General features: G+C 42.7%; 5 protein-coding genes, 1 long non-coding RNA gene and 1 pseudogene across 10 annotated transcripts; 3 read left to right on the top strand and 4 right to left on the bottom strand.

The window, feature by feature from the left end:
* Positions 1-6,088: 6,088 nt before the first annotated feature.
* LOC308398176 (uncharacterized protein) lies at positions 6,089-11,648 on the top strand. Of its 2 annotated transcripts, none has more exons than XM_080884643.1 (3): positions 6,089-6,197; positions 9,341-10,189; positions 10,518-11,648. In XM_080884643.1, exons 1-3 carry the CDS (start codon positions 6,180-6,182, stop codon positions 11,205-11,207), a joined length of 1,557 nt encoding a protein of 518 aa, XP_080740769.1. In that variant the 5' UTR covers positions 6,089-6,179; the 3' UTR covers positions 11,208-11,648. The 2 variants fall into 2 exon arrangements, with proteins under 2 accessions (XP_080740769.1, XP_080740768.1); XM_080884642.1 differs by having other exon boundaries at positions 10,515-11,648.
* Positions 11,649-33,024: 21,376 nt separating this feature from the next.
* On the bottom strand, positions 33,025-35,584 carry LOC308398629 (zinc finger MYM-type protein 1-like). The gene is made up of 2 exons (XM_080885379.1): positions 35,429-35,584; positions 33,025-34,752 (listed from the first exon to the last, which is right to left on the bottom strand). Exons 1-2 carry the CDS (start codon positions 35,508-35,510, stop codon positions 33,827-33,829), a joined length of 1,008 nt encoding a protein of 335 aa, XP_080741505.1. The 5' UTR covers positions 35,511-35,584; the 3' UTR covers positions 33,025-33,826.
* A 14,697-nt stretch (positions 35,585-50,281) lies between these two features.
* Positions 50,282-81,110, bottom strand: LOC308398076 (uncharacterized protein). Of its 2 annotated transcripts, XM_080884475.1 has the most exons (4): positions 80,757-81,110; positions 52,071-53,087; positions 51,559-51,745; positions 50,282-50,464 (listed from the first exon to the last, which is right to left on the bottom strand). In XM_080884475.1, exons 1-4 carry the CDS (start codon positions 80,799-80,801, stop codon positions 50,445-50,447), a joined length of 1,269 nt encoding a protein of 422 aa, XP_080740601.1. In that variant the 5' UTR covers positions 80,802-81,110; the 3' UTR covers positions 50,282-50,444. The 2 variants fall into 2 exon arrangements, with proteins under 2 accessions (XP_080740601.1, XP_080740600.1); XM_080884474.1 differs by lacking the exon at positions 50,282-50,464 and having other exon boundaries at positions 50,546-51,745; positions 80,757-81,107.
* LOC308397141 (NLR family CARD domain-containing protein 3-like) lies at positions 63,582-79,048 on the top strand. The gene is made up of 12 exons (XM_080882896.1): positions 63,582-63,671; positions 64,662-64,782; positions 64,867-64,965; positions 65,100-65,198; positions 67,433-67,511; positions 68,190-68,388; positions 70,597-72,391; positions 73,305-73,478; positions 73,763-73,936; positions 74,221-74,394; positions 76,715-76,761; positions 76,910-79,048. Exons 2-12 carry the CDS (start codon positions 64,694-64,696, stop codon positions 77,440-77,442), a joined length of 3,462 nt encoding a protein of 1,153 aa, XP_080739022.1. The 5' UTR covers positions 63,582-63,671; positions 64,662-64,693; the 3' UTR covers positions 77,443-79,048.
* A 5,761-nt stretch (positions 81,111-86,871) lies between the features above and the next one.
* LOC308398920 (phospholipase D1-like) lies at positions 86,872-89,426 on the top strand. Its single transcript, XM_080885811.1, has 4 exons — positions 86,872-87,165; positions 87,455-87,703; positions 88,127-88,220; positions 88,557-89,426. Exons 1-3 carry the CDS (start codon positions 86,944-86,946, stop codon positions 88,178-88,180), a joined length of 525 nt encoding a protein of 174 aa, XP_080741937.1. The 5' UTR covers positions 86,872-86,943; the 3' UTR covers positions 88,181-88,220; positions 88,557-89,426.
* A 16,021-nt stretch (positions 89,427-105,447) lies between these two features.
* Positions 105,448-123,984, bottom strand: LOC308400659 (NLR family CARD domain-containing protein 3-like; annotated as a pseudogene). The gene is made up of 7 exons (XR_013974795.1): positions 123,973-123,984; positions 123,062-123,233; positions 121,110-122,910; positions 120,443-120,616; positions 114,972-115,146; positions 107,210-107,256; positions 105,448-107,061 (listed from the first exon to the last, which is right to left on the bottom strand). The product of XR_013974795.1 is annotated as an NLR family CARD domain-containing protein 3-like (transcript).
* A 7,839-nt stretch (positions 123,985-131,823) lies between these two features.
* On the bottom strand, positions 131,824-142,027 carry LOC308399275. 2 transcript variants are annotated; one of them, XR_013972100.1, is made up of 5 exons: positions 141,966-142,027; positions 141,236-141,301; positions 140,727-140,885; positions 132,437-132,529; positions 131,824-132,178 (listed from the first exon to the last, which is right to left on the bottom strand). It is a non-coding gene; the product is annotated as an uncharacterized lncRNA (long non-coding RNA). The 2 variants fall into 2 exon arrangements; XR_013972101.1 differs by lacking the exon at positions 141,966-142,027 and having other exon boundaries at positions 131,827-132,178; positions 141,236-141,723.
* Between the last annotated feature and the right edge of the window lie 2,152 nt (positions 142,028-144,179).

Here is a 144,179-nt window from a genome sequence, read left to right as displayed (position 1 = left end):
GATGATGTGGCAGTTTATACTGGGAGCTGGTAGTGATGTTACTGGCTTGAACTGGGTGGAGGACGCACTAATATGGAGGTATGTGGTTTGCTGGGACTCTAGCAGCGTGCTAGTGAGCACAGGTGATATGTCTTCAGACTCTAGGCAACATATTGTTTTTGATATACTTCATTTACTGTATAGAATCAAACACAGAGGGATAGAAGTGGATTTCTTATGGCTCCCTGTGAATATCGGTGTTGATGCAATGAACAGGACGATAAGTTTAAAAAGGTGCAGCAAGAAGAAGTCGTGCAGGTTTGACTATAAAATACAGTGAAAGTGAGGTGAAGAGTATAATGAAGGTAAAGATGAAGGACGAGTGGCAGGCACACTGGGACAGAGACGGGAAAGGCAGATATTATTATACAGAAAACAGTCGTGTAGAAGAAGCTGCAGCAGAGACCAGGATGGAATCTGGAGAGTCAGAGTTGGTCACACAGGCTTGAATAGCACACTTAAAAAGGTAAACATGACACAGGAAGTGTGACTTCTGTGGACCAGAGGAGACGTTTGACGGGTTGTTAGCGTAGTCAGGATGCTGGATGGAAACGCTGTGCCTGATAGGATGATTACAGGCTGGACTTTGTCTTCCTGTTACAGATGGATCCAGGCCCTGGATGACTGCTGGACACACATGACCCACACTAGGCTGCCTTCATCCATCCTTTCCTCCTTCACTGAGACTCAGAGTCAGCATGTATGTATTTATCAGTGATTTGAATCCTTTCATTACAGAGTGAAGTTAAAGTAGACGTGTGAACACACTAATAAACACAAAGGGACACAACTACTACTCCATGATGGAAAGCTGAAGTATTACACAGCTTTATGAACCTCCTGTTATCCTGGTAGACGAGTACAGCAATAAATCTTTTACTTGAACATCTTCTGGCTCCAATAAGCTTTGAAATGTGACCATGAAGTTAGAGACACACTGACTGAAACCCACAGCTGTGACTGTGGATCACATCCACACACAGTGTAGCTGCTGTCTCTGTGTGAGCCTTTGCACTGCTGCTCGCAGCAGTTATATCACTCAGCGCTCGCTGCTGTTATTGAATCCACTTTTTACTGTCCGTGCAATCAAGCTCCTCTGCAGAGCTAGAAAATATCTTCGAACCAGTTTATGTGTTAGGGGATCCTTTGCAGTTGTGACTGTTGCCTCTGTTTTTGTCCTTTGGTTCCTGGGAGCCTTTTACATTTCCATCAGCAACAAATATCTGAACAGGCTTTATTGTAGGAAATACAGGAGTGTTACGTTCTGTGAGGCTGTGGGAGTGTGTGGGTGGGGTGTTTGCCCACTCTCCCCGCCTCCACCCCTCTTGCCACTCCTACCCCTCTCTGTCTCTCTCACTCTCCTCTCTCCCCAGGACACAGCTGCTGCTGATTAGCCTCGTTTGCCACCTGACTCCAGTCAGCAATCATCCTCTGAGGCTATTTAAACTGGGGATGAGCTGTGAGCAGGGTGGCTTTTTCCTCGGTGGCTCTACGCGGTTCTGTGCTAGATTTTGGACAGACAGCCTCTTTCTGCTAGTGATGGGCAGATGAAGCCCCATGAAGCACTGAAGCTTTTCATCCAATTGGTTCACCCCAATGCGAAGCTTCATGAAGCTTCATTTGCTCTAGCAGGACACCTACTGGACGTAAAAATAATAGCTGGCATGAATTTGAAGAGTGTGGCATTTTGCACACAGCCTGTAAATGTCAACAACAAAAGGAGTGTGTAAAACATGTATATTGTAGTGATGCAGTATACTGTGTATATTTATAGTGGCAGTATGGAAAATGATTATTTGGAAATGCTTGAAATGGAAATGATCATTTACTGTGAGGTGAGGTGTGGTTGGGGTGTGGACAGTAGTTGTGCTTTTGTAACGTTGAGGTATGGACAGCTACACACTGAGGCTTTGAGCCTCAGTCCTGCCTGTTCACATTTTATTCTGTAAAAACTAAATTTTCACTGCTTTTATGACCTTTTTAGTGGGGAGAACATAGCTGGGATTTAATGATTTAACAAATCTTTTAAATCCTTTGTCCTCCACAATGCTAAATAGCTGTGAGTCCTCAATCACCATGCTAACCAGGTCTTCATCTATTTGAGATTGTTCTCCTGAGGAAAGACAATAAAGACAAAGCACAAATATAAATATCACACACGTAACTTATAACAGTTATATAATATTGTTATATCATTTAGTAACATTACTGCATGCTATATTATCATGGCATTTGATGCTCACCTGGTCTTGCTCCACGATCGGTGTCCCCCTTATTCTCATGCAAAGCTCTGTAGTGCCTAAGCATGGATGAGGTGTTGTTGTTATATCCCAGCTCCCTGGCACATAGCAAACACTCCACCTTGTACAAAAGTACAGACAGCTTAACATAAATTGTATTGCACCATCAGTATCATTAAAATACATCTTCTGTAGAAATTTACATACCTTGTTGGGAGGAATAAGATCAAAATGTTCCCACACAGGGGAGGACATCCTCCTCTTCTTAGCTGGCTCCATTCTCTCCTGACTTTCTTTCCTCACTCTCATAAACCTCCAAACTGTCTCCAAACTCTCACTAACCGCAACTCTCCATCAAACACCCACATTTTGATTGAAGTCTGAGGGGTTTATATCGCTGTCATATCTCGCGGCAAAGTTCGAACCACTTCATGAACCAGTCACGTGGTACAGCCGGGCAGCGAGGCTTCGGACGTCATCATTTTCAGCTCCTCCCATAAATGAAGCAAGCCTCGATACGCGCTTCGCGGAAACGCCCCCTCCATTACTCGACACACGCTCCGAAGCCTCGATACAGAACGTCACATCACTACTTTCTGCCCAGTGAGCAGACGGGCTTGTGGGCCCTGAGAGTGTCTCCCCGTGGTGGGGAGTAGGGTAGGAAGTGTGGGAAGTGCCTCCTTTTTTATTGTGTTTGTTTGGTAGTCCTCCTGCCTTTCGTGGCTGCGAGCGTTTTCTTTGTTTCTTTGGCGTTATTGGTAAGACGGCGTTGCCGGCCCTTTAAGTTAATGTTAACCTGTACCATTTTGTAATAAAGTTTTATTGATGCAGAACAACTCTGTTTGTTTTCCTTTTTCATTCTGATTCCGGACTCATTTGTTACTGGTCCCCTCTCTCACATGCCTAGACCCCTTCGGGGGGAACGTAACAAGGAGTAAATAGTTGTCATTATTTATTAGATGTTGTTAAAGATGATCCGATGCTTGTTTAGTTTAATGCTGTGGCTTCAGTCAGCATCACTGTGCTGTATAGTTTTATTTTTCTCATCCTTCTGTTAAAGTTGCTGAATAAAAGCTGGTTGGTCTGCACCTCACCGCTGCCTCGAGCCTCCTTCTTTAAAGCAGCAGAGGCTCTTCATTCAGGTATCACAGCTCGAGTTGTTCTGCAGGAGACCCAGAGTACTGTCCTTGGTCCATAATGACATTAACTTTGATTCATGTCAACACGAAGCCTGAACGTCTGTGATGAACACACTATCAGCATCACTGACATGTTTCATCATTTAAAAACACTTCCTGTCACCGTGGTGGTTACAGTGACATCATGCAGTTTGTGCTTTGACCTCCAGAGGGCGACAAATCAGCACAGACAGAGAGCTCCATTCAAACTTTGCTGCCATCAGGAATAATTCTTCAAATATAATCATCAGTGTTTGAGCAGTTATGATATCAGGGACAATCTAGACATGTGTGACAATACTGAACATGTCACATGACACACCTCAAACATCATGTGATCCACTCTCAGTCTGCACTTTCAGTCATGAATTTATGATCAGTTTACTCCTGAAATATTCAAATGCTGCAGGGTGAAGAACAACAAAGTGCTGACACATGTTTGTGTTTCAAACAGGAAAACCAGCAGAAATAAATCATCTTTGGACAACATGACAGAGATTAGTGAGTTTCCAACTTGCACTTGAATGCAGCACAGACAGATTCTGATGTTCGTGGTTGTAAACGTGTCCTCAAACGCCGCTCTGACTCTTTCCTTCCTGCTCAAAGTTCCTCTTTTCTGAACTTGGTGTTTGTGCCTGACGCTGATCGTCTCCGTGTGGAGCTCCGTGTGAAGGTAACGTTAGCAGTGTGTAATGTTTCCTGGCTAACATCAGCTGTGTGCAGCTCAGTTCCAGCACAAATCTGCCGCTCCATAGTTCACGGTAACGGACTCATGAGGTCGACCGTTAAACGCTCTCCCGCCATTTTGTCTGTGTGCGCGGATGTGTACGTTTTTGTTACCACTGTCATCTCATCAATAGCCTATTTGTAAAAGATCTCTGTTCATAGTTTAGTTGGATTTTAAAACTCTGTAGTTGGACAGTTTTATTTTGGACTGATGCTAAAATTCTTGCTGATTGTTTCTGTCGAGGTTTTGTACTTGACATCCGCCATTTTGGATGTGATAAGCTGTAGAGAGTGCGTCCAAAAAGAGGAACCAGAAAGAGAACCTGTTTTATTAATAACCTCTTGCAAATAGAAGAATATGAAAAAAACAACAACAAATAGGATAAAACCTTTAAATTACTTGAATTTTTAAAATCACCATCATCTGTTAACACAAATTTGATCATTTCAAATTTTTGTTTTCATTTTCTCTTCCCAGTTACTTCTTTCTCATTCTCTTCATTCTCCTTGTCACCTTACGTCTCACTCCTTAACTGAAGTTATAGTTCTAACATAAGAAGTCCCACCAACGTCCTTTATTTAATCTCTGTGTTGTCACAGTTATTATCATCAGATCAGACATGAGACCCAGACAACAACATAAGTTTACAAGCTAACATCATGTCAGCTAACATTAGACGATAGCATCATAAACTTTAAATTACTTTGCCTCTGATCAACAGTTTGATTACATTCTCACATCACAAGTTTATTTGCTAAGTGTGAGTCCGCCCACATTAGATCCACTTTTCAGCAGGTGGAATAATTTGTAGTATATAGGTAATACATCAACAATGCTGCCGTGGCTGAGTTAGGAATATTTATAATGTCATTTCCAAAACTTGCATATGATCTGCAATTTGTAGCAGATCTACTGACTGTCACAGAGCAGCTGGAGCAGTCTCGAATGCAGGTCAGTCCACTGCTGCCCCCTGTGGCCAAGTGCCATAGCTACTGCTGGATGAACTCGTGACACATCTGCACCTGTTTCTATGAACACATTGAGTCTGAGTGGCTGCACTTACACTGGTGCATTCAAACATATTGAAAGATGGCAGCAATGTGGATTGTCAAGACTCAAACCAACCATTGAGCAAAGACAGCAGGATCACTTGTTTCTGTTTGTTATACAGCCAGATTTACTCGTGACACACATGTGCAGCTGCTTTATCACCTATTCTGAATTTGTTTCAAGCACAATACATTTGTTACACATGTTGGGATATTGTGTTTGTTTTAAATGTTATATACCTGTGTGGTATGTGACTTGTGTTGCCATGACGCCAGGTCTCTCTTGGAAATGAGATTTTTAATCTCAATGAGATTTTTTTTTACCTGGATAAATAAAGGACTAATTTGTAACTTTCAGTGTTTTCCGGTCTTCCAAAAGAAAAAAAACCTTCAACTACATGACATGCAATTGTGTATTTGTTTTCACCTTATCATACACTTGAAGTTTTACAAATCACCACTTCTTTAGTGAATATCATTTCAGTCTCAGACAATCTCGTTTCTCTTACAGAGGTTGAATGCACCTTCTGCGGATGGCGGTACCACACAGTGTGCGTGGACTTCCCCTGCACAGAAGGCAACTACAAATGCTGTGAATGCTAAATAAACAGAAACAAATGATCCCTGTTGTCTTTGCTTGATGATTGGTTTGAGTCTTGACAATCCACATTGCTGGCGTTGCATCTTTCAATGCCAGCAATGGCAGGTATCAGTGCTCAAACCTTTTGCGTTTGTTTCCAACAAGTTGCCCACCTCGGGAAACAAAAATGTGTTCTTTTACTTGTCAGATGAACATATGAGACACTTTGACTCTTCAGTGCAGTGTGGAGCCTAACAAAGATCTGTTTTGTGTCCCAGCTGATCAGCAGGAGGAGGAGAGTCTGACGGAGCAGCAGAGGAACATTTTCAGCTACTTGGACTCAGCTCAGCCACTACAGAGGAAACAATGAGCTCAACACAGAAGGTGACAGACAGAGCAGGACCATATGACCAAAGATATTTATCACCATATACATTTGAACATTTGCCATAACGATGTAGCTGACGATAGAATTGACACCAGACAAAATACTTTACAGCTGCACAACTTTATTAAAAAGCCATCAATGTATTTTCACTGAAACAAGCAGCTGTTGTTTATGTGCATTAAAGTTATATAAAAATGTAACAGTGCAAATGCAAATTCCTCGCTGACAGTTTAACCAAAAGGCGTTTCCAGTGGAAACTGGCCCACACATCCTGAGCATAACCATGTATAATATCCACTAAACTTCAGAAGAGGTTATACAGTCGTGGCCAAAAGGTTTGAGAATTGCATAAATATTGGAACCTGGAGAAGTTGCTGCTTAAGTTTTTATAATAGCATTTTGCCTGCACTCCAGAATGTTATGAGGAGTGATCAGATGAACTGCATCGTCCTTCTTTGCCATGAAAACGAACTTAATCCCCAAAAAGCCTTACCACTGCATTTCATTGCTGTCATCAAAGGACCTGCTGAGACCATTTCAGTGATCGTCTTCTTAACTCAGGTGAGAATGTTGGCGAGCACGAGGCTGGAGATCATCATGGCTGTATCCCGATTCAGGTTCTGCAGCTTTAAAGTCCTCAAGGGCCGCGTACTCAAAGACCGCTAAGGCCGAAGTGCGAGGCTCGTAGGCTCGTGAAATGGGACGTCTAGCCTCCGTCGCGCTTTCCGGGTTGCCTAGCAACCATGATACTAACAGCTGGAAACGTTTCATACAGCTTTGTTTGACAGAAATGAAGGAGAACATATTTAGTTCATTTGTTTCTACATGAGCTCTGTGTGATTTGATGAGTATCTGAGGCTGAGACCACAGGACTGTGAAACATGATTGTTGGGCTTCATTTCTGTGCTGAACAGTCGTTTAAGATTAGCTGTAAATAACAATTAGCTGATGTTGTTCATGAGACTAAAGTCATCTCACTGTGGTAATGTAAATATAATATGGCCAATATTATAGTTATTATATTAATCACTTCACTCACAGACAAGTATCTGTGACAGTGTGTATACAGATGTATCATATATAAGAGACAAATATTGTTCATTTAATATGTTGGTACTAAATTTGGCTCAGTGCTTACATATATGTGTAAAAAGCAAATGTAGGAGCTGTGATAACTGTGTCTGATAGAATGAAGAGTCGACTGATATATGAAATATTCCTTTATTGGGTGAGAAAATCAGACCATGTCATAACTGCTGTAAGTCACACAGAATAGATATCAGAGCCTTAAACAGGCTGACTTCTGCTAAATGGGTCAAACTGGGCAGAAAGTCTACAAACACATAACATCCTTATAGAATATGATGTAACACTATAGATCAACTTACCTCAGAATATATTAAATTCAATTTTATTTATAAGGTTATAGGTTTTATAGGTTTTATGGAGATGCCATCCTTGTGTTTTAGTGGCAAATAAATTTGGCAGTCATCGGCATAACAATGAAATGAGATCCCATGCCTTCTAAGGATAGAACCCAGAGGCAATAGATACAGTGAAAAGAGCAGTGGCCCTAAAATTGAGCCCTGTGGGACGCCGCATGACAGAGAAGCAGAAGACGATTCGTAACCGAGAAGGCTGACAGAGAAATATTATTATTATTATTATTGATTGCTTATATTTGAACAATTGTGAAACCTCACTGTGGATGTAAGAGTGAAATTATGTGGATATCTTGAATCCACTTTATTGTGTAATATTTTATGTGAGTATTTGACGGAAGACGAGCAACATCTGTTGTGGAAGCTAACGGGGTTCCTTTAGAATAAACAAACATAGGATTTATTATCACTGAATAATTCTGTATAAATCTATACAAATTATAGAAATATGTAATAGGAAACAACAAAATAATCTAAATGATAAAATAGTGTGTGTGTGTGTGTGTGTGTGTGTGTGTGTGTGTGTGTGTGTGTGTGTGTGTGTGTGTGTGTGTGTGTGTGTGTGTGTGTGTACAATCAGGAGGGATGGGCATGATTTTAGTGTTTGAACAGTCATGAATAGGGATGGGTATCGTTTAGGTTTTATCCGATACCGGTGCCAAATCGGTACTTTTGAAACGGTGCCGGTGCTCAAACCGGTGCTCAAACCGGTGCTTAAAGAATGGAGAACACAAAATTGGTCCAAAAACCTCTCATGTTCAGCTGGTTTTATGTAAAAAGATAACAATGTTAGCCTTTTCTGCAGCTATGGGGCATATATGGTATCACTCTTAGCTGGAAGCAGTGCTTAAACAATGGAAAAAACACAAACTTTGTCCAAAAACCTCTCATGTTTAGCTGTTTCCCTCTTTTTCTTTGGTCATTTTAGCCTTTTTGGCCAGGGTGAAGGGAGCATCTGCCATCAAACAAGAAGACAGCCGCATGTAGCTATGATGATGTTTGCTAGTTCACCTTACATGCATTAATGTAATAACGTGGTTAGCCTACTCAACGTAAATTACACGCGAACAACAGAGAAGAACGGCTGCTGCTGCCATCAAATACGGCGCATTTCTCGGCTTTTAAAAAAAAACACGCTATGCATCGCCAGGTGTTTCATCGGATTTGAGGTGTTACCTCCTTTGACAGTATCACAGTATCAGCTTAAAGCACTTGTTGCAGGCTGCTGAGTTTGCATATTTTGCTGTGAAGTACAGCCAGACTTTTGACCGCTTCGCCTTGGGCATTTTTAATCTGTAGCTCTGCTCTAACAGAACGTACGTACCTGGCCCCGCCTACTATCCTCGGAAACGTAAAATGATTGGCTAGAAGTGTATCACAGCTCAGGAAAAAAAAAGCACCGAAATAAAGCACCGAAATGTGCGCTGCTTTTCGGTCTGGTTACTACCGTTTATGTCAGAACCGGTGCCATCATGGCACCGGACACCGGTACCCATCCCTAGTCATGAATTATCTTTAACAGCAGGTTGGATGTAATGTGTTAGAACTACCAGCAGGTGGGGATGAGAGACCTTTAAGGTGTTTGGTGCCACGCTCCACCTTCAGGTTTAAAACTAGTGTTAATGGAGTTTGAAGGTTGAGTTTGTTCCACGACTGCATTTCACTCACTGCCTCTGTTTGTATCTCTGTCACTGCAGGACCAACATGGAGCCAGAAGTCAGCGCTCTCAGGAGGCCGACAAACCTCACAGAAGAAAGGGAGAGAAAAAACACACCTGTGATGAGTGTGGGAAGGGTTTTACTGTGAGGGCTTCACTAAAACGGCATCAGGTCATCCACACTGGAGAGAGACCGTTCAGCTGTGACTTGTGTGGAAAGTCTTTTTCCTTGAAGGGTCACCTAAAAACACACCAACTCATCCACAGTGGAGTTAAAGCGTACAGCTGTGATCAGTGTGGCAGAGCTTTTACTCACAGTAGCCACTTACAGAGTCATCTAGTTACCCACTCTGGAATTAAGGCATACAGCTGTGATCAGTGTGGCAGAGCTTTTACTCACAGTAGCAACTTACAGAGTCATCTAGTTACCCACTCTGGAATTAAGGCATACAGCTGTGACGAGTGTGGCAGAGCTTTTACTCGCAGTAGCCACTTACAGAGTCATCTAGTTACCCACTCTGGAATTAAGGCATACAGCTGTGACGAGTGTGGGATGGAGTTTACTCTGAAGGCTTCACTAAAACAGCATCAGGTCATCCACACTGGAGAGAGACCGTTCAGCTGTGACTTGTGTGGAAAGTCTTTTTCCTTGAAGGGTTCCCTAAAAAGACACCAACTCATCCACAGTGGAGTTAAAGCGTACAGCTGTGATCAGTGTGGCAAACAGTTTACAACAGACGCACACTTACAACAACACATGTTTACCCACACTGTGGAGAGACCTTATCGATGTGACCTGTGTGAGAAGACTTTTAAAGCTCCACATCACCTGAGACGACACCAACAGATCCACACCAGAAAGAGACTCTACAAGTGCAGTTACTGTGAGGTATGTATTTATATTGTTATCTTGTCATTTTAGCCTGACTGTTTGGAACAACTCTGCTCATTAAACTGTGTTAGCATGTTAGCAATTCTACTGCATGGAAAAGCAGCTCTGAGTGATTATTCAGATTTTCCTTTCAGTTATGATTTTAGTATTACTGTAGTATTATGGTGGTAGTATTGTAGTTATTGCAGCCCAGTAAACTGAGTGTGTTAACTGAAACAGTCAAATGTAGTTGGACGTTTGCAGAGATGCTCTTTATTTCAGGCGACGTTCAGGATACAAATGTTGAAGGACTGACTTACACTGTCTTTGTGTCTTTGTTTAGAAGCAGAGCGACACAGATGGATCCAGTTCTCAACCCTGTCATCACTGTGGTGGTGGGAAAGACTTTCATTGTGACCTCTGTGGAAAAACTTTCAGTCAGCAAAATACCCTAAAAGTACATCAACGTAGACACACTGGAGACAAACTGAAATACTGCAAAGAATGTGGGAGAAGCTTCACCACAACAAATCACTTAAAACAACATGAACTGATTCACAGTGGGGTTAAAAAGCACCTCTGTGATCAGTGTGGGTCATCCTTCACCACTGCAGGTCAGCTTAAATCACACAAACGAGTCCACACAGGAGAGAAACCACACAAGTGCAGACACTGTGAGAGAAGCTTCTCACAGTCAGGTCATCGTAACATTCATGAACGTACACACATGGAAGGAAACTACAGCTGTGACCAGTGTGACAAGAGCTTCAGGAATCTCAGTTCATACTCTGCACACAAACTATCCCACGTTACTAATAAACTGTTTCACTGTTACCAATGTGCCCAAACATTCACCTCATTGTCTGCTCTGTGCAAACATCAGCGCGATCACTCAGGGCTGAAATCACTCCCATCACTGGATCACAGTGAATCTGAAGACACAGAAAGATCCTCTGGTTTCTGTGTCAGACTCAAAAAGCTTGAGATCAGGCTCCACAGAGTTCAGATAGAATCATTTAAACTTGTGTTGAACTGAACTGGTTGTTGGGCTGAACTTCTACATAATACAGATCTACATGGGATCTTCTTTTCTGTTTTTTACTGAGTCAGTTTTGTCCTTTTTTCTCTGTCCTGGTTTTGCTCATCTGTAAATGATTGAAACTCAGTCAAATAGTTCATTGTTCTCCAGCAAAACGTTTTGGAAACTCATGTTTAACCTTTAAAACTCTGACATGTTTTAGCACACAAGGCTTCATCGGGGAGTTCACTCATGATTGGACCATGAGAACAAAGGTTTTTAGTTCTTTCAAAGAGAGTCTTGGAGATGTTTGATGTTTCTGTTTTTCTGAAACCACCTGAAAGAAAAACTATTTTTCTTGCTTTATGTAGTGTGGAAGTTTTTAATGTTTCTTCATCTGTGATGTTCTTGAATGTGTTCACGTGAAGATGGTACAAATAAACTGTCCTTTCAGCTTTAGCTCCTAATTTATTCATTATTTATGGATGTGGCACAGCAGCCGTCTCTTGATTAACACATGGAGGGCTCGGGATCTGATGGTGTCGTCTCCCTAATTTGCCCACTCAGTAAATCTCACTCATGGCCAAGAAATTGAAATAAACCTTGTTTCCCTGCTGGATAGTGATCCACTGTAACTCTGCTCCTCCTTCCTGTTTAGGATTTCTGTGGCTGAAGTAAAATTCCCTCCATCCATCACTTATCCCAGCTAACCCAAAGTGAAATAAAGTTTTGCTGGTCTTAAAAAAGCATTACAATAATGGGCATTACCAATGCAAACTAAATGATACAGAAGATGAAAGAAGAGACTTTGATCAGTTAATAAAGCTCATGATCTGGATTCATTGTGGCTCTTACACAGATACTTCTGGGTCACTTCTCTCAGTTAGGAACCTTCCTCACCAAACTGACTGTTGGACCACACCCCTGGTTTCATGAGAAATTGTTTCAGCCATAATTTCTCTTCCTGTATTTCAGAGTAAAGACTGAAGTGACAAATGGAAGCATGTTTAAAAAACACAATGTGAGAGAGACGTTGAGGTCCTTAGAAGTTACCCTGGGTTTTTCTGTCACCCTGCTAGATGTTACACACCTTGTTATTGGACTGATTTCTACTGCTGGACTACTCCTGCGGAGAGTAATAATACTCTTACTAATTAGCTCCCTTTCACAGCTTTGGGGATATTTATTTTTGTGTTTGCAGCGCTGTGAGCCAGAACAGCGAGAGAAAAATCTGCAACAGCGACGAGCCGAATGCTTCTGTGAATCGCAGCAGCTGCACATGTGCTACGCTGAATTAGAGGATATCTTTGCTCTGGATTTCTATTTCTACTTTTTCATTTCTATATGATTCTTCTTGCATCTAAACAAAGATGATTCAATTTGCTAAATGTTGATGGCTCTTCGTGCTCAGGTGTAAATGAGACGTAATATTTGCTCTTGGTTTGGTTCTCCTGTACAGAACCTTGCAGTACAACAGAAACCTAAAAACATTATTTGTAGTTGTTATTCTTAGTTGTTCTGCTGCCTAAATACCACAGGGTCTGATTATGAAGTTATTGAGCTGCACATACGTTACGACCTGCTTAAGTTCGAGGTCACATCGTCTGTAGAGCAGCTGGAACATAATGAAGTCTACAAGGTTAAAGTTTTCTGTTGGGTCTGTGTTTCCACAAGCCCCGCTAATTCTAGAGACTTATTCATCATGAAGAAAACAAGACAGTCGATCGATCGATTACTTGCGCAAGGGAGGCCTCTCATCTGTGTCTAGCACGACAATGACCCCGATGATGGCCTCCTCTCGCTTCCTTTTATTGACAAACTTCAAACAATAGTTTACAAGACACCTCCCCTTGCAACCCCCTTTGGTTACAAAGACAAGTCACTGTATGTAAATGTATACCGTATTTTCACGACCATAAGGCGCACTTAAAAGTCTTAGATTTTCTTCAAAAAGTACGGCGCGCCCTATAACGCAGTGCGCCCTGTGTGTTGTAAGGAGGACGTAGTAGAGAACACCATGAGAACGCTAAAGGGTGAAGTGTGTGCGTTGACTTTATCGCACATACCTGTATAAAAGAACAGGTATGCAGAACATCGTTGTTTTAACAACCCTGAAAATGGCAAAGAGACACGCTTACGAAGCACAGTTTAAACTGAAGGCCATCAGCTACGCGGAGGAACATGGAAATCGAGCAGCGGCGAGAGAATTTAAGGTTAATGAATCGATGGTTCGCAAGTAGAGGAAGCTGGAAAACAAGCTCCGACAGGTCAAGAAAACGCAGCTGAGTTTCCGCGGACATAAGGCGAGGTGGCCCGAGTTGGAGGAAAGACTCGAGCGGTGGATCATCGAGCAAAGAGCGAGCGGGAGAAGCGTTTCGACGGTCACCATTCGGCTAAAAGCAGTTTCACTAGCTGAAGAGATGAACATTGAACATTTCCAAGGAGGCCCGTCTTGGTGCTTTCGTTTTATGAAACGGTGCCACTTTTCCATCCGGACCAGGACTACGGTAGCGCAGCAACTTCCAGCGGATTATAAGGAAAAGCTGGCCATCTTCTGCTCCTACTGCAGCAAACACATCGGCGACAAACACATCCAGCCCAGCCACATCACAAACATGGACGAGGTCCCGCTCACTTTCGACATCCCGGTGAGTCACACTGTGGAGAAGAAGGGGACCAGCACGGTAGCGATACGCACAACGGGGTATGAAAAGTCTTTTTTTACTGTTGTGCTTGGCTGCCATGCTAATGGACAGAAACTGCCGCCTATGGTGATTTTTAAGCGAAAGACTTTGCCTAAAGAGAAGTTTCCAGCAGGAATCATCATTAAGGCAAATGAAAAGGGCTGGATGGATGAGGAAATGATGAAAGACTGGCTGAGGGAGGTGTATGTAAGGAGACCAGGTGGTTTTTTCCACGCATCACCATCGCTCTTAATCTGTGACTCTATGCGTGCCCACCTCACAGCCGATGTGAAAAAACTAGTGAAACAAATGAACTGTGAGCTTGCTGTCATTCCGGGAGGCCTGACAAAGGAACTCCAACCGCTGGACATCGGTGTTCAAAGTAAGGCTGCGAGCGGCCTGGGAGCAATGGATGACCGATGGAGACCACAGTTTCACCAAGAGTGGAAGGCAGCGCCGGGCGAGTTACGCCACAATTTGCCAATGGATTGTAGATGCTTGGGCTAACATGTCTGCTGGCTCTGTTGTTCGAGCTTTCGCAAAAGCCGGCATCATTTCCGAGGAGCCGCACGGCACGGAAAGTGACTCTGACGGTGAAGAAAGTGAACCTGGCATGTTTGATGGAGATTTAGCGCAGCTGTTCAATTCAGACACAGAGGATGAGGACTTCGATGGGTTTGATTGATGATAAAAATGTGAGTACCAAACTTTGTTTTGCTCCTGCTTTATTTTTAAATACGCACACTTGTATGCTTGTGTGTTGTTGATGATGACGATTACCGGTAATAGAAATGTGAGTAAGGTACCGAACTCAGGTTTGCTCCCGCTTTATTTTTAAATACGCATACGGTACTTGTATGCGCCCTATAATCCAGTGCGCCTTATGTGTGTGTTAAATACAGTAAAGGCACACATAACTGAGACTGCGCCTTTTAGTGCGTCTTATGGTCGTGAAAATACGGTATATGTGTGAACTTCTGTAAGAATGTGTGTGTGTGTGTTATGTGAGAATTTGTGTGTGTGTGTGTGTGTGTGTGTGTGTGTGTGTGTGTGTGTGTGAATCAACCTTCCATTCAGGTTCAGAGCAGTTGAAAAGTTGGCAGTGTTCCCGGATGTGTTGCTAAGGCAACCAAACAAACGGTCTCGCTCTCAGTGATGCTATAGGGCCACAGTCCAGAAGAACGTGTAGCCAGTGGCATCACAAGCATAACCATTGGTCTCGTTGTTTATGTGAGCGGTTGTGTTCTTAAACTGCCACCAGTAGTTGTTGAAAACCGATGCTGGTACTGGGTGTGGTTTGCTCTGTTCCAGTGCGCTCCCTGTCATCCCACTCAGGGTCCACAGGCACAAGAAGATGCACAGCACATTCCCAGCCATTCTGATGAGTACCTGTGGCTCAGTTGGTTTCTTCACCGGATTGAGACGAGGGGCCCTGGAGGCTCCCCCCCCCCCCCCCCCCCCCCCCCTTTGTACCCTGTCTTCCTGGCACTTACTCCGAGCTGGCCTGGATGTGTGTCACCTTCTTGCAGTGCGCTTGATGTATCCAAATGTTTCTTCCGGCAATCTTCACTGCTGTGGTCGTCGTCAGCAGCATCCGATATGGACCTTCCCATCGTGGACTGGACCAGCACTTCCTCTCCATGGCCTTATCAACATCCAATCTCCAGACTTCAGACTCTGCTCCTGCAGAGAAACAGAATCATCTGGCAGATCATTTGTTCTCATGACTACTTTACTTTTAAACATTTCAAGCATCTAATCTGCTGATATGCTCTCTCTTCTGCTCTTCTATCATCACTACAGAAGACTGGAACTCTAAATGCTCTAACATGTGTAATCTCAAAGAGTCAGACCATTCTCTGTTGGAGTAATCCTCATGTACTTATTCTATACAGTCTAACCATGTCCTGCCTGTCTTCCTAAATCTTAACTTTACTGTTCCATTAGTTCTCTCTGCCTGCAAAAAGTTTTTTTTTTAAAGTATTTAATAATCCTAAAGTATAAACTAATTCTAGAGTGAGTATAACGACTGCTCATCTCCCTCCTGTTGAGACATGGTATAGCCCATGGCTCAAAATAGCAGCAGTCTTATACAAATTATTAGGCAGTACTGGTTTATCACACAGATAATAAACACCATCCTGCAAGCTCGCTCCTTCTGTAAGTCACAACTGTTTTCCTGCAGTAGGTGAGTGGGCCTATATGTCTGCTGATGTTGTACTGCTAAAATGTTAACACCATGTTTAACTACTGCTGCCTCCTTTGTGATCATATCTGCAAAAACTTTCCCTAATGCAACTGGATCTTTCCCTCACATGTGTGCTGCACATTTACAAAACGGCAATTCTACTGGGTAATAACACTGCCTCCAGCAGATTTTGCAAGAGTTTGGTGTGTCCTGCAGGTTTCCCTGTCGAAGTTGTCACACCTCCTCTCACTCACTGCACTACAAAGAAATGTACAGTAGCAAATGTATACTGCCTATCAGTGTATATTGTCTCTCTACAGCTTTACACGCTTCCGTTAAAGCTAGCATCTCTGCTGCTCAAGCAAATATGAAACATGCTAGTTGGCCTACATAGATAACTCTCTCTCACTGTCTGCTACAGTAAAACCTGTTCTAGTCTGTCCCTCTGCTGTTGTAAAACTCAAATCATCAACAAACCAAACCTTTCCCTCAACGAGTGGCACATCTATTAAGTCATCCCTCAGCTTACACTTCTTCTCCTCGCGCTCTCTACTCTCAAGAGAAGTGCCCTCCTCCATTGGCAAAAAGGGTTGGACAGATTCAGAATTGTGCACCACTTTATGGTAATATGTGTGGTTGTGAGAGTAACAGTAACATTAAAGACAAGTGTCTTGTAGGTGACAGAAATGTAAGTTTAGTCTGCAGTAGTAAACATCTACCTTGTGTGGAACTAACAATGTCAAAAGGTGAAATAAACTATTGAAACATTGTACAGCTTAAGCTGCTGCACATACTGATCTCACGCATGGAGGTAAAGCACGAGCAACTAGAGCTAATCTTTTAGGATAGTAAGTTACTGGCTTCACTTGTGGAAAAAGTGCTGTTAGTTATTTTACAGTCACCTGGCATTTGTGCTGTTCACAGAACCACAAGTCCATCGTTGGACCTCCTCTGCGCTGTCACTTTTTGGAGCTTGGCACGCTCCCTCAGGTTCCATTTTCCAACGCTGCTGAAGATTTAAGGCAGAGCACGTCGTACACCTTAGTTGTCTTCCTTAACGTCAACGTCGAAACTCTTTCATCTTATTTAAGATTTGCTGTGCAAAGTCTCCTCGTGACGATCCTTTGGAAGCCCAGTAGCACAGCTCTCTGTGCTGAAGGTGATCTCTGATCCTCCTGAAGACTCTCTCCAGGCCTCAGCTTCCATCTTATGGGCGATCCTCTCAGTCACTCCTTCTCGTCATGGCACCTCACAACATCTACAAATTGAAAAATGACACTGCTCTCGCCACACGGCTTTTGCCACGTGTCAACTTCCCAATGAGACATGTACAAGAATGTTGCACAGTCTCCCTAAAACAATCTCCAGGGTTTGTCCCTTGGAGCAGCTTCACTCCAAGCTGTAACCCTGTGTAAAAACATTAGTCAGCACTTAAATGTTCAGCTTGTTTAGCTCCCAGCTCCTGTATCCTAGAAGACAAAGTCTTAAATTTAAAACAACTTCACATTTGCAACCAACTGTAGATCATAAGAGTAGTAAAGTATTCAGCATCACAGAGACAAGTATCATTGCAGGTTTATTTGAAACTCATTAAACTCCTACTTTTCCCATAATTTGTTCCAAATTATTTAACATCTCAACGTCATTCCACATTGTAATCAGTGACTTTCCTTAAGTTTGTCACTCACCATGAGCCCAACAGTGTGGTCAGATAATGAGCTCTATGTAACTATTCTGTAACCACTGCACATCTGTTCAATTGTCACTTGTCTGTCTGTGCTGAATCCTTTACAAGCACTCTTAAAGAAAAACAAACATCAGCCAAACACACGGTTCATCCTGGTTGTCAGGTGTCGGCCATCCAGATTCCAGAGGAGCTGTGAAAAGTCGTAAAGTTAACACTCGCTGTGGAAAAAGTAACAATGGTCTCATCACAGTATGTCTCACACTGCATTAATTTCTCCCCTGTAACATTCACATTTTCTCCAACATTCTCTCAACAACACAGTGCAATTTCATCATCAACATATAGCCTGTAACTACAGTTTCCTTCATACAAAATCTCAGTAATCCTGTGGTAGAGAAACATCATTAAGTTGTGTCCTGCTATAAATCACATGATCAAATCACATGATTAACCATCGGCTGTAAAAAGAAATGTAAATGTTAGCGCTGCGCAGGTGTATACACTCTTTCTCACAGTAATCTCTGTGAGCAACACAAGGTAGTGAATGGTACCTGGTAAATTCACAGACAGAGAATTGAAACTAAAAAGGTTAAATTTTCAGAGTTCACATAGTCATGTGACCCAAGTTTCCTCCTGTGGTCTCCTTCTGCTCCTGCAACAGAGACACACACAGAGATACATCCACACCTTTGTCAGGTGGGGGTTAACTTCACACAATGGTGTTGAGTCAGTCAGTCTTGTCAGCTTTTGTCAGTCAGTCAGTTTACCATTTATTTTAAAATTCTTACTCATTCACTCAGTGATTCCTTCTTTTGCTGATTGTGGAAATTATCGTCGCATTCGTTTCCACGCTCAGCAAAATGACATCATTTCAAAAAGAAAAATAATTTAGACTGGATTTCCTCGTTGAATCCTTTTGGACAGGAACTTGTTTCCTGATTGTCCCAAATAAGTGGCTTTCTCCTGAGCCCATTTTAATTTTGGAGAAGCTCACTTTGCAACAGTTTTCTCGACGACGCTTCGATTCTAATCGTGCAGATCTGCTCAAACAAAGATCATCAAACAAAACTTTCAGTGCACCATGAAAGTAACAAAATAAAAGAAAGAAAATAAAGGAAATCAAAGGAAAGAAAGGCCTTGTTTAAGTCATGACACGTGTTCTTCATGCCAGGGGGATAAATCGTAACAACCCAATTGGCAGGTTCAACTTTAGTAATAAAAGACAAATCAACAGCCAGTTTAATCTCAAACATTCATCCAATCAGCCGTACACACAACATACAGCATAACCCTGTTGTCTTAGCACATAATAAGTTTCTTCTCATGTAACTAATATGCATGTAGGGTTGGTATAGTTAATGCATCTTCAGTATGTTTTTGTGTTCATCTCTCATCACACTTCCATTATTCTCATCACTGCTTAAACAACACACATCTCTCTCTCTCTCTGTTTTTTTGTTTTTTTTAATCTGTACTTTTCTCCAAAACAGAAAGTAGCATTACAGCTGTTTCAGACTGAGAAACACCAAACAGTCTTCGTGCCATCATTCATCCACACAACTATTTTATTTCTTTTCGTCCACTGGGCAGGTGACCTGCAGAATCACGTCTGCCCCAGCTGGATACCTTTCACACACACCATGACGTCAAACACGCTCACACTCACGGAATTGATCAGGAGAAAAACTTTCTTCATCTTCACACTCTGTTACAGAAACACCATATGTTTGTTTTTGGGGTTTTTTTGTGTTGTGTCAGGGATGGATATGTGGTTGTAACGTCTGTGTTCACTAACTTTACTTTCTGTTTCCTACCCTGCCTAGTCTGTCTTGGACTCAATGCTGCTCCTAATGCCTCTCCATACTCAGCCTTTAATTTCTCCTCCACCTCTGCCTCTGCTCTCTCACGCTCTTCTCTGGCTCTCCTTTCTGCTAACATTCTTGCTCTTCCTAATGCTTTTCTACGGTGTTGTTCTAGAGTAGTTGCAGTGGATTGAGCTGTAGTTTCGTCCTCTGGTTTCACAACTACTGCTTGCAATATTGCTCTTTTAACATTCTGTGCTTCTCTCCTCTTCTGAGTCTGCTCCAGCCACAACTTAGCAACTGCTAACTGCAATTCCTTCCTCTGCTTCGCTTTCCCTGTTTTACCTGCTACACTTACAGCTATTCTTTCTACCAGCATTTTACACTTAACTTCCACTAATGTCCCTTCAAATCCATATTTCTCACACCAACAACCTACATACTGCGTGCTGCCGGGTAAAAATTTCTCCATAAATTTTACATCCCCTTCTAAGGCAGACTTACACATTTTATTCTCCATTACAAGACAACAATCAGCCACACTCACGCAGACCACGTCTGGCCCGCACACACACACAACATAGGCCTATCGCTTGCATCTGCACGCACAGCTAGCGCTCTCTGTTGAAAACTCTCAAACGCCCCATATGGCGGAGAATTCAACCTTCGGACACTCTCTAACGCCCCCAAATGGCGGAGATTCCGGACTCCTCATGGCGGAGCTACCGAACCTAGGTTATCTCCACTCCCCACACGGCGGAGAAGCCTGCGTCTCTCTCACGCGGCTAGCGCGCTCCCGTACCTGCGGTCAACGCAGGGTCACGTAGCCGCTCTTTAAGGCCTTCTGTACTCACTGTTTGTTTACGTTCATGGGAAGAGTCTCTGGATCCCGTCAATCGTCATCCATCCCGAGGGGAGTTCAGGCGCAAACTTCCCGGCCTGGTGACAAAGCAAAGTGAAACACCAGGGCTTTACGTCAATCATCCCAGACGTTGCGGTGGCGTCCTCTCCCTCTCCTCGGTGGATGCAATGTGTTAGGCTCCGACTCGGAGGACCAAATAAATGTTGGGTCTGTGTTTCCACAAACCCCGCTAATTCTAGAGACTTATTCATCATGAAGAAAACAAGACAGTCGATCGATCGATTACTTGCGCAAGGGAGGCCTCGTCTGTGTCCAGCACCACAAATGACCCCAATGGTGGCCTCCTCTCGCTGCCTTTTATTGACAAACTTCAAACAATAGTTTACAAAACACCTCCCCTTGCAACCCCCTTTGGTTACAAAGACAAGGCACTGTATGCAAATGTATACACTGAGTGTGTGTGTGTGTGTGTGTGTGTGTGTGTGTGTGTGTGTGTGTGTGTGTGTGTGTGTGTGTGTGTGTGTGTGTGTCAGACCTCCTGCTGACCAAAGGGTCATAAACCCAGGAAGCTTACATCAAAAGAAACAGATCTTTCAGATAGGATGTATCTACAATAAAACCTCCCCCAGCACAGAGTGGCTGGAGAGGTGGTCAGGATCAAAGGAATGGCTTTGATCCTACTGCTTGAACTAAGACTGTACAAATTTAAGAAACACAATGGCAACATTCAACAATTAGACTTAACAAGACGTTTTCAAAAATCTCAGTTTTCAGTGAAAACGCCGTTTACGTGTGGATGAAAGGCGCAAACGCTCAGAAAAATCTACGTTTTCAAAAATCCCGGTGTAAGTGTGGGCGTGGCCTTACTTAGCTTTGATGCTGCCAACGTGGTCACTGGATAAACTGAAGTAACCGGTCAAGGCAGCAGTGGCAGAGCAACCCTTATATTCGGTTTCTTATGTTTAAAAAATACTCAGTTACAGCGCACGTTTAAACAGATGATCTTTGTAGGTGGGATCAACCTGCTCTCAGCAAGAAGGTCGTGGGTTTGAATCCATGTCTGATTCTCTCCTGGTACCCTGACATCCTCCCACAGGTTAACTGCTTCTTGCCTAATAACAGCTGGGATAGGGTTACACACACACAGTCCTGTTTTCATATCTCCGTGGGGACATTGATGTAATGCTTTACCTAACCCTAAAAACTGAATGCCTAACCCTAACCTTCAGCCCTAAACCTAACCACAACCTAATCGTACCTCTGACACTAAAACACCATGTTTAGTCTCAAAAACGCCTTCAAACTCTTGGCGACAAGTGGAGTCACGTTCCAGTTTCTGTAAACATGGTGCAAACACACACACGACCCTGAGCTGAAAAGATGGATGGATGTGTAAAATCCATATTGCTGCTGTTCACAGCAGGACTTTGTTTAGCTTCTGTTCAGAATGACAGGAGACAAAAAGCCCAATGGGTCATATATTGCACTTACAAATGAGAGGATGCCTCACCTAGTCGTTGGCAGAGGTTTTTCAGTTATCCTGATCTTGAATACATCTGTCTCTGTGCACCAGTTCACTCCTAGGACTCTTTCATCTGGTAGTGCATCATGTCTTGTTACCACAGCTGGAGTTGGTATACGGCGAGCTGTGAGAGGACAGAGATGGAGAACGCACATTTAACTCTTTAACAGGAGATACGTTACGACTAACAGACGACTGCTGTCTACATGATGTCTTTGCAGCCCTTATGCTACATGTTACACAACTTTTCTTCATGCCAACAAGACTGAGGTGCCACATAGTCGACACATACAGCTGATTATGATGCATGTTTTACTGTTGCTATGTTCACATCATCTGCTTGGCTTTATCACTGAAAGCCTGGAGATCCTCTGACGTGTGCATGGCTGATGTGAAGTATGATTAGTCCTACATGACATCAACAACAGAGGCAATGAAAGCTTTGTTGTTAACAGGTTGTAGGTAAAGTCAAATGTCTACTTCTACACTTGTGTTGGGTAAAGTTCTTCTCACTGCAGCAGATTTATATCTGTGCTTTCACAGGGCGTGATGTGGAGCTCAGCGCTGAGGTGCAGGTCTCCTTGGAGACGGCATCCTGGCTGAAATATTATCATGCTTCCAAAACATTTCAGCTTTTATTTTGAAAGAAACAAGACTTGAAAACGAATCCCCTTCTTCCTCTTTGTCTTTGTTCTTCAGAGGAGTGTCACCTGGACAAACTCAGGGCTGTTCTAGAGCCTTTCTTATTATTTGACTCCATAGAAATAAAACTGAATCGAATCAAACAAAAACTCCCAAACAGCTAAAACACTTTGCTTTATTCTCTTTTTTAACAAATACGTTGAAGTCCATCCATAACAACACAGCTGAGATCTCCTTTGTAATCAAGTGTTTACATCCTTTGTACAGATCTGCATACAAAACAATCATTTACGTCCCACAGAAGTCTAGTTACACGTAACTATACAAGAACTGGTGAATGACAGAAACATGAGACACATGATCACAGGTGATAACAAAAAGAGAAAGAATTCATGTGTTAGTGATGTTTTTCAGCCCTGATGGCTCATGTTGGAGAAACAAGCTGAGGTACGTGGAAAGTTCACACACACAAGTGGGCGTGAGCGCACACACACAGAGAAACACAACTGAAGCATCTGTTTGCTGTTTCTGCTTTCATCATCTCTGCTGCTGTGTCAGGCTGGGGTCTCTCAGTGACGTGGTTGAGGTGAAGTATGACGAGTATCCCTGATTCAGTCCATCGAGACAAAGGGCAAAGAAAGCTGTTGTTAACAAACTCTATGGTGATGTGGCATTTAGCTCTGACTCTACGCTCTGCTGAATCCTTTGAACCTGCTGATCAGTAAAGCTCTACGTGCTGCAGCAGATTGACCTCATCTGTGTTCACAGGTGTGGACCTCAGCGCTGAGGTGCAGGAGACTTTCATTCAGTTCTCCCTGCAAACAGCATCCAGCCTGGAAATACTGTCATCTTTCCCACAAATGGTGCTCTTATCTCAGAGAAGAAGTCTGATGTAAATAACTGCAATCAGCAGTGATGTTCTGCACAGATCACTTTTCCATTTTGCTCTCTAGATGAGTCCCAGCTGCCTGACCTTGTGTCCAGGTGATCGTCTCACTGAGGAGCTTTTGTTCTGAAAATCTCACGTCCATCACCTGTTTCCTTTTTACTATCTCTGCTCTTTCTTTATTCACAATGCTCATAATATCACACAATTATATTCATCACCTGCATGTTTTTATCCAGCTGCTGTTAGAACCAAACAAATAAAAAGGATGAAAAGCCTGAAATCCTTTGATTTATTACATTTGAAACAAATATGAGAGCATCCCTAACAGCACAGCTGAGACCTTTGTTTTAATCAAGCCTTTGTTTCGACACACTTGTAAAGATTCATATACAAAACATAATAGAATAAATCAATATAAAATACACATAATCACAAAAATGCAGCCATGTTGTGAGTTTGCATCTAAAACATGCATGTTTCCCTTTGTACAGGCAGATTTACAGCAGACAAAGCAACACGCTGATCGACTTTGACCGCTGCAAAAACAAAATACCCACCAAGTCTGAAGTCGATCAGAGGAACTGTTGACAGACTGACAGACAAACAGATGCTTGATTCATTAGTGCGATTAAATGTTCTTCTTTAGCAGCATCACTTCATGTGTTTGTGTTCCAGGAATAAAGGTCTGTTTAAACTGGACGTCTCCTCAGCATCACTCGTGCTGTCATGGTTTCAAAGCTGTGCAGAAAGAATCTGAGGGATGATACAGAGGTGACCAAAGTTACAAACATCCAGCTGTGCTGCAAATGTTTGCAGAGCTCCAAACTCTTTGGCTTTCTGCAGAGCAAGTATGGAAGAAGCACCTGAGCTAACTTCAGTTTAGACGATATGAGGAAAAATGCTGCTTCCCAAAGTTTCCTACAAGTATCCAGTTTATATTTAGAGAAGCGAAGGCTCTTTATCCTGACAACTACTCCCTGGTGGATCCCTGTCCTGTGACAGCAGCAAAGACTGTGTATCAGTATCATCAAAGCCACTTCAATAACCAGTGTTTAAAGCTCTCTAGCAGATGGACTTCAGTGGCAGCAGCCTCTGTCTGCTGTGTACAGAAGGTTCTCTGATGAAGCACACAGCAGATGCTGCACTACAACAGCAGCAGCAGCTCAGCTTCAGTTTGCTTCGACGCCCTTTTTGACCTGTGAAACAGCAGAAAATGAAACATTTCAACACCCGTTTGTTAGCGTGAGCTATTCTGCTGTTTTTCATCATTTCACAGGTGAAATAAAATCACATTTACTTCCTGTAGGAGTGATCGTGTCCAGCCTGACTGAGACCATGTGCTCCATCCTGCACAGGTAATAAACCTCTGACATGAAGGGCTGTCAAGTAGTTTTAGACAAATGGGGGTAAAAGAGACGTTAAAAGCTTAAAGAGAAACTACATTTTCTAAGAACTGTCTGACGTTCACCTCTCACTCTCAGAAAGTATACAGACTTTCTTTGATTCACTGGTGAGATAAAATGCATTTCTTGGACAACATGACTTTGATATATTTGTTTTCCAGGAGCAAAGGTCTGTTTATGCTGGCGAGTGATGCAGGCAGGAGGACTCTTTACACTGTGACTGACTAATCAATCTCTTCATCATGACTTCTGCTGTCATGGTTTTAAACCTGCGCAGTGGAGAAAAGAAGCTGAAAGAAGCTTCCTGCAAGTATCTGACGTGTTTTTAAAGAACTAAATCCTCCTCATCCTCACAGACACTCCCTCCTTAACCAGTTTCTTAAACTAGCTAACAGGTGGAGCGACACCACTGCGTACCAAAGGTTATAAAGTTAACCACACAGCAGACACTCTCGGTGCGTCAGCTGTGTGGAATCAAGTTGTTCCTGCATTAATACACATACTGAAGTAACTGCCCTGAGAAAGGTGAACTGAAGCTTTGATGCTAAAGTTAAGAACCTTTTGTTCACACTTGTCACGGTCCCCGTGCCTGCTCGGCTGGCCCTGTGTGGCTACATGTTATGTTTTGTCTTTTCTCTCTCTCCTCTCTCTCTGCTCGCTGCCTGGGCGGAGCTCATTGTGAGCTCCCGGCCTCCACCACCTGTAGGCAATCACCTGTGGCTCCTCACCCTGTTTGCTCCCGCTACTTAAGGCAGTGACTGAGAGCACCTCGCCGCTGGACTATTGAATAACGCTCGTCAGTGCTACTTTAGCCTCAGCCAGTTTTGAGCTCTGTCCGTAAAAGTTCCGTGCTAACCCTTGTTCTCTGTATGCAGATTTCTCGTGTTTTGGTTTGGAGACTCTGGACGCTTTTCCCGACCCCGCTCTGCACCCCTGGGAACCCTGGCCCCCTTCTCCCTCACCTGTATATAGTGCACCTGGAGTGTGTAAATAAACCTGTTTTTCTGAGACTTCAGTCTGCGCCGAGTCCTCCCTGCTCCTCCGTGACAACACTGGCAAGTGTTCAATGTTACCATTTATGCCAGTTTATTAATAAAGTACTTTTAAAAACAGCAGCAGGGCTGACAAAAGTGCAATAAAACCAAAAATCTATGAAACAGCAAATAATGAAATATTTTCATTTCAAGACCTTTTTATTAACTCTTCTCCGGCCTTTATAGCACATTTACTTGTCTTACACTCTTTCAGTTGATATGAGTGACCAATATCTAATTCATTAGCTCACTAGTGCTTTACTGTTATATTCAGTCTGCTGAGATCAGGTGACATTAAAAAAATCGCTAGTGAATGAAATGTGAAAACAAAAATCATTGTGATCAAAGCTCTCTTGTTTGCTCTGAGGCACTAAAGCCTGCACAGGTAATAAGCTTCTTGGCTTTAAGTGAGGATTTCCATTCGTTTGCAAGCAAATGAAGAAACAAAAGTTTGTACGGACTTTAGCGCCCTGTTGTCCTCATGTGTGGACGTCACATTTTGGGATGTTTAGACCAAAATACAAAGTTTTGCTCCACAAGGACCTGATTTGCACTTACGAGGTCATTATCCTGCCTCTGTTCTATCGACATTTAAAGTGAATATCCTCATATGTGGATCTCATTTCTCTCAGAAACAAAGTTCTGGTAATTCTTTGTTTGTACATGAATCAGGTCCCAAACAGCCCAAATAGCAAAGAGACTTTAAAAATGCATGAAAGAGTTCAGGTCTTAGGAGGTTAAAGCTCTAAAAGAGAAACTCCAGTGAAACAAGTTGAGGTGACGACGTGTGTGTTGTTGTCACATGTTACTCTGCACGCCAGCAGGTGCCGACAGGTTAATCTGGCCCTGCTTTGTTTGTCCTTTTGGAGCAAAAAGCCTGTTTTTCTTGTGTTTTTAACTACATTTGATCATCACGTTGCTGATATCGTCTGATCTGCATCCCAACTGCTAAGTTTGTGTTATTTAGGTTGTTTTTTTGAATGTTTCTCTTGCTAACTGTCTGAGGTTCACCTCTCACAGAGTGAACATAATTCTGCCCTTGTAGGATTAAACTTTGTGGTTGCAAAACCGTCCATTTGTTTAGCAGAACTGACATGTTTCTGAATCCATCCCAGAGCCGAGGGTTTGTGTAAGTGGGTTTTTAGTGTGGGTTTTCGTGCTGGCAGGGAGGCAAAAGGTGATTTCAGTGTCTACTATATAAAGAGGCAGCAGCTTCCAGATCTTCATCTGTGTTCTCCTCCATCATCATTTCACTCATCACATGGCTTCACATCTCAGCCTTCTGGGAGTGGTGCTGTGCTCCTCATGGTTTCTGCTTCTGAAATCCCACCTCAGGCAGACTTTGATTTACAGGCGGCAACAGTCATCCATAATGGTTCTTATTTTACCGCCCATCTAGTTTCATAACCACATGTCCAACTTAGGGTTGCAGGAAGGGGAGCTTCAGTACATGTTCACGTACTGTGTTGTGTGATATACTACAAGTGTTTGTCCCATAAGTATTTGGACAATGAACTCTGCTGTAGCTGTGTCTCTGTCCAAAGTAAAACAATCAGGATGTGTTGAAGTGCAGAATCAGAGTTTTAATTCGAGGGATTTAACAAAAGAACTGCTTTAACTGCTTACTGGCTGCGTTCAGCTGTTACTCACAGGGCACCACAGTGGGTGACTGTTCATGTGTGATTGGACACATTTTTAGGCCTGATGCCATTTCTGACACAACCCCAAAGAGATGTTTTGTCTCCTCCTGAGATTCAGCCGCTGAGCTTCCACTTGGTAGGCAAATGTGTAAAGAACTATATTCAGGGGCGTTTTTAGCCCGTTTTGGGGGGTGCTTCCCAAAATGGATCAAAGCACCCCCAAAGATTTCTTACTTTTTTGACAATATTTGGTGTTTGTGTGATACACTACAAAAATATAGAAAGTATACAGTACTTGGTTGAGATCTTTTAACAACAGAAGTATAGATACCCCCCTCCCAGAATGGTTTGTTCCAGCTCTCCCCTGCTCTGGCTCTGGTGCCCTTTGTGCCAGAGAGATGGTGGCTGAGACGCAGCAGAGCGGAGGTGGAAGTGCCTGGCTTAAAACAGGACATGTTAGCTGCATTTAACCTTCAGTTACTCTTTATATAGTTGGTAGGAGTCAGACCATGTTTCTGTTTACCTGAAAAACATTACACCAGGTAACCTGCTGGGTTAAACGTGTTTTCCGACGATGTTTGCTGCCCTACAATCCGTCCTGCTCTGTAGTAAAATCAGCGACATTTGACCGTCCTGTTGCTCCCATTGAAATGTATACAGCCTGTTTAAAATCTAAAACTTAAAACTGTCCGTAGCTGCTGTTGTTACCACTGTCCTGTTAGAAAAGGAAGGAATGAGAGAAGCTGCTCATTTTGTCATATGTGCCGATATTAAACCCAAGGTACTTAACAGCTAACTGACTGGATTCCCATTAACCTTATAACTCCTGTTGTGTGTGTGTGTGTGTGGTTCATAATGGATATAAGGACGTCTTTTCAAAAGAAGCAGCAACATTCAGGTAAAAATGAAAGAACAAATGATCCGTCAATAAAGGATAATGTTGGATCAGTGTTTCAGTATTTATGTCTTTTATTTGATGTTCATGTGTTTGATTTTTTGCCTTTTGGTTGAAAGTACACTGAGGGAGGACTTTTTTATTAGTGATTTCAATAGTATTTTTTCATATTAATGTAATTTTTTCATCTAATACAATCTATTTGTGTAGCCACTAAGACTGGTGGACCTAAATCTTCACCTCCAAGTCCGTTCACATACAAGAGGAAGGGGAGTGAGCGGGTCAGCGCTCAGGGCACAGAAACTAAACTGGCTTAAAACACCATTTATTTCCATAAAAAAAAAAAAAACACAGCCAGAGTCACAAATACAAGATAAAATTCCCCGTATACAATAAAAATATTGTTGCAACCCGCTAAAAACCCTGCCGGCAGAAATAACTATACACTATTAAAACAAGGCTAAAACATGTTTTCCATATGCTAAAATTACCCTCCCACAGTCCCATAATCCCACAGTCCAGCCACACATGGGCGAGTGGTCCTTATATGAAAGAGACAGGAGAGGAACTTCTCTTCCAGTATGGTAAGACTCGTCAGCAGCAGACCAGGGAGGAGGCTCCTATCGCAGACCTGTCTCCTGCTGACAGCGCGTCGCCGCACAGTCCCGCCCCACTCCACACCTGAACACGGACTCCCTCGTCTCACCGTCAGATGCAGGCAGAGGGGCATCCCTGCCCTGTTGTGCATTGCAGCCATCGCCACCCACTGTTGCTGTTCCTGCGTTGGGACTGGATCGCCGAACGACTCGCGGCACCCCACAGCAGTTCCTTCCACACACGTGCGGGCTTGCACGCGTTCCTTTTTCTCCTGCTCACCTTTCGTGCGTCACACCTCTTCTTGTCTCTGCGCTCACTATCCCCTTTAACAGGTCAACCTGGCGGCTGATAGGCCACCTTGGGGAACGCCCCCACCTCACAGGTGCCTACAATTGTCTGTTTAGTCCACAGTGGGTTAAAGGAACATGGTACAACATTAACACACATAATATAAATATAAGGATAAAACCATGCCGTATAAATATCAATAAACAAACATGCAATATAAATATCACAATAAAATCATGCAAATAAAATCAACACTATGTACCAATACACAGATTGATAAAACATAAAAACACAAATATCCACTGTGTGACATCTGCGTGTGATTATCAGTTCAAAGAGGGGGAGAGGAAAGAGGGAAAGAACAAGGTCAGGAAGAATCAGGTAAGGAAGCAGACAGGGAGCAGTGACAGTTACAGCAGAAACTGTTAAACTGCTTGAGAGAGTTGATCACCAAACACTGATAGATTTGCCAACCTCGAGGTGAGGTGACGTTAAAATAAAAGAAACAATCTGCAGAGCCATGTTAGTCGTGTCTGCAGTGAAGAGCTTTTTACACATTGTACCATAGGCACAGTTGCCTCCATTTTTATAATTGTTTAAATTAATATTTTGTACATTTGTACATTTCAAGGACTCTATTTTTGGAGTGTATGTTTATGTATCTGTATTATATTATACGAACACTTTAAAAGTCTGTCCAAAGAATCACTCAGTTTACTTTTTACTCACTATGAGCATCATTCATTATTCTCCCCAGTAATTAAGGTCAGGATATGTATTTTTTTATTCCAATCCATTCTTCTTTTGCAGCGTTTAAATAACATTGATCAGATTTGATGGTTTTGTTACAAACTTTTCAAAAACTGTTTGATTAGAGGTTTTTTTTTTTTTTAATTGAATATTGATTTATTGATTAGCATTCAAATATCTCAGTGAAAACAATAAAGATCTACCACAAAGCAAGAAACCGAGACAAGGCTAATCAAAAGGTACTGGCTGAAGCATGTTTATTAAATTGTGTTCAAATGTACAAAACAGTGATGTCATGTTTTGAGACTTGATGAATTTAAGAATCTTATGATTTAATACAGAAATTTGCAGACTTGCACAGAGAGGGTAAAATTAGGATGACTGATAACGGAGACGAAGACAACAGACGACGAGGACAGGAAGGAACAGGGGTTTAAATGCACCAAGGAGACAGTCAGAGAGAACTCGGGACAACTGGAGGCATGTAGGGATGCAGGGACTGACAGAGACGGGGAAGACGTCTCATCGTGACGAGTAAAGTTTATCTTGCCTGGCTGGGCAGCTCTCTGGGTGCTCAGCACCCCAAAGCTCTGATCCTAGAATCGCCCTTGGTTGAGACGCATTTTCTCTAAACACCGGGTCTCTGTGGCTTTTAAACACCTCAACACGCTGCACCAAACACTGGTCCACCCCAAGGATCGGGTCCCCCGACACAAACAGAGTAACATAGTGTACGCTGTTAAGTGCAGGAGGATTGGCAGGATTTATACATCGGGGAAACCAAACAACCTCTGGCTAAGAGGACGGCACAACACAGAAGAGCCACCTCGTCAGGCCAGGACTCTGCAGTCTATTTACACCTACAGGCCAGTGGACACTCTATCAATGATGAGGATGTGACATCCTGGACAGGGAGGAACGCTGGTTTGAGGGCGGAGTCAAGGAGGCCATTTACGTGAAAAGGGAAAGACCATCTCTGAATGGAGGAGGGGCCTAAGGGTCCATCTGTCACATCTTACATGCTGTGATTGCAGCCATTCCCCAGCTCTCTGTGAATGGGACTCATGGACATGGATCAGTGGTTGTTGATCAATGGTCATGAGAATTTGCATGATTAAGATGAAGGAACGGAGCTCAGCCCCAGTGGGCTGGTTTCAGTCATTATGCAAATGTCCTGTTTATAAGATTGAAACCTGCAGTCAGCTGAGACTGAAGACGTCACCTGATGATGACGACACGTTTCTCCCACAAAACGCTGCGTCCAGATGAACAGAACCAACTTTTGGAGACTCGTCTCTTGTTCTGACTCACAGTTTTGTGTCTCTTGCAGCTGTTTCATCGGGCATGTTTGTTGTGACCCAGAGTCCAGATGTTTCTGTCATGGAGGGAGAGACAGTAAGCATCACCTGCTGCTGGACAAGAACGTCTGAAAGATTCAGAGTGGCCTGGCTGAAAAATCAAACAATAATTAAGAGAGAGACCAACGCAAATCAATCTCCAAGTCTCTGAAAAAGGAGGCAAAGACTCATCTTTGAACATTTCAAACATCAGAGGATTCAGGAACACACATCTGTAAAGTGACTGTGGAGATTCCATCTTTAACTGTGTCTAAAGGAAATGGGACCATCATCACAGTCAGAGAGAAGACGGTGAATAACAACAACAACAAGCACACAGACTCCAGTGAGTGAACACGTTCAGTTTGGTGACCAACACGCCTCCAAAATATGTCAACGTCACCTTTTACAGATTAAACGCTGTCACATGAAAGTCTAGTCTGTCACGTGTCTGTGCTGTTACCGTACACGTGGCAGCCTTTGGTCGTCTGAAGGGACGATTAATAAACATTGAATCCTCCAAACCAGAGCGATGAAACTACCTGAACGTCTGTCAGCTGAAAACCTTCAAACTTACAGACGTTTGTGACGACTGGCTTAGAAAAAACTTTACAAACTTGTTCAGCGTTTTTGGTTTTGTTTTAAATTTATGTGATGATTCCAAAAACACTGCTGATTAAAAATGAATGATTGACTTTTGACTGATTGTCTCATTTAATGAATTAATTAATACTTATCATAGTAAACTCCTCTGGGTTACCATAGTAACACGACCAGTAAAGATGCTTTGGCATGCAGACTGGAGCAGCAGGGATCAAACCACCGACCTTTCTATTGTCAGGTGACCTGCTCCACCTCCTGAGCCCCACTTCTCATGACAAATGACTTCCTTTTCTTTTATTCTCACTGACACTTGAGGATTGATCATGTTTGATTAGAGCTGCTGCTTATTCTGCAGCCACAGGATGTGGCGAGGCTCAGGGAGGGGCAGCCATGTGACCAGTTCGGCTGAGAGAAAGAAGACATCAAAGACGTGCTGTGGAGGAGCCAGATATGAATAATAACTCATGATTAAACACGTAGAGGTGTATTAACACACAGTGAGTGAAGAAGAAACACCCAGTGCATCATGGGAGTCCCCCAGCAGCCTACACCTATTGGGTGGTTGTTACATGTACAAGATTCAAACTTGTGATTTGAACGAAATAATTTCATGTTTCTGTGGTGAACATAATTAAATCATGTAGCATCTGCATGAAATTCAGACACTTAATTCTTGTTCTTGTTGAGATGACAGGATACAGTCTAGTCAGAGTGGTTCGTTACCTGGACTCACGAAGTTCACAAGATCACATTAGATGTCAAACTGCAGGAAAATCACTGGAGTTTTCAGCAGCAGACAACTACGCCCACAACAACAGACAGGCCCGGCCCTAACCAATCTGGCGCCCTAGGCAAGATTTTAGGTGGCGCTCCCCCTACATCGGCAGTGTAGTGTATGTACTCACAAGAAACCGAATAGCTTTGTCTTTGACCTTTTTTTTTTTACTTAAAGAAAGCAAATTCACAATCAGAATAATTAACAAGATAAAAAAAAAGATATGAATAAATAAATGAATACAAAAAATAAAAAATGAATATATGAAATACAGTAAATTTTATATACATAAACACAATAAAACGTGTCAACAAGTTGGATAAAATAAATTAAAAATACAATATAAATAAGGCACTGCACAAAACAAGATATTAAATAAACCAGTATGACTTTAACAACTATATTACAAAAAAGGGGATCCTACAGAGTTCTCTAGTTGTGCTTTTTAATACTGCATTAACTAGAATGACTTACAAATTACTGTACACCACCCCCTCATCAACCTCACATCACCTGCTACAGCCTTACTCTCCTAGTCTTTCTTGCAGCAAAGTCATCTACAACATCATCATATGACAACTGATTTGAGACCACATGATTTATGCTTATGATGGAAAGTCCACTGAGACGTTCTTGCATCATAGTAGATCTCAGGTAGGTTTTAATGAGTTTGAGCTTAGAGAAGCTTCTTTCAGCAGCAGCTACTGTAACAGGAAGAGTGGCAAAGATTCTCAGAGCAACCCACATGTTGGGGTAAATTTCTACCAGCTTCTTCTCATGCAGGAAGGTCAAGAGTTCCATGTTTGTCATGTTCTTTGATGGCAATGGTGGGAAATTCTGCATTTCCATTGCAAGTTCTGTGCCATTAATGTCCGGCTGGCTGTCATGGGTCAGAGTAGTACTCAGTGTTTGGCACTGCTGTAGCAGCTCTTCTTTTTGTAAGTTGTGGAAATCGAGGAGTACTCCAAACTTGTCATTCACCTCTCCAAGGTTCTGAAATCTCTCATCAAGTGAAGAGATGGCTGTATCCACTACCACATTAAAAAATGTGGTTTCCATTTTTTTTAAGTGCATCTTGTATGGGCTCATCTGGAGACTCATAACCGAAGTGCCTTTTGGTGGTTCTCAATCGCTTTTGTTTGAGTTCAGCCTCCACATTCATTTCTTCACACATCTCCTTTGCCGTTGTCTGTGCATCAGAAAATCCAGTGTTTCTGTAGCTGGTGAGGGAATCTTTGGTTTTCTTTAGCAAGTCGACAGCCACATCTAGCTGCATGGAGGCCGACTGCATGAGTTTACTCACATACTGGATCTTGCTGAGAATGTCATACCAGATGGCTGTACAAATGCAAAAACGATAGGATCCAATCTCCTCAGCCAAAGACTGGGCTTCAACTCTGACCACAGGGTCTGTAGCTGTTTCCCTCACCTCCAGAAGAGCCTCTCTGACTTGCCGAGCCTGATATCTGACTGCCTCAATGCTTTTTATCCTGCTTTCCCATCTGGTCTCAGCCCATGATTTCAAGGTGGTTTTCACATGTTTCAGGAGAACACCCCACCTATGGGTGGAGGCTGAGAGGAGCTTGAATAATTTTGCTAAATGCCCAAAGTAGCCAAGGGCATCTGGTGAGCTTTTTGCAGCATCAGCTACTACCAGATTTAAAGTGTGGGCACCACATGGGACCAAAAAAGCTCTTGAGTTTAGCTGAAGCAACCTTGCCTGAACACCTTTATTTTTTCCCTTCATGTTGGCCCCATTGTCATAGGACTGTCCTCTGCAGTCTTCAAAAGGAATGTTAAGCTCCTCTATCCGTTTTAGCATGAGAGTTGACAAATGATCTCCTGTTGATTCCTCTGCAACAAGAAAGCCCAGGAAATGCTCTTTAACTTGTGGTATGTCTTCTCCTGACACTATCCATGTGGTAGATGGCCCAGGGGTGGGATTTAGAAACTTCAACAGTGCATCTGAAGAGAGGAGTATGTGACACCACTGAGTATTAAAGTCTAATAATAAAAACATATGATTCCAGGAATAAAATGAAATGATATAATATAAATGAAAAACCAAAGAGATATATGTATGATGTTAACTGATATGCAAATTAGATTAGATTCAATTTATTGTCATCATTACAGTGAAATGCTGAATAGCAGAATGCAAAGTAACAGTATAATATCATATGAGAATGTTATGTTATGATTATCTTTGACCGAATCACAGCAGTGCTCATATTAAAAAACAGCATTCCCTCTCATGTGATATTGCTTAATTAACATTAATGATGTGCACTTTAACAACTAGGCTTACAACTATAATATATACAGGGGTGGAAATGTGACTATTACCTGCAGGGTAAACGTTAGCTAACCAGAAGGCAATAACAATGTAAACAAAAAACACCTGCTTAAAAGATGAATACAAATGAGGAATGGTGGGAAAGGTGGGAGTACTGTAATTACCTAACGTTACATTATTATTTTCCATAACAATTTAGCCCCCTCCACAATATTAACTGACGTTAAAACAGTTAACTAGCTATTTATTGATTAGCAATTAGCGAATCATGTAACATTAGCTTAATGCTAAAAATTTAGGTTACTATCACATTCAAATAATTTCATGTAGGCTAACGTTACCTACCTCTGTCTTTTTCTCGTTTCTCCTCCTCTTCTTTTCTCTTTTTTCTTCCCTGGCCACCTGACAGTTTTGGCCGTTTTGACATCTTGTGTTGATTTTTTGATGTGGTGACGTCCAAAAGGAACCATGATACGGGAAGGGAGGGGGCGCACCGTGCGGGGAGGGGGGGCGTAATGTTCTAACAAATAATATTTCTATTAAATAAGCTTTACTTTGCATTTTAATTAACGTGGGATTATTTTTTGTATTTAGAAATAATAGTACCAACTTTTTTTTTTTTTTTCAACATTTGTGGCACTGGCGTGGCGCCCCCTGATGGACGGCGCCCTTAGCATTTGCCTATACGGCCTATGCCACGGGCCGGCCCTGACAACAGATTTCTTTGAGTGTAACTAAAGGAGGATTCAGGGTCACCTGGTCCAGCCCTAACTATATGCTTTAGCAAAAAGGAAAGTTTGAAGCCTAATCTTAAAAGTAGAGATAGTGTCTGTCTCCTGAATCCAAACTGGAAGCTGGTTCCACAGAAGAGGGGCCTGAAAACTGAAGGCTCTGCCTCCCATTCTACTTTAACCCTTAGATGCACACGTGGGGTCAAAAATGACCCCAGGGGTTGTTTTTCTCCAAAATCTTTAAAATGCAAAGTTGTAATATATTCATATTCCAGGTATTCCTCATAAAATATGTTTGTAACATGAGGCCATTTGCATTTTTATTTATTTTTTCATTAATTAAAAAAATGCAGTTTTTGTATCACTACCCCACTCTTCCACAAGTGGGGTTAAAAATGACTCCAAGCAGTTCCTATGGAATCTTCTATGAAACTTTCATTCTTAGCAACTCTGACTGTTCCACTTACACTTCTGATGGATCAAGAATTAATTTTTGCACAGTAACGTACATGATTTATAGTCAGGGCTGCACATAAGTGGTCCACAGGTGTGCATTCGCTGTCAAAATATGAGCATTCCCGGAAATTCAGAGAATACACGCTTCTTTTGCGGTGGAGGAGCACCTGTCACGGTCCTGGGTCTCCTGACCCAGCGTTTTTAGTTCTTTGTGATGTTTGTATTTTTGTACTTGTGTAAGTTATTCTATGGTTTCTAGTTTCGATCCCTTGCCCTTCATGTTGCTCTGTGTCCCCTCTGTTCTGTGTAAGTCTGTGTCTGCATGTTTGAGTTCCCATCTGTGCCCTCCTTCTGTGTCTCATTCCCCTCGTTACTCCCCAGTGTATTTAAACCCTGTGTTTCTCTGAGTCAGTGTCGCGTCGTCTCTCTTGCTGTGTGTGATTCTCCCCGTGTCTTCTGGTATGTGTTATAATTAGCATTTCCCAGTTTAGTTTTGTATTGCTTGTGTTCTGTTTTCCAGCAATAAAGCTGTGCTTTTGAGTTCAAGTTCTGTCCCCGTGAGTTTGCGTTTGGGTCCAATCCCTGCCTGCCACACAGCGTTTCATGACAGTACGACGTGACCACAACATGGACCCAGCAGACTTACCCGGGGAGAGCGATCTGATACGTGTCCAACGCCTAGTCGAGTGGATAACCCACACTTCAAATACACGGGCAAAGATTGTGGGAATAAATGCTATCGAAGCAATCCTCGGAGGAAATTCCCATCTCCACCAGGTCAGAGGATGTGTGGACTTATTGGCCAATGTGAATGAAGCCTGGGAGGCTCGGAAAAAATCAGACTTGGCCCAGCAGCAACAGACAACAGCCACCCTGGAGCAGCCACGTCAGCCACACCGGCCGGATGTGGTTTTGCCCGGCCCTTCGGCGCCGTCTGCGAGGAAGAAACGATGATCACGCCGCCAGCGCGCCACCCCACAGCCGGACGTTCGGACTTGTACATCGCCGGCTGTGGTGAGTAAGGACTCTTTTTCTGTGTCGAACCGTGGGACTATTCGTTCAGGGGTTGTGTTTTGTGCTACGGATGGTAATGTGAACAGTTTATCAGCTGCCCAGCCTTCTGAAGCTCTCTTAGCTGCCCAGCTACAAGCTGCGTCTCCTGTGTCCCCGCTAGCACAGCCATTAACTCCACCACAAGCTCCATTTTCACCTCTACCATCGCTTCAGTCATCAGTTCGGTCTGCCGCTCAGTCACCCTTAGCTCCATCTTCCACACTACCACCTGTTTCTCTTCCGCCACAACCATCACTACACTCAGCCATTCAGGCTGCTACTCAGTCAATCATTCAACCTATAGCCCTGCCATTAAGACACTCTGTAGCTGAGCCATTAGCCATCCAACCCGCAGCCAATTCAGCTGCTCCTCCACCCGTTACACCTCCACCACAACCGTCACTGCAGTCTCCAGTTCAGTCCCCTGCAGCTCAGCTTTCCCCAGTGCAGTCTCCAGTGTCTCCAGTGTCCCCAGTGCAGCCTCCCTTAGCACAGTCATCCACTCAACCACCAGCACCACAACCGTCACTACCTCTAGTTCATTCCCCTGTGAAGTCATTAACTCCACCACCTACTCCACTCTCACCACCACCGTTACTACAGACATCAGTTCAGTCCCTGTGCAGTCATTTACTTCTCCACCATTAGCAGCTCAGGTCCCCGTGTGTCCAGCAGCTCAGGTCCCCGTGTGTCCAGCAGCTCAGCTCGCACCTGAACCTTTGGCCCAGTTCCCCGTAGCAGTGCAGTTTTCTAGCCAGCTTAACGTTGAGCCCGGGGTCCCAATTCTCTCTGGCTCTACATCAGCTCCTGCTGGAAGCTCGGATGAGCTCATCCAGCACTCCGTGGCTCCCGTGCCGCCATCTACCTCGTCCGCTGGGGGTTCCAGTGAGCCCAGCCAGCACCTCCTCGTCTCCGCTGGAGGGTCCGAGGGGCCCGTTCAGCCTCCTGTCTCCGCTGGAGGGTCCGAGGGGCCCGTTGCTCCACCAGCGTCATCAGCTTCAGCGTCGCCTGGTCCAGCTTCTGCTTTGGCTTCGTCAGCCTTGTCTGGTCCAGCCTCCTCCGAGCCTTCATCCACGTCTGGTCCTGCCTCGCCTGGTCCTGTGCCCACCGAGCCTTGGCCAGTATGCCTGACACTTAAGAACCGCCGCTGCCTTCCGTGCGGCCGGCCCCTGAACTGCTCCGTCGTCTCCTTTGCCGCCGCCGCCGCCGCTGCCTTCCGCGCGGCCGGCCCCCTGAACTGCTCCGTCGTCTCCTTCGCCGCCGCCGCTGCCTTCCGCGCGGCCGGCCCCCTGAACTGATCCGTCGTCTCCTTCGCCGCCGCCGCTGCCTTCCGCGCGGCCGGCCGCCTGAACTGCTCCGTCGTCTCCTTCGCCGTTGCTGTCCGCATAGTCGGCCCCCTGAACTGCCCTGTGTTTGGGCTGTTTTCTTGGGCTCCGGTGTTTGCTGTGCTCCGCTTTTGTTATATAAAGTAACACGGCTGCTATGAGGCCAGCTAGGATCCCTGTGGCCCTACAAATGATCCAGGACGGATGGGATGAAGAGCCCATTGGAGGCATTGACTCAGAATCTCACATCTAAGATATAGAGGACCCAGACTATTGCCCCCCCCCCCCCCCCCCCACCCGAACAAGGCCAGTCAGATACAGAGGAGTCCTCTGAAGAGGAAATAAATATTGAGTCTAACAGAATGAGCCCCTCTTACTGCTCTAGCCACAATATTCTGAATTAGTCGGCCAGGGCTTGCACCTGGGTTTAGTACTTTCTCCCCAGTAAATGCATGGAAGATGTTCATGTCTGATAATTTAATAGAAGAGGTGCTGTCATACACAAACATGGAGGCACGAAGAGTAGCCACAGACAGGGGAAAGAGTGGAAAAATGTAATCAAACATAAGCTCCTGGCCTTCATTTGATTGACCATTCTTGCAGGAAGTGAGAAGAACTGGGATGTACCAGTCGGTGTGTTTTTTGGGAGTTCTCTGCATAACCCATTGTACAAGGCCACTATGTCAATTCAAAGATTTAAAGATTTCGCCCTTTCTTGCACTTTGAGGACAAGAGGACCAGAGCCTACCGACTGAAAACAAACCACATGGCAGCTTTCTGCTACATATGGGGCCTGTTCCTGGTCAACTGCAGGCAGAAATTCATCCACAGTGATTGTGTTACAGTGGATGAACAACTTGTGCCTTTCAGAGGGAAGACCCAGCTTCTGCAGTATAGGCCGAGCAAGCATACAAAAGTGATACAAAAACTGAAAATTAATGAAAAAATAAATAAAAATGCAAAGGGCCTCATGTCACAATCATGTTTTATGAGAAATACCTCAAATATGAAAATATTACAACTCTTTGTTTTAAAGATTTTGAAGAATAACAACAGAGTTTATAGCAAAATGCATTGTTTCTATTTGGGGTAATTTTGACCCCACTCGTGGAAGAGTGTAGGTATTGGTAGGTTGTGCATCCAAGGGTTAAATACTCTAGGAACAACAAGTAGGCCTGCAGTGTGAGAGCAAAGTTCTCTAATAGGGTGATATGGTACTATAACAGGGGTCCCCAACTCCTGGACTCCGGTCCAAATCCAGACCCCAAGAGGATTTTGTCCGGATCACAAAGCAGTTTCTCATTTACCGTGTAGTTGGATAGTTTCTTCCTGCCGGCTGCCGTGGCGGACTTTTGAACTGCCGCGACACGCAGCCATGCAGGTTAGCATCATGCTGGTCCACTCTCCCAGCCAGCTGTTGGCGGTAATGCACCACCAACTGCCAATAAAACGACAAAGAAGAACAAGCTATGTGGGTATGTGAGTTGATAGGTTACTGTCTTGGGCGCTTGCGCTTGCTGAGTGGATGAGTAAAAGAAGATGGCTTTGTCAAAAATACTTATAAAGTTATAAAGAGTGGAAATCTGAAGAGCTGTTATGAAATCAAACATAAGAACTTCAACCAAAGCTGTGCGCCTGGGTCTGACGGTAGAACAAGAAGAATAAATGAGGTATGAGCGGCTACACGGCTGATAACAGTCTGTGACAGCACAACAGCATACGAGTGTTCACTGTGAGCACGGTGGACTTTAGGAGGACACAAAAAGACTTTCACTGACTGGAAAATGATAAAGAGTGAAAGGAAGCTGCAGCAGAAACACTTTTTAGTTTGGAAGAGAAACAATGTAACACTTTTAGATGGAAACAAAGTAAAGTGCAACAATTTACCTTCAATAAAAAATAAATTACATCCTTAATAAAACTATAAACATTTGAACCGTTTGATACTGAAACATAAAATGAAATAAACTCCATAAACAATCAAAATGAATTCAAACTGATCAGCAACATTAACTCAGGAGCACAATATATGAAACACTTTAACCTACAAAACAAAAACGAATCAAACAGTTTGTGCTGATTTCTTTCTTTGATCAAAATAACAAAGTCAGCATTAATGGCTCCGACGAGCACGTTTTGCAGTGCACAGCTTTTCAAAGCAGCTTTGAAGCAGGATCCTGCAGCTCTCAGCTCCTGCTCAGTGTTTAGCTGGGACCTGGACTTGGTCTGCAGCAGCAGCAGAGAAGCCTCACAAAGATGAGACTAAAGGAAGAAGAACGCCCAGAGCCTGCTGCCCTCAGAGTGGATACTGCTTCTCTACACTCAGCCAGAATCCACTCAGTGTCTGTGATGTGAACTGCAGTCTCAGTGTGGAGTCAGACGTCAATGAACTGGTTCTGCTCTGCAAAGCTGAAACCAGTTGGAGCTGGTCATGCTGGGAACTGTTTTCATGGAAGTCCTTTTAAAAGTATCCCATCAGTGATGAAATATGCTGCTTGATATATGGAGTCACTGAGGCGGCATCATCATCAGTAGTGTCAACAAATTCATGCAGGTTCTCCAATGAATCTGTGTCTCCTTCATCGAGTCTCCTGCCCCACACTGCAAGCTTTCCAGTGACAGAGCTGATCTTGTGACCTGAGGGAGGTTTTTATCTTTCCCTTGAAGCTGTAGATTTACTTCATTTCCAAATATGTCACTCAGGTAGGCCAGTTTTGCCAGGAAGGTCTCATCACTAACTCTGCGACTTCATACTTGTGCTCCTGCTCCAAAAACATCTGATCTGCTCTCTGAGCTCAAAAACTCAGGACAAGACTTTTCCTGGTGACAGCCGCCTGGCTTCACTGTGAAACAGCACAGCTTGATGTTCGGCTCCATCTCCTCACAGACAGCAGAGACACTCTTGTTTTTACTGGTCTGGTCTTTATAAAACCGACTACACCAATAATTTCAGTCATAACCTCACTGAATTCAGAGGAAAGCTGCTCTCAGTGTGAAACACTCCAGCAGAGGGCGCTGTTAAGTCCTTATTGTAACACAGTTACTGTGTGCAGTTAGACTTCATACATAATCTGCACTTATTTCCATCAGACATGCTGTCAGTAAATGATTGGTTTCTATTGATTCTACTTCCTGTTGACTCGTTTGATGACAGTGAAACAATCACAGCTGATTGTGTGATGATGTAAACTGTCACTGTTACATTCAGTGTGTGTGACATAATGTTAGTGCAGGCTGATAACAGCCTGGTTCTGTTAGAAACACATGAACGTGTCCATAGATCAGTGTGTGTTTAACATGAGAGCTTCAGCCCTGCTGATGTGTTAAATAAAGACATGCAGGAAAACTGATGAGACTCTGAAATAACTCTTTATATTTATAATGTAACTCTGCATCAAAAGAACAACAAAGGATCCCAGACAGGTTTCTGTGAACAAAGACCATTCTGATGTTTCTGTGTTTCTAACACTTTGACATTATTAGTAAACAGACTGCAGTGAGCAGCATTTATAAAGAGCTTCTATATAAAGATATGACAGCTGTTTGACAAGTTTATCACTCTGTGTTTGGACCTGATCAGTCCAGCTGTTTACTTGAAATATGTTCATTTTGGGGTGGGTACAGTTTCCTCTGCGGTGGGTAGGGTGGGCTGCCCCGGGTCCTGTGGGGCTTGGCAGTGCTACCGTAGGCCGCGGTCTGGATGGACCTGGGCTCCCTTGCCTTGGTGGGTACCAGAGGACGGGGGTGCCTACTGGGGTCAGCGGGGGAGCTGGCCCTAGGGAGGGGCATCCTCCCCTCCCTCCTTTTCCTCCCCATCCCCGGCTACCTCCCTCTTCCCGCTCCACCACACTCACCCATACAGGTAGGGCCTTGGGGTGCGGGTGTGTCACAGGAGTGCAGGTGAGACATCCCCCCCCCGTCCCCTTCTGGCCACCTGTGCCTCAATTTTATCTCACAACTTAGACATCCACATTACTTACACTCTCATAACACACACATATATATAGGGCCTTGAGGGTGGGCACGTTAACGGCGTCCAGTGGACGGTCTGTGTACTCAAACCTACCTCTGGCGCTGGTGCCCACCTCTCAATTTTAAATCCATGTAGACATTGAGGGTTCTCGGGAGGGGCCGTGCTAACACCTGCTGCTCTCTGGCAGCAGCACCATTTTTTAGTTTTAAATGCACTTTAGAGCAACACGCAGCAACACTACACATGAGCGGGAGGAGGGAGGTATGGGGTCTTCACACACCCCCGTTCTCTGCTAGCCATCGGGGCGGGGGGGGCTGGGAGGAGATGTTGGCTGTCCGATTGGCCTCCCTGCTGCTGCGGAGCCTGGGACGGTCTGCTTGCCTCCACCCCGGGGGGAAGGGTAACATCTCTTGGGTCTGGGTTCTGCTTCCCCCTCTGGGGGCGAGGGTACCTGGACCCGGGGTATAGAGTATGTTTGGGGAGTGTGATTGGGTGTACATGTCCATTTATGTCAGTCCTTACGTTGGGTGAGTGCTGAGTGTTTGTATATGTGTGCATGAGGGTGGGAACGCATGTTTGTGTCTGTGTGTGCCTGTTTGTCTGTGTCTATATGTCAGGTCGGGTCTTAGACTCCACCTCTCTGGGAACTCCCAGGCCCTCCAAGGCCTATCTCCCCTCACCACACTCCCTGCTGGTGACTGATGCCCTCAGGGGTCGGTGCATTGGTGGTTCTTGGTGTCCGGGGCTGGGCGCTCAGGTATGTACCGGCTCACTCCCGGTGGCTACCTGGCGGGGCCTGGCGCTTGTTGCTCGGTCAGGCCTCCTCCGGGGTGTGGGGGGCCCTCGGGCCTCCGGCCTCTGGGCCTGCGGCTCGGTTCACTCTGGCACAGCCGGCTGCCGGCGGAGCCGTTGGGCACGCTGGTGAAGCCCCCTCTAGCTTCTGCTCGGTGGCTACTGGGTGACGCCTCGTCTGGGGATCCTCAGCCCTTCCCATGAGGGTGGCACAGATGCCCCTCCGGTTGTCCTCCTTGGGCTCTCGCACTCTGGGGCCTGGATCTCCTCCATGCCTGTTTCATGCCCTGGGGGACGGGGCTATGGCTCGCTACATCCTCTTGCAGACCATTACATGTGGAAAACATTTGAATACAAGCGCGCTGATCCACACAGGTGTGCACACGGGTGTTCACTGTTCGTAGACTTAAATTACACCTTTCTTGGCTGCTACTTCAAAGCACATTGTGCGCTGTCTGTCCTGCGTGCTGCACAACACATTATTTGACCACAAGTGTCTGTGAAGGTTCTCAGTCATCCAGGTCATCGTAGTCAAAGGAGCCTCTGTCAGCTAGAGCTGGGCGATAGAACGATAACGATATGTATCGCGATATAACTTTTACTCGATAGAGAAATTAAGCTATCGCGATAGACCTCGCCGCTCTTGTCCTCTTAAAAATAAAAATAAAAAAAAGGTCAGCCAATCCAAATTAAGTAGCGCAGAGCCGAACCAATCACAGCCGCAGCGTCACGTCACGTGACTTGTTACGTACAGCACAAGTGCCAAGCCGCACGTGTGTTTGTTTGGGAAGCAGCCAGCGGGTAATGGAGGAAATGAGTGTGCCGACTAGAAAATTCAACCGAGCGTGACCGAAGAAAAACCAGATGATGGTTCGAATGCCGGAGAGATTGTCGAACGGAAGAGCCATAGAAGTTCCATAGTGTGAAGGTATTTCGGCTATTTCAAGTCTGACAAAAACAGAGTAGCGTGCACTGTAAATTGTGCCGAAAGCAAGTCTGGAAATACAATAAACTGGTGCATGCGTCACACTGTGCGCCACGTTATTGTTTCGGTGAAATGAATTTCTACAATACTGTTTCTGTTAGTTCTACTCTCTGCAGTGTTTAAATGCTTACATATACACACAGTTACTGTCCGTCCACACTCGGTTCTGCTTCTATGCCCCAGCTTTGTTTACTTTTTCCCACCGAGGCTTCTAGACTTCTGATTGGCCAACATTTCTGCACGGTTAGGAATCTAGCGCCACCTGCTGCTTTGGCATGTTCATAGCAGCGTTTTCCTTCATTTCTGCCTTTATGTGTGGACGGGATTATTTTTTAAAACGAAAACGGAAAATCTCCGTTTTCAAAAACACCCGTGTACGTGTGGACGTAGCCTCAGTCTCTGACTGGAAGCGCTAATTTGTCATTCGGCTTTTGTCAGACTAAAGTAACTGTTAAAACTGTTTGAAAAGCTAAGCTATACAACAAGGAGAGATTGAGAATTTCCTTTTAGTTCTCAGTTTATTTGATATTGACAAAAGTTAGTTTTTGTCTGTTCTTCTGTAAAACAAACTAAGATTTATTTTTAGAATTAATATTTTGTTTCTAAGTGGAATTGACAATTTAGTCTGTTTCGTTTGTTCTATTTTGAAACTTAAACGCTTTAGCGGCTGCCTTTTGTGTAGTTTGCAATATTTGGCTTTATTTATCTGAAAAAGTCTCATGTTCCTGAAGTACATCTACCCTGTTGAACTTATTATGGGAAATAAATATTTAAATAAAAACAAGCTGCTGATTATTTCACATTTTACTTGTGAGCAACGGCACATTTAAATCTTACAAATATAGTTATTTGGCTGATATCGTGATAGATATCGTTATCGCCTGAAATGAAAAAAACATGTCGTGATATGAAAAAAGTCTCATATCGCCCAGCTCTACTGTCAGCAAAGAGGCACAGAAAAGAAGATCAGACACCAGCGAGGGAGGATAAGAAGGACAGACGCAACAACATTGTCATCCCCTATGTAGCCGGTGTATCAGAAAAACTCAGGAGAGTTTTCTCCAAGCATGACATCCCGGTGTATTTCAGACCCAGCAACATGCTCAGACAAAAACTGGTTCACCCGAAAGATAAAACGCCAAAACACAGACTTAACAACGTGGTGTTTGCTGTACAGTGCAGCGAGGAATGCCCAGACCTCTACATTGGAGAGACCAAACAGCCACTTCACAAGCGCATGGCACAACATAGAAGAGCCACCTCCACAGGACAAGACTCAGCAGTCCATCTGCATCTTAAGGACAAAGGACACTCCTTCGAGGATGCCAATGTTCACATTTTGGACAGAGAGGACAGATGGTTTGAAAGAGGAGTGAAAGAAGCATCTATGTCCACTGTGAGCGACCATCTTTGAACAGAGGCGGGGTTTACGACATCAACTCTCTGCCATCTATAATCCAGTTTTGAGATCCCTTCCCAGACGCCTTAACGCCCACTCACATCCTGGGCCATCTGATCTCAGGAATTCGCATGACAAGGTGTGGCCAGGTTTCACAATGAACTCACCCGAAACTCTGGCTGATTGGGACCCACACCCAGTTTCACACCTTGGCTCAGGCGATTAGAGGATCATCAGGGGGTCCTTTTGTCCCTCTGTGGGGGGTCACTCCCACTAGGTTTATATCTGGGACTCTCCACCATTTGACCTTAGAACTGAAGAAGCTTCTCGGATGAGAGGTGAAACGTCTTCAAGCAACTTAAAGAAGTCCAGACGCTTTTCTTTGCAAGCTCCTTTGACATTTAACCACAAGCAATCTTTTCTGGTTTGACGCGGTCTTTGTAGCCAGAAACCAGTTCTCTCCTCGGCTTCCTCCACTACACGCTTCCCCCACGCCAGTCTCCTCCGTCACTATAAAGGGGAGAGTCATGAGCTCCATCACCCTCACCTGTGCCGTCCAACGTCCCGCCACCAGCCTCCACTGCAGCAGGCCAGAGACCACAACCCTGCCACAATAAGTAAAAGTATATCCTTGCTGTACCCTTAATGCTAAATGTGCTAAATTAACCGCTGCCTTTGCCCCTTTGGGATTATTCTTATGTCACTGGGATGTTGACCTTTGACCTTCACATTAGAGAGATGGGCAGACATAATTAGTGTATGAATTTTAAAGTAACAGGTAATAAAGAGAGTGCAGCAAATGTAGTCAGGTTTATTACTCTGTATCACACATGAGTGCCCGAGGGAGGCGGGGCTGACTGGGGAGACACAGGAAACAGAGAGACAGGGCTGACTCGACATGAAACGATGAAACGTGGGACACGGGAACAGAAACTAAACACAGGCTGAAATGAACACTGAGGGAGGGAGAACTAAGATTACTGAGAGCCTGATAAATAAGAAGAACAAAAAGCAAGAAAAACAAGAGTCAAAGAAAACCAAAAACACAAAGCATTGGGCCAGGACCCACTGCTGTGACATTTATATGTGATAAAAACATTAAAAACTGCTCAGATGTTGAAATCTTTCTACGTATACTTTAGGTTCAGCTCTCCAGCCTGGCATTTGGTTAAGCATGATTCAAACATTTGATTTTGTTTAACTGGTTTTAATTATAGTTACTTTTTGTGAACATTTGTTGCAGCATTTAAAAATACATCATTTATTTTCAAACTTTTATTTGATTTAGAGCATCATATTTGACCAACGTAAATGTTTTAATTTCATATAAAATAACTGAAACAGTGAACTAAATATCTGAAATCTTTCCTTCCTTAAAAGTTATAATCCTACTTAAGTTATAGTGCAAACGCTTAAGCAACAAATATACTTGATGCTAATTAATTAATATTTCCCTTTGATGTTGCAACTATGCGGTCACTTCTGTCTTTAAACAAAATAATATTTTCCAGTTACAGAAATCATAAAGTCCAAACTAAAGTGCTACTGTTGCTATATGCATTTTATATAAATCATGGATGATGGTCCTGACATGAAGGAAGAGAAAGTTACAGGTTGCATCCTTTGACTTTGTCTCCGTGCCTTTGGGCCATTTTCAGAAGGACAGATGTTTCTGTTCAATTCTTAAATCAATTTTTTCAAACACAAACACTATTTTAAAGCTTCTAGAGAGTAAAATATTAATGATAATTATAATAACAATAATAAAAACAAAAGCTCTCAGCTCCATCAAACCAAGCAGCAGAAAGAACAATAACTGAAGAGAAAACTTTAACCTTGTAGACTTCATTATGTTCCAGCTGCTCTACAGACGCTGTGACCTCGAACTTAAGCAGGTCGTAAAGTATGTGCAGCTCAATAACTTCATAATCAGACCCTGTGGTATTTAGGCAGCAGAACAACTAAGAATAACAACTACAAATAATGTTTTTAGGTTTCTGTTGTACTGCAAGGTTCTGTACAGGAGAACCAAACCAAGAGCAAATATTACGTCTCATTTACACCTGAGCACGAAGAGCCATCAACATTTAGCAAATTGAATCATCTTTGTTTAGATGCAAGAAGAATCATATAGAAATGAAAAAGTAGAAATAGAAATCCAGAGCAAAGATATCCTCTAATTCAGCGTAGCACATGTGCAGCTGCTGCGATTCACGTAAGCATTCGGCTCGTCGCTGTTGCAGATTTTTCTCTCGCTGTTCTGGCTCACAGCGCTGCAAACACAAAAATAAATATCCCCAAAGGTGTGAAAGGGAGCTAATTAGTAAGAGTATTGTTACTCTCCGCAGGAGTAGTCCAGCAGTAGAAATCAGTCCAATAACAAGGTGTGTAACATCTAGCAGGGTGACAGAAAAACCCAGGGCAACTTCTAAGGACCTCAACGTCTCTCTCACATTGTGTTTTTTAAACATGCTTCCATTTGTGTTACGTTCCCCTGGGGTCTAGGCGGGGAGGGGGAAGTAACAAAAGTGACCGGGTCAGAAAAAGGAATCAAGGAGGCGAAATAGTTAAATAAAACAGTTTTATTGAAGTAATTAAACTAAAAGAGACGGACAAGCCGCTATCACCATAAGAGTAACACAAACAAAACTCAGGCGTTGGTCAGTAATGCAAAATGTCAAAAGGAAAACGCAGCTCACTAGCTGAAAACCACAAAACACAGCTCACCAGCTGGAAACACCGCAAAAACACTCAGCTCACTAGCTGTACCCACACAAATGGCACTCTGGCCCAGAGCTCACCCTGCTCTGGGCTTAAATACCTTTAATTGCTGATGGGAGTCAGCTGTACAGGAGGGAAAGGTGGCACTTCGGGCAGGAAGTAGTGGGACACTCCCACACAGGCATCCTCAGGAGAGAGAGAGGCCCTGCTAGGGCCGTAACACCCCCTCCCATAAATGCAAACCCATGGTTTGTCAAATTTACGATAACACAAAGTGAGTCCATAGCCGTTTCATGAAGAAATTGCAGGGTTTCCACCTACCAAACCCCATAGCACCGGTTAGGCATTACCTGCGGGAGCTGCCAATCCCATCTCAGTGGGTTCACAACATTCCCAGAGAGTGGCCCCAAACCCTCGAAACAGTGTCCCATGGGATAGCCAGGGCTTCGAACTATCACGTGTGGAGAACCCAGCAGGCAGCTAGCAGGCTTCGCTGAAACACAGACATACTTGTTAGCAAGGGGTGCAGATCTGAAGGGTGGTTTTGAACATGAACCGGAGAAAGGGTCAACCAACGGCAGCTCAGGGTACACTGATTACGGGGTGCTACCGAGCAATTATGCTCCAGGTTTAGCCTTTCCGTAGGCCTGGCAAGCTTGTCAGTTTGAGAGCCACGACTGACTTTTCTCAAAACAGGCCCCTTTTGTGTTGAGTGGGCTTTCTGTTTGAGTGCCACTTTGACACAATTGGCAACCACATGGCCAGGCTTGTGACAGAAAAAACACAGTTTGGGCCTAGGTCTTAACACCATAACTGCATTTTCCTTCTTAGCTGGCCCACTTTTACCTGTCCAGGCTGCGCTATAGTGCAGAGGGATATCCTGTCCTACAGCACTTGCTGTATGAGTCAGCTTAAACTCATCTGCCAGGGTGGCAGCTTGCTGTAGAGTTGTAACCCTCTGTTCACTTAAATAAAGGGCCACAGACTTAGGAACAGAGATTTTAAAATCCTCCACCAGCATAAGCTCACGTATGGACCCCACATCATTAACCTGGGTTGCCGCACACCACCTATCAAAGAGCCTCGCCTTCTCCCTGGCGAAGTCAAGACTGTCCCTGTGCCAACTCCAACCCTCTGCCTATAGGCCTCAGGTACCAGTTCATAGGCTTGGAGGACGGCACTTTTGATCTTTCCATAAACCAGGCCGTCCTGCCTAGACAGACAAGAACACGCTTCTTGAGCCTTACCTGTCAACCGACACAGCAACATCACCCCCCACACATCTTGAGGCCACTGCAGTGCAGTTGCCAAGCGTTCGAACACACTGAAAAAGCTGTGAACACTGGATTCACAGAAGTCTGGAACCAGGTGAATGTTATTGCTCACAAACAAGCCTCTAGACACCTGTACACTAGCAGCTGTGTCAACCATTTTGGGGATGGTGAAGAGTTAGCAAAACGCAACCTAATTAAGACAGTTAACAGACCACTACACAACTTACTTTAGCTGACCAACGTACCTTCCGCAACACACACGTTAACAAAACAACTTACCCAGTTCCAAAACCTTGCCCTGTCTATCTTCCGGAGCGTGCTGGGCTCGAGGCAACTTTAAAGGCAGAACTTCAGCGACCGCAGCCCTGAATTGCTTACCCCCAACAGAGAATTAATCCCCACCCAGGATTACTCCTAAAACAACAAAGGCAAAATAACAAAAGAGTGCCCGAAGGAGGAACTTAAAAAGCTCAGCTGGGTACTCACCTACCTTAACTGGGAAGTTATTAATCTCTAAAAGGTGCCAAAGCGAGATAATCAAAAAGAAAACCAAATCCAACACAGAACTCCCTTTTCAAAGATCCCGGACGAGCCCCCACTTGTTACGTTCCCGCTTTGGGTTAGCTGGGATAAGTGATGGATGGAGGGAATTTTACTTCAGCCACAGAAATCCTAAACAGGAAGGAGCAGCAGAGTTACAGTGGATCACTATCCAGCAGGGAAACAAGGTTTATTTCAATTTCTTGACCATGAGTGAGATTTACTGAGTGGGCAAATTAGTCCTGTGCTACATCCATAAATAATGAATAAATTAGGAGCTAAAGCTGAAAGGACAGTTTATTTGTACCATCTTCACGTGAACACATTCAAGAACATCACAGATGAAGAAACATTAAAAACTTCCACACTACATAAAGCAAGAAAAATAGTTTTTCTTTCAGGTGGTTTCAGAAAAACAGAAACATCAAACATCTCCAAGACTCTCTTTGAAAGAACTAAAAACCTTTGTTCTCATGGTCCAATCATGAGTGAACTCCCCGATGAAGCCTTGTGTGCTAAAACATGTCAGAGTTTTAAAGGTTAAACATGAGTTTCCAAAACGTTTTGCTGGAGAACAATGAACTATTTGACTGAGTTTCAATCATTTACAGACGAGCAAAACCAGGACAGAGAAAAAAGGACAAAACTGACTCAGTAAAACACAGAAAAGAAGATCCCATGTAGATCTGTATTATGTAGAAGTTCAGCCCAGCAACCAGTTCAGTTCAACACAAGTTTAAATGATTCTATCTGAACTCTGTGGAGCCTGATCTCAAGCTTTTTGAGTCTGACACAGAAACCAGAGGATCTTTCTGTGTCTTCAGATTCACTGTGATCCAGTCATGGGAGTGATTTCAGCCCTGAGTGATCGCGCTGATGTTTGCACAGAGCAGACAATGAGGTGAATGTTTGGGCACATTGGTAACAGTGAAACAGTTTATTAGTAACGTGGGATCGTTTGTGTGCAGAGTATGAACTGAGATTCCTGAAGCTCTTGTCACACTGGTCACAGCTGTAGTTTCCTTCCATGTGTGCACGTTCATGAATGTTACGATTACCTGACTGTGAGAAGCTTCTCTCACAGTGTCTGCACTTGTGTGGTTTCTCTCCTGTGTGGACTCCTTTGTGTGTTTTAAGCTGACTTGCAGTGGTGAAGGATGACCCACACTGATCACAGAGGTGCTTTTTAACCCCACTGTGAATCAGTTCATGTTGTTTTAACTCACTTGATGTGGTGAAGCTTCTCCCACATTCTTTGCAGTATTTCAGTTTGTCTCCAGTGTGTCTACGTTGATGTCTTTTTAGGGCCTTTTGCCAACTGAAAGTTTTTCCACAGAGGTCACAATGAAAGTCTTTCCCACCACCACAGTCATGACAGGGTTGAGAACTGGATCCATCTGTGTCGCTCTGCTTCTAAACAAAGACACAAAGACAGTGTAAGTCAGTCCTTCAACATTTGTATCCTGAACGTCGCCTGAAATAAAGAGCATCTCTGCAGACGTCCAACTACATTTGACTGTTTCAGTTAACACACTCAGTTTACTGGGCTGCAATAACTACAATACTACCACCATAATACTACAGTAATACTAAAATCATAACTGAAAGGAAAATCTGAATAATCACTCAGAGCTGCTTTTCCATGCAGTAGAATTGCTAACATGCTAACACAGTTTAATGAGCAGAGTTGTTCCAAACAGTCAGGCTAAAATGACAAGATAACAATATAAATACATACCTCACAGTAGCTGCACTTGTAGAGTCTCTTTCTGGTGTGGATCTGTTGGTGTCGTCTCAGGTCATGTGGAGATTTAAAAGTCTTCTCACACAGGTCACATTGATAAGGTCTCTCCTCAGTGTGGGTAAACATGTGTTCTTGTAAGTGTGTGTGAGTTGTAAAGTATTTACCACACTGTTCACAGCAGTATACATCATGTCTGGTGTGAATGCGTAGGTGTTCATTTCGTCTCCCTCTCTGGCTGAAAGTTTTTCCACAGATGTCACAGCTGTATGGCTTAATTCCAGAGTGGGTAACTAGATGCCTCTGTAAGTGGCTACTTTGAGTAAAAGCTCTGCCACACTGATCACAGCTGTACGCTTTAACTCCACTGTGGATGAGTTGGTGTTGTTTTAGGGAACGCTTCAAGGAAAAAGACTTTCCACACAAGTCACAGCTGAACGGTCTCTCTCCAGTGTGGATGACCTGATGCTGTTTTAGTGAAGCCCTCACAGTAAAACCCTTCCCACACTCGTCACAGCTGTATGGCTTAATTCCAGAGTGGGTAACTAGATGCCTCTGTAAGTGGCTACTTTGAGTAAAAGCTCTGCCACACTGATCACAGCTGTACGCTTTAACTCCACTGTGGATGAGTTGGTGTGTTTTTAGGGAACCCTTCAAGGAAAAAGACTTTCCACACAAGTCACAGCTGAACGGTCTCTCTCCAGTGTGGATGACCTGATGCTGTTTTAGTGAAGCCTTCAGAGTAAAACCCTTCCCACACTGATCACAGCTGTACGCTTTAACTCCACTGTGGATGAGTTGGTGTGTTTTTAGGTGACCCTTGAAGGAAAAAGACTTTCCACACAAGTCACAGCTGAACGGTCTCTCTCCAGTGTGGATGACCTGATGCCGTTTTAGTTTAGCCCTCACAGTAAAACCCTTCCCACACTCGTCACAGGTGTGTTTTTTCTCTCCCTTTCTTCTGTGAGGTTTGTCGGCCTCCTGAGAGCGCTGACTTCTGGCTCCATGTTGGTCCTGCAGTGACAGAGATACAAACAGTGGCAGTGAGTGAAATGCAGTCGTGGAACAAACTCAACCTTCAAACTCCATTAACACTAGTTTTAAACCTGAAGGTGGAGCGTGGCACCAAACACCTTAAAGGTCTCTTATCCCCACCTGCTGGTAGTTCTAACACATTACATCCAACCTGCTGTTAGAGATAATTCATGACTGTTCAAACACTAAACTCATGCACACACACACACACACACACACACACACACACACACACACACACACACACACACACACACACACACACACACACACACTTTTATAATTTAGATTATTTTGTTGTTTCCTATTACATATTTCTATAATTTGTATAGATTTATACAGAATTATTCAGTGATAATAAATCCTATGTTTGTTTATTCTAAAGGAACCCCGTTAGCTTCCACAACAGATGTGGCTCGTCTTCCGTCAAATACTCACATAAAATATTACACAATAAAGTGGATTCAAGATATCCACATAATTTCACTCTTACATCCACAGTGAGGTTTCACAATTGTTCAAATATAAGCAATCAATAATAATAATAATAATATCAATAACATTGAGGCACATTACACAAATTTCAAAAACAAATCATGTCGTACAATATTTACAACAACTAAAAGCTCTGTAAATCGGCTTTTAAGTGTTCATTGAAGTTTTGAATAATTCTCTAATTTTTTAAGGCAACTTATTCCACTTAAAAGTTGCTCTAAATGTAACAGTTTTACAAAACGTTACTTTTAACTCGAGCATTTACTAAATTGCAGTTTGTTGAAAACTGTGTAATATGATGATGTATTTCATCTGGATACTGCAGCTGAGCAGAATAAATGTGGTGTGTTTAACAGAATTGCTTTCTTTAGAACTACAAGTAAGCCATAGAATATTTTAGCCTGTACAGGAAGCCAAGAAAGGTTATTATGCATTTGATCAATATTAGTATAGTATGAACATCTTCACACTAATCTGGACGCCTTATTCTGGACTAACTGAAGTCTGTTAAGATCTGTCTTATTAGCTGCTGACCAAATGATTGAACAATACTCCAGATGAGACATTACTAGTGCATTAATGACATCTTTCATAATGAAGAAGTGATACACAAAGAGCATTTCATAGCCATAGCTATGCCTTGTCGGCAGAGTTATGTGACATTAGTGATGTTTGTACTTTCAGCGTTAACTTGGTTTTAAAGCCTTTAAAATATACGCCGTTCAATAGTCGACCTTAATCTGACAGAGAATGTGATGATTTTGTGGATAATTAAAGTCAGTCATATATCCACAAACACAACAAGCTGAAAGTCAGTGATGCTGCTCGGTTTGCAGTCCTGAACATCACGACACAAGCAGGATTCACTGCACTGTTAATGTTAGCTGTGTTATATTGCTGCCTCTGTTCGGTGGTGTCGAGCCAAACGCACTTTAACGTGTGTTTGAACGAGCTGACGGTTCACTCGTTAAGCTGAAAGAAAGATGCTTTAATCACAGCAGTCACACATGTGTCCACTGCACCATCTGGAACTCTTCTTGTTTACACTCGTAATAACACAAACACTAAATCCTGCTTCTCTGGTGCTGTTGTGTAGCAGTGTGTACACCTGAGACTGTCACCTGTCTGTCTGTCCTGCACTCTCTCTCTGTTTCTTTCTCTCTGATTGTGGAATAAAAGTATGAACATGTGTTTATAAGTTACACTTGTGTTTGAATCCTGCAGCTTATCACACATTTGATTTCCATGTGTGACGACTGCAAGTGTCCAGAGTGAGGACAGACTGAGGGAGCCACTGCTGCACATCATCTGTGAGGCTTTGCAGCCCTGATGATCCACCAGGACAAACTCAGCAGTGTGTGAGGAAGAGGAGGAGGAAGAGCCAGCAGCAGCTGACAGATGGAGAGAATAGACAGACTGTTCCCTGTTTGTGAAGGACTGCTAGGAAAGTTTAACATAACTGTCTGTGCTGAATCAGTCTTATTAGGTAATGTTCAAATAATGTGATCATCCCAGTGTTTCCAGTGTGGGAGAAAGTACTCAGAGTACTCAGGGCCTTCAAGTTACACACTATGAAAGGCAGCAACAAGTTTAATGTTCAGAAACCTAAAGTCTGTATCAGCAGCAGGATGGAGCTAAAAATAAATGTTGGTTTCAGTTCTATGAAGCTTTGAGTATTTTGGATCAGTAGCTGCTGTGTTTGTTGCATCATATTGCTGCAACTGTTTATATGCTTTATATATTCTGAGCTAAGTTGATCTATAGATCAACTTAGCTCAGAATATATAAAGAGTGTATCATGTAACACTATAGATTCTATAGTGTTACATGATACACTCAGAAATAGAGGTACGAGAGAAGAACATTTTTGTACCTATAGGAACATTTTTTTTAAATGTTCCCTTAAAAGTACATTACTGGTCTTTAAAAGTCCAGAAATGCCCCTTTAAAGGTTCAATCTGAAATAAAGTACAAATCTGTATTATAAAAACTTAAGCAGCAACTTCTCCAGGTTCCAATATTTATGCAATTCTCAAACCTTTTGGCCACGACTGTATAACCTCTTCTGAAGTTTAGTGGATATTATACATGGTTATGCTCAGGATGTGTCGGCCAGTTTCCACTGGAAACGCCTTTTGGTTAAACTGTCAGCGAGGAATTTGCATTTGCACTGTTACATTTTTATATAACTTTAATGCACATAAACAACAGCTGCTTGTTTCAGTGAAAATACATTGATGGGTTTTTAATAAAGTTGTGCAGCTGTAAAGTATTTTGTCTGGTGTCAATTATATCGTCAGCTACATCGTTATGGCAAATGTTCAAATGTATATGGTGATAAATATCTTTGGTCATATGGTCCTTCTCTGTCTGTCACCTTCTGTATTGAGCTCATTGTTTCCTCTGTAGTGGCTGAGCTGAGTCCAAGTAGCTGAAAATGTTCCTCTGCTGCTCCGTCAGACTCTCCTCCTCCTGCTGATCAGCTGGGACACAAAACAGATCTTTGTTAGGCTCCACACTGCACTGAAGAGTCAAAGTGTCTCATATGTTCATCTGACAAGTAAAAGAACACATTTTTGTTTCCCGAGGTGGGTAACTTGTTGGAAACAAACACAAAAGGTTTGAGCACTGATACCTGCCATTGCTGCCATTGAAAGATGCAACGCCAGCAATGTGGATTGTCAAGACTCAAACCAATCATCAAGCAAAGACAACAGGGATCATTTGTTTCTGTTTATTTAGCATTCACAGCATTTGTAGTTGCCTTCTGTGCAGGGGAAGTCCACGCACACTGTGTGGTACCGCCATCCGCAGAAGGTGCATTCAACCTCTGTAAGAGAAACGAGGTTGTCTGAGACTGAAATGATATTCACTAAAGAAGTGGTGATTTGTAAAACTTCACATTTTGATCCGGGACGTACTCTGCATGAAAACAAGCGCTCACTCTTCCTGCTCAACAAATGACAAGGGCGGAGCCTTATACCACGTGATACAGAAGCTGTGCCGTGTGATGCTAAAATTAGCAGGGAAAAAACAACGGAAGAAGAGAGAAGAGCGTTAAAGGCGGGACTCTGGAGAGCCCCGCCTTTAACGCTCTTCTCTCACAGAGAGCAACAGAAAACTTGGAAAAACTCCAGATTGACTGAACTCAGTTCAAAGTTACCTTGACACCTTTAGATGTGAGACGTAGTGATGGTCCGCTTGAAGCTGACGCTCCGGTGCGTGTGTCAGAAAGATCAACGCGCTGCTTCAGAAGCACCGTGTCGAGGCTTGATTCGTTTGGCCAGAGTCACGTGATCAGTGACGTCTGAAGCTTCGTTTAGAACGTACCTCTTTTTAAATCGAACTTTATTGAAACACAATGAGTATACAACATACAAACAGATGAAGTTTACAAAAGAACAGAACATGAACATACAGAACCAGGAGTAAAAAAATTATGATATGAGTAGGCGAAAAAAATCAACATATTGTAACGTGCAGTGGAGATGAAGCCAGCCGCGGAGGTGTGCAGGTGGATAGCGAATGAGCAACAGCTTCTGACTTTCCAAAAAGTACTCATTTATTTACAATATCAAAAATAAAAGTGCTACCTCTACCACACATTACTAAAGAGCACACTAGTCCGCCTACACACGGGAGCATCCATTACAGGAGTGCGAAGAAGAACACAAAGGGGGTGACACCAGTCGTGAGACAGGAGGCGCCGCCATGTGGTGATACACTGCATTACAATAGCAACTGTTACAATATAAATATTGTTCTGAGAGGCTTTTTGTTGGTAGAGTCTGAAATTGATTGTATGTACAATTCATATCCTTATAAAAAGGCAGAAATATGGTGTTTTATTAATAAACTTACATTTATGGATATAAAATAGCTAAAAGTATTAACATGCCTCAGAGAAATCACTAATAACACTAAGGGCTGGACGGATTTGATTTGCATTCTTCAAGAAGAGTGTGGTGTCATCAGCTAGCTGGCTGATGATGAGCTCCTTATCAGCTGTGCTGATTCCTTGTATAACAGGTCAAATCTCTGGGTGGAGTCTTAATCATTTTAATTGAGCTATTGCCATTCGTGTACAAGGTTTTGATAGCTTTACAGAAAAATGCCAAATTTTTCTAAAAACTGGAAAATAAATTGATGTTCAATTGTATCAAAAGCCTTTTAAAAATCCAGGAAGAGAATGAAGCTATAGTCAGATACCAAATCAGAGTAATCAAGTAGATCTAAAACCAGTCTCATGTTCTTAGAAAGGTGTCTGTTTCTCATAAAGCCTGATTGTGTCTCATCCATAATTGTGTCCAAGAACTCTTTCATTCTGTTAGCAAGTACTAAAGCCATAATCTCATAGTCATCATTGAGCAGACAGATGGGTCTCCAATTATCAATAAGAAGTAAGTCTTTGTTTGGCTTTGGAATAAGTGTTATGAGACCCTGAGTAAGAGTAGGAGGGAGGATGTTATTCTCTACACTTCCTATGAAAAGCTGCAGTAAGAACGGAGCCAGGAGATTAGAAAATGATTCATAAAACTCTGCAGTTAAACCATCTGTGCCGGGAGATTTGTTGGCCTTAAGTGCAGAAATAGGATTACAAACGTCCTCCACAGTCAGAGGGCTGTCACAGTGACTTCTATCTTCCACAACAATAGTTTTTAGGTTTTTAATATTATTGAGAAACAGCGTTGAGACATATATATATATATATATATATATATATATATATATATATTCTACTTTTCTAAATGATTGACTATTTCAATGGAGAACCTAAATGACACGGACCCGTGTTTGTTATTACATATCTCTATTTTGAATGTGACAAGTCTATCATTGCCTGTTATTCATAGGTATTAACAGAGTTTTTGGCCTTTTTTTCCTCTATAACAGTTAATTGACTCTTTACAGTGGCCTGCTATGGTTAATAATAACATGTTCAGTCATGAGTGAAATCAAAGCTTTTCTTCACTTTAGCATTTAACATTCCCAACAATATAATGTGATACCTTAATTAAAACACAGCTAATAAAACACAATTTTCTTAATGCAAACATCAGTGACTCAACATTAGCAACCAAAGGGTTCAGTCTGCAGCTCACACTCATGTGAAGCTACAGCCTCCCCCTTTAGTCTCTGTCATCCTTCTGCTCCTGCACAAACAAAGCAAGACAAAACCTCCACCCTTCTTCTACAGGCTGGGTGAATTGTTGTGGACATTCACTAATCCTAAAGTCGGCACCGTTTTTCTCTCAGTATCAAGTCAGTTAAACTTTTAGTCGTCAGTCCATCACAGTCCAGTCACATGCATACATCCACACACATTCATACCAGATATTGCTGATAATGGAGTCTCACGCGCAGCCTATTCGAGCCTCCATCACCAGCAGGATGACGTCATCATTTTAAAGGAAAACAGCTCCTTGTTTTTGGACTGGATTGACTCGCTGCAATCCTTTTAGGCTCAGGACTTCTCATGTGATCAATGTCACATATAAGTGAATTTCTCCCAAGCCCATTATAATCATGGAGAAAAACACTTTGCCACTGTTTCCAGTAAGAATATTTTATAGCGCTTTAAAGTTCAACCTCTCAGGTCTGGATTAAAGAGCTGATTTGTTAAATCGGGAACTCACAAAATACCAAAATATCACCACCGGTGGATCACACCTCTCAGATGTTCTTATCTCAGTGCACTGTAACAAAAGCACAAACAAACGCAACCAATAAAATACTAATAAAGTAACAAATACTGGGGCCCATTGCAAACATGTCCAAGCATAAAACCATCTTTCTCTCTCTTAGAGAAAGAAAACAATCCAAACCTCACTGATAAAATCAACCTAGTGTCAAGCAAAACCCAAAAATCAACCAAAACTTCACCAGAAAGTTTTCCTCCCTCCCGGGACAATATTGTGCAGGAATACAGGCACTGTAACTCCTTTTGCACTGACAAAAACATGTTGGATTTACTTGATTCAATAGTGGACACTGGTTGCACACAAAGGTTTTGCTTTGGCAGAAACTTAAACAACTGAGTTAAATCAACACAACCTTTTCATATTCAGTAAACCTGCATGTTGTGTTCATAAAACACGATTGAAACATGTTCAGATGGAGTAAGTTGAGCTCCTGGAACATTTTAATCCTTCAATTGAAATTGAATGGGTCTACAACAACTACCATCCTCCTATCTCTATCCTGGTTGCAGCAGGGCTGGGAAATAACCCTGAAGTGATAGGTTACCAGGCAGGGTACACCCTGGACAGCTCACCAGTCTATCAGATAGAAACACACAGCCGTTTACATTCATGGATAATTTAGCCCAGGACCTTCTTACTGTGGAGCAACAGCACTAACCAGCATGCCAACAATGGAGGAAATACAGGAAAGCTATGATTTCCTGTATTTGAGGCAGAATTATTTTGTTCTTGCCCTTGACAGGTTAATCCACAATAAATAGCAACAGCATGCATGTGGTGTGTGTGTCGTTGTCTGCCTCTTATAACTCCAGTGATTTTCCTGTAGTTTGAAATCTTATGCGGTGTTGACACAATAATTTGTTGTAAACCAGGAAATTCCCAACTGTGGTAGAAAGCACAGCTTAGCCTGAGCAAATGTTCAAAGAAAAGTCGTCACTTCCTGATAAATATTGTCACACTGGGGTTTTTGCAAATGATATCAGTGAGCACTGTGTGGCAGCTGGAGTCAGACAACTGAAGCTCCCACAATCAAGACCACAAACAGCTTTCAAAGGAGATTTGAAGCTTTTCTGGCAGCAAGCTTCATGATTTATGGGACTGGAACTGGAACAGAAACTACCTGATCACCAATGGTGAGCTGGCATGGAATTATTTTTATGACATTTTATCAAAGTTATAAATAAGCATGCCCATTAACACATAGTGAGTGAGCATGTTGTCTTCCCACGCAGTGAACAGCGGATGCTAATGTTTTTGTCACTTTTTACAGAGTCAAACTCAAAGTAAGGTCAGTGCTTCCACGCTTTAAACGCTGCACGCTCACACTCTCTCCACACTCGATAGATTATCCATTGTTCATCTGCACACAGCTGCGGTTTTAGTAACGCAGTAACGCAGCGTGCTTACGGCAAAGTAACAGTAATCTAATTACCTTTTTTGCAATAGTAATCCCTCACTTTACTCGTTTCTTGAAAAAAGTAATCGGATTACTTCCCGAGTAAGCCTGGTTTGAAAAGCAGCTGTTTAATGCAGCTGCTTAGAGTTCACACACAGTAGAAGAATCAGACTTGAGTCACATTTCAAACACTGGAAAAATACTCAGCAAGTAACAATGAAAACAGCACAGACTCAGTATATCCTGTTCAGTCCTGTGTTTGATATGAATGTGCTGTTCAGAGAGGATCTCATGTCCTCTTTTACAAAGCCTTTGTTTCATGATGTTTGTGTATAAATGAATGTAGGTGTGTTTCTAAGTGTGAAGGAGCCCTGGGAGAAAAGACTGAAGCTTGTGTCAAAGAACAAACAGGAAAGAAAGATCAGCATTAATGAAGACGAGCACAGAAGGAGCCCAAGCACGTGTTGCTTTTTCAGATTTCTCTAAAAGTGTGTGTTCATTTGTTCCATCCTTCACAACAAACAACAGCTGACAGACACACATGCACTCTGTGTCACTTCACAGGGGCTGATGAAAGTGGACACAGTAAAGGGAGAGCTGGACCTGCTCTACACATCCTGCACTCTGTTAACAGACTTTATTCTGCAGCATCAACAGATAAAAATATATGAAGATATAGAAACGTTTAACATTGTGACTGTTCACATTAGTGAAGCTGTTACTTTGCTGCCAGGTGGGAAAAGAAGCCTAAAGCTGAGTCTGATTAAACATCTGCTGCACCAGAGAGTTTCATGGCCCTGCTTTATCCTGTGCTTGCTGACCACCTCGTCCTGAAACCTCTTCATCATCCTCACAGTCGTGTGAAGAAAGAGGGAAGCAGGTGGAAACCATCTGTGCTGCTGTGTTCACTTGTGTGTGTGCGTCTATGGTCATATCTAATGTGTACCTACAGACAAATACAAACACAAACACCTGGCATTGCACAGCAGTCTCTACTGGAGCAACCTGCAGATGTCAGAGATGTGATTAGAGGGTAAAGTGGACTAGTGAGAGCATCTATGTTGTTGTTGTCTGCTGGGGGACAGCATCAGCTCCAGAGATGCATCAGGATCAGCAAACTAATCTGCAAGGCTGCAAGTGTCACTGAAGGAGTTTGAGTCAGTGAGGGACTCAAACTCACACAGCTGGTCAAGAAGGCTCAGCAGCTGCTGTATTTCCTGAGGAGGCTGAGGAAATTTGGTATGTTGGCCAAGATCCTCAGCAGGTTCTACAGCTGCACTGTGGAGAGCAGCCTGACCAGCTGCATCACTGCATGGTACGGCAGCACTACTGCAAACCGCAAACGCCTGCAGAGAGTGATAACAACTGTGGAGAAGATCATCAGGACCCCGCTGCCCTCTCTGCAGAGCAGCTACCATCACAGAGTCCAGAGGAGAGACACACCTCTGCCCTCGAGACGAAGGTTCAGAAGTGTGAAATGTAGAACATCCAGACTCAACAACTCCATCTTCCCCACTGCTATCAGACTCCTGAACAGCTGACCGACCTCAAACTGCAGTTTGCACATCAGGTCACTTTGCACACTAAGTTCATTTTGCACATTAAACTCCATGTACATCCATGTACATCGACATCTGCAGATAGATTCAGTTTAAATTCAGGGACACGGAGCCCCTGTTGATCCTCTACCTAATCACACGAGCCACGGTGTGAGAACGGGTGTGGGTCACAATCAGCCAAGGTTTTGGGTGAACCCATTGTGAGATCTAGCCCCACGCTATCATGTGATTTCCTGTGATCAAATGTCCCAGGATGTGAGTGGGCGTTAAGACGTCCATGTCCCTCATCAAGCAACTTAAAGAAGTCCAGACGCTTTTCTTTCCAAGCTCCTTCAACAACATCATTCATAGAACAGCTTCCAGCTTCTTTTGCTCGGCTACAGTTTGGATGGATTTGCAGATGCAACAAGACTAAAATGGTTAGGGTCAGGAGGTCAAAGGTCAGAGCTCCTGTGGGTCTGAGGGCGGCCTCACGCTGGAGAAGGATGAAGGAGTCTGACCTGAGCCAGTGTTTGACATGAACACATCAGCACTGCTGTCAGTGAGCCTAACGACAGCCGTTAGCATCATTTCAGTGTTTCAGTCATAAAAACACTTCCTGTCTCTGTGGTGGTTACAGTGACATCATGCAGTTTGTGCTTTGACCTCCAGAGGGCGACAAATCAGCACAGACAGAGAGCTCCATTCAAACTTTGCTGCCATCAGGAATAATTCTTCAAATATAATCATCAGTGTTTGAGCAGTTATGATATCAGGGACAATCTAGACATGTGTGACAACACTGAACATGTCACATGACACACCTCAAACATCATGTGATCCACTCTCAGTCTGCACTTTCATTCATGACTTCAACAGGTTGAAATGAGCTTTGAAGAAACATCAGTGAAATAAATCTTTCATGGATTCATGTGAGCAGCAGATGAACTTTGTACCAACAACATCTTCAATAACAGAGTCTGAATGAAGCTCAGGTGTTGATGCTGCTCACTGATTGGACGCTTGCTTTCAGCTCTGCTCTCAGTCTTTACTGCACAGGTGAAGGTAGAAAGTGTGACTGGATCTATAGACTGGAAACAGAGAAACATGCTGAACATTTGAAGCTTTGCAGCAGAAATGTTCATGTTACAAATACAGCCGAGCTGATCTGGGATCAGTGTGTTCACACCTGCAGCTACAACAAGGTTTCATGTCTCCACACGTCAGCATGTGAACTTTACTCTGACTCAGTCTGAGCAGTCAGACGGCATATTTTTAAAGTTAACACATCAGCACACACAGAGCTGAGCCCCTCCCACCTGTGCTGAGTTTCAGGTGGAGTCCCGCCTCCTTCCAGGAAGCAGCTCACCTGTGTGTCCGTGTTTAGTGTCCAGGTGTGGAGTGGAGCTTGTTGTTGGTGTGTGAAGAAACTGTAAGTTTGCTTTGTTTCCTCCTTTAACAGTTTGTCTTTAGGAACTTTACTGTTTGTTCAGCTCGTGTTTGATTTCTTCACACAACAAACTGTGTGTGTTTGTATTTCCGGTCTCTCCATTAAAGTCAGTGTGTAATGTTTCCTGGCTAACATCAGCTGTGTGCAGCTTAGTTCAGCACAAATCTGCCGCTCCATAGTTCACGGTAACGGACTCACAGCTGGACCAACGAGGCCGAGTGTGTCCGCCACTCTGAGCTACGTTCGTGTTTGTGTACTTGTAGTTTGTACTTTGAGTTCACTCAGAGCCCACAGAGGACGCAGCGTACGTGATGACGTCACAGCCCTTTACCTCCTTTACTGTCACTGTGATTAATATTTACACACGAGACACCTGCAGAGCTCTGACGCTGAGCTAGCACACAGCATGCTAACACTAAGCTAACGCTAAGCTAACACTAAGCTAAAGCTAATCTAACACTAAGCTAACACTAAGAGTTCTTACAGACACGAGTTAAAAAGCTGCTTTTAGTGTGTGATCAGAGTCCAGGACTGAGAGCAGCAGCAGAGCTGATGGATGATGAATTACTGGATGGAAGAAGCTTCTCATTAGCAGTGAATCAGTGTGTGTGCAGTTCTCTGCAAACTCAGCAGGAAGAATTAGTGTGAAGCTTTAACTCTGCTGATCCTCTTTGAATCCTGGATCAGCTGAAAGGTTTAAAATGTTGTTCACACGTGTTGGACTGACTGAAGCTTCCAGTCACAGTGAATCAGTGTGTGTCAGTGAATGCATCGTGTGTGCTTCAGGCTCCATCTAGTGGACTGATAGCAGAGCAGCTGATGGCAGCTTCCTCTGCCTCACACTGCTGTCTGACTGCATCCAGCTGACACTGAGATGTAGCAGGAAAGAAGCAGCTGATATTTGGACAGCACACATGATGAAAGGAGGATTTCAGCTGATGTGCACATGAATGATTTGTGTTTCCTCTGCAGGTAGAAAGTGTGTGTGAGCTGAATTGAGCAGCATGGATCAGTGTGAGGACAGAGAGGAGGGAGTCCCTCCCTCTAAAAGCACTCTGTGTGGGGAACATGAGAGCCAGACCAAAGCTCAGAGGTGAGATGACCATCTCTAACTGTCCATGACTCTTCTCCATGTCACAGCTCAGCACTCACATCACTGCTGCATCATTATTCACAGGAACCAGCCTGGACCTCCACCCAGCTCTGTGTCCTCTAAGAGCAAGCGGGTGAAGCATTTCTTTCGTAATTTAGGGCAAAAAAAGTCATCTGACGAAAAGTAAGTTCATGTCAGTATTAAAATGTTTGAAATTTTAATCAGCTTTTACTATTTAACAATTTATACTTTATTTATACTTTTTATGTATTGGACACATTGGATGTGACACATGTTTCATGTTCACTTACTTTTAGCGTCAATCAGAAACCACCCAGCTCTGTGTCCTTACAGAGTGACTGGTCTAAAGGTTGTCCCATTCATTTTAAAGTCCAGCCTGTGTCTGCTGCAGAGAGGTGAGCTGTTAGTAACATGAACTCTTTGATTAAACTGCTTGATGTTGTTGGATATAAACTACAAACACGTCGTTCCCTCAGTCCCATTTAAACTGTCTTTTAAAACAAGCCTTTGGTTTCTAAACAACTGAAAACCCACTTCAGCAAACAGGAAGTGATCAGAGCGTCCGTCCACTTCCTGTCAGGCCCTGCAAACATTTCATATTGAAGAAAAGTAGTTGACATCTCACATTTTTACTCCACCACATTCAACCATTTTGACATTTTACAGCATGAAACTCTTGTCACATGACTCCTGTTATGTTATAGAGTCATGTGACCACCAGGGAGGGATTTGTATGGATGAAACACATTCAAATCAATCTGATTCATCAATGGAAACATTTTTGGTGTAAATGCAGCAACACTGAAAACGCTGAAGATAAAAACACAACAGATGAAATATGAACAAATCGAGGCTTTGAATACACGTGTGTGTGTTTGAGACAGAGATAAATGGATTGTGTGTCTGTCCTATTGCTGCGTGAGGATTTTATTGTAGATTTTGTGCGTGTACACTTTTGACCACGAAGGTGTTGAAAGGGCGTAAAACAGTTGGAGGCACAAGAGTGAACACTAGTGCTGTCAGTAGATTAAAACATGACTAATTAATGACACAATCTTCTGTCATTAATCCTGATTAATCACAATTACTTGATCAATAGCTGCAGTTACATTTTTCCAACTTTATATTTAAGCCTGTAACAGACGTTTACACCATATAATGAAGCCAATGCAGAATAAACACACAGAATGTTAAACGCTTCAATTCAAAGAGACTTTGAATAGTTTTCAGTCTTTAACTCAGCTTCTCTGCTGTAAATACAACTTTGTAACAAACATATATACTAAAAGCTAAGTGTGCACTAATATATAATAATATATAATCTATATTACTGCTGTTAATGAAAATGTTTAATCAGACTCATCACAGGGTTACTGTGGATTCATTTGGATTAATCACCATTAAACATCATTTTTAATGTAAACGAATCAAAGTTCATTTCATGAGCAAACAGACTCGAGAGAAAAGGGCAAATTTACACACTTAACATGTTTATTGAACATGTAAACATTGATTAACCTCCTGAATGAGCCGACCCCCCCAGGGACAGTCCTGCATGCTAATGATGGGCTCTGCTCTGCACCTGCAGGATTCTGTCAGCCACAAACTCCTCAGCTGATCCTGAATCTGAGCCCATCTGTCAAACAATCATTTTCTTCACAGGTCTGTGGAGGTGGCACTGATCCTGCAGCAGTCTAACACTCTCTGTCACTCTTCTTCAAGTCTTTGACACGAGGAACCAAAACTATGTTATTAACAACACTAACAGGTCTGCAGTTTGTCCACTTGGCAGTTGTGTCATCAGTGCTTTGCATTGTTGTGATATTTTAAGCTGGAAGTGCTTCGGTGAAAAGAAAATTCCTTCTGTCACGATGTGCAGAATCCTTCATGTTGGTCGGCTGGTCCGTCTTGTTATTTTTTTAATGCTCAAACTTTCCATCGAGAGGTCAGTGTGTGTTTGTCATCTTCCATATTGAGCTGATTGGTTCAGCTGCCGTCACTAACAGATGTGCTGCACATCTGCACATGTGCAAAGGTAACTCTACTCGGACAAACTGCTCGAAGTGCGTTGATAGAAACATTTCAGGGATTTTGAGTCGTTCTGCTCTCCAGATGTGTCGTGTTAAAGGTTTTTATCATGTTAATCATGATAACAGATGAACCCCTAACCCTAACCCTACATGTTAATTTTGACAGCACTGGTAAATCCTTTTTAATGTTCTTCTGTCAGATCATTGATTAGACTCGACTCCAAATACGAGACTCGGAAAACTCAAATGAAAACTCAAATCAAAGCAATGAGAAAAGGACTTCTTCTTAGAATGAAAACATATGGAAGTGGTCAGGTTTCAAACACTCGATGAATCTACTGCACAGTTACATTCAGGGACCTTTGGCCTCCTGAGAGCATTAGTTGATGGTTCATCACAGTTTTCTCAAAGTTTCCTCTGAGCTTCTGCAGCATCATCACTTCCATCACTGATGAAAGAAAGTTCATAGAAAACAGAAAATATATCTTCAGAATCTGAGAGTTTAAAACTTGACAGACTTGATTCAGATGAAGTTATTTGAGCAGAAACTCCTGGATCTTTATCCTGTGTTGATCTAATCCTTCATGGTTCCTCCACAGAGTGGACCAGCAGAGCTCAGAGGTTCCCAGTGGTCAGTCTGCCCAGCAGCATCAAACACAGCTGGACTCCATATTTATGGTCTGTACATGTACAACAACTACTGTTACATCTGTTCTGTTCACAGTCATCTCCATGCTGCTCTTTGTAGACCAGTGGATTGTCTGTAGGGCTGAGAACAAAGTACAAATACTTCATTACATAACCTAATTACTGTTTTCAGGTATCTGTAGTTTACTTGAGTAGTAACTATTTTTTACTTCGTACATTTTTAAACAAATATCTGAACTTTTTACTTCTTAAAAGTAGAAACGTCCTCCAAAGAGCTACTTTCTTTTTTACTATTACTTTTAAGTTTGATGAGTACTTCAACTTTTACTGGAGTAGTTTTTAATAGTAGTAGTTGTCCTTAAACACAAGTACAGACTTTGTGTACTTTGCTGATTTTTACAATGATTCAGTTCTGATTCACAAATTCAGTTTTGACTCAGTCAGAAATATTATAATCATGATTATTTATCTTGGATTTCACTGTTGAAAGAACCTCTAAACCTTGTAAAGTAAAAACATTTAATTCCAAATGATTTGAGTCTTTCTCTGCAACTACAAACTCCGTGTAAACTACTGTGGTATAAAAACAAAGCTGAGACTTCATCAGAGGTGGAAACATCAGGTTAATTATGCACACTTTGTGTTTACATGTTTTCATGATTACATGATTTCAGTCTGATTGGCTCATTCATAAATATTCTGTTCCAGCTGCTGGAGGACAACATCATCACTTTTGTGAAGAACGAGCTGAAGAAGATCCAGAAGGTTCTGAGTCCAGATTACCCAGAATGCTTAGAGAGTCAGAGGGAGGATGAGGAGGAGAGGAGCAGAGAAGCACTTGTGACAATCACAGTGAACTTCCTGAGGAGACTGAAGCAGGAGGAGCTGGCTGAGCGTCTCTATTGCAGTAAGAGCATTTCTGTAAGCGTTTAAGCTGATTGATGACTACAACAGTCATTAAACAACCACTGCTGTCCTACCGAGAGACTTCAACGCTCATGTGGGCAATGACAGTGAGTCCTGGAGGGGCGTGATTGGGAGGAACGGCCTCCTGGATCTGAATCCGAGTGGTGTTTTGTTTTTGGACTTCTGTGCAAATCACAGTTTGTCCTTAATGAACGGCATGTTTGAACATAAGGGTCCATAAGTGCACGTGGCACCAGGACGCCGCAGGATGCTGGACAGACCTGGCACAACTAAACGTGCGTGTGAACGCCTCACAGAGGCCCTGGTCTGCAAGACCTTGAACATACACCTCTGGCAGAGCTTCAGCTGCAGTCTGAGGCAGACTGGTGGATGAGGGGACGACTCGCCTGTCTCCGGGGGCGAGGTCCCTAAGAGAGATAAACGACTCCTTGTTGGGTACACTGTAAACCTGAATAAGTCCAGTGAACTCAACATTTATGAGGAAACTTATTATATAATAGTTTTAAAGTTAACTTACTTAAAAACTACAAGTTCACTGTAACTTAAAAAATATGACCTGAATAAAATCAAAGAATGTAACTACCTCCAACCTGTAACTTACAAAGTTTAATTTCACTAAACTTGTATATTTTACTTTATTTGAACTTTATTTCATTACTTTACTAACTTAAATATTATAACTTATATAAACTCTAATTACCTATTAAAGTGCACGCTAAGTCTAACCCTTCATAGACAGGGTCTTTCTGTAAAGAAAGAAAGCTGAGACAGATTTGCAATTGCAAGTTTATTTATAACCACCTGCACAAAACTTTACATGCTTCTGCATTTGGACATGTTTTTAGTGCTTATTGTACAACTTGTACAGTGAAAATGTTAAACAATATAGTGCTTCAGCCTTTTCTTTGGCTCTCTTTTAAAAATAATTCTGGAAACAACATAAAAAAAGTATCAGCCTGATGCTGTTATAATCTAATAAAAGGCATTTTTATAAACATTTAAACCAAATAAATAGTCTCAGTCTACTCTTTAGCTTTTCCCTTAAACTTCAACATAAATAGTTTTTTTTATAACAAATAATCTTTTTTCTCCAGTTGTTCCCTTTTAAAACTTTTAAAAATAGAAACATTTAAAACAAAAAATATGTATGAGCATTTCATTATAAGACTAAGTTAAATAGAACACCCACCATATAAAAAAGCTATCTAGAGGCATGTTTGTCTCAGTCTGTCTCAGGCTGTGGGGAAAAGATAGCAGCAGATGTCCTAAACCTCCAGATCTTTGTATGAAACTTTACTACAGTTTAGTGCAACTAGTCATGCGAGGCATCAACTTCAGTGGAACAGTTTGAATTTTGCCAGCAGTATAGTGCCAGCACCTGTACGTGCTACTCTGGCAGTAAAAGATTGTTTTTGAGGCGAAGAAGACATGGTTTCAACTGTTTACCATCCTCAAGGCCCATCAGGAGTTTCTGGATGAATGTGTTAACCAGGCTTTTTGGATAGTCCAGATGTAAGACGTAAAACAATCGGAACAACAAGACAAATGCATCAGCCCACTTGGGAATGTCGCCAACCACAAGCTCATCTTCCACTACAGCTGCTGCACTGACTACAACATTATTAAAACACAATAAAAAAAAAAAAACTTACCTCGGAGCTTGGCGATAACTGTGTTTAATGCTCAAATCCCACTTCAAGCTGTTCGAACGAAAAGAAAAACCACAACTCACGTTACCATGAGACAGCTAGCTTAGCCCACATTTACACCGCAGCGGTTATTAGGTTAATATGTAAAACATATTTCGCCAAAACGTAACCATTACCATATCACAAAGCTTATGGTGAAAATAAGTAAACCACTGGCAATAATAATTCCCAACAACTGCTACGTGGATGCCACTGGCATTTTAGGCAGACCCAGGACACGATGGAAACATTATATCTCTTGGCTTGCCTGGGAACACCTTGATGTTCCCCCAGACAAGCTGGAGGAAGTGGTCATGAAGAGGGTTGTCTGGGCTAATCTACCTAGGCTGCTGCCTCCTTGACCGGCCCTGGATAAGCGGAAAAATATAAATGGATGGATGACTAGAACATTTGTTATTGTCTTAAGAGACTGACCAACATGTAGCCAAATATCCATGCTTTAAAGAAATGAGACGTAATGTTTTGCATTCTTTTTCCAGAACATTTTCCTACGGTATGTCAACGTAACCTTAAATCTGCCCTGAAGAAGAAGTTCCAGTGTGTGTTTGAGGGCATCGCTAAAGCAGGAAACCCAACCCTCCTGAATCAGATCTACACAGAGCTCTACATCACAGAGGGAGGGACTGCAGAGGTCAACGATGAACATGAGGTCAGACAGATTGAAACAGCATCCAGGAAACCACACAGACCAGAAACAACAATCAGACAAGAAGACATCTTTAAAGCCTCACCTGGAAGAGACGAACCAATCAGAACAGTGCTGACAAAGGGAGTGGCTGGCATTGGGAAAACGGTCTTAACACAGAAATACAGCCTGGACTGGGCTGAAGACCAAGCCAACCAAGACATCCAGTTCATATTTCCATTCACTTTCAGAGAGCTGAATGTGCTGAAAGAGGAAAAGTTCAGCTTGGTGGGACTTGTTCATCACTTCTTTACTGAAACCAAAGAAGCAGGAATCTGCAGCTTTGAAGACTTCCAGGTTGTGTTCATCTTTGATGGTCTGGATGAGTGTCGACTTCCTCTGGACTTCCACAAAACTACAATCCTAACTGACCCTAGAAAGTCCACCTCAGTGGATGTGCTGCTGATAAACCTCATCAGGGGGAAACTGCTTCCCTCTGCTCGCCTCTGGATAACCACACGACCTGCAGCAGCCAATCAGATCCCTCCTGGCTGTGTTGACATGGTGACAGAGGTCAGAGGGTTCACTGACCCACAGAAGGAGGAGTACTTCAGGAAGAGATTCAGAGATGAGGAGCAGGCCAGCAGGATCATCTCCCACATCAAGGCATCACGAAGCCTCCACATCATGTGTCACATCCCAGTCTTCTGCTGGATCACTGCTACAGTTCTGGAGGATGTGCTGAAAACCAGAGAGGGAGGACAGCTGCCCAACACCCTGACTGAGATGTACATCCACTTCCTGGTGGTTCAGGCCAAAGTGAAGAAGGTCAAGTATGATGGAGGAGCTGAGACAGATCCACACTGGAGTCCAGAGAGCAGGAAGATGATGGAGTCTCTGGGAAAACTGGCTTTTGATCAGCTGCAGAAAGGAAACCTGATCTTCTATGAATCCGACCTGACAGAGTGTGGCATCGATATCAGAGCAGCCTCAGTGTACTCAGGAGTGTTCACACAGATCTTTAAAGAGGAGAGAGGACTGTACCAGGACAAGGTGTTCTGCTTCATCCATCTGAGTGTTCAGGAGTTTCTGGCTGCTCTTCATGTCCATCTGACCTTCAGCAACTCTGGAAAAAATCTGCTTGAACAGAAACAAATAACCTCCAAGAGTTTTAGCTTTTTAAACCAAAAAGAATCTTTTCACCAGAGTGCTGTGAACAAGGCCTTACAGAGTCCAAATGGACACCTGGACTTGTTCCTCCGCTTCCTCCTGGGTCTTTCACTGCAGACCAATCAGACTCTCCTACGAGGTCTGCTGACACAGACAGGAAGTAGCTGGCAGACCAATCAGGAAACAGTTCAGTACATCAAGGAGAAGCTCAGTGAGAATCTGTCTGCAGAGAAAAGCATCAATCTGATCCACTGTCTGAATGAACTGAATGATCGTTCTCTAGTGGAGGAGATCCAACAGTCCCTGAGATCAGGAAGTCTCTCCACAGATAAACTGTCTCCTGCTCAGTGGTCAGCTCTGGTCTTCATCTTAGTGTCATCAGAAGAAGATCTGGATGTGTTTGACCTGAAGAAATACTCTGCTTCAGAGGAGGCTCTTCTGAGAATGCTGCCAGTGGTCAAAGCCTCCAACAAAGCTCTGTAAGTAAATCTGTGATCATGTTTATTTTTAAAATGTTGATTAAAAGTGGTCATAGATTTCTTCCATGACAGAACCATGTCCTAAAACCATGAGCCAGCGTAGTTGTATAGTATAAAAGAAAAAAGGAGAACTTTTGACCACAATATTGTAACTTGAATGAACTTTTGATACAGCCTTTAAACATAAAATTTATGAAGAGAATCGGTGACAAAGGGCAGCCCTGGTGGAGCCCATCACCCACCGGACTTATTACTATCCAACGTATTGCCGGCTATGCCAACCAAGCTCTTGCAATGGTTGTAAAAGGATCGAATGGCCATAAAATGTTTCTCAGTTTTATTATTTTCAGTCACATCTGTTTTTGATTATTAACTGAATATTTTAAAATTCAGGCTTTTTATGTTATACAAAACATCATATTTTCTTATGATGTCTTGTATTGATTCTGAAGGAATAGTTTTCATCAGTATCGCAGATACCAGCCTGAATTTTACTTTGTATTGGATCAGAAAGGAAATCAGTGGCATCACACATCACTTACAGCAACTTCAGTACCTCTTCATTTTAATAAACTGGGGGGAGTTGCACCAAGATTCAGTATGAGATAAAGAATTATTTTTAACTGTAAGGTTGGAGAAATCTGTTGTTGGAAATTGGAAGAACAGGTCATCTTAAAAATCACTGCATTGTAGTTTTATTCAGGCCCCTTCAATCTGTGATCGCTGTTGCTTTGCATTGTAAATGCTACTATTACAAAAGTCACAAATATTAGTGTATGTGTGTGTTGTTGGGTAATAAACCAAAAGAACAGAATCTACCAGCACCTCACTGATTTCTGCTTAAAAACAACAAAAAACCAATAAAGCTCTGATTTGTTTGGTTGATCTTCTCTCCCTTCCCGCTTGATTTCAGACTGAGTGGCTGTAACCTGTCAGACAGAAGCTGTGAAGCTCTGTCCTCAGTCCTGAGCTCCCAGTCCTCCCATCTGACAGAGCTGGACCTGGGTAACAACAACCTGCAGGATTCAGGAGTGAAGCTTCTGTCTGCTGGGATGAAGAGTCAATACTGCAAACTGGAAACGCTGAGGTCAGATCAAGTGATATCGAGTTGTTTTTTTTCATCAATTAACATCATTTAATCAATTTCATTTGGAAAAAAATAACATTGAGCCAGTGTATGTTGTTTTTGTTTTTTTATTGAATCCATGCAAGTCACAGTAAACTGCCACATTTGACTTTTGTAACATGAGGCAATAAGGATTCCAGCATGTCCTGAAACAGTGTTGAAATATTGTAAATGTAGTAGCTCCTCATGGCACCATGAATACTTTAACACAAGTGTTTCATGTCTTCTTGTCATCCTTTCTTCAGACTGAGTGGCTGTAACCTGTCAGACAGAAGCTGCAAAGCTCTGTCCTCAGTCCTGAGCTCCCAGTCCTCCCGTCTGACAGAGCTGGACCTGGGTAAAAACAACCTGCAGGATTCAGGAGTGAAGCTTCTGTCTGCTGGGATGAAGAGTCAATACTGCAAACTGGAAACGCTGAGGTCAGATCAAGTGATATCGAGTTGTTTTTTTTCATCAATTAACATCATTTAATCAATTTCATTTGGAAAAAAATAACATTGAGCCAGTGTATGTTGTTTTTGTTTTTTTATTGAATCCATGCAAGTCACAGTAAACTGCCACATTTGACTTTTGTAACATGAGGCAATAAGGATTCCAGCATGTCCTGAAACAGTGTTGAAATATTGTAAATGTAGTAGCTCCTCATGGCACCATGAATACTTTAACACAAGTGTTTCATGTCTTCTTGTCATCCTTTCTTCAGACTGAGTGGCTGTAACCTGTCAGACAGAAGCTGCAAAGCTCTGTCCTCAGTCCTGAGCTCCCAGTCCTCCCATCTGACAGAGCTGGATCTGGGTAACAACAACCTGCAGGATTCAGGACTGAAGCTTCTGTTTTCTGCAGTGGAAAGTCCAAAGTGTACACTTGGGATTCTCAGGTCAGGATTCAGTCTTTTCTGATGATGATTTAAAACCTGAGTCAGGTCGATAAATGGCTTACTCATTTACAACAGACATGATTTGTTAAATCACCTTATATATGTGTGCTTAAGTTCTGTGCTGCTGTGATTTATTGCCTGTGCTGTCTTTCAGTTCAGCTTTGTCGAGTCTCTGGTAGGATTTCTTTTACATGACCTGTGTACAAACAAAACAGGAAACACATTAAGCTGAAGTAAGATGCGCAATTTGAAAAATGGGGCACAAAAAATGTTGCTGCTTTCTGGAAAGTGCGTCTAAGAAGACCCAATGGAGAAAGTGAAGAGAAAAATCAAAGATTAAGAAGAAGAAAATGGCAGAGGCAGTTTCTTTTGGACTGCCTGCAGATGGGGCGAGACTCTAGAAACAGGGATGATTGGAGAAAATGCAAAGAGGCCATAGGATAAACCAGGAGATGAATACTCTGGTGTTCTGGGGATAGTGGGAGTGAGACGGAGAGATGCCAGTAAATGATTTCAAGGATAAATTTCAGAGAATCAGAGCTAAGAAACCAAAGCAAGTGGGGAACTACAAACATGTGGACAGACTCATAATTAGGCCAAAGACACATTAAAGGAATTATTACAGGTTTAGAAACAGGGATGGATATGAAGGAGCTTAGCATGAATTTGCATTGAGGAAAGAATAGCAACGAGCATCAGAGGAAACAGTTAGGAAAACTAAGAGGATGTACTGGCAGGAATACTGCAGTACTTTAGGAAGAACTACACCAGTTCAGAATGTGTGGAGTACAGTTAAGAACATGAATGCAGACAGGAAACAACAGCAGCTGTTGTAAAGTAAATTCAAACTCCTTCATTAAATGCAGCTGGTTGAGTTGAAAACAATGGAGAATGATTGTGTTACGTTGTTTATTCTCTATAGAAATGGAGCAGCAGGAGTGCATGCAGAGCTGGACGTGGGCTGTATATACATGCGTGTATCTGTGTTGTCTGTGAGCAGAGAAAACAAAGCGCTGGAAATGTCCAGTGTATCATAAGCCAGCCAGTCCTGTTACTGCAATTCACTTCTTCACCAGAAAGTGTCACCATCAGGCTTCAACAGCAGTTTCCAGTATTAATAGTGTTAATGAGCTCCAGGTAGTATGGATGGGAAAATGTAGAGATGCTGGGAAAACAATATGATCAAATCCACAGTGGGAATAATTGAAGTGATGACGGCAGGTGTAGAGAACAAAAATGAATCATATTGAAATGTTAAATCAGGAAAATCCTGGAGAGGAGGATAGTTCTAATGTTCAGTTTGTAATGTTGAATTCAACACAGCTCTTAAATGCATAAAATGACTTCACCTGGGAAGGATCAGGTGTGTTACATCATGATGAAGCAGTTAGAGGAGGCTCTGCTGCTCTTCTATAATAGAATATATCAGGAAGCTGGAAAGAACTGTGAAAGCAGGGAAAGACCCCACTAAGACCACAGGTTATAGGCCTACAGCTCTAACACCTCATCCAGGGAAAGTCATGGAAAGAATAACAGTGGACAGACTGATGTATGTGACTGAAAGAAGGCAGCTGTTTGCACCTTCTCAGCAGGGGAGGAACACCATGGACCCAGCAGTCAGTTAGAGTCAGAGATAAGGAAAGCTCAGTGCATTAGGAGATGAGGTGTGGTTTGTATCAGCCAACTTAAATGATGGAAATGAATGAGCTGTTCCTGGTTAATATTCTGTGTTTGCTAACAGTATCAAAGACCCAGGCCTAATCTGTCATCTGTTAACTCGTCCAATATCTCCTCATTTATTGGTGGATAATCCACTAACTTGTTTTAATGCACAAGTTCATGTGATGTGTGTGGCTCGTTGCTGCTGACACAAAGTTGGAGGTAAACAGGTCGGCTAAAAAAGCTGAAGGGAGATGGCTCATAACAAGTGACCTCCACTTTATTAGGTCACAGGTGAACTGTACCTGAGACAGTGGGCACTGTGTACCTAATAAAGTGTCAGCCATGGTAAATGTGTTTCCAAGAGGAGAAAACCAGCTGGCAGCAAAGGCAGGGAGGTGTCCTTTCCACCTAAACAGGAGAGGAATATAAAGATAATGAAGGTCACAGTTTGAATCAGTCGTATTTCATTTCAATACAGTGATGTACTGATCTAGGATCAGTCCAGTCATCAGCAGTTTGATCCACGTATGGATTGAAGTGTGTTTGTGAAAATGTTGGACTGTTCCTTTATCAGTGTGTAACAGTGTGTGTGTGAGAGCCATGTAATGTCCATGTGTGCATGCTGACTGTGCTGCTCTGACCCCCCTCCTCCTTTCAGGGTGGAGCCTGCTGGAGTCCGATGGTTGAGACCAGGTCTGAGGAAGTGTAAGTGTGTTTTTAATGGGATTCATGAAAACAAAGCAGCACACATTCAACCATCTTCATCATGTCAGGAGTCATCATCAAAGTGTCAATCAATGAACAGATGATGGATCAATAACTGCAGCTGGATTGTGTTTGTTCTCTCCATCAGATTCCTGTCAACTCACAATCGACACAAACACAGTGCACACAAAGCTCCAACTGTCTGACAACAACAGGAAGGTGACACGTGTGGAGGAGGTTCAGTCATATCCTGATCATCCAGACAGATTTGATGTTTATCAGCTGCTGTGTAGAAATGGTCTGACTGGTCGCTGTTACTGGGAGGTCGAGTGGAGAGGAAGAGTTGATATATCAGTGAGTTACAGAAGCATCAGAAGGAAAGGAGGCAGTGACTGTTTGTTTGGAAACAATGATCAGTCCTGGAGTCTGAGCTGCTCTGATGATGGTCCTCAGTTTGTCAGTCACAATAACAGACACACATCCATCTCCTCCTCCTCCTCCTCCTCCTCCTCTGTCTCTAACAGAGCAGCAGTGTATGTGGACTGTCCTGCTGGCACTCTGTCCTTCTACAGAGTCTCCTCTGACACTCTGATCCACCTCCACACCTTCAACACCACATTCACTCAAACTCTTTATCCTGGGTTTAGAGTCTTTCCTGGTGCCTCAGTGTCCCTGTGCTGAGTGGAGTGTAAAGAGTGTCTCCTGTTACAGAAACACTCTGACTGTTGAACAGATAGTTCAGTCTGTACATGTCTGTCTCTTTCACTCACAAACACGTTTTCAGATTCATGGATTCAATCAGTTGATGTTTGAAACTCTTCTAAATGATTCCTTGTAAACTTCTTCAGTCACAAACAAACAGGAAGTGATGTCACATGTGTTCCTGTCCACACAGCAGAATGAGTCTATTGCTGACAGTGATGTACAAACAGAGTGAGCATTTCTGAGGCCCAAAATAAACTGAGTAGTTCACTGAATGAACAATGGACTGTGAGCTCAGTTCCTTCATCATTAGTATGGATTATATATGTATATGTATTATATTAGTATCATGTATATCAGGTGCTGCTGCTTTCAGTCATTGTGCAAATGTGCTGTTTGTAAGCTTGTAAAGCTGCAGTCAGCTGAGACTGAAGAAGTCACCTGATCAGTGAGCAAACGTTTCTGAAAACGTCCAGATGAACAGAATCAACCTTTTGGGATCAGCCAGCAATGCAGCATCATTGTTGTTCAGCTTCAGAGGTTTGCAGGAATGAACTGATGACCAGAAACAGCTGCAAAGTCCAAGAAAATACCAGCTGGAGTTCAGCTGCATTTGAAGAAGTCAAAGAAAAGTAAGGATGGCAAAGGGCGACGTTTTCTTCCAAAGAGCTGCAAACATGGTCGACGCCTCATTAGAAGAATCATCTGGACATTTGTGAGGAACTCTAACCAAGAAAGCAACGTCACACAGATCCAACAGACAGTTTCCATGACTGCAAGTGTTGAGTGGAAAAATGCTACGTTGCATTATTGCATCCTCTCACCACAGGAGGCGCTGTTGGCACCACTGATTGCTGATCAGCTGTTCTCTGATGATCTGATTGATACTGTGAATAACGGGACTCACTGAACTCTGTGACACAGTGAAGATTACAGAGTTGAACTTCAACATCTGACTGACGTCACACAGACAGAAGGATGAACCAGTGAGGCACAGAACACAGTTACTGGAGATACTGGATCAGCTCCATGTGAACCTCTGATGGAGAAGCTGCTGAGCCAGAGAAACATCAGGACATGACAGCAGCTGCACTTATCTAACAACATGTAGCAGAGCTGATCTATGTTAGAGGATCTATCACAGCAGCTGAAGCCAAAGTCCAACACTGGATACCAGCTGAGCCTGTGCTGAGTGTAGTGTTACAGGAAAAGGGCAGAAACACTGGTAGCTCCCAGTGATGCTGACTGGGGCACAGAGCTGAATGATGCAGCATCAGGACACTGTTTCAGTCTGACTGACAGAGAAACCTGTAGCTGTATCTACATGTGAGGCAGAGGCCACACAAGCAGCTTTCTATGTTTCACAGTGACTGAGATCTTCAGTGGGGGTGGACATGCTCCTGTACAGACCTCTGAGGAGAACCAAGGTGCAGTCAAAGAGTCCAGTCTGTCCTCACAGATGTGAACATGTGCTTTCATCAGGTCTGCTGTCAGCTAGCAGGCTCACATCAGAATCACTGTTCCTGAAAAACACAGTCTGTGTGACATCATCAGTCAGCTGATGGTCCCAGATCTGAATGGTTTCTGTCTCTTTTTTTTTTTTTTTTTTTTTTTTTTTCTTAAAGTGACATCAGAAACAGCAGCATGTGACATCACGTGAAGGCGGAGCTTCAGTTCATCCTTTGTCATCTTTTTTTTTTTTTTTTTTTTTTTTTTTTTTTTAATAGGACAGGGGGAAAGAATGAGAGAAAGAGGGGGAGAGAAAGAAAGAAAACCAAAGGGGAGAAGAGACGGTGAGAAGGGGGGGAAGAGGGGAAAAAAAAACAAACAACAAAAAAAAAAACTCCTGGGTCACCTGTATGGAGAAAAAAACAAACAAACAGAGGAGACAGCAAACAACAAAGAGCAACATAATAATAGAAAAAAAAAGCACCATCACAATAAACTAGCTAGTCATAGATATCAATAGTTACTAAATAATAGACGATATTGTTCAGCACGCAAGATAGACAGCGCACAGTGTGCTTTGAGGCAGCAGCCAAGAAAGCTTTAGTCCGCGTCTGTGAATACCCATGTGTACACCTGTGTGGATCAGCATGCTTGCATTCCAAAGGTTTCTCCATGTAATGATCTGTTAGGGAGTGTGGGGAGCCACAGCCCTGTCCTTTATGGTATCAAGCGGGTATGGAGGAGATCAAAACTCCAGACATCCAGAGGCCCCCAGAACACAAGAGACCAAGGAAGACCCACAGAGGGGCAGCCGCGCCACTGTCCCAGTAAGAGCTGGGGTCAGCGGGGGAGCTGGCCCCAGGGAGGGGTCACTGCCCCTCCCTTCCTTCCCTCCCCATCTCCAGCTGCCTCCCTCCTCCCGCTCCACCACAACCACCCACACATGCAGGGCCTTGGAGTAGGGGTATGTCACCAGGATGCAGAGGAGGCTACCCCCCCCCCCGTCCCCTTCTGGCTGCCTCTGCCTCAATTTTATCCCACAACTTAGACATTCACATTACTCACACCCTCATTACACATACATATAGGATCTTGGGGGTGGGCACAATACACGGAGTCCAAGTTACCATCAGGGTGTACACCCCACCCCTGGCATCGTTGCCCACCTCTCAATTTTAAATACATGTAGACATTGAGGGCTAACAGGAGGGACTATGCGCTTACCTGCTGCTCTCTGGCAGGTAGCTCCATGCCCTCCTGGGTTTTAATTGCACCTTAGAACACACATGCATCAACACTACTATGAGCGGGTGGAGGGAGGTTTGGAGTCTTCTCTCACCCCCATTCTCTGCGGCCTACTGGAGCGGGGGGGCTAGGAGGAGCTGGCCGTCCGGCTGCGGTCTGGGGTGTGGGGCCTCCCTGCTGCTGCGGAGTCGGGGCGGTCTTCCTCTCCCCACCGCAAGGAAAAGGGTAACACCACCTGGGTCTGGGTGCAGTTCCCCCCTCCAGGGGCAGGGGTACCTAGACCCGGTTTGTAGAGTACGCTTGGGTAGTGTGATCGCGTATACAGCGTCTCTTTATATTTGTCTCCACGTCGGTTGAGTGTGAAGTGCACATGAGAGCATGAGGGTGGGAATGGATGTTTGTGTCTGTGTGTGCCTGTATGTCTGTGTCTATATGTCAGGTTGGGTATCAGACGCCACCTCTCTGGGGACATCTCGGGCCCTCCAAGGTTTGGAGGCCTATCTCCACCCACCACCACTTCCCCTGCCAGTGGCGGACCCCCTCAGACATCGGTGCGTTGGTGGTTCTTTGTATCTGGGGGTGGGCGTCCGGGTACACACCGGCTCACTCCTTGGCGGCCGCTTATTGGGGCTCGCTCGGGCCATTTCGGAGGTGGGGTGCCCCCGGCCTCTCGGCCTGGGGCTCGGTCACTCAGGCACAGCTGGCTGCCGGCGGAGCCCACGGGCGCATCACTGCAACTCCCCCTGGCTTCTGCTCCGCGGCTGCTGAATGAGCCCTCATCTGGGACTCACCTTAGCTCTTACTGGGACAATGGTTTCTGTCTCTACTGAGGAAGTCAGAGAATATCACTGAGGTGTGGATCAGGTCTGAGTGAGCTGTGGAGGGACAGCTTTAAACAGTCCACAGGTCTCACGTCCTGCTCAGTCTGGTAGCAGATACCTCGTATTGTTCCAGATGTGTTGACATCAGCAGCAGCACAGCTGTGTGATACCATGAATCTCAGTTATTGAGAGCTTTTACTCGCAGTAACAGCTTACAGAGTCATCTAGTTACCCACTCTGGAATTAAGCCATACAGCTGTAACGAGTGTGGGAAGGGTTTTACTGTGAAGGCTAAACTAAAACAGCATCAGGTCATCCACACTGGAGAGAGACCGTTCAGCTGTGACTTGTGTGGAAAGTCTTTTTCCTTGAAGGGTTACCTAAAAACACACCAACTCAACCACAGTGGAGTTAAAGCGTACAGCTGTGATCAGTGTGGCAGAGCTTTTACTCGCAGTAGCCACTTACAGAGGCATCTAGTTACCCACTCTGGAATTAAGGCATACAGCTGTGACATCTGTGGAAAAACTTTCAGCCAGAGAGGGAACCGAAATAAACACCTACGCATTCACACCAGACATGATGTGTACTGCTGTGAACAGTGTGGCAAATACTTTACAACAGACGCACAGTTACAACAACACATGTTTACCCACACTGAGGAGAGACCTTATCAATGTGACCTGTGTGAGAAGACTTTTAAATCTCCACATCACCTGAGACAACACCAACAGATCCACACCAGAAAGAGACTCTACAAGTGCAGCTACTGTGAGGTATGTATTTATATTGTTATCTTGTCATTTTAGCCTGACTGTTTGGAACAACTCTGCTCATTAAACTGTGTTAGCATGTTAGCAATTCTACTGCATGGAAAAGCAGCTCTGAGTGATTATTCAGATTTTCCTTTCAGTTATGATTTTAGTATTACTGTAGTATTATGGTGGTAGTATTGTAGTTATTGCAGCCCAGTAAACTGAGTGTGTTAACTGAAACAGTCAAATGTAGTTGGACGTCTGCAGAGATGCTCTTTATTTCAGGCGACGTTCAGGATACAAATGTTGAAGGACTGACTTACACTGTCTTTGTGTCTTTGTTTAGAAGCTGTTAAGGTTCACAATTGAGGAGGGAGAGTACAAACCACTCTTGGTCCAGAGGATCTTGTTCCAACAATGATTTTAATGAACACACGTGTGGGAAGACACTCTGTACGCAGACAGCCAGTAGTCCTCGACTTAATCAAAGCATGAACAGATATTTTATAGCATCAGGGTTTGATTTACTGAAGCCCCTTCATGCGTCACAGATACATTTTATACATAGATCAGACTTTTAACCCAGAAGATCATCTTCTATTTTCATGGCTGGTACTTTCCGTTCTTGTCTTGTTCCTCTTTCTTGCCGAGACAACAAGGAACGGTTCCTCTTTTACCGAGACACTTTTGCAGTTACAGCCAGACATGAGTAACCTCTTCTCTAAATAACTCAGTCTTTCTGAAAGAGACACTGTTTAACCCCTGAATGCAATATAAACTCCAGATTATATTATTAATGCAATGGTAATGATGACAATTATTTAACAATAGCAGTAAAATAATTTCCCTGCTCCACAAAGCAGAGCGACACAGATGGATCCAGTTCTCAACCCTGTCATCACTGTGGTGGTGGGAAAGACTTTCATTGTGACCTCTGTGGAAAACCTTTCAGTCAGCAAAAGACCCTAAAAGTACATCAACGTAGACACACTGGAGACAAACTGAAATACTGCAAAGAATGTGGGAGAAGCTTCACCACAACAAGTCAGTTAAAACAACATGAACTGATTCACAGTGGGGTTAAAAAGCACCTCTGTGATCAGTGTGGGTCATCCTTCACCACTGAAGGTGAGCTTAAATCACACAAACGAGTCCACACAGGAGAGAAACCACACAAGTGCAGACACTGTGACAAAAGCTTCTCATATTTACAAAGTCGTAACCTTCATGAACGTGCACACATGGAAGGAAACTACAGCTGTGACCAGTGTGACAAGAGCTTCAGGAATCTCAGATCATACTCTGCACACAAACGATCCCACGTTACTAATAAACTGTTTCACTGTTACCAATGTGCCCAAACATTCACCTCATTGTCTGCTCTGTGCAAACATCAGCGCGATCACTCAGGGCTGAAATCACTCCCATCACTGGATCACAGTGAATCTGAAGACACAGAAAGATCCTCTGGTTTCTGTGTCAGACTCTAAAAGCTTGAGATCAGGCTCCACAGAGTTCAGATAGAATCATTTAAACTTGTGTTGAACTGAACTGGTTGCTGGGCTGAACTTCTACATAATACAGATCTACATGGGATCTTCTTTTCTGTGTTTTACTGAGTCAGTTTTGTCCTGTTTTCTCTGTCCTGGTTTTGCTCGTCTGTAAATGATTGAAACTCAGTCAAATAGTTCATTGTTCTCCAGCAAAACGTTTTGGAAACTCATGTTTAACCTTTAAAACTCTGACATGTTTTAGCACACAAGGCTTCATCGGGGAGTTCACTCATGATTGGACCATGAGAACAAAGGTTTTTAGTTCTTTCAAAGAGAGTCTTGGAGATGTTTGATATTTCTGTTTTTCTGAAACCACCTGAAAGAAAAACTATTTTTCTTGCTTTATGTAGTGTGGAAGTTTTTAATGTTTCTTCATTTGTGATGTTCTTGAATGTGTTCACGTGAAGATGGTACAAATAAACTGTCCTTTCAGCTTTAGCTCCTAATTTATTCATTATTTATGGATGTAGCACAGCAGCCGTCTCTTGATTAACACATGGAGGGCTCGGGATCTGATGGTGTCGTCTCCCTAATTTGCCCACTCAGTAAATCTCACTCATGGCCAAGAAATTGAAATAAACCTTGTTTCCCTGCTGGATAGTGATCCACTGTAACTCTGCTCCTCCTTCCTGTTTAGGATTTCTGTGGCTGAAGTAAAATTCCCTCCATCCATCACTTATCCCAGCTAACCCAAAGTGAAATAAAGTTTTGCTCGTCTTAAAAAAGCATTACAATAATGGGCATTACCAATGCAAACTGAATGATACAGAAGATGAAAGAAGAGACTTTGATCAGTTAATAAAGCTCATGATCTGGATTCATTGTGGCTGCTACACAGATACTTCTGGGTCACTTCTCTCAGTTAGGAACCTTCCTCACCAAACTGACTGTTGGACCACACCCCTGGTTTCATGAGAAATTGTTTCAGCCATGATTTCTCTTCCTGTATTTCAGAGTAAAGACTGAAGTGACAAATGGAAGCATGTTTAAAAAACACAATGTGAGAGAGACGTTGAGGTCCTTAGAAGTTACCCTGGGTTTTTCTGTCACCCTGCTAGATGTTACACACCTTGTTATTGGACTGATTTCTACTGCTGGACTACTCCTGCGGAGAGTAACAATACTCTTACTAATTAGCTCCCTTTCACACCTTTGGGGATATTTATTTTTGTGTTTGCAGCGCTGTGAGCCAGAACAGCGACGAGCCGAATGCTTACGTGAATCGCAGCAGCTGCACATGTGCTACGCTGAATTAGAGGATATCTTTGCTCTGGATTTCTATTTCTACTTTTTCATTTCTATATGATTCTTCTTGCATCTAAACAAAGATGATTCAATTTGCTAAATGTTGATGGCTCTTCGTGCTCAGGTGTAAATGAGACGTAATATTTGCTCTTGGTTTGGTTCTCCTGTACAGAACCTTGCAGTACAACAGAAACCTAAAAACATTATTTGTAGTTGTTATTCTTAGTTGTTCTGCTGCCTAAATACCACAGGGTCTGATTATGAAGTTATTGAGCTGCACATACTTTACGACCTGCTTAAGTTCGAGGTCACAGCGTCTGTAGAGCAGCTGGAACATAATGAAGTCTACAAGGTTAAAGTTTTCTCTTCAGTTATTGTTCTTTCTGCTGCTTGGTTTGATGGATCTGAGAGCTTTTGTTTTTATTATTGTTATTATAATTATCATTAATACTTTACTCTCTAGAAGCTTTAAAATAGTGTTTGTGTTTGAAAAAATTGATTTAAGAATTGAACAGAAACATCTGTCCTTCTGAAAATCGCCCAAAGGCACGGAGACAAAGTCAAAGGATGCAACCTGTAACTTTCTCTTCCTTCATGTCAGGACCATCATCCATGATTTATATAAAATGCATATAGCAACAGTAGCACTTTAGTTTGGACTTTATGATTTCTGTAACTTGAAAATATTATTTTGTTTAAAGACAGAAGTGACCGCATAGTTGCAACATCAAAGGGAAATATTAATTAATTAGCATCAAGTATATTTGTTGCTTAAGCGTTTGCACTATAACTTAAGTAGGATTATAACTTTTAAGGAAGGAAAGATTTCAGATATTTAGTTCACTGCTTCAGTTATTTTATATGAAATTAAAACATTTACGTTGGTCAAACATGATGCTCTAAATCAAATAAAAGTTTGAAAATAAATGATGTATTTTTAAATGCTGCAACAAATGTTCACAAAAAGTAACTATAATTAAAACCAGTTAAACAAAATCAAATGTTTGAATCATGCTTAACCAAATGCCAGGCTGCAGAGCTGAACCTAAAGTATACTGTTGAAATCTCCCAATTCTTTGAATCTTTGGGCTGAAGGAAGGACAATACTCGGTGTATAAATGCTCAATCAACAATCATTTATTTCCATACAATTCAACACTTATGAGCATTACAGCCATCATGATGGGAGAGATGCCTGCAGAGGGTCAGCAGCATGTCTCAAAATGGTGACGGGTTACACAGCTTTTTATACTCTCTAGTGGCCCCCACCTGGTCGTAAAAGCCCAAACATTCACATTCTTTCACTCACGGCGCCTAAATTATGACCTCGGCTCTCTGTCTTTCTGTGTGAAGTAGGAAGGGGGGTAAGGAATGTGGTTTTATCTCTTTCTCCACAGACACCAAGTCTTCTGCTTACAACCTTCTTCATATGATTCAGCAGTAAAACATGTCAAGAAACAATGTAACACATTCAACAGTGTTGAGTAATACAGGTCAAACAAATAGATCGAATGATTTTCACACTCTTTTAAGTCAGAAGTATAATGCAAACTAAAACTACATACTAATCACACACTCTATATTAAAGGGTATAATATGATCTACAGCAGTTAACATAATTCAACTATTTTGATTACATATATAATGTAACATATAATAACAGAATAATATCACAATACGTAGAAAGATTTCAACATCTGAGCAGTTTTTAATGTTTTTATCACATATAAATGTCACAGCAGTGGGTCCTGGCCCAATGCTTTGTGTTTTTGGTTTTCTTTGACTCTTGTTTTTCTTGCTTTTTGTTCTTCTTATTTATCAGGCTCTCAGTAATCTTAGTTCTCCCTCCCTCAGTGTTCATTTCAGCCTGTGTTTAGTTTCTGTTCCCGTGTCCCATGTTTCATCGTTTCATGTCGAGTCAGCCCTGTCTCTCTGTTTCCTGTGTCTCCCCAGTCAGCCCCGCCTCCCTCGGGCACTCATGTGTGATACAGAGTAAGAAACCTGACTACATTTGCTACACTCTCTTTATTACCTGTTACTTTAAAATTCATACACTAATTATGTCTGCCCATCTCTCTAATGTGAAGGTCAAAGGTCAACATCCCAGTGACATAAGAATAATCCCAAAGGGGCAAAGGCAGCGGTTAATTTAGCACATTTAGCATTAAGGGTACAGCAAGGATATACTTTTACTAATTGTGGCAGGGGTGTGGTCTCTGGCCTGCTGCAGTGGAGGCTGGTGGCGGGACGTTGGACGGCACAGGTGAGGGTGATGGAGCTCATGACTCTCCCCTTTATAGAGACGGAGGAGACTGGCGTGGGGGAAGCGTGTAGTGGAGGAAGCCGAGGAGAGAGCTGGTTTCTGGCTACAAAGACGGCGTCAAACCAGAAAAGATTGCTCGTGGTCAAATAATGTGTCAATCACCTGTGAATCAAACTGTGTGTGGCTCAGTTCATGTCACAGTGTTGTTTAGTATATCTTCACTTGTCTCACTCTCCTTCTGTTCTGTCCATCAGGACGATCCTCAGCGCTTACACAGATCCTCCATCGATGTTTTGGATCCAATCAGTGATCAGTTCTACGAGGAGGCCTGGATGTTCACCAGCGCTCGCTACACCTCCATCTACCAGAAGGTGAGTGTACTCCTTTGTACTCAGATTAACATTTTACTTCTTAAAATACATTTTCATATATGAGCTTTCTATTATTTCATGGCCATTTAATCAATATTAAAATTACAAGCATATCAACAAAGGTGAAGCTGGTTTTTTCCACTTGCTGTCACACAGTCATGGAGGAATACAATAAATACATAATCAGTCATAGATCCTGAACAATGACATTAAAAGAAAGTCTGTGGCTCTAAAAACTAAACAGTATAAAGACATGCTCCAAGCTGCTGTTTCTCTCCTACTCCTCTAGGTTTTCCACTGTCGGCCATCCAGCGATGCTGGAGGGCTACCTGGCCAATGCTGGCCTACACAAAGAGGTCCCGGCTCGGAGGAGCTGAAGAAGATCCTTGCCTTCCTCGTCAGTTTCCTCTTCAGTTCCTATCCCAACAAAACCTTCTTGCACCTATTAGCTCCAAAGAGGCTATGGTGCCCGTGGAGGTCTGGACCTGAGGCCTGTGCTCATCACGTGGATAGAAAACACTCTGACACCATTCTGGAGGTCTGATGGGACTCTGACCAAAACACAGATGAAATAAAACTTGTGGCTGGAGCTTTTAAAATTACTTTTTCACCTCATAGATTAATGCTCATGATTGCATGTTAGCCAGACAGCATCTCCCCAAGGTGAAACTCTCAGGAGACATTTACTCTTAAACTGTAATCTGGTTGAGACTACTTGAGGAGATCTTAGTAGCGAGTATGTGGATTTAGTCTCTTCACCAACAGCAGACAGACCCATGCCAAGAAAGCAGACATGTTCTCAAAGAAAGCCGAGAGCAGAGATTGGAAAAAGCTAAAAAGAAAAAGCTGCAGCTTCAGACGACTATCTGCCTGTAAGGCTGAAAAAGTCCAGTTATGCTCTATTTTGGAAAAGCTCCCAGTTTTGTTAACCTGGACTTTTATTTGCCCTCTTCTGCTACAGATGTTGACTGTGACCTCAGAGGCCAACTGGACCACACAGCTGCAGCAGGAGTGAGGGAGAGGAGTCTTCATCCAGCTTCAAAGAAAACATCCAGGTAAAGTGACGTGGATCAGCGGATAAAGCCGTCTCCACTTTCAAAGGAGATCCTCTGAGAGAGAGACTCTCTGAGCCATTTTAGCCTCAAATTATAGGACTTTATAGTACAGCAACACTTTTAAAGGACAAAAATAACAAACTGTGACTGTAATACAAACAAAGTATTGCATGTGTTTTTAAAAGTGTTCCTCCGATGGGCAGGATATCACTATTAGACTGTCCCACCAACCAACTTCAACAAGAGACCACAGCAGCATTCAGTGATCAGCACAGATGTTCCTCTAACACTCAGCATCTGATCCCTGTTGGTCTGTGTGCTTCTGCTTTTGCTCAGTTAGAAACCCTGCAGCAACCCGACCCAAAACTGTGTCTTCTTGTTGGCCTCAACGTTGAAGTGTCAAACGTCCAACATCTGGAAAGGAAACCACGCCAGTGTACTGTGATGTTTCACCAACATGTGGCAGACGCTGGTCCTGCCTTTCATGCTGACATCAGCAGAGAGCCCCGCCTACCTCAAAGCCTCCCCTGTCATGTATTGATCAGGATGATTATGAAGATGAGCGAGTGCAAATAAGACTGTAAAAGTCCACGAGCAGAATGTTTGGATGCTTTCTAATGATTCATGAATATCATGAGAGTGTTTGTGTGTTTTGTCTTTTCTTTGCTGACGTTTGTTACTAACAAAGACAATTTACGCTCTGTGTGTGTTTTCATCCTTACCAGCCGCACTCTAACTGCAATGAAGGAAACAAACTGTAGAAATGGTCGACTCAGTGACTTCATAAAATATTGAAGTGGTTCAGGTAGAGCCAGTTTTTAAATGACCATGAACACTGAGCGTATTGTATCTGTACAGCATGTTTTTCTATTAGACAGATTTGTAACAGAGGCCTTGCTCTCAGTAAGTTTGAAATCCTTTTCTGATTTATTTTGTAATCTCTGATCTTTGTGTATCCTGCTCAGTTTGCATGCTGCCTGTAGGAGTTTCTGTCTTTGTATTTGAAGAGAATTCATTGAATATACTCAGCTGCTTCCCTTTGGTGCCTCACACATCACTGAAGTTTTTCAGTGTCCAGTTATTTGTTTTTAATAGCTGTTTGAATTCTCTGTATGTTTGACCCTGTAGACTGTTTAATGGACTGCTCGTCTTCCTGTTTGTAACCACTGCCTGTTTAGGACTAAAGATTTGGATTTTTGACTTTAACACAGCCTCTGCGTGTCGTCCCTTTGTGTCCTCGTCCTCTGTGAATGTGTCACAGATGTTTCCATGATAATAACACAGCTTTCCCACAGTGGCTTGCAGCAGCATTTATTCACAGCACATTTGAGAAAGGTTCAGATTAACTCGATGAGTTTATATTCAGAATGATTCTGACAGTGGGCCACTGTGAATTGTGATCTTTCATCAGGTCAATGTTTAAGTTCAGTATTTCAAAGCAGGAGCTATGAGCAGTCATCATGTTGGCATTAGAATTATTATTATTAATCATTATTAATAATGTCGTTACTCATGTATAACTTTGATTAGTATACATGAATTTTATCAATAGTAAAAATAATGAATAATTCATGTATAACTTTTATTGTGTTTTGTATATTAATTATATTTAAATAGAGATGTTGACCCTGTCTCTACAGTAGCATCAGTGTAACATACATTATTGGTCCAAGCTGTCATAAATGGGGAGCCTGATCCTTTATTATGAAAACATGACGAGTATTTTTCTTGTCAGTTGGGAAGAAGTTGGTCTTTTTTTCCTTCTTTTTGCTCAGTTTGTCTTTTCTTTGATAATTGAAACTCTGATCAAACCTACTCATGTTCACAGCATGTAAAAGCAGCTGACAGTCCGTGGCATTGTTGTTTGTAGAGGTGCAGTGTAGTGGGAGCATAAATCAAAAGAAAACAGTAACATTTATGTAATAAAACATTTGAATGAAAATGAACAGGCCCTTTATGAACTTCAAAGGGATCTGAAAACAACACTTTTTAAAAGAGTATCTTGGGGTGTAGGTGGTCAAAATAGAAAACTGAGCTGAGACTCTAAGTTCAATCCATCCATTCGTTTTTACTTAGGAGGAAGAAATGTCAGGCTGGTGCAGGCTGGTTAGGTGCATGTGGTTATCTTTACCTAAATGAGTTCACTTTGTGGCTGCCAGGTTGGGCAGAAGTACCTGTCCCCTGTTAGGCTTAGCAAGGTTCTCCAGGAGTTTCTCCATGGGTAGAGCTTCTAGCTCCTCCAGCACATCTGTGGCCGTGCAGGCTGCCACTTTCTTGGTTGCTCTTTTTACCCCACTGGTGGATGAGCTGCAATGGTCTCCATTTGTCCCATATGTCTTTACTTCTTCGTCTTCTTTTGCATATTAAACACATTATTCTGTTTCTATGTATTTGATGTCACACATGACATCAGCAGGTCAAACCAAGTGGAGGGGTTTGTTTGTCCATAGAGATGCTTCCTTTTGTTTGTTTTAAGGTTTAAATGGATTTGTTGAATGTGTTTCTTTTCATCAATACTGCCATTTAGTTGTGTAAATGTGCATGTTAGAAGTGTGAAGAGGTTTTGTGTTTAGAAATGTATAGAAACCAATCATTTACTGACAGCATGTCTGATGGAAATAAGTGCAGATTATGTATGAAGTCTAACTGCACACAGTAACTGTGTTACAATAAGGACTTAACAGCGCCCTCTGCTGGAGTGTTTCAGTACTGCGTTAACTAGAATACACCACCACCTCCTCACACCACCTGCTACAGCTCTACTCTTCTATGACTACAGTCATCCACAGCACTGATGTGAGGTCACATGGTTCATATGTAAGGAGCACAGCTGACCTCAGGTCAGTTTAATGACTGTGAGCAGCAGCTGTGTTATTGTCACTGTGACAGGGAGACACTCTCAGACACAGCGCTCATGTCAGCTTGTTCTCATGCAGGAGGATCAGGAGCTCCATGTTTGTCTTTCTGTTTGAATCATGATGTGTTTGTGCCATCAGAGTCTGTCATGAGTACTCAGGGTTTCACAGCAGCTCTTCTGGATGCTGACGAGGACTCCAACCTCATGTTTCACCTCTCTGAGCTTCTGATGTCTGTGAACACTCGTGTTTCTTCTCTGGGCTCATCTGGACAAAAACACCTTTCTGTGTTTGGCTGCAGCCTCATTCTGACTGACAGGAAGTGTGTTATCCATGAGCTGCACTTCTGTGAGGAAGTTTCCTGCTGTGTTTCCTGTCTGTGGACAAACACGAGTGTTCCAGCTGAGGACTTGCTTCCTTCCACCTGTCCATACAGGACATCACGCTGTCTGCAGCTCTGTAAATGCAGCTCCAGGTCCTTCCACGTGCTGCTCTGTATTTGTGCAGTTTGTAGTGTGTCCTGGGAAACGTAGCACACATGGTGTTCTTCTGCTGTTTCCTCCTTTCACTGAGTGTGAAACACTGACGCTGTGCTGTTGTTCACAGAGGGGAGCTGATTCTAGCTGCAGCTGGACTCTGTCATCTAACTGAATGTGTTGGTGCTGATCACGGGGCTCTGAGGGGGGAGCAGCAGGAGGACTCTGGATGCTGACGTCAGTGTATCTGTGGAAGCTCCCACAGCGTGTCTGTCATTCAATATTGTGCTGTATATTGTATCTATGCAAAGATGAACAGACTGTGTGTTCACTGGTCTCTGTGCTGCAGCTCTGATGTCATCATCACTCCCTCCTCCACCCTCAGCAGTCCCAGCATGCTGCTGTGGTGCACCCCACCCTCACTCTACACCTGAGCCACAGACCACACCCTCCACCTCAATATACACCACAGTTTTCTCTGCTGTGGAAATGAGATCAGGAGGAAATCATCATTATTATTATTTAATAAACGCTCACATTAATGTGGGCTTATTTGTTTCATATTAGAAACATTAGTTGAGTGTTTTTAGTATAAAATGGTCAAAGTCCCTCTTTTTGCTCCTCCCCTCACCTGTGGATGGATGCTGCTGTTACCGTGGTGACAGCTTGGATGTGTTTCAGTCCTGCCTGGTTATCACTGCAGGAATCTTTCACATTTATTACAGGTAATAACTCTGATTTTTCTGTGTATTATGAACCAAATGTATCCTGATACACACAGAGATGGATGAGCAGAGGTCACATGATGAAAGAACAAACATGGAGTCTTTGATTTATTTAGATATTTATTGATGAATGCAAACAAACCTGACACTGAACCATCGTCCAGCAGAACAAACCTGATCACATGACCTGCTGACCCAAACAGTGCAAAGATCCATGGCAACAACAACAAACAGCCTCACATATGTTAACAGAGGCTGTTAGAAGCACAGAGTCTTTACAGTCTTCCTCCTGTTTGGACACAGATCTCTGCACATCTTCATCACAGTTACTCACAGACGTGCAGAGTGTGTGGATATCAAAGCTAAGTTTCCACCATGTTTGTAGTCTGTACTGGGACTCATGGAGCATCTCTCTATGAGCACTCAGTGCTTTAAACAGTGAGTCCCACTCTCAGAAAAATTATGGTTCTTAAATGGTTCTTCAGATGTCTTCATGGTTCTTTAAAGAACCATCATACGTCAAAGAACCTTTTTATTTTGTGGATGGTTCTTCAGCTATTACAAATGGTTCTTTAAAGAACAAAAGGTTCTTCATCCTTAGCAATCTAAGTTTGATGGTGTAAATGGCATAAATATTTATTCACTATAACGAGGCTGTTATGCTCCGGTCATTTGATGTTTCCAAGATAGATGTTCTTTTGTAATATAGTTAAATTTTCGTTGTATATTTCATTTATCCACCATCATACATACAAGCTAAGAAGAGGTCGTTATACTAACAAGAGGTATCAATGCTGGGCCAAAGTTCAGCACATGGTTAAAGTTTGTAATCCAGCCGGGGTCTAAATATCACTCAGCAGCCAGAGCTGAAGCAGGTAGCATCAACACATAAATCTACTCTACCCGGTGTAGAATAAGGAGGGGTACCCGCGTACAAAGTAAGAGATTTGGAGGCATTGGTTAAACAGCTTCCACCTATAACTGGAGGAGGAGCAAGGTGGTTGCGTGAATTACGCAGGCTAACAGAAGGAGAAGAGCTTGCTATTGGTGATTTTCGCGCCATTTCTGCGCGATGTATGCTCGGTGGTGGGCTAGCAGATGTAGAGGCCATAGCTCGCACAACTCGCTATGCAAATGATTTGCCTTATCCTGAAGTGCAATGTGCCTTGTCTGACGCAGTCCGTGACAAGTACCCAACCCCCAATACAGGTGCCATACCTAAAATAATTTGGGACCCCCAAAACACACCTAGAGAATTTTTAGAAAAAGCCAGAGATCAGTGGTTGTTAGAAACAGGTACTCAACCGGGTAGAGAAGGTGAACATCAAGCATGGTTTCGTGCAGCGGTGCTGGCAGGGCTGCCAAACCAGGTCATAGAAGATCTACAGAAAAATCCAGATTTTGCCGTAGCAGATTCGGTGCAGTGGGAAAGACACGTCTCACATCGTTTACAGCTGGAGCAGGACAGTGCGAACAAGCAGAAAAAAGAGTTGGAGGAGGCACAAGCGTCTCTGCTCAAACTACAGTTGGCGGAGGCCAGAAACAAAGCCGGCGAGAAGAAGAAAGAGGAATAAGAAAAAACAGAAAAAATGATGATAGTTGCGACCCAGCCTGGTCCTGGGCCCGAATGGCCAGATAGTGGCCCGGGTCCCTACACTAATGACGGATGGCCCGCCAATGCACCAAGGCAGAACAAACCCACAGGGAATTGGGGAACCGGTGGATCGTACAGAGGGCGTGGTGGCTCAGCGGGGGGAGTACAAAGAGCTCGTAACACGGGGAATCTCAGCGGTGCGCCTTGGAATGTCTGTTGGAGGTGTGGAGCAGAGGGTCATTGGAGCAGAATTTGCCCAGAACCTCGTCAGAACTATCAAAGACGAAACTACCAATCCCAGGCACGCGGAGCTCCGAGAGCAAGAGATGGCTATAGGGGAGCATATCAGGCCCCAAATCCGAGTGCAGCACCAGCCGCGCAGTATCCAGTGGCTGACTGGGGGGAGGACCAGTACTGAAGGGACCCGGAGGGACCAAACAGCATGGGAATGGCAGATCCCATGCTGTCAATGACTGTAGAAGGGACAGAATTGCCCTTCTTAGTAGACACTGGAGCAACATATTCAACCTTGAGAGCAGCACCAGACAGTGCAACGTTGTCCTGCCACACAGTGAACGTGGTGGGTTTTTCCGGGATCCCGATCACTCTGCTAGTGACTGACCCAGCTTTGACAAAGCTGGGCAAGCAGACTTTGAAACACAACTATGTGGTGTCATCGCAAGCGCCAGTAAATCTCACGGGCAGGGACCTGCTCGTGAAGTTGGGCGGCACAATCACATGTTCAGCAGATGGATTATCTGTGACTCTGCCAGGAGGACAGCATTTTCCGTGCCTGGGAACAAATACAAAGACTCAATATTTGCTTCAAGACTGTGAAAGAGAAAAAGTCGACATCTACTGGGGGAGATTAGTGAAAGAGGATGTTCTGAGGCAATTTCAGCTGTGGAGACCCTGGATAATGAGCTTGGCAGTTTACTCCCCTCCGCGCGACCCTTACCACGTCACCCTGTTTTATGATAAAGATAATGACGACACCTATCGTGAATTATTTCAGTCTGATCTTGAGGGTCAGACGTGGAATGTGCAGACACATGACATCTACATCGGACCAGAAGGTGTAGCCGCGGCTGTGAAATTAACTGATGAACAATTGCTTTGGTATAATGTGGGAGAAAATTCTGCACCCCACATTGCATTGGCGGTCCACCAAGGTCATGGTGCAGGTGATCTAGGTCCAATGGTCAGGCGAGCACTGGACGACACAGGGTGGCAAAGAACCCAAATTCCTAACTTATGTTATGCTCCAAATTGTAAAACCTATCGCATAACCTGTGCCTGTGATGATACAGTGATCTTGGAACATAAAGAAATTTCAAAAACACATGCTGAGGAGTGTGTAGATCATCCTCACGCAGTTGCTGGACTGTCAAATCTGCCCAACAGTCTATGGTCAAAAGGGCCCACGGATGTTGGCCTAGCTGAGTGTCCTCCTGTCTTGTTCCAGCTCAAGTCAAACACACCAATCTATAGATCACAGTATAAACACAAACCTGAAGCAGAGGAAGGAATTACAGAAACAATAGAAGGCCTGTTAAGGGCCGGGGTGTTAGAGCCCTCTCACTCACTGTGGAACACACCAATTCTACCAGTGGAGAAACATGGAACAGGAAAATACCGCATGGCACATGACTTGAGAGCCATTAATGAAATATTACTCTCTACCACTGCACCTGTACCAAATCCGTACACAGCTTTATCAGCTATCACATGTGACCAAAAGTGGTTCACGTGCATTGATCTGGCAAATGCATTCTTTTGTCTTCCTCTGCATGAGTCACTCAGAGACATTTTTTCATTCACATACAGAGGCCAACAACTCAGATACACACGTTTGCCACAAGGCTTTGCGCTTTCTCCAGGCATTTTCAATCAGGTGCTTAAAGAAGCCCTGTCATCATGTAATTTGCCTGATGATTGTACATTAATACAATATGTTGATGATCTTCTCATTGCAGCCCCGTCAGCAGCGGATTGTACAGCAGCGTCGTTCGTTGTGTTGAATAGGTTGGCGGAATGCGGCTTTAAAGTAAGTAAAGAAAAGCTGCAGTTAGTTCGCCCTGAAGTGACCTTTTTGGGCCGGGTAATCGCACACAAATCAGTGGGCTTGATGAACACACACAGAGACCAAATTCTGACACACCCAAAACCGCGAACTGTGAGAGAAATGCTTTCTTTTCTTGGTTTAACAGGTTACAGCAGGCAGTTCATTCCGGATTACGCAGGCAAAACTGCCCCTTTAAGGGGCCTAATGAAGCAAGTTGGCGTTCGAAACCTTAAGGCTGAATTGCCTTGGACGCCTGAAGCTGAAGCCGCATTTATTAGGGTAAAACAGGATTTGTCAAGGGCCTCAGATTTAGCCACACCCAATTATGATGAGCCATTCTATTTGGATGTTTCTGAAACAAACTCAATTGTAAATGGAGTGTTGTTTCAGAAAAAAAGGGGGGGGGGGGGGGGGGGTAGATATGTGCTCATGTATGTAAGTGTAAAACTACATCCAACAGAAGCAAAGCATCCTACATGCACACAACATGCAGCAGGGGTCGCTAGAATTATCCAAAAAACAGCACATGTAGTGAGAGAACACCCACTAAAAATACTTACTACACATAGTATAGTGGCATACGTGAATTCACAAGCATTTTGTATGTCACCACGGGCACAACAGAGACTGAGCAAAGTCTTAGAGGCCCCAAATTTGACATTCACACATGAAGGAATTAACATGGCAGATTTAATGGGAGTAGGGGAACCACATGACAGCGTTAAAAGAGCACAGATTGAGGAAAAGATTAGAGAGGACCTGAAGGCCGAACCCATACCGGGAGCTGAGGACTGGTTTACTGATGGATGTTGCCACCGAGATGAAGGAGGACTGAAAGCAGGGTATGCGGTGGTTTGCAGAGTAGAAGGAGATTATCAGGTCAGAGTCTCAGGAAGAATTGAGGGAAAGCAGTCGGCCCAGAGAGCTGAAGTGATAGCCCTAGCTCGAGCCTTGAGACTAGCCAAGAACAGGAGAGTGAACATCTACACCGATTCGGCATATGCGTTTGGAGCAGCGCATGTGGAGCTGCCTCAGTGGAAAAGAGCAGGATTCAGAACAGCAACCAATGCACCTATTTCCCACAAACATGAAATGGAGGAACTGGCAAAGGCCTTGGCTGACCCAGATGAGGTGAGCATCATAAAATGCAAAGCTCACTCCCAAGGAACCAGCATGGTGGAAAAAGGAAACCAGAGAGCAGACGAAGCCGCGAAGGAGGCCGCAGGCTACAAAGGACAGAGACAAATGATACAGGTAACTCCAGAAGAGGAGATATCTGTTGACCTGATTGAGGAAGTTAAACAGGCTCAGGAGGAGGCATCCCCAGAGGAAAAGGGGGTGTGGAAAAACAAAGGAGCCTGGCAGGATGGATATTTGTGGAGGGGCCCAGACGGGCGCCCCGTGCTGACAGCCAAAATGGCAGGACAGAAGGTGGATGAGGCCCACGGACTTGCCCACGTGGGGATAGCCCAGATGGAAAGAAACTTGTGTCATTGGTGGCATCCTGAGCTGCGAGCAATGATAAGAGAAAAGGCCAGGATGTGCTTAATCTGTGGGGCACACAATCCTAAGCCAGCAGTAAAACCGGAAGTGGGTAAGTTTCGGCCCCCTGAGAGGCCGGGAGAGGAGATTGTTATTGATTTCACTGATATGATTGATTCCGGGCCTGGCGGTGTAAGATATTTGTTGGTGTGTGTAGATGCTCTGACCGGCTGGCCAGAGGCGTGGGCTACAAAAAAGGAGGATGCTAAGACTGTCATTAAGTGTTTAATTAATCATTACATTCCCCGTCATGGGTTCCCCAAAAGAATTAGATCAGATAATGGAACCCATTTTAAAAATCAAGATTTGGCAAAAGTAGAAAAAATGTTGGGCGTCCAGCATAAATTTGGAACGGTCTATCATCCTCAGTCCCAGGGAAAAGTAGAAAGAATGAACCTAAATTTGAAAAACAAATTGGCAAAAATTTGTGCGCAAACAGGGCTAAATTGGGTCGCAGCCCTGCCGGTTGCGTTGATGACCATAAGATGTTCTGTTAATCAATCCACAGGTTTTACACCAGCTGCAAACCGGGAGACAGTTTCCGGCACCTTGGACGGTGGGCTCGGTTGAACGGGACAAAAAGGGGAACCGGTCCCACGCAGAATACTGGAACGAGTTAAAGGCGCTCGTGTCCAGTTTCACAAAACAGGCGGCTTGTAAAGGGCCCACAGGAGAAGGAGAGGTCCCGGACGCGAAGGCAGTGTGGCTGAGAGTCATCAAACGCAAGTGGAAGGAACCCCGCTGGATTGGTCCATATGAGGTGTCGGCTCGGACGGCGACAGCAGTCCAACTGAAGGGGAAAGGCGACACCTGGTATCACTGGACGCAGTGCACGGCCGCGCACGAGGGCTTGGTGGGGAAGGATTAATCTCCACCCAACACAGGTGAAATAGAGAGGCAGAATAAACCCTCACACCTGTGCAACGGGCCGACCGGTGGTCTACCCGGAAGGTCGAAGAAAGAAGAGCAGCCTAGGAGGAGATCGCCGCGCCAACGAAAAGGAGCGGTACCACACTGAACACCTAGAACAAGAGAGAGGCTCTGATAAAGGGCTTTGAACTTTTTACTATACCATAATATTCACATACCACCATGCCATCACAACAATCAGACACTGGTGATGAAAGAAGAGTTTTAAAAGCCATCACAATGTTTAAAATTATTATGAGTTTGATGTCAATTATGTTGCTAATCATGGCTATTTGTTTTTTGATTTGTTTGTTGCAGACCGACCCGGGAAACCAGTCTGAGCACGGAGGTCATGCCAGTCCGGCGTTGTTTGATACACCAATTACATCACGCGTGATCCATAGTGATTTGAAACTGCGGGCAAGAGTGAAGCGTGAGGTCTCTGGTAAAAAGGATGAGTGTCTCAGCACATATGGTGGTTTAGAATTAGATTATGTTATTGGCTCCACAACTTCTTTCACGTTTGATCTGTGTGATGTTGTTAATTGCAGGGACGTCGGCAGTGCCTGGAGGGGATATAATGTGTGGGTCTGTTGGGATTATTCAGTGAGTATGCACTGCGAGAGGGGAAATCGTCCATATGACAGCTGGTGCCGTAATTGGGACCAGGTAAGGGGTTACACTGGGCAAAATTGGGAACCGTTAGAATTAGGATCCGAAAATGAGCTTAAACTACAGAGGGATTTCAGCCCCTCTGGAAACGCGTTAACCTTATCATTGGGGAATTGGCATCGTAAACAATCTATGTATTTAATTTTGGGGGTGGAAACAGCGGGGGTTGATCCAAAAGGGTTAATTAAGGTTAATTTCCTAGAAAAACTAATCGCGTACCGTCAGGTAGAGAAGAAATGACAACTCGTGTGATTTCCAGCCCCACCAGCTCTGTTGCATCTTTTACAGGGCGAGAGGGGAGCGGGTCGTCGGAAGCTACACCAGAAGAGCACGAACCAAGGGAGAGGCGAGTAGTGTCGGTGGACTACACCACCTTGAAACCTCAGGATTTGATTGAACGCGCTACCGGGTTCAGTGACAGTAACATCTGGCTGGACTGGATAGCCCAAAATGCTAGAGAACAAAAAGTGGCTAATTGTGTAGCTTGCGCTTCTGCAAGGCCGCGTTTATTTATAGAGCCTGCACCTCTGCATCCAGAGGATTCGTGGGGCTATAATTGTATGTTGCAAATAACTAGAGGAGCTGTGAATACGGGGAACTGCACTGTGTTGTCCAGTCTATTTCCCCCTATTGGCAAGCTCACGCAAGTAGGGCCGTTTATGCCCCGGAAAGATAATTATACGTGCTTCAAGTTTTCCACAGATAAAGTTAAATATCGGTTGGGGGAAATTGACCCCAGTTGGTGTTCGGTCACCCAGACGGGGAGGACCACCAACAATGTGAGTGATGCAGCCACTCTAATTGGGACTTGGGCTAGGAGCGGGCTGTATTACTATTGCGGGCACAGGACTCTACTGGTTCGTGTTCCTCTTGGGAGCGTGGGGACGTGCGCGATGGTGAGATTAGGAGCGCCACTTATGCTAATCGGAAATAAGGTAAAATCAATTCCCCCACACAATACGCGCACATTGGCAGCCAGGCGCAAAAGACACATTTTGAGGAAGAGAGGAATTCTTGTCTGAAAATATGCATGATCACTCCGGTGTTGATAGTCCGTTGGAAGGCTGGCTGACCTCAGTGTTCGGACGGTGGAAGGGGGTTATCGCTTCGGTCATGTTTTCTTTGTCTGTTGTGGTGGGTATTATGGTTATTTGTTGTTGTTGTCTCATCCCTTGTGCCAGAAGAATGTTTAAAAGTATGTCTGTGAGGGCAGTGGACTCTGGAGTTATTACTCCAATGTCCATGATGCCAATGATGCATGTAGAACCGAATGTGTAGGCCAAGGAGGGACACAACTGTTTTGTGACCTCTGGATTCTCCAGAGGTCAACAGAGGGAATTGTAGAATAAGGAGGGGATGTTTTTCTCATTATTATCCATTATTTTAATATGGCATTATTAGTTCATCAGAAGTATATAACCAGCTTTGCATTTTACATAAATTGAAGTTTTTGACCTTATATTATCCTTTGCATTACAGTGATGGTTTTAACTTTAGTTTGATTTTTCCCTTACAGGTACCAGAATAATAACATGATTTTTCATTGCGGATGTAACCATGATCATTCCATACACATTGCAGTTTGTTGCTTATTCTAGAGTTGTGCTCAAGTTAATTAAAGGTTAAAAGCTACAGCCAGTGTGATGTCTGGCTGATCTATGGAGGGCAAAGGCTTTGAGCTTGGAAGGCCACACGCGCTTACACAGCACTTATACGATGTTATCCTTGGTGATTTTGTGCTTAGTCATGTTTTAATATGTTTTAAGTAGAAGTAGCTGATCCAGCAATATTCATTTAATATTATATACTTGATTCAGCGCAATACACACTGATGGTCTTAATAAATGAAAGAGTCCTTGTAGCTGCCATGTTGTGTCTTAGCAGGGTACAGACGGTTCCAGGAGACGGGGGCAGTCAGCGTCTGCCCTCGGGAAGGAGACAATGTTATTTTTTGTGTTAAATAAAATTGTCAACATTGATTGTATTACACCTGTCACTACGCATGAGGGGGCGTTCTAATACCCTGATTTCATAAAACTATGGTGATGTGTTTTTTGAGATGAGATCTGAGACTGTCTGCATACAGTGTCCATCTCCCACGTGTGACCATTAAAATCATCGTTTGACTTAACCCGACCGGACCAGTGTTGTTATTGTGGGTTTTTCCTCTGGTGTCCATCCCCAATATTTTGAACCTTAACACCGGCTTAAATCACAAGAGCACCTCTGACTAAAAAGCTGTAGATTTTTCTTGTTTGCACAAATTAATCCAGATTCACATTAATTGTGTTCACAGCTCCAACAAAATGAGGAAGAGGAGGGGGAGAAACACAATTAGGTTGAATTACAATTGGATGGAAGGCGAGGACAAGAAGAAGGAAGCTTAGGATGAGGAGGAAGAGAAGCAGCAGGAGCATCTTTAGGGATCCCTATGATGTCATTGAGGTTTGTTTCATTAATATGGTCCTCTCACAAAGAACGATGACTTGTTTTAGTTCACCTACTTCCTGTATTAAATAGTGATGTGCAAAATGTTGTGAAAAACCATGGAGCAGGCACGTATACTGCATCTGCAGGTAAATGAACATCAAATCTCTAAGACAGACTGAAATCTGTATATTTATCACCCTTATGATAAAACCCATGTCAGCCATTGGTTTATGGACTTTGTATTTTGAAGCCTCAACATTTGCATTATTGCTGTTGCTATGTTGGGACCATATTAGGATGAGGGATCAGAATCTGGAGTCATGCACACTATTGTTTCATTTAGTGTGTATCCATAAGATTCGTACAGCAGATCCAAGTTGTGCCTTGAAAACAGGAAAGTCGTCTGCATAGAGGAGAACTGTAATAGCAGGCTTGTACAAAATGAGGCTTTGTGCACTCGTTTTACTTCTGTCACCCTGTTTTGATGCAGATTTCACTTGAAATCAGGCAAGAACTGGACTTATTTTTTATAATGTGTTCTTGTGAATTGATTGTGTATCGCATATGTTTGATTTGACTTTCTGCAAGACAACAGTCGTCCACTGGCCAAAAAAGTTTTCCAAATACCGCCACGTGATCAAGCCTGGATTTAGAAAAGACTAGCAAAAAAAATCTGCACCTCCTGCTTCAGATGCAATTTGTGTTTCTGTGTTCAGAGGCAGCGGCGAGAGGGGAGACCTCGGCTCATCCAGCTGTAGAGCCTGACCAGGAGGAGTCGAACATTAACTCGGCTCTTCCAGGGCACCCTGCAGACTCGGCTGCTGGCATCGGCGAGGGATGACGTGAACGCCAAACTGGAGTCCATCACAGGTCAACTGCAGGTATGTGAGTCAGACCTTCTGAGGAGGGTTTCACTTTTCTCTCTTCTTTATAATTGACTCTTTTCTCTCTCTTTCAGCTCCTTGTCTCAGAGTGGGAGGGGTTTGAAGCACAAAAGGAGGAGCTTGTCGTTTGGTTGGCTGATATGGATGTCCGCCTGAGTGAGGTTGACCAGCTGACAGGAAACACCAGTGAAAAACTGAAACAACTGCAGGTGTGGGCTTGTTTTGATATGACATATATTTGATATGAAACATACGTCAGAGACATTATCCTAAACTGGACTAACAAAGGACCATGAGTACAACATGAAACATACATTACATAGCGTAAGGCTGAAGTTCATTGATCATTTTAATCATAAACTTGTTGTTGAAATGTTTTTATTGAACATGCAAACATCTGCTGATGAAAATGTGTTGATTTATTGGTCTGTTATGAAGCTATTGCTATTTCTAATGTGTTTTATCACTTTCTGATGTTTTATTAATTAAACAATACATGTATTGTTGTGTTATCTGTAGCTATAGTTTTTATATGTATATTTATTTATAGTATAGCAAATATATTTAATTATTACTGTTTAAAACACTAATATGTGACATGTATCAGTAGTGATGTTGTGCTGAGGGTTAAAATGCCTTTTTGTCTTTTGGTATACTACAAAATGACAATAAACCATTAATATATGTCTATGCTGTGGTCGTATTTATTTTACCCTACTCAAATTCAATTTATGATACATTTTATTTTGAAAGATTTAAAATGTTTTTTTAAAGAACCACTCAAAAAAGGTTCTTTACAATGGTTCTTTTAAAGAACCATTTTTAAAAAGGTTCTTTGAAAAACCATTAAAGGTGCCCCAAAGAACCATTTCTTGATGGTTCTTTGGGGCACATTTAATGGTTCTTCAATGAACCACTGAAAGAAATGGTTCTTCAAAGAACCATTGTTTGAAAGGTTCTTTGTGGCACCAAAAAAGGTTCTTCTATGGCATCAGTCTAAAGAACCACTTTTGGTTCCAGTTGGCACCTTTATTTTTCTGAGTGCAGTTTAACCAGCAGCCTTCACACCACACATCACACAGACATGGAAACTTCAAACCTCAGACTGAAGACACCATCAGAAATAAACAGATTGTGATGAAGATGAAGAACTGGAACAGTTTGCTGTGGTTTCTTCTGTTCCTGTCAGAAATAAGAGTCTGGCAGCACTTTGCTCTCCTTCCACATGTTTAAGGAGGAAGTGAAGAAGAGCGAGTGAGTCGTCTTCCTCTGTGGGCCCAACATCAGGCAGCAGCCACGTATTTTTAAAAACCCAGCACACTGCTTCAGAAACACTGAGTCCAGGTGACAGAGTCATGTGATCAGTGAGGTCTTCACTCAGGACGTCACTGCTTCAGAACCTGATTCAGAGGTTTATAAGGACGTGGATCATTAGTGCTGATGTTGTGTGAGAGCTGGTGAACCATGGGGAACATAAATAACAACCAGGCCATCAGCAGTTCTACCCCCAGCTCTAAAACCTACATAATACACTATACATATAGTTATATAGGTTATAGTATGTTATATATAAACGTAGCTGAAGCAGTTTCATTTGTAGCGTCACGCTGCACTTCATATGTTTGTCCACCAGATGGCAGCACAGAGGCCTGTGTTGGAAAGCTTTGAGTAATGAAGCGTTTTCAATCCAAGCTTCAGAAAGCTTCATGTGGTCATCAAGGAAGCAACCAGGAAATATCTGCTGTGTGTAAAAACAGCAACACAAGAATCCAGGATGAAGACAAGAAACTCAAAGCTCACAAAACAGGTGGAGCTAATTTTGTGACGTGTTTCTGTAAAAACACCACAGAAGTGAATCATCAAAGTTTCCATGTGAGCTGATGATGCTGCTGCAGAGTTTCTGTGAACCTCCTGTGACCCCGCCTCCTCATACAGAGACATCTGATTGCTCTTCAAACTGCATCACGTGGACACATGTGATTGTGTGTTGTAGTATTGATCCCAATGCTGGTATCAGTCCTGGATCAATAACACTGGATGGATGCGTTCAGCATGGAGCCCCTGAGCTGTGTTACAGACAAACATGGAAACTGACAGGTCTGTGTCATTCACAGTCTGTAACACTTCTAAACAACAGAGGCTGACCCAAGTGCCTCAGAGCCAGGCACACTCACATCACAGCTCTCTAAATAAGCCAGTTTCAAAATAAGAGCTGAAAGCTGTGTTTGCTTGTGTTGGCTTATTATTGTGGAGACTAACATTCAGTGATCATGTGTTCAGACTCATAATGATTACTCTCAGAAATCCTGATCTTTGTATTTACTGTGTGTTGGATCAATAACTGAGATTCATGGTATCACACAGCTGTGCTGCTGCTGATGTCAGCACATCTGGAACAATACGAGGTATCTGCTACCAGACTGAGCAGGACGTGAGACCTGTGGACTGTTTAAAGCTGTCCCTCCACAGCTCACTCAGACCTGATCCACACCTCAGTGATATTCTCTGACTTCCTCAGTAGAGACAGAAACCATTCAGATCTGGGACCATCAGCTGACTGATGATGTCACACAGACTGTGTTTTTCAGGAACAGTGATTCTGATGTGAGCCTGCTAGCTGACAGCAGACCTGATGAAACCACATGTTCACATCTGTGAGGACAGACTGGACTCTTTGACTGCACCTTGGTTCTCCTCAGAGGTCTGTACAGGAGCATGTCCACCCCCACTGAAGATCTCAGTCACTGTGAAACATAGAAAGCTGCTTGTGTGGCCTCTGCCTCACATGTAGATACAGCTACAGGTTTCTCTGTCAGTCAGACTGAAACAGTGTCCTGATGCTGCATCATTCAGCTCTGTGCCCCAGTCAGCATCACTGGGAGCTACCAGTGTTTCTGCCCTTTTCCTGTAACACTACACTCAGCACAGGCTCAGCTGGTATCCAGTGTTGGACTTTGGCTTCAGCTGCTGTGATAGATCCTCTAACATAGATCAGCTCTGCTACATGTTGTTAGATAAGTGCAGCTGCTGTCATGTCCTGATGTTTCTCTGGCTCAGCAGCTTCCTCTTCAGAGGTTCACATGGAGCTGATCCAGTATCTCCAGTAACTGTGTTCTGTGCCTCACTGGTTCATCCTTCTGTCTGTGTGACGTCAGTCAGATGTTGAAGTTAAACTCTGTAATCTTCACTGTGTCACAGAGTTCAGTGAGTCCCGTTATTCACAGTATCAATCAGATCATCAGAGAACAGCTGATCAGCAATCAGTGGTGCCAACAGCGCCTCCTGTGGTGAGAGGATGCAATAATGCAATGTAGCATTTTTCCACTCAACACTTGCAGTCATGGAAACTGTCTGTTGGATCTGTGTGACGTTGCTTTCTTGGTTAGAGTTCCTCACAAATGTCCAGATGATTCTTCTAATGAGGCGTCGACCATGTTTGCAGCTCTTTGGAAGAAAACGTCGCCCTTTGCCATCCTTACTTTTCTTTGACTTCTTCAAATGCAGCTGAACTCCAGCTGGTATTTTCTTGGACTTTGCAGCTGTTTCTGGTCATCAGTTCATTCCTGCAAACCTCTGAAGCTGAACAACAATGATGCTGCATTGCTGGCTGATCCCAAAAGGTTGATTCTGTTCATCTGGACGTTTTCAGAAACGTTTGCTCACTGATCAGGTGACTTCTTCAGTCTCAGCTGACTGCAGCTTTACAAGCTTACAAACAGCACATTTGCACAATGACTGAAAGCAGCAGCACCTGATATATATGATACTAATATAATACATATACATATATAATCCATACTAATGATGAAGGAACTGAGCTCACAGTCCATTGTTCATTCAGTGAACTACTCAGTTTATTTTGGGCCTCAGAAATGCTCACTCTGTTTGTACATCACTGTCAGCAATAGACTCATTCTGCTGTGTGGACAGGAACACATGTGACATCACTTCCTGTTTGTTTGTGACTGAAGAAGTTTACAAGGAATCATTTAGAAGAGTTTCAAACATCAACTGATTGAATCCATGAATCTGAAAACGTGTTTGTGAGTGAAAGAGACAGACATGTACAGACTGAACTATCTGTTCAACAGTCAGAGTGTTTCTGTAACAGGAGACACTCTTTACACTCCACTCAGCACAGGGACACTGAGCAACCAGGAGACCAGACACTAAACCCAGGATAAAGAGTTTGAGTGAATGTGGTGTTGAAGGTGTGGAGGTGGATCAGAGTGTCAGAGGAGACTCTGTAGAAGGACAGAGTGCCAGCAGGACAGTCCACATACACTGCTGCTCTGTTAGAGACAGAGGAGGAGGAGGAGGAGGAGGAGGAGGAGGAGGAGGAGGAGATGGGTGTTCCACTGTTATTGTGCCAGACAGACTGAGGACCATCATCAGAGCAGCTCAGACTCCAGGACTGATCATTGTCTCCAAACCAACAGTCATTACTGTCTCCTTTCCTTCTGATGCTTCTGTAACTCACTGATATATAAACGTCTCCTCTCCACTCGACCTCCCAGTAACAGCGACCAGTCAGACCATTTCTACACAGCAGCTGTTTACAAACATCAAATCTGTCTGGATGATCAGGATATGACTGAACCTCCTCCACATGTGTCACCTTCCTGTTGTTGTCAGACAGTTGGAGCTTTGTGTTCACTGTGTTTGTGTCGATTGTGAGTTGACAGGAATCTGATGGAGAGAACAAACACAATCCAGCTGCAGTTATTGATCCATCATCTGTTCATTGATTGACACTTTGATGATGACTCCTGACATGATGAAGATGGTTGAATGTGTGCTGCTTTGTTTTCATGAATCCCATTAAAAACACACTTACACTTCCTCAGACCTGGTCTCAACCATCGGACTCCAGCAGGCTCCACCCTGAAAGGAGGAGGGGGGTCAGAGCAGCACAGTCAGCATGCACACATGGACATTACATGGCTCTCACACACACACTGTTACACACTGAGCTCAAAGCTCGGCTCCACTGTTTTATTCAAAGAAATCTACATTTATTTATCAGCACATTTAAAAACAGCTTGAGCCAAAGTGCTGCACAGAGTAGAGAGAAAATAGGAAACATACACAGTAATGACTATAAAGACTGGTCAGGATTGAAAGCTATAGAGTACAAATGTGTTTCCAACCGGCTTTTAAAAATGTCCAGTGTTGGTGACGACCTGATGTGAAGGGCGACTGTTCCAGAGTTTGGCTGCAGCCATTGATAAAGCTCACCTCTGTTTTTACGTCTAGTTCTGGTCAGAAGCTGCTTATCTGCAGACCTGAGGGCTCCACTTGGATTCTTTTGTTAAAGAGAGATAAGATGGAGCCAATCCATTCACAGATTTAAAGACAACCAGATCTGGAAGTGGATTCTACCACGTACTGGTAACCAGTGGAAAAAGCTGGTGATGGGTCGTCTAGCACAGACCCACCGCTGGAACCAGACAATTGATGAGGGAGAGAACTGTGACAGCGCCGTTCCTTCACTTGACCTCAGTCGCTCTCGTCTGCTCCCTCGTAACACTGCTCTTTATTGAGCTTACATGAATATGCACAAGTTCATTATGACGTCTTACACAGGTATGAACAAAGAGTACCAGTCTGTGCATAGTGTGTGTGTGTGTGTGTCTGTGTGTGTGTGTGTGTGTCTGTGTGTGTGTGTGTGTGTGTGTGTGTGTGTGTCTGTGTCTGTGTGTGTGTGTGTGTGTGTCTGTGTGTGTGTGTGTGTGTGTGTGTGTGTCTGTGTCTGTGTGTGTGTGTGTGTGTGTGCGCGTGTGTGTGTGTGTGTGTGTGTGTGTTCCAGATGTGACCCTGTGACCCCAAAGCTGGTGCTAAGAGTCCAGCGGTCCCCCTAACAAAGGGCTCTTATACTTAACCAGACACAGAGTAGGTGTCCTCCTACACCAGGGGTCTCAAACTCGCGGCCCGCGGGCCAATTGCGGCCCGCAGGACGATAGTTTTTGGCCCCACCTTAATATGAAAATGTAATGTTAGTTTGATAATGTATGACACTTTACAGTGTTGTGGGCGGAGCTGAATTAACCCACCAATCAGGGTGGGATATGGATCTCAGGGGACACCAGCCGGGCTTGATGCAAGCAGGGAAACATTTCTCAATGAGTCAAAGTTCCAGCAGCGTTGCCCTGGAGTGTTTCTTTCTTTCCTGTGCCTGGCTGGCTTCCTCCTTTCTATTGGGCAAACGCCGACATTCGCCCCAGCGCGCTGCGTTCACAACACTTCAAAAAAAGTTGTTTTTTTAAGTTGCTGCCCAGCGGGACATTATACGTATATAGATTTATACACACGTCAGTGGGATTTAAAGTTATTTTTCCACAGAGAGAGATCTCATATTAACTCTCACAGTGATGCGTAGGCGGCGGGATAAAAGAAAAGTCATGAACTCAATGCAGCCCAATTTAGTCTGCAGTCACATAGCGACACCTGTTCATCGGCAACAACAGTCCCCGGTAACCTGGACTAATTATAGGGTCGCACCATAATTTGTGGCTCGATGTTTTTATTTGCATCACTGCGTTTGCATTGCAGCAAACATGAACATTACATATATTTCAATATAATGTAAAAGCAGTCAAAACAACTAACATCAGAAACAGCTGATGTTATTTGTTATATGTCACGGTGTCATTTCCGCTTCTTTCTCCTGTAACAACAGCCCGGCGCCGTGAGCAGTCGCCTTTTTTGCGCTCGCTATCCCTGCACTTTCTACCATCTGCAAACGCCACGGTGTTCGTGTCATCATGAAAGACATGAACATCGAGCGTAAAAACAAAGGAGACTGCTACCGGCTTTTTATCTGCCGATCGCCGTGCTACGGTTGCAAGAAAAAGAAGCAGAAATGACGTTCTCTACGCGTTGAGACGTTCCCCGTCCGTCGGCTAAACGCTTGATTGAAACTTCAATGCGACAGTGACACCAAGTAGAATTATAAATGTCACATAGCCCCAAACATGTCTTTTTCAAAGCCTGCGGTGAAGAGAAAGGTTGGTGATGAGCACCGACAATTTCAGGAAAAGTGGGAAATGCAATATTTCTTTGTTGAGCACAGGGGCACCCCGACCTGTCTTATTTGCACAGAGAAAGTTGCGCTGCACAAGGAATACAATTTGAAACGTCATTACACAACTAGACATGCTGAGCTGGATGCAAAATACCAGGGAGACGAGAGAGCGAACCGGGTTGCCAGTCTTCAAACAGATCTACTGAGGCAGCAAGATTTCTCCAAGAAAGCAACCAAAGAGAATAATGCAGCAGTCGGAGCCACGTGGTTAGTGAGATGATTGCTAAAGCAGGGAAGCCATTCACAGAAGGTGCATTTGTCTAAAAGTGCATATTGCAGGCTGCAAATATAGTCTGTCCGGGAAAGAAAGGTCAGTTTAGCAACATCAGCCTTTCTGCCAACACCGCAGCAGATCGCATTTCTGACCTGTCAAGTGACATTTATGACCAACTGTGTGAGAAAGCCAAATGTTTCAGTGTATACTCAGTCGCTCTTGATGAGACCACAGACATCACCGACACTGCCCAGCTCCCAATGTATGTCCGTGGTGTTGATGACAGTTTTGAAGTGATGGAGGAGCTGCTCACAGTAATTCCAATGCATGGCCAGACCACCGCTCAGCAGATATTTACAAGCTGTGTGATGCCATTGAGAATGTTGGTTTGCCATGGAAGAGGTTTGTTGGAATAACAACAGATGGAGCGCCATCAATGACAGGGAGGAAACATGGACTGGTGGCACAAAACAAACTGGAAGAGGAAGGCGTGGAGGAGGCCATTGCTCTGCACTGCATCATCCATCAGCAGGTCCTTTGCAGCAAATGCCTGAAGTTTGACAATGTGATGTCTATTGTTGTGAAATGCATCAACCAAATCAGATCCAGGGGCTTAAAGCACCGAAGGTTCTGAGCTTTTTTAGAGGAAATGGAGTCAGAATATGGGGATGTGCTCGACTTCACTGAGGTACGTTGGCTCAGCAGGGGAAATGTATTAAAGAGACTTTTTGAGTTGAGAGCAGAAGTGAAGCCTTCATGGAGAAGGATGGAGTTAGTGTTCCTGTGCTAACTCATCCCAAATGGCTCATGGACTCAGCTTTTCTTGTTGATATGACACATGAGCTTAATGTACTGAACAAGACGTTACAAGGCCAGGGGCAACTTGTCAGTGCTGCCTATGACAACGTGAGAGCATTCTCCACAAAACTGGCGCTCTGGAAAGCTCAGCTCTCTCAGACAAACCTTTGCCATTTCCCAGCATGCAAGGCACTCGTGGATGCAGGCACACCATTCAGTGCTGACGAGTATGTTGATGTCATTTTGAGGCTACAGGAGGAATTTGATCACAGGTTTGCTGACTTCAAGACACACAGAGCCACCTTTCACATTTTTGCGGACCCCTTCTCCTTTGATGTGCAAGATGCCCCTTCTGTGCTTCAAATGGAGCTCATTGAGCTGCAGTGCAACTCTGAACTCAAAGCAAAGTTCAGGGAGGTGAGTGGAAAAGCAGACAAGCTTGGACAATTTTTGAGAGACTTGAGCCCTAGTTTCCCTCGGCTTTCCCGAATGTTCAAGCGGACCATGTGCCTTTTTGGTAGCACATACTTGTGCCAAAAGCTCTTCTCCACTTTGAACTTCAATAAGTCCAAGTACAGGTCCAGACTTACGGATGATCATCTTCAAGACATACTGAGGGTCGCAACTGCTTCCTCCCTCAGGCCAAATCTGGCTCGGCTATGCGAGAGGAAACGCTGCCAGGTCTCTAGTAGAGATGGACCGATCCGATATTACGTATCGGTATCGGTCCGATACTGACCTAAATTACTGGATCGGATATCGGAGAAAAATAAAAAATGTAATCCGATCCATTAAATATCACGAAAGCACCTCACAAAAGTTGCAACACGCCGTAACTCACCTCAGAACGTTAGCACGTTGGAGCAGTATGCATCACGTGATAGAGCGGCTGTGGCATGCGGGACCTGTCGGTGGTCTGGATAGCATGTGGAGCTTCGCTAGCAACCTGGCATTTCATCTTCGACAAAGTTATCCCCGAGAGAAGTAAAGCAAGTGTGTAAGTCCATCTCTGAATGTTTGTAAAGCATTCCCACGTTAAGCTTAACAAGCGACTGCCTCTCGCTCTCCGGCTGCTACTTCAATCATGAAACTGCTTAATGATCAGCTGATCGGCTTTTCTGTCGCGAGTCCGTGTCTCTTGTTTGTTTTTGGCCCACTTTGCACCAGAAAGAGGAAACCAGCGGCTGAACAACAGCAGCACGTTTAAACTTGATAAGCTGTTGTTACAATTTATTTAATATTACTTTCTACACCAGGATCTTTTTCTACGTAGCTGACGGCTGGTAACTGTGCAGGGGCGGCTAAACTCTAGCAAAGTTTAGCCAGGGGGGGCCGACAGGGCATTAACTGGGAAAAGGGGGCACAAAGACATACTTTTCTTTCTTATTCTCATTTAAAATGTCGAGCTTTTAATAAATAATTATCTGAATCTTACACCCAAAGTTTTAATTTGATGTAAAATGAATAGAAGTCAATTACTGTATATAGTGACTATTAAGTCTAATATATATACCCTAGTAAGCTATAGTACTTTTTACTTTGGGAAGGTACCATCTGTGCAGTCTGCAATTTTGTTGAAGAAAGATGTTGAATCTATTTAATATTTCTTGAAAAGTAATTGATTTCTGTGCATTTTTATTCACACTGCATCAAATTAAGGTTGATTACGTCGATTAAGCATCATGAGGTGGAGCGTGAGGGGTGGTTCCCTATATTTTATTTATTTATTTTTGTTGTTGCTGGGAGTTGGAACCCTATTAGTTAGGTTGCTTAATATTTACGCTAAGTACTCTTTAAAATACCAGAATAGGGAGGATGGTGTAGGTCTAAGTTTATTAGATTGATCAGTATTGCTGAACTATGAAATGTTTTTTTTGTATACAGGTATAACAGAATAGCTTTAGTGTAGTTGTTGTTTTAAACTTGAGTATGAACTTATACAAAATGCAGCAAGATATTTAAAAAACAGTTTTGTTGATTAAAAAACACTATATCGGTTTCATATCGGTATCGGCAGATATCCAAATTTATGATATTGGTATCGGTATCGGACATAAAAAAGTGGTATCGTGCCATCTCTAGTCTCTAGCAGCAAGGAGTAGGCAAGAGAAGCCATGTTCAGAAGAACAGTTCATTTTCTCCAGTGTTCCATTCATGTTCAGAAGAAGGTTATAGAACTGTTAATACAGACATTTCAATCTAAATACAGCAGATATAGAAGACTGAAAGAAACACACAAGTTCACTGACTAAAAATATCTTATTATTATTTTATTTATGTATTACAGATTGATTTATTTTCTTATTAATTCTTAATTTGTTTATTTATTTTTCATATTTTGTGTTAAAAAATAAAAATAAAGAGATTTGAGAGGATTGGAATTTTTTTAACCATGCCTTTCTTGTGGAAAACCTAATGCGGCCCAGCCTCACCCAGACTCTGCCTGCAGCGGCCCCCAGCTAAATTGAGTTTGAGACCCCTGTCCTACACCATAAATCAGTAAGAGAGGGTACGACCTCTCTCATGGCCCCAAGTGGTGTGTGCATGCCAGAGCATTCTGGAAGGCACACAGAGTCTTTACACACTACTAAGGATCAATCCTCTATCATTATGCAATCAATTATACAACTCTAAGCATATATGAGTAAATATTTCTAAGTATAAATGACAATCAACAATATAAACCTTACAGCTGGTTTTAATAACAGAATTTGTTTCTCAAATGAGAAAGAGCTATCGAGAAACACTCCTAAATCTTTAGTTCTGAACTTTTCCAGTGGGCCAAGGTCAACATTATTAGATAATGCTAATTCTTTTCCCTTACATTATAACAATGTGAGGAGTTAATGCTAAGTATACTGCCATTAGCGGCTAATTCTAATTAGGGGTGAATAATTATTAGTAGCTAATGCTAATATCGTTTTCTCTTCCCTTTTAACAATGTGAACAGCTAGTGCTAGGTAGGCTGATGCTAGCAGCTAATGCTAATTTGACGTGAATTAGCATTATATTAGTGAGGAGTTAATGCTAAGTAGGCTGCCATTAGCTGCTAATGCTAATTTTAGATGAAAAAGCATTAGCAGCTAATGCTCATATTGTTTTCCTTTGCTTTGTAAGAATGACAGCAGCTAGTGATACGAAGTCTACCATTATTAACTATTGTTAATTTGATGTAAATTAGCATTATCCGATAATGGTAACCCTTTTCCCCTGCATTATAACGATGTCAGGAGTTAATGCTAACTAGGCTGCCATTAGGGGCTAACTCTAATTAGGTGAATAATTATTAGCAGCTAATGCTATTATTGTTTTCCCTTTTAACAATGTGAGCAGCTAATGCTAATTTGATGTGAATTAGCATTATATTAGTGAGCAGTTAATGCTAAGTAGGCTGCCATTATTAACTAATGCTACTTTGACGTGAATTAGCATTATGTGCTAATACTAATACTGTTTTCCCTTACTTTTTAACAATGTCAGCAGCTAATTCTAAATACGCTCTTGTAAATAGGTAATTCTAATTTAGTGTGAATTAGCATTATTCAATAATGCTAACACTGTTTTCTCTTACTTATTAAAAATGATAGTAGCTAATACTAATACTCTTTCCCGTTGGGTAACAACGATGTGAGGAGTTAATGCTAAGTAGGCTGCTTTTAGAGGCTTATTCTAATTAGGGCTGAATAACTATTAGTAGCTAATGCTAATATTGTTTTCTCTTTCCTTATAACAATATGAGCAGCTAATGCTAATTTGATATGAATTAGCATTATATTAGTGAGGAGTTAATGCTAAGTAGGCTACCATTAGCAGCTAAAGCTAATTTGAGGTGAATAAGCATTAGTAGCTTATGCTAATACCCTTTTCTCTTGTTTTATAATGATGTGAGACGTTAATGCTAAATAGGCTTCCATGAGTGACTCATTTCCCTTGCATTATAAAGATGTGAAGAGTTTATGCTAAGTAAGCTGCCATTAGCAGCTAATGCTAATACTGTTTTCCCTTTCTTTATACAACTTGAGCAGTTATTGCTAAGTAGGCCACTTTTCTCTGCTAAAGATTTCTGTGACCATGATAGAAACTCTGATAAGCTAATGCTGTTTATGGGCCCTGTTAGAATCAATATTTCATTCTCATTCTGTTGTTTGAGAACAATAACAGAAAAATGTGCACTTCAGAACAAATTTATTGTGAATTCAGCTGTGAATGTACAGTTTGTCATTATTTAAGCTTCCATTTCCAAATGTTAGCTGACACTTTATTAGGTACACTGGCATCTATATCAGGTACACCTGTGACCTAAATGTTCCTGCAAACAGACTCCTTGGAGACCCCTACATAAATATCCATGAACTATCCAGCTAGACTAGTGTGTCTGTCCCTGAAAATATTCCTGCATGTGTGATTGTTCATGTGTCATCTGCAGGAAACAAACAGGAAGTGAAGGAAAGACACAGGAAATGTTTCCAGCTCTTCCTCCTCTATCAGATTTTCTCTCCATACCTGAGAGTGTCCAGCCTCCAGCCTGGATCCTTCAGTCCAGCCGAGAGCAGCTTCATTCCTGAGTCACCTGGATGATTGTAGCTCAGGTCCAGCTCTCTCAGATGGGAGGGGTTGGAGCTCAGAGCTGAGGCCAGAGAAGTACAGCCTTCCTCTGTGATCAGACGGGCCTGACAGACTGCAGACACACAAAACAACAATCTATCTGTCAACAGTTGTTTTCTCTTTGTCACAATAACATCTATCCATTTACATCCATTCAATGTAACTTTATTTATAAGTGACAATACCCAACAGACAACAACAGTCATCTGAAGCTGTTTAACAGTGTAAGGTAACCGCCTCCACTGTGAGCAGCACTTGGTGATGGTGGGAAGAAGAACTCCCTCTGATACAAAGATCCTCCCAGTGAAAACAGGCTCCAGGAGGAGCATCTACCATGACTGGTTGCAGGGTGAGGGGAAAGAGAAGAGATGAGCTCAGAGAGACAAGAACAAAACAGAGAGACAAAAGTTAAGGACATGCAGTAGTGACATATAAAAGCATCAGGAGTGAAAAGAGGGGAGAAGAAAGCAGAGCATCATGGGAAGTCCACCAACAGCCTGAGCCTATAGCAGCATAACTAAGGGATGGTTCAGGGTCACCTGATCCAGCTCGAACTATAAGCTTTATCAAAAAGGAAAGTTTGAAGCTGATCTTCAAAGTAGAGAGGGTGTCTGTCTCCTGAACTCAAACTGGGAGCTGCTTCCACACCCAGTCCAACATAGCCAGGCTTTCTTTGCTGCTTTGACAAAACCTCAAATCCCAGTCAGAGATGATGAGCATCATCACAGTGATGATCATTTCTCTGTAACCCAGGCTTTCTGCTTCAGGATCTGTGCACGCTCACAGAACAAGGAGACCTTTAAACATCATTTCACTAAATGGATGGACTGAGCTCAGCCTACAGATGAACTGGTGCCAGAGATCATAAAGAACATCAAACAGTCAAATTCAACACTTTAATGAAAATATGAGATTAATGCTGCAGACAATCATGAAGCTGCTGAATTCATGAACATCAAGAATGCAGCGAGTGGTAAAATAAAGATTTGACCTCAGTGTGCTCAGTGTTCCTGTCTATTCCTAACATATTCCTAACATGATAGCTGCACTTTAGAGCTCTAAAACTGGAACTGACACATATTTAAACTCCACATGTTACTCAGTACATTCAGTTCTGACACTCGCCCACAGTCCAACAAAGGAAACATGGAGATCACATCAGTTTGTCACCAAAGTCTAATTATTAGGGCAACTTAACCTGTTATTATCTCGTTAACTCATTAACTGATTAACGTCAGCAATTATTTTAATCACAGTTTTTAAAATCATGATTATTGTGAAAGTGCTCACTGGCTCTGAATATAAAAGCCATGGGTCACAGGAGGGATGTTGATCAGTGCTGGCTTGAAATGGGCGTCATTATGCATCTCAGCCAATGGGAGCATTGAGGGTGGGCCTAATACTACTGCAGCGCTCACATGACCCAGGACAGAAAGAAAGGGGCGGGGACAGAAACATGGAGACAGGTACAGATCTTTGACATGTTCATTTTAAACTGTTCCAGGAGGCAGTGTTGATACAACTAAAGTTATCTGTTGTTGAAGAAGTCGGTCTGAGGAACGTTCTTAGGATCAACAAATGACAGCATGTATGAGCCTCAAGACGCAGCATCACAAGAAGAACACATGAGCTGTAGAAAAAGGAGAGACTACGAAAGCCACGGTGTTACAACATGAACCAGCTGTTGGTCTCTCTGGAGACTACTGGGCGTGGCTGGGTAACCATGGTTACCTGGGAGTTACAGAAACGTGCAGAACATGTGATTCATGTTGCACAGCAGTGGGACATTTGAAATACAGTCAGCACACTCAGTACAGATAGTGCATCAAATATGATGCTGCTGCCAGACGTCTGCCTTTGAACACGTCCCTGCATCGCGCACAACACCAAGGTTGCCATGGCGATCACAGCTGACAGGGACAAAGTGCACAGCTGGAAGCCTGCAGGTATATTTAACATGATGTATTTCTCAGTGTCCTGTCTGTGTGTGAGAGACAAACAGCCTCTGTATGTGTGTGTAAATACAGCATGAATATGTAGAGGACATGTTTGTGGATATAAGTAAATGAAAGCTCTGCGTCATTTGAATCTTCTTGTTTCTGTTGCAGGTCTGTGACTGAACTTCTGGGAGGAGAATCGTTGGTTTCATGCTCTGTGATTCTGTGTTTTGTCATCTCTCTCAGGTGATGGAGAGCTCAGATGATGACCCCGCCTATGTGGTCAAATTCAAGTCTACATTCAGAACAGACCTGGAGACACGCAAGCAAAATGCCAACATTGTATATGTGAAAACTGCTGCTGGAGCCAGATTCAAGGAGCTCAAGTGTTTACCCAGATCTTACTGAACTCACTGCAGGAACAGAGGGTTGTTGGAGGGAAACCTGTGGAAGCAACAACATCCGAGCCACCAGAGAAGAAGTTGGCCCTGTTGGTGCTTCATCAGAGTGTGAACAGGAGGAAGACTCAGCTGAGAACAGTGTGGTGGATACAGAGCAGAGCCCACCATCAGTACAGAGGCCTGTCCATTAGAGTGCTGCTCCAACATGCAGCACATGTACTTGGCCACAGCTGCAACATCTGTACCTGTGAAAGCTTCTTCTCTGTTGCTGCTCATATTGTGCAGAAGAAGAGAGTTTCTTTATCATCAGAAAATGTCAATGAGCTTGTGAGTCTTAGCAGCTGGCTCGGTGCAGAGGAGGAAGAACATGTCAGTCAGAGGAAGATAAATGCAGTTCATGTTGTCAACTCAACCTGGACTGTTGAAAGAGTTTTTCTTTGTCTGGTTTCTGACTGAGATTCTCCAAAGGAAATCCAGCACAAACACACACTTCACACACTCAAAGTCCTGCACAGTAAATGAGCTGATGAGCGTTTGTGCTGCTGCCTGATAACAGAACAATAGTTCTGCTGCTTCCTGTTCTGCAAACACACATTTATAAATGTTCACTTGCTGTTGATCAAAGGTATGTTGGTGGCTCTGGACGCTGAGGGAACTTTGTAAAAAACTAGATCAAATGTTAACGTCCTGGCAGAGGCAAAGAACTTTGATTTGATATTTGATTAGATTCATGTTTCAGCTCAGACTGACAGAAATGTTTGAACTGCTGCTGTGTTAAAGGGAACACTGCTGTTAGAAAGCACCTGATCTGTTTCTGCACACTGAATGTTGCACTTCTCATACTGCAGTACTATTAAAATAAGTACACAATGCACTACTTTTGAACTCATGATTGAATGTTGCTGTAACAAAGCCATTAATGTGATTCACAGTGTTCATGGTTTCCCAGCACAACAAATGATTGCACAAGTGTGACTGATCCACTTTCTAATGTGTGTGTAGCCCACACTGTGTGTCACTGTGTCACAGGTGAGTCTGTGTGTCCAGGTTCTATGAGGACAACAGGATATAGTGACTGAGTCCAGCAGCTTAAAGTCTGACTCCATCCTCCATTTAAATAACTCACAGCAACAACTGAATAGCTTTGCCTTTGTGTAGCTGACACTTCATTTTAATGTCCTTCTATTCTGGTTCATCTGGTCTCAGTTTCTATAAGCACACAGGTTTCATCAGGACTCTATGACCTCAGTAATCTTTGCTGGGCCTTAATGCTCTGAACAAAGCTGCACAGCACAAGACTAAATAGAAATGAATCAGTCTTTCATTCTCACTGCTGTTTGACTTCAGCTCTCAATGTCCCACCATAACCCATGGAAAGAATTACTGTCCATCCAGGCTGCTGAACATGAAGCTGAAGAAGGTGGAGTATTGTGAGGGCTGATGGAGATGATGATGAATCCAGGAGCAGTGGGTGGATGGCAGCATCAGCATGAAGGATCAGTGTGAGAACACATCATCATCCACAAAGGAAACCAGTCTGAGTGTCTGACGCTCTTGTTAGAAAGACGCAGTCCCAGCAGTTAGCTTGTCTGCTAGTTAGCTGAGAGCTAGCTCACTTGTACATTGAATACCAAACTGTGTAAACCAGGGGTGTCAAACATATGGCCCGTGGGCCAAATCAAGCCCTTGACATAATTTCATATGTCAAATATTGATGAATTTTCAGGCTTGCTGATAATCAATGTGAGCACGGCTGAGATGTTATTCTGATGAGCAAACCATGTGGCCAAACACTTTAAGAGACAGACTGGGATCATACCATTATGTGAAAGAGGACGGAAATGTCCCATAGACAGCAAGGGTAGTGGTAGAGACCAGTACACAGAGAAATGGGAGCTGTACTGAAATGCAAGCGTGTCAGGAAAGAGTGAAAAGGCAAAATGAGCAGCATCTGGCTGCATTTCAGTGATATTGGAGACCACAAAGCTGAGTGCAACATTTATACAGGAGATATACAGGAGACGCTGAGAGTAGAACTGATAAAATTAGGAGCTGGCTAAAGTGAGACCCATTTTTATTTCCACCCATTTTCCACTGTGGAGGACAAAAGGTTTCAAACTGGTCCAGGTCTTAAACCTCACGTGTTCTTCCTAATAGCAGTAAATGGATAGAAATAAGGCTTTTATGAAAACACTGAATACAACTTGCTGCCTTTAAAAAGACTAAACGTACAGTTCAGTATTGAATCCTACATAAAATAAACTATATATAAAGTGTGTCTGAATGGCAGAGATGCAGAAATATGTGCATGTAGCACAGAGCCACGGCTCAGTGTCTGAATGAGTCTCACAGACCTGAATGTGCTGTTGAAGCCATTTATAATTATAACGTAATTCTTTACTCGTTTGATCTGCTCCTTACCACAAGCCACCAGACGTAGAAGGTTTTGGACTTTTAACTATATTTTCTGAAGTTTTACAACTTTTCTTACTGTTAAAAACCTCGTTATGGCCATTCATGCTGTACAAAGTAATTAGACATGTGTGGTATCTACAGAAACGTCAGGATCTCAGCTAAAAGTTCACAAAACCATCTCAACAACCACCAAACAGCTGAAACAGCAGGTGAACAGATTACACAAAAAAGATGTAAACACAAATCCCCCTGATCATCTGTTTTTTAAACATGAAGCGTCGTTTTGGACGTTCATTTACTGCTGGTTCAGTGAATTTTGGTTGGACAGTGATGAAACCTGCAGCCTCAGAATCTGTGAGAAGTCTGCTTTCAGCACGCAACAGCATTGTTGTGTTGTGTGCTGTGGATCCACCTCTGCAAACTCATCACTGTTTCACCATCATGTTTCTACTTAGACAATAACAAAGGAAGCAGTTCCCAGGAACTACTTCCTGTCTTGTTAACATAAGAGTATGTTGCCCTTCAAAACACCTCCACTTCTCCTCTTATTAGAGGACTGCCTTATTATTAATCTGCTAATTCTGTCAGTTGATGAAAGAAAAATGCTTGATCTCACCTGAGAGTTTCCAGTGTACAGTGTGGACTCTTCAGTCCTTCAGACAGAAGCTTCACGCCTGAATCCTTCAGGTTACTGTTACTCAGGTCCAGCTGTCTCAGATTAGAGGTCTGAGAGCTGAGACCTGAGGCCAGAGCTTCACAGCTTCTCTCTGACAGGTCACAGTGACTCAGTCTGAAAAATAACAGATAAACAATTACAAAAATAAAACACTTATGTTGAAGTGTAATGAGATACTATTATATTTAGCAATATTTCATCTTGTTTTGTCAGGAAACTGAGCACTGATGCAGAGCAACATGTGGAGAGAATCAGAGGAGAAGAAGTGAAGAGAGAACAGCAGTAAAACAACACTGAATTGTTCAGTGTGCTTTTGATATCAACAGAATGTGTCAAATTTCTTTATTTTGTATTTGTTTTAGTAGAATTGATGATTATCACTTAGATAACAACCACAGGCCAGGTCTAAATTGCACTTTGGTGACAGTTACACCCAGAAATATTTCAGAAACGTGGACAATTTGTGCTCCATTGTATTCAGTATTGAACAAACTGAGTACCGATGACCACTTAATATTTTTGATATGTTATTTGAGTTGTTCCACCTGATCTGTGTTAACTAGAATAAACATTTAAAAGCTAAAGCTATGATCACAGATTTACTCACAGAGCTTTGTTGGAGGCTTTGACCACTGGCAGCAGCCTCAGAAGAGCCTCCTCTGAAGCAGAGTATTTCTTCAGGTCAAACACATCCAGATCTTCTTCTGATGACAGTAAGATGAAGACCAGAGCTGACCACTGAGCAGGAGACAGTTTATCTGTGGAGAGACGTCCTGATCTCAGGGACTGTTGGATCTCCTCCACTAGAGAACGATCATTCAGTTCATTCAGACAGTGGATCAGATTGATGCTTTTCTCTGCAGACAGATTCTCACTGAGCTTCTTCTTGATGTACTGAACTGTTTCCTGATTGGTCTGCCAGTTACTTCCTGTCTGTGTCAGCAGACCTCGTAGGAGACTCTGATTGGTCTGCAGTGAAAGACCCAGGAGGAAGCGGAGGAACAAGTCCAGGTGTCCATTTGGACTCTGTAAGGCCTTGTTCACAGCACTCTGGTGGAGAGATTGAAGTTTTGGTTTGTTAAATAATTTAGATTTCTTGGAGGTTGTTTGTTGTTGTTCCAGCAGATTGAGTCCAGAGTTGATGAAGGTCAGATGGACATGAAGAGCAGCCAGAAACTCCTGAACACTCAGATGGATGAAGCAGAACACCTTGTCCTGGTACAGTCCTCTCTCCTCTTTAAAGATCTGTGTGAACACTCCTGAGTACACTGAGGCTGCTCTGATATCGATGCCACACTCTGTCAGGTCTGATTCATAGAAGATCAGGTTTCCTTTCTGCAGCTGATCAAAAGCCAGTTTTCCCAGAGACTCCATCATCTTCCTGTTCTTTTTATTCCAGTGTGGATCTGTCTCAGCTCCTCCATCATACTTGACCTTCTTCACTTTGGCCTGAACCACCAGGAAGTGGATGTACATCTCAGTCAGGGTCTTGGGCAGCTGTCCTCCCTCTCTGGTTTCCAGCACATCCTCCAGAACTGTAGCAGTGATCCAGCAGAAGACTGGGATGTGACACATGATGTGGAGGCTTCGTGATGTCTTGATGTGGGAGATGATGCTGCTGGCCTGCTTCTTATCTCTGAATCTCTTCCTGAAGTACTCCTCCTTCTGTGGGTCAGTGAACCCTCTGACCTCTGTCACCATGCCAACACAGTCAGGAGGGATCTGATTGGCTGCGGCAGGTCGTGTGGTTATCCAGAGGCGAGCAGAGGGAAGCAGTTTTCCCCTGATGAGGTTTATCAGCAGCACATCCACTGAGGTGGACTTTCTAGGGTCAGTTAGGATTGTAGTTTTGTGGAAGTCCAGAGGAAGTCGACACTCATCCAGACCATCAAAGATGAACACAACCTGGAAGTCTTCAAAGCTGCAGATTCCTGCTTCTTTGGTTTCAGTAAAGAAGTGATGAACAAGTCCCACCAAGCTGAACTTTTCCTCTTTCAGCACATTCAGCTCTCTGAAAGTGAATGGAAATATGAACTGGATGTCCTGGTTGGCTTTGTCTTCAGCCCAGTCCAGGCTGTATTTCTGTGTTAAGACTGTTTTCCCAATGCCAGCCACTCCCTTTGTCAGCACTGTTCTGATTGGTTCGTCTCTTCCAGGTGAGGCTTTAAAGATGTCTTCTTGTCTGATGGTTGTTTCTGGTCTGTCTGGTTTCCTGGATGCTGTTTCAATCTGTCTGACCTCATGTTCATCATTGACCTCTGCAGTCCCTCCCTCTGTGATGTAGAGCTCTGTGTAGATCTGATTCAGGAGGGTTGGGTTTCCTGCTTTAGCGATGCCCTCAAACACACACTGGAACTTCTTCTTCAGGGTGGATTTAAGGTTACGATGACAAACAGCAGCTGGAAGTTCTGAATAATAATAATAAAAATACAACTTTAACAATCATATTTTACAAAATGCTGATGACAATTTCTGACCCACTGAGAAATGACTGAACACACTGGTGTCACAAGTGTCTCATTTATCCAGCAGCTTAAATCTTTAGATAAATCCTCTTACGTCTCTGCAGACGGTCAGCCAGCTCCTCCTGCTTCATTCTCCTCAGGAAGTCCACTGTGATCTTCACAAATGCCTCTCTGCTGTTTCTCCTCTGCTCATCATCCTCCCTCTGAAATTCCAAGCACTGGGGCTTATTTGGATTCAGAGCCTTCTGGATCTTCTTCAGCTCGTTCTTCACAAAAGTGATGATGTTGTCCTCCAGCAGCTGGAACAGAATATTTATGAATGACCCACCACTCTGAACTTTAGTCCACACAACATCCACTTCTTTACGATCAAGGGGCATATCATCCGCGAACTCTTCACCAATTATAGGTTTGACTTTATCTGATTAACTGAGACTTTGTCCACAACTCCATGATCCCAAAAAGTTGATTCTGTTCATATGAATGCAGCGATTTCAGTGGGAGAAACATTTCACTGGTGTTCAGAGCTGAACTACCAACAGGTTGATGATCAAAGCCAGAAACTTGGAGATGTTTCAGGTGACTGAGTTGATCGTACAGACAACTGGTCTTAAAGGTTCACTCTGTTTACACATACAGATCAGTATTTAAGGTTTGACTCTCATCATCCACTGGGGCACAAACTGGGCGTCATCAGGACACAACAACACAGAACAAACACCATCCCCACAGACACAGCAGCCAGCGAAGCAGAAGAACTTCACATCAAGAAGGTCCTGAGTAAATGTGAACGCTGGTTTGAGGGCGGAGTCAAGGAGGCCATTTATGTGAAAAGGAAAGACCATCTCTGAATGGAGGAGGGGCCCAAGGGTACAACTGTCACCATCTTACATGCTGTGATTGCAGCCATTCCCCAGCTCTCTGTGAACTGGACTCATGACCATTGATCAACAACCATTGATCAATGGTCCTGACAATATGCGTACCAATGATCAATGAACTGACCTCCCAGCCCATTGTTCCTTCAGTGGGCTGGTTTCAGTCATACAAATGTCCTGTTTATGAGATTGAAACCTGCAGTCAGCTGAGACTGAAGAAGTCACCTGATGATGATGAAACGTTTCTCCCTCTGAAAACATCCAGATGAACAGAATCAAGCTTTTTGGGATTTACGTACCTGGATGATTGAGCATCAAGACACAACTCTGTGACTTTTCTCAGATGAATAAATCCTCTCCTCCAGCTTTGTTTACATCTACCAGCCCTGTGGCGCTGCCCAGGGAAATAATCTATGTGAGAGGTGGAAAGTCATACAGGTGTCTGCTCCTGCCTTCAGTTATTTTATCTACTGTGTGTCAACTGGCTGAACCTCCTCCAACTGTCTACTGTCTCCCTAAACTCAACAATGACTTAGTGATCTATCCATTCTCTGACCAAACACATCCTGCTGCAGGAGGTTAACATAGCAGCCAATGATGATCCCACTCACTGTGAACAACACATTTGGACCTGATTTGCTGCTCTGGTTTACACGTGAACTTCCACTGCTGCTGTCACCAACTTGAGAGGCTCTACAGAAAAACTGGACTTGTCCATAAAAATCATAAACTACATTACAAGGACAGCATTGCTCAATCAACTCTAATTACTACTGACATGTTATCTCTTCTAACTAAGGTACAGACACTCAAACTTGCTGCTTTCAGTGAGAAGTCAAATGTCTGAATATGAGCTGGAAGCTGCTGAGAGTCCTCCTCCTTCCCGTGGGGTTTACTTTCTCTACTACTTTCAATATAAACACGCCCCTTTCATGCACCTGCAGAGGGCCACCAGCAGATGGAGCTGTCTTAAACAAATCCACTTGGATAGTTAGCTGTAGATGACTTTATCAGTATGATTGTAGGACTTTGAGTTATTCTTCAGATTTATTTAAACTCCTATATTGTGCACAAGTGTTGAGCGACCCATAATTTCTCTGTACTTTTCATAAGAGCAGCCAGACTTTCAGCTAGTTTTTGTTTTTTAAGAGCTCAAAGTTATTGAAGAAACAGTTATTCAGCTTCATTCCCACTGATCTCGACTACAAACTGTTTCACTTTGGTTTCTGTTTAAAGCCTCGATGTTTAAAACGTTTCCCTGTGATCACATTTGCACCGTCTGATTTCAAAGTTTGTTTCTTTTGGTCATTTAGTCCACAGAGTCCTTGGTGTTCTGAAAGGGACCTATAAATAAATGCATTATTATTAATATTAAAGTAGTTGTTGTACATGTACAGACCATAAATATGGAGTCCAGCTGTGTTTGATGCTGCTGGGCAGACTGACCACTGGGAACCTCTGAGCTCTGCTGGTCCACTCTGTGGAGGAACCATGAAGGATTAGATCAACACAGGATAAAGATCCAGGAGTTTCTGCTCAAATAACTTCATCTGAATCAAGTCTGTCAAGTTTTAAACTCTCAGATTGTGAACATATCAGTAATTTTCAGTCTGTTTTCATGGACGTCCTTTCAGTGGTGATGTCAGGGATGATTTTGAAGAAGCTCATCAAACTGAACCATCAGCAGATCACTGCTCCAAAACCAGAACATGATCCGAGTCTCCCTCCACCACCAGAACACCAGCTTTACTAACGTGGTAGATCAGTGTAGTACAGATCAATAACTGATGAGTCATTTGATCAAAATCACTGAGTGCTTCACGTCTGACCCTCTGATGCTTCTGTAGACATTTTGCATATTTAATGAATGTCTGACAGTTTTACATTCATTCTATGAACACAGTGGAAATGTTGTGTTATAGTCTCCATGTTGTTTCCAGCATCATAAATTCTTAAGTTCAGAAAATTAGATTCTTTCTTCACAGCTGAAAAACAACAACATTTATTCTCTATTGAAATCTGCATCGTCCACTCCAAAGGTCACAATCTGAAGGTAACATCTGGTTTTGTTCCCTGTGGTTAACTCTGAGCATCAGTATGGTGGGATTTATCCACTACATCCACACCACTGTGGTTCAGTGTTGTCCTGATGGAGTAACAGCAGCCAGTATGATCCAGGCTTTAGCTGCTGGGTCTCTGTGTGACCTCTCAGACTGTTTAACAGATCAGACACAAAGAGAATCAGAGCAGCTCTGTTCTTTAAAGACAAACATGAACCCACTCAGGTCACACTTTCCCCACAGATATGAGCATCACTGTCCTCAAACAGCAAATGACCAAGTCGAACATTTGGATCTTTTCTCTTTCATTGTTTTCTTTTTAATGAATCTTTGTAACAATCTGAGGATGTTTCAGGTCATATTTATCCAGGAAACACAAACATGTAAAGGAGTCATCACAGCTCTCTGACCTCGTTGCTCCAGGTTCACCACTGAAGTATGGAGGGTCACCTTTGGACCGGTCGCTCCTCACAGACGGACAGCTGGACCCTGCAGACTGTGACCTCTGACCTCTGCAGACACAAACATGATTGAAGCAGCTGTGATCACACAGACTGCAGATAATGCAGCTGTTTCCTGTCAGTAACATCCTCTTAGATTAGAGTTCAGCTTTTTACAGGAAAACTGGACAAAACTGATTTTTGTTACAAACTCATTTTCATTTCCTCTCAGCTCACAAACACAGTCAGACAATCAACCAGAGTCAACACTGATTATAATGTCAGTGCAGAATTATTTCTGTTACTCAGTGAGTTCAGCTCTCTGACCTCGTTGCTCCAGGTTCACCACTGAAGTCTGGATTTTGACCTTTGGACCGGTCACTCCTCACAGACGGACAGCTGGACCCTGCAGACTCTGCTCTGTCCTCCTCTTCCTCCATCATCATCTTCAGTCAGTCTGAGAGGTAAACCACAAACACTCAGTGAGTTCACATTAACAGGAGGAACCGAGTTACAGTCGCTGACCTCTGACCCGTCATGTGACCATGAAACCAGGTCAATATGTCTGTAGGTTCAGTCATCCAGGTCATGTGATCTAAGGAGCTTGGAGAGAAAAGAGACGTCTTTAAGTTTCTGGAAGACGTTTCATCTGAGAAGCTTCTTCAGCTCTAAAACCAAACGGTGGAGAGTCCCAGATATTTAAACCTGAGAGGGAAAGAAAGCATGTCGCTGACCCACCACTGATGTTATTTCAAGGAGGAAACTGAGAGCCTTTGCACCAGGAGCACAAACATCAGCTCCAGCAATGATCCACTGATGTGTTTTTATTCCATGTATGAATGTTGTTATTGACAGAGATGACGTTTGTGTGTCAGTGATGCAGTGACTGTTGTTGTTACCTGTACAGGCTGGTTAGACTCTATGAAACAGATCATACAGATCTCTGCATGTTAGAAGAGACTATTAAAGGTCATGAATGAGACAAAGGCAGGGAGGCGTCCTTTACAGCTAAACAGCAGAGTGAGAGAACAGCCAGCACCTCTACATTTATCACATTATACAGCACATGTATGATACTGACAGGGATGAGAAGAATTTAGTGATTCTGATCCCATCATTGATATTACTTATTGATTCTCAGTAGCTCTGCTCTGACAGTCACCACCATCACTGAGCAGCATATCAAAGACATTTGTGCACATTAACTGCATGTTGTGGCTCAAATGTTTGTGCATGTTGGAGGCATTTCCTCTTTGTTGTGATCAGTGTTGGTCATTACTCAAAACAGTCATTATTACACATATTACACAGAACACTTTGATTAAAAGTAATGGAGTACGTTACTTCATTACTCCTCATAACATTACTTTGATGTTACTGTGTGAAATGAACAAATGAGCATGTAACAACATAAAGCTGAGGTACAGCCCCACACACCAACACAGATCCTGATGAGGTCACGTGATGTTTCTCTGAGTGTTTATGAACACAAATCAAAGATGAAACAGCACAAAGACACTTCAAAGTGATTCTACTGTAGAAACATGAACAGGTAGAAACCTGCAGCCTGACTGCTCATCACTTTGTTACCTGTTCAAGTTCAGCAGCAGCAGCTCACTTTATCACGGTGCTGGTCTGGGGTCAGTGTTTACTCAGCTTTAACCTCACTCTGGGTTCTTGGCTAGCCTAGCTTTAGCTTAGTGTTAGCATGCTGTGTGCTAGCTTAGCGTCAGAGCTCTGCAGGTGTCTCGTGTGTAAATATTAATCACAGTGACAGTAAAGGAGGTAAAGGGCTGTGACGTCATCACGTACGCTGCGTCCTCTGTGGGCTCTGAGTGAACTCAAAGTACAAACTACAAGTACACAAACACGAACGTAGCTCAGAGTGGCGGACACACTCGGCCTCGTTGGTCCAGCTGTGAGTCCGTTACCGTGAACTATGGAGCGGCAGATTTGTGCTGAACTAAGCTGCACACAGCTGATGTTAGCCAGGAAACATTACACACTGACTTTAATGGAGAGACCGGAAATACAAACACACACAGTTTGTTGTGTGAAGAAATCAAACACGAGCTGAACAAACAGTAAAGTTCCTAAAGACAAACTGTTAAAGGAGGAAACAAAGCAAACTTACAGTTTCTTCACACACCAACAACAAGCTCCACTCCACGAAGTTCAGGAAGTGAAATTAAACTTTGAGGACACTCGGGAACATCGTAACACTGTGCTGCGTTCAAATAAACCTCGGAAATTCCAAACCTCTGGCAGGCTGTGATTTATTTCTGCTGGTTTTCCTGTTTGAAGCACAAACATCCGTCATCACTTTGTTGTTGTTCTTCCTGCAGCGTTTAAATATTTCAGCACTGAACTGATGTTTCTTCAAAGCTCATTTCAACCTGTTGAAGTCATGACTGAAAGTGCAGACTGAGAGTGGATCACATGATGTTTGAGGTGTGTCATGTGACATGTTCAGTATTGTCACACATGTCTAGATTGTCCCTGATATCATAACTGCTCAAACACTGATGATTATATTTGAAGAATTATTCCTGATGGCAGCAAAGTTTGAATGGAGCTCTCTGTCTGTGCTGATTTGTCGCCCTCTGGAGGTCAAAGCACAAACTGCATGATGTCACTGTAACCACCACAGTGACAGGAAGTGTTTTTATGACTGAAACACTGAAATGATGCTAACGGCTGTCGTTAGGCTCACTGACAGCAGTGCTGATGTGTTCATGTCAAACACTGGCTCAGGTCAGACTCCTTCATCCTTCTCCAGCGTGAGGCCGCCCTCAGACCCACAGGAGCTCTGACCTTTGACCTCCTGACCCTAACCATTTTAGTCTTGTTGCATCTTTAAATGCAAATCCATCCAAACTGTAGCCGAGCAAAAGAAGCTGGAAGTTGTTCTATGAATGATGTTGTTGAAGGAGCTTGGAAAGAAAAGCGTCTGGACTTCTTTAAGTTGCTTGAAGATGGACATGGACGTCTTAACGCCCACTCACATCCTGGGACATTTGATCACAGGAAATCACATGATAGCGTGGGGCTAGATCTCACAATGGGTTCACCCAAGACCTTGGCTGATTGAGACCCACACCCGTTTTCACGGAGGAGGAGGAGTTTCACATCCTGAACATGTGACAGCCTGGTTTAAAGGGACCAAAAGTAACTGGACACCTGATTCAGTTCAGGTTTATTCATCCGCTTCAAACCACAGCAGCAGTCACCTCCAGGGAACCAGCTGATCCATGTAACTGGGGACAGACCACAGCCCAGAGCACTGGTTCATGATGTGTTTGTGGACTGTAGGTTGTTTGGATAGAGATGAGATGTACACAGCAGTCTGTCTCTAATGTTTAATGAAATGTTCTGAAGATGATAATAACTTGTGATTTTCTTTTGAATGAATCTTTAATCGTGTTGTAGGGCCTCTGACTCTCATGAAGATTTTCACATCAATGTGCTTTTCACAAAGATATTAACAATGAAAATGACGTGCAGCCCTGAACTACACTCAAAAAAATGAAACGTTGACTTTAATTAAAATTATTTTGTCAACAGGTTCCACGAAATTGCATTATGTTAGTTTAAAGCAAAATCTTTAGTTGATCTAATTTAAAAAAAATACTTAAGATTAACAAGAGATATTTAAGACTAACTAAATCAAGTTATGTTGTATGAACATAGATGATTGTTAGATTATAATATTATTTTATGCCATGTTATACCCCTAATTAAAGATAGTGAATTATTATGTAGTTTTAGTTTGCATTATTCTCCTGAATTAGAAGAAGCTGATAACTATTGCATTAGTTAAACTGATGTGCATTATATTAAACTGCTGATTTATTGTGAATGAATGATATTGTTTTATGATGCATTATACTGCTGAGTTATAAGAAATACTGTTTGCAGAAAGTCATCGCCTCGTTTGTCTGATTAGAAGAGAACATGCTGGAGTTTTCTGCCCCATCTCACCAGGAGCAGATAAACAGGGAGCCAAGGTCGTAGCTTAGGCGCTGTGTGAGAGAGAGCATGTGAATGTTTAGGCTTTTATGATAAGGTGGAGACACCAGAGGCTATAAGAGTTTGAGCAATACTCCACCATTTTGAGATCTGAGGCTGTCTGCATCAGTGTCCATCTCCCACGTGTGTGATCATTAAAATCATCGTTTGACTCAACCCGACCGCACCAGTGTTGTTATTGTGGTTTTTCTCTTGTCTCCATCCCCAAATATTTTGAACCTTAACAATGATATATTTACAGGTTAGATAGTTTAGATTAGTTACTTCAACACATTTCTTATTTGTGGCAGTAAAATGTTAAATTTAAGTTATATTAATTCAAATATTATATTTTCAGCCACCTTGTGCTTTACTAATTAGTTTTACATAAATCTATTTTGTCAACAGGTTCCACACAAATGAATTAAGTACATCCAACTTATTTTTTTAAATTTCTTTTATTGCCAACACATTCAGTGAGCATTTGTGTAAACCCAGTCCAAAATAAAACACAACAGCTCATTAGGGTTAGTAATTAACAGTATGTAGACAGATGCAACATCAAGATTTTAAATTAAATGTCTGTATCTGCCAGAAGTAGAAGAAAAAAAACATTGAAGACCACATAACACATTGATAAGATGACACTCAATTTGGTAAAGTAAATCCGTTGGGCATCTTTCTTTGCCTTTAGACAATAATTCTGATGGCAAAAGAGCCAAACGGGACAGGCAAAAAAAAAAAAAAAAAAAAGATAAGATGACACTTGAGTTATGCACATGTGATGCTAGTAAGGTCTGGAGTGTTTTTTCTTTTAGTGTCTAAAATGAATAGCAAAGTAGCTATTTGCAATGATTGCTTAGGGTCAGTCCAGTAACACAACGCCAATGAAGTGCTTTCCTTTAACAATGCAAAGTGAAGTGTCCACCTCAACAGCCACAATTAAAAAAATTAATGTAATAATAATAACAATAATAATAATAAATAGTCCACTGATATTAGCAACCAAAGAAAATTATATCACCATCCCAAATAAAACTTTAATAAAACATGCCAACATTATGGTCTAACAATAAAACAGCTTGTCAGCGTTCAGTTTTGTTGCAACAGCACAGCAGTAACCATTTAACACTTGCCACTGTCAACGTTTATTTTACCAGTGTTTGGGCAAAAAGCTTGAGTTGTAAACATTTTAACATGGAAACAATTGTTCGTCTTTAAAAGTCCGCAAAATATACATTCATCCTGTATTCCTAACTTACCCTTATTCTTAATATGTATTGCAATTACCTTTACAATGCACACAATGTAGCACAATGGTGCAGTATCATCTCTCAATTAAATCCCCCCCACAAGAGTAAAATCTCTTAAATTGTAGTAGTTTACAAACTTTTCAAAATGTTCTAAATTTCTCTTAAATGTAATTTTCCCTTTATCTGTCATTTACAAATTACCATTTTATTCCCATTCAGCCTCCGAAAAACTTCTGTCCATCTGACAGAACATTCATCAACCAAATTAAGGGTTGGCTTATTCATTCAGTTTATTCTTGAGCATCTGTACCTTGGTCAAGAGTATGCTGACATACAGATGAAGGAAGAGCTTCTGAAGTACTTCAAAGAAAGCTTTCAGTCTCGAGGTTAACTGAGATTCAGTGCATATATCCCACCCATTAAGAGTGCACATGCAGAGGCCAGGTCTTCCAGGTCATGCAGGACACACTAGATGGTTATACCCACATCGGCTGGAGGAGTGCTGGCATCAGCTCTTTCGATGGTAAAGATAGCAAGGGTAATTTGTTCCAGCTCCCTCTGAACAGCTGTAGCTTAGACACAAAAACATAGAAAAATGGCATCCAGTTTAATGAAGTAAACACAATATTAGGAACATGCACCCCAGTGGGCCACTATTTTAGACTACAGATTCAACGATAAATATAAATAGTTTGGGTATACAAGAAGATTTCCCAAAACATTTAAACAGGTTCCATGCAAATTACAACAACAACATTACAACATGCAACAACATAAGTTATTCAAAATTTGGTTTAATACAGATAAAAAACTAAACTAAAATTACCAACCAATTATTCTTTGAAGAGGATGCTTGGGTCTTCATTCAGGTAAAAAGGTAGTGCCCTGAGGACACACTCCCTCCCCTTTTCAATAGTTTCCTTCTGCAGAGAGTGGCAGAGATACAGGAAGAGAGAACAGAAATACTTTAGGATGACACAAACTCACATTATACACAAAATGAATGACATATCCACTGCACAGATAGACATGAACACAAGACCAACTAATCATCACATGGACATGAATAGTTAACCTGTTGGGCAGGGTTTCCACCACAATATATATGTCCATAATGGAGGTAAAGACAAACTAATACATCATCTTTTTTTGCATTCAAAAACTGATCTTTAACATAAAAACATTCACTTCTGGTTTAACCCGAAATTGAGGGATCAAATTTTACATATGTTTAGGTAATTTAAGTTTTCCAACGTTTTGAGTACTGTCGAGAAGGGAAATTATTTTACTGCTATAGTTAAATAATTGTCATCATTACCATTGCATTAATAATAAAATCTGGAGTTTATATTGCATTCAGGGGTTAAACAGTGTCTCTTTTAGAAAGACTGAGTTGCAGGCTGACAGGAAGTTGTATGCAGAAGTGAAAGCAGATAGTTATTTTGAGCCGCAGGCTAAGACGAGGCTTTAACAATGTAACAGATAGCTTTAAGAAGGCCTTAAGCAGTTATGACTATTTCATACACAATGCATATCTGTGCTTATTAAAGAGTTGGAGCTCGGTCAATTAATTGGGGGTCGGAAGCTTTGTTCGGCGCGATGTTCAGACAATCTATTGTGCAAGTGACTTGGAGCCATAGAAGGAATCGCAATACATGCTTACAAAACACTTATATATCAGATCATTTTATATTAAGGTTTTAGTAGAGGTTCTTGGTTAAAACATTTATTTAGTAGAAGACATACACATAGTCTCAGTGAGCTTCTGGTCTGGTAAAAGGTCAGAAGTGCAACAGGTGAATTGAGAAAGAGTATTTGAGGACGAGACACAGACAGTAGGTGAAGAGGTGACACAAAGAGCATGTGAGGTCGTGACACACACACATAGAGTTAAATTTATTCAGAGGAACCGTCCTTGTTGTCTCGGCAAGAAAGAGGAACAATTCATTTTAAGATAAGAACGGAAAGTACCAGCCATGAAAATAGAAGATGATTTTCTAGGTGAAAAGTCATGATGATGTTGATCTGATCTATGTATAAAATGTACCGGTGACGCATGAAGGGGCGTCAGTAAACAAACCCTGATGCTATAAAATATCTGTTCATGCTTTGATTAAGTCGAGGACTACTGGCTGTCTGCGTACAGTGTCTTCCCACGCGTGTATTCATTAAAATCATTGTTTGACCAAAGACCTTCTGGACCATGGGTGGTGTGTACTCTCCTTCCTCAACTTTGAATCTTAACATTTGGGGGCTTCGTCCGGTGGTTGAGGAGGGAGAATTGGAGGTTTAGATGGAGAAATTTGGTGGTCTTAGGTGGTCTGACGGGCAGACATGAATTCCAGTGGTCTAAGTGAGTGGGCATAAGCCGGCTTATCCAAAAGGTAAGGCACTACCTGTTGAATTATTTCCAAAGTGTGCCAAATTGGACATGACAAAATTTAAGTCTACTCACTGAAGTTACTGGTGGATGTCTGTTTTGATTTTGATGAAAATCTCATGAGTTGAAGCAGTTAGAGTTCTGCTAAGAAGAAATGAAAGCAGTTAAGAGTCTGATAAGAAAAGTTTAAATACTGGGTTGAAGTCCCAAAGAAATTGAGTTAGAGTCTCAAGTAGTTTGGTAGGGTATTTGGTCATTTTGTGGGTTAAAGTCCCGGTTGGTCATTAGGTCAGACCTTTGTGGGTCAATTTGTGGGTTAGAGTCCCCATTGTCCATCAGGGTCGATCTGCCTCAGTTATACACTTGTTTCGGGTGTTGATTGTTGTTTCAAAGTATTATAAATTATTCTAGAACGGCAGTTCGAGTCTGCTAGGAAGCGCAGAGCCCGGAGGTTACGCTCCCTCCTTGTCGTGGACGCGCGACATTGACCTCTCGGCGAAGAGGGATAGTTCAGTGTGGTTTAACTGTGGGGTACAGGGCAGCCTGGAATTAAACTAGGAGTTAGAGTCTCCTTACCGTTTGGAACGGTACCTGCGCTTTTTTGGACAGGAGAAGTTGGTCTTCGGGCGTGTAACTTTAACTTAACACTTCGAGGTAAGCCTTGGCTGTGAAATGCCAAAAATAGAGCTTCAGGCAAAGTTTGGGTTGGTTGACGCTTTTAAATTGAGTTAGGGATTTTAGAAATGAGGCCAGAAACAGTTAAAGTCTTGATACTGGTTAATTGGTGGGCGGTTATTTTAAATTTGTCTAAATTGGTTAGGCGCTAAAGCTGACAGATCTGACAGTAGTTGTAAATATAAGACGTCTTTGTAATATAAAAAGATCTGTGTGAAAGGAGTCTGAGGCAATGCTGCTGCTATTTTTAGACGGTGTGTGTGTGAGTGAAAATGCAAATGAGTAAGCAGTGAACTGTTTAAGCCACAGTTGGTTTTACAAATACTGCTGCAAACAGTGTTGAGTGTGTGTTTCAAATGCCATTTATGTTTATTAGAGGACTATAAATAAAGTTTTGAGTTGCCGTAGTGGATGTATAGTAATTGACTGAGTTTGGATGTAGATAGATAAATATATTGAGTGCACTGTATATACTTAAGACTAACACATCACTTTCAGTAGTAACTTTTCTCCAGCATTAGTTGCTGGTGGGTTTATTTTTTCAATTTCTTGTGTGTGCGGTGAGAATTAATAGAGGTTTCAATTTTTGTTTGTTTGTTTTTTACTTGCTTTTTTGATTATGACAACCATGTCTAAAATACTCTTAGGAAAGTGGGTTTTGAGTTATATCCCTCAACTCTAGTCACACTTTAAGTGTGAATGCGGTGACTAGAAGGTTTTGAATGATGAATAAAGGTGTGTGAGGTGTGAGAGGTATTTCTTTGGTGATGTAAAGTAGGAGGTTTTAAAGTTTGAAAGTGTTTTTAATTTGAGAGAGGCATGAGTGATGTTATAAGAGTTTGAGTTTCTTTTTCTTTCAGTTTAAAACACATAAGTACATATACTTGGTACACCTGTTTACTCTTTGACTTTATTAAAACAAACGGTGTATTTGAGTTTGAATTTCAGTAATTGTATGTTGATATGGTAATTTAGTTTTATGTTAGGTGAAGGAGATGTCCATCTCTGCGTCTTGCAGGATCGAAAGTGAAAGTTGAAGGTTGTGATGTGAATGCTGTGAGTACTCGATTTGAATGATTCTGTGTGAGGTGTACAAAATACTAAATAATAATAACACTATGAAAGTTGATAGTAGAGTGAGTGCAAGGTGATGTGTGAACAGAGGAAGTCTAAGAGAGAAGTGTGTGCGTAGGCAAAATGCAGAGTGTGTGCGTGAAATAAGGGAGTATTGTTTTTACATCAAGGTTTAGTAGAACTAAAGTAGAACGTTACAAACAAACAGATAAATAAAGTAAAATGAAGAGAGAAAATAACTGACAATTACATTAATGAATAGAAAACACACATACACAAAGTGCCATAGGTGAAATTATTCTAGGAAGGAGTCAGAAGTAAGATAGTTTAATATAAGATGCAATGAAGGAAGCAGCTTACATTCCTTTAATTCCCAGAGCCAGTGTGTTCCCTCCCCTGCCCACTTGGGCCCCGTATCAGGCGAGTATGGAAGGCTGGATAGCCCATGACGGGTAAGATCCCACCTCGAAACCCTGGGACAACCTAAGGCAGGCACAGTCACGATTACTCTCGGCTTCAGTAAGAAGACGGGACCTGACGGGTAAGGCCGCTGGGCTAGGGTGGAGGTGGAAAGTGGCAAGTGGAGCCCTACCTTCTGGCTGAGGACAAGGAATGCTGCTATTTAAGGTAGGAAATCAGAATTTGGGTTAGTAAATTTGGGGAGGAGAAAATTGACTGTTTAAAGGCAAAATTATGAAGGAGTCTGACACACTGCAAAAGCACCATATGCAAATTCACACACACAAACAGAAAATGCATTAAACTTATAAAGACAAGACAAGCTCATGGAGTTTAATGCAGAAATAGAGATTAAACCTGGCTAAGAACACAAACATATGCAATGAAGAACAGCTTGCTATTTTGTATGAATGATACAATGGTGTGAATGTTTAATAAAATACATTTGAGTTTGTAATTGAGGAATAGAATAAGCCATATGACAAAGGGAGTTATGAAAACAAAAAAGGGATTAAAGTAGTTTTAAAAAGAGTGACTTAGGAGTGCTCTCGTACTGAGTGATCAACACTAGTGATCACTGTTGGAAGAAATAAAATGATTTAATGAGTTGGTGATGTTTAAACATATGTTTCTGTTGTTACAGCTTCTTGAGAGATGACTCAGTATGCAAATTAGCTGGAGTGTGTGGTGACGAAGGAACTTCCTGAGTGTGTGTGTGACTGTGACTTTCAGGAAGAGGAAGCATAGCAGAGACGAGAAGTGCAGATTGGGGTGGGGAATTTATAGTTTAGTGATTATATGATGTCGTAAGGGGTCTTATGCTGAATTTAAGAGCATAAGGGGGTGATTTTTGTGTGCAAATTGAGTGGTTTTAATGAGACTTTTGGTGTATTGAGGAGGTGAAATTATGTGGTGGCAAGATTTGTGTGTTTAAGGTTGTTGTGGTGATGGGTTGATTCTGTCAGGTAGGTTGTTGTTGGTATTTTTGTTTTTAATAGAGGGAGTTTTAGGAAACAGGGACATGTCTGGGAGGAGCCCATTATTTTGTAACAGTGCACTTAAAGAAAACCGGTCAGGTGACTTTGTTTTGTTTTTATGAGCTAACAATCAGCTCTATTTTTCATTTCTGTTTTAAGCAGGCCTGCAACAGTGAATAACGGCGCTGAAAGTTCTCGGGAAGAGCAAATATAAGGCGGCTTTCCAGATTACAATTGGCTGAGGAGAAAGCTACCTGGGGACTGATCAAGGTCGTAAGTCCCTGTAAAAAGGATTTTATGCGAGTCAATCCAGTCCAAAAGCATAAAGAAATATTTTCCTATGGAAAATAAAAAATGACGGAGCTCATTTTGCTGAGGGTGGAGTATCTGATCGTGCGGGAAGCTCCACTATCAGCAAATATATGGTGTGACTGCATGTGAGTGAATGTGAGACTGTATGTGAGTGAGGATGAATTAATGTGGACAAACAATTTGTTTTTACCAGAGAAAATTTCTGTTTTGTTTTATTAGGTGGGGTTAGATTATGGGATTATAGTATATTGTTGGGAGAATGCCAAATGTTAAAGGGGAAATATTTTTGATGTAACTCAGTTATCATTAATTGAAGAAACACATGACTGATAACTGTTCTGTTTTAAGTTTATTTTATGACATAGATTGGATCATGAGTGGGGAAACTGAGCATTTTTAAGTTTTGTATAGTATCTTGACACATGAAATGTATCAAGATAAAGGGGGGTTTAGGGTTTAATAATTTAATTGTTTAATAATTTAGGATCATTTTAGGACCTTTTGGGTTTTTGATCATTTGGATATGGTAAAACTGAAACTGTTATTTTTAAGTTAAGGTTAAAGGATTAAAAGTGAACTTGTCACGGTTTGCGAGGCAAGCCGTGTGGAGTTGTAGAAAAGGACCCAAAAGGCGGCAGCTCTGGTGCAGGTGAATATTTATTTACAACGGTGGGCACAAAACAGCACTGGTGGAAAAACAAGAAACCGGAAACCTAAACTGGGTAAGCTAATAACACAAACCAGAAACGAGACGCAGGGAGACCGAGGGGAAACAACACAGACAAACCAGCAACTACCATAACAGAAGACACAACTTAAATACACCCAGAGCACGGGGAGAACACAGACATAACAGGCTGGGGGAAACATGGAATAAACACAAAGAGAGACGAGAGCTCATAAATACACAGAGGGGCACAAGGGGGTAAGAGTCACAAAGGGAAAAAACACTTAGGGAACACCACAACAGGACACCTCAGAAAACCTGGCCTAAATAAGGAGCGAAAATACAAGGAACCAAGAATGCTGGGCCAACATGGCCCAGGACCATGACAGAACTGAATCCTGTTTAGAAGATACAATGCCGGTTTTTCAAAGCTGTGAATAAATCTTAGAGGGAAAATTAGTGAGGGTTGAAGGAGTAGAACAGCTTTGATTTCTTTTTGATTTCTAGAAGTAGTGGTTATAATGTAGGCTTACACATACAGATATTACATAAGAGGTATTTTTAGGATAAAGGGGGAGCTTATAAATAGAAATGATTTTTATACATATTGCATTTTGTGCTTTTAAAGGAGTTGTGGCTCAAATTTGTCTCTGGAGGGTCACGAGCCTTTGGCTAGCGCTATGATTAGCCAATCTACTGTGAGGATAATATGAGTTCATGAAGGATTGCACACGCTTACAGACACAGAGTTAAGAAACACACATGACAGTATTGATTCCAGGCAAAAGGCCTTAAATTCATTTAGCTTTTAACTGAACTTAAAGAAGGACCAAAGAGGAAGGAAAGCATATATTTTGGTTAAGTCTGATACATTAGAATTAGAAGGTATTGTTACATTAAAAGGAGCAAAATGAAATAAAAAGGCTATACCAAAACAGGTGATAACATAGGAAATGTGAGGTTTTAAAATGAAGTTAGTGTTAACACATAGGAGTTGTTTCAAGGCAGCATTTAGCTATGATGAAATGTATACAGGAGTAATTGCTTATATGCTTAAACTTAATTGATTAAAGTGGTTGTTTTCTTTTAGAGTAGAGGAACTTGTAGCAGCGACAATTTGTGCACAGGATGTTGATGATCAGATAAGGGAAAAGTAGAGCGAGCAACCGGACGTGAAAGCAGGGCTTAAAGAGTTTAAAGTGATGAGGAACGTTGAAGAATATACATAAATACAAGTCAATAAGTTAAGAGCATAATTAGGATCATGCTTTTGATTAAAGAGTCCCAAAAAGGATAAGTTAGGGAGATGCAGGAAAAGGTGTTTTGTTTCCTTTGCAGAAGATCGATCTCGGCGACCACAGGAGGGGCAAGGATCCTGGAGATCTCGAGGTTCGAGACCACCAGAGAAGGGTCTGCGTGAGGACACAATGTATTGTGACCTCTGGTGTTCCAGAGGTCATGAGAGGGAGTGTCGAGAAGGGAAATTATTTTACTGCTATAGTTAAATAATTGTCATCATTACCATTGCATTAATAATAAAATCTGGAGTTTATATTGCATTCAGGGGTTAAACAGTGTCTCTTTTAGAAAGACTGAGTTGCAGGCTGACAGGAAGTTGTATGCAGAAGTGAAAGCAGATAGTTATTTTGAGCCGCAGGCTAAGACGAGGCTTTAACAATGTAACAGATAGCTTTAAGAAGGCCTTAAGCAGTTATGACTATTTCATACACAATGCATATCTGTGCTTATTAAAGAGTTGGAGCTCGGTCAATTAATTGGGGGTCGGAAGCTTTGTTCGGCGCGATGTTCGGACAATCTATTGTGCAAGTGACTTGGAGCCATAGAAGGAATCGCAATACATGCTTACAAAACACTTATATATCAGATCATTTTATATTAAGGTTTTAGTAGAGGTTCTTGGTTAAAACATTTATTTAGTAGAAGACATACACATAGTCTCAGTGAGCTTCTGGTCTGGTAAAAGGTCAGAAGTGCAACAGGTGAATTGAGAAAGAGTATTTGAGGACGAGACACAGACAGTAGGTGAAGAGGTGACACAAAGAGCATGTGAGGTCGTGACACACACACATAGAGTTAAATTTATTCAGAGGAACCGTCCTTGTTGTCTCGGCAAGAAAGAGGAACAATTCATTTTAAGATAAGAACGGAAAGTACCACGCCATGAAAATAGAAGATGATTTTCTAGGTGAAAAGTCATGATGATGTTGATCTGATCTATGTATAAAATGTACCGGTGACGCATGAAGGGGCGTCAGTAAACAAACCCTGATGCTATAAAATATCTGTTCATGCTTTGATTAAGTCGAGGACTACTGGCTGTCTGCGTACAGAGTGTCTTCCCACGCGTGTATTCATTAAAATCATTGTTTGACCAAAGACCTTCTGGACCATGGGTGGTGTGTACTCTCCTTCCTCAACTTTGAATCTTAACAGTACCAAACTTTGTCTTGCTTAATATAAATGTAAGTGCACTGTGCAGCTACCATACACTAGCTGTTTAAATTTGAAAATGATCTTATTAGCCATAATATTTTGCTACCAACAGAATAACGCACCTGTGTGGCTGGGGCCAAAGTTTGTCTAATTTTCTTCCCTGCAACGCCTCCTTTTTTCTTGAAGACTTTTATGAGCTGGTCACTGGTGTATTGGTCAAGTTGTGTAAAAAGCCTTGGAACAAGTGGAGCAGTAGTAACCCTCACATATTCTGCTTCCACCTGAAAACATGTCAACAAACACAACATACTGTACTGTAAATATACATACTATATGTACACATATACATAGTTTATAACTAAAACTAAAGTAGAAAGACCTCATTAAAGCTATAATTTTAACACAAACATTTACACAAAATGCTAATGGAGCCATTACAGCTTTTATTGTTATTTATCAAGTTCCAAAAAATACTGATCACAGCTGATCTGAAAAGAATTTCATACCTCAGGCCCTTGAACTGCAACCTTTACAGTGGTTCAGATCTGGAGACGAAATAACAGGGGCATGGGATGGGTCACTAAAGAAAACTTAACTTATAAAACAGTTTTGTTTTTAAAAGTTCACATACCACATACAAGCTCAGCAGTACCACATACACCACATCAGTATAGGAGGGAGCAGGTAAAGGCAGGATCTGAGATTTATAAAGTAAAACAAGAAATTCATTACTTAATTTCAAGAAGCAAATTATTGTTTGAATTACAACTAAATAAAATACTACTCAGAAGAAAAGCAAGAGATTGACACTGCCATGTGCTAACTTTCTATAGAAGCAATTATCACCAGGTCTGTCGACCTCCATTGTCTGTCCACTCATATGTCGTGAATAATTTTATTTAAAAACTTAAGTGTGTGATTTAACAAACTGTAATTTATAACTATGTTGATATGTATAACTCCGCTAGGAAACATGCTGTATTTACAGACCATTTTTACATAATACAGATTACTGATAGAGCAGAACAATGGTGTCACAGTGGCTTTCGCCCTTGACTTTTTGGATTTTAAATGTCACTTTATGCTATCCTTGCTATCCTATTCGATATTTACGACTCTTGGATTACAGAAAAGGAATCCCAAGAAAGCAAATGAAAAAATAACCACTTGAAAAAATAAACCCATGAACCCCTGTAGCTAATCCCTTAATAAAACAAAAAAACATGTCCAGGACCCAGTAAAACTAATGTAGAACAAGCGCACGCAAACGATATAACATGTCTTGTAAGACAAATGCAAAATATAACCATGCTGGACATATAGATACTACACAACATAGTCAAAGAAAAAAGTGGTCTTACCTCTCAAAGAAACAGCAGCTTGGCGCCAAAACAACGTTTTTAAGTTAAATTTGAAGTCTTGCGCATGAGCAGGCCCAAGCCGTGAAACCTTCTTGTTCTTCGCGGTTTCATTACAACTGTTTTTGCATTACTGCCACCTTGTGGATATACAAGGTATATCGATCCTAATTGACTTGACTTAAATGTTATGCCATCAAGTAACACATTAGTATTATGTACGTTGAATAATAGACACAATTACATAGACTTGATTAGAAAAACATATGTTAACTTAACAAAAACATATATTTTAAGTAAAATGAAAATAAATAATTAATATACACTGAACAATCCACCTCATTCATTTTTTTTGAGTGTACCACATTGGTGAGGAAATTCTGCTGAAAGCTGCAGAGAACAAGAACCTGATGTATAAGGGTTTTTAAAATAAACATCCTCCCAGATTTCCCTCCCTCTGTTGGAAACGCAGAGCCGCATTTGCAAATATGAGAGGAAGACTACGTGGGATGACCGGCGTCAGGTACAGACTGCTATACCCTGCAAAGCTGTTAGTGACCCATGGTGATGTGAGGAAAAGCTTTACCCATCCCAAAGAGACCGTAGACTACGCGGAGAAGCACCTCTCCCACCCACCTTCAAATGTATTAAAAGCAAGGATGTATCTATATGTCTAACGCTGACACAGCACTGTGTTTCTTCTTTTCCCTTTATATTCCATGTAAAGGTGAATATGGAGCGTTTATGGAGCTCGTTTATTGACCAGCTGTCAGTTAGAAGGTAAGAGTTACTAGGTTAACAGAGGTTAGCAGTAACAGTACGGGGAAGTATATTGTGTTGTTCTTTTGTTGTTTTTTATTTTATCGTACTTTACTTTGTTATTTTGATTTTACCTGTTGTGAGTGCTTCCCGTAATTCTCCTTTTTCTTGCGCCGCTGCGGCCAGAGTTCACAACATTACATATTTTTGTATCTATAAACAGGAAGCTGACACTCTCCAGACTTTATCAAAGGTGTGAGCGTCACAGCAGAGGCCTTTGTGTCAACGTAGCTGAAGACAAAACACAGAAACACATGAAGGAGATTTTCCTGGCCTGGATTTTATACAAATATTCTGCAGTACATCAAAAATGAAAGAAAACCATTAGTCAACATATGAACATCACCTCTGAAGTTACAGAGCTTTGATTGGAGACACAGCTGAGCGTTTTGCATTTTGCATAATTAATTACATAATTAATTATGTAACCATAATTAAATGGTTACATCATCTTTAAAGTCCCCAGAGATCAGGAAAAGGGCCTGAGGGTGCTGTGTTTGGAGTCTGCTGGTTACAGTGTGCAGGACCTCACAGGCTGCTGCAGCATTAGCAGAGGGCGGGACATACACAGCTATCATAATCACGTGTGTAAACTCTCGTGGTAGATAGTACGGTCTCATGCTAACCGCTAGCAGCTCAATGTCCTTACAGCATAGCGTCTCTTTGATAGAGAAATGCCCAGAGTTACACCATCTATCGTTCACAAACACAGCCAGACCCCCTCCTCCCTTCTTACCACTCTCCGCTGTTCTGTCATAAGAGGCTCAGCAGCTAAAGCAGCACACCTGGGTCTCCCAGCCTATTAAAAGCAGCCCTTTGCTTCACCTGCTTCACTAAACATTATTATTTTAAGCAGAGTGGTGTGATTTATGTAGGCATTGCTGTGTGACAGGATGACTTTTCTTGCACACCCACCAAATGAGGGCGCACATGCTTCCACGCCCACTGGTGACTGCACACATCCTTTCAAGGAAGCATTTCATTCATCCCTAACAAATGGAACAAAACACTGTGCAGCGTGTTCAGGTTTGAACGTGGCCCTGGCCTCTCTCTGCATCCACCTGGCACATGCAACACACATCCACTCCCTGCTGAACTGCTTGTATTTGATGTGTTGAAGTTTTGGTAAAGTTTGAATAAATTCCACTTTATTTATAGGAACATTTCATCTGTGGACTCCTGCTTCCCCTCTCCTTGAGCCAGTTTGTGACGGGAACATGACATAAGAAAAGTAATTTATCCCTTTTTGATTCTGTGTATCTGGCGCTCATCCAGTGAGTTCACACTTGGCAGAAACAGACTGAATTTGTCTGGAGAACTTTGGCTTCAGCCAAGTTAGATAAACACTCTCTGTCAAAACAGCAGTGTAGTTGTGGCACCCCTGTGAGGGAATGACCA

The sequence above is a fragment of the Rhamphochromis sp. 'chilingali' genome, assembly GCF_963969265.1.
Source record: "Rhamphochromis sp. 'chilingali' genome assembly, chromosome: 1".
In the NCBI taxonomy this organism is placed as follows: Eukaryota; Metazoa; Chordata; class Actinopteri; order Cichliformes; family Cichlidae; genus Rhamphochromis; species Rhamphochromis sp. 'chilingali'.
Note: the sequence above shows the minus strand (reverse complement) of the source record. Positions and strands in the feature narration are given on the sequence as shown.

What these genes read in the sequence shown, in the direction of transcription:
- LOC308398920 (XM_080885811.1), top strand. Translation starts at nt 86,944, where the DNA reads ATGTGTCAATCACCTGTGAATCAAACTGTGTGTGGCTCAGTTCATGTC. An exon ending in ACACCTCCATCTACCAGAAG is followed by an intron (nt 87,166 to 87,454) that starts GTGAGTGTACTC and finishes CTACTCCTCTAG; the next exon opens with GTTTTCCACTGTCGGCCATC. An exon ending in ACTCTGACACCATTCTGGAG is followed by an intron (nt 87,704 to 88,126) that starts GTCTGATGGGAC and finishes CTTCTGCTACAG; the next exon opens with ATGTTGACTGTGACCTCAGA.
- LOC308398076 (XM_080884474.1), bottom strand. Translation starts at nt 80,801, where the DNA reads ATGGCCCGAGCGAGCCCCAATAAGCGGCCGCCAAGGAGTGAGCCG. An exon ending in GGCCGCCAAGGAGTGAGCCG is followed by an intron (nt 53,088 to 80,756) that starts GTGTGTACCCGG and finishes CTGTCACTGCAG; the next exon opens with GACCAACATGGAGCCAGAAG. An exon ending in ACAAGTGCAGCTACTGTGAG is followed by an intron (nt 51,746 to 52,070) that starts GTATGTATTTAT and finishes GTCTTTGTTTAG; the next exon opens with AAGCAGAGCGACACAGATGG.
- LOC308398629 (XM_080885379.1), bottom strand. Translation starts at nt 35,510, where the DNA reads ATGTCAAAACGGCCAAAACTGTCAGGTGGCCAGGGAAGAAAAAAGAGA. An exon ending in GAAACGAGAAAAAGACAGAG is followed by an intron (nt 34,753 to 35,428) that starts GTAGGTAACGTT and finishes TCCTCTCTTCAG; the next exon opens with ATGCACTGTTGAAGTTTCTA.
- LOC308398176 (XM_080884642.1), top strand. An exon ending in ACAAGTGCAGTTACTGTGAG is followed by an intron (nt 10,190 to 10,514) that starts GTATGTATTTAT and finishes GTCTTTGTTTAG; the next exon opens with AAGCAGAGCGACACAGATGG.
- LOC308397141 (XM_080882896.1), top strand. Translation starts at nt 64,694, where the DNA reads ATGGATCAGTGTGAGGACAGAGAGGAGGGAGTCCCTCCCTCTAAAAGC. An exon ending in AAAAAGTCATCTGACGAAAA is followed by an intron (nt 64,966 to 65,099) that starts GTAAGTTCATGT and finishes ACTTACTTTTAG; the next exon opens with CGTCAATCAGAAACCACCCA. An exon ending in GAGACCAGGTCTGAGGAAGT is followed by an intron (nt 76,762 to 76,909) that starts GTAAGTGTGTTT and finishes TCTCTCCATCAG; the next exon opens with ATTCCTGTCAACTCACAATC.